The following is a 144,179-nucleotide window of genomic DNA, read 5'->3' on the forward strand; positions in this document are numbered from 1 at the left end:
ACAATTTTAGCCTTTTGTATGGAACTCTATTTATTACATGACAAGCTGTCAAAATAGTCTCGCCCAAAGATTTGAGGGAGCACCTGAATCAATAAGCATAGTATTCGTCAAGTCAATTAACGTTCTATTTTTTGTTTCAACTATGCCATTAGATGAAGGTGAATATGGTAGAGTAGTCTCATGAATAATTCCTAATGACTGAACAAAAGAGTTGAATCCAAGAGATTCATACTCTCAACCTCTATCACTTTTAATTCTCTTAATCTTTTTACCGAATTGATTTTCTACTTTAAGAAGGAATTCCTTAAATTTCTCAAAAGTATCACTTTTATTTTTTAATAAATATAAGTTTGTGTATTTTGAAAAATCATCAACAAAAGTGATAAAATATCGGTAACCACCTCGAGTTAAAATTCCTTCAAACTCACACAAATCAATATGAAATAATTCTAGCAATTTGGTATTTTTTTTCAACACTTTTACGAGGCCTCTTGGTAATTTTCGCTTTACTACAAACTTCACATTTCTCAAATTTTTTTGTCACTTTAGGAATTAATCCTAAATTACTCATGATTCCCACATATTTACTGCTAGTATGGCACAAGCAAGCATGTTAAAAATTAATAGAAGACAAAGTATAAGTGGTGTCATAGTAATAATCATAAAATTAATCAGCAAGGCAATTTAAGAGATAAAAATGACATTTATACTCATCTGCATTATATGAAGCCACTTTTCCTTCATGGACCTTGTAGTCTTCATCATTCATCTCTTCGGTTGGGATTTTGTTTGGGTTATTCTCGGTAAGAACATATGCAACTTTCAAAAGGCTGAGGTAAAAAAGAACTTTCCTTTTCACCTCTTGAAATGAACTCCCTTAAATTTGAAAGATTTGTTGAGATCTCCAATTCTATCATTGGTTTTTTCTGGTGCTTGTTTCATGTTTGATCTTCTTAAAATTGTTGGTGAAAATATCAAAAAAAAATATATTTTATTGATAAATAATGCAAAGAAAATGAGATACAAATAGATCAAGTTGAGGCATGGATATCTCATTTTCTTTAAGGAGATCAAGCCCACTACGGTAGGAAGAACCCAAATACCGATGCAGCAGTCACAAAACTATGACTTGTTCCCTCTAGGATACAACACCCTGACCACTTGTCGCATAGTTTAGGCCAACTCTGCACAAGATGGTGAACCCAAAGCTCCACCAAGAAAAACGCCATTCTTTGCTAGTAATCTCTCTTGTATAGAAAATAATTTGTGTGTTAGTGTAGAAAAGAGTAAAAGAGAACTATTTATAGGCCACTAGGACATTACAAAATATATCAAAAAATAATAATGACCAAGAACCTAGAGAAAAAGGGAGAGTATATCCAAATATTAACTCACAACCAAGTTCATGAAATCTAATTAATCTCCATTCATGAACAACACAAAAGGTCATCAAAGCAATGAATCTCCATTCATGAACAAAATGAGATTCATGAATAAAATAAAAGAAAATTCATAAACAAAAATATAAATAAATGAATAAATGATATTAAAATGGTCCAACACCACCTAAGCCACCCTTTCTGGTGCATAGCCTAAGACGCTCCTTGTGCCCTTTCTAAGCCGCCCTCTGGCGCATTCAGTCGTCTGTTTCCATCATCATTCAGCACTACATCATAAGTTATGTGTGTGCCACACTTGCTGTTTCAACATTCATTTTCTGCATCAGTCTGGCATGACCCCTTTAAACTGTCCCAATATTGATTCCAATTAACTCTTACATCGGTTCGACATAACCCCTTTAAACTGTCTCGACATTGATTCCGATTAATTCCTACATTGGTCCGACATGACCCCTGTAAACTGTCCCGACATTGATTTCAGTTAGTTCCTACAATGGTTCAACATGACCTTAAATTGTCCTGGCATTAGTTTCAGCCAGTTCCTAAAATGGTCCAACACAACCATAAACTATTTCCTGACATTAGTTCCAGCCTCTGATCTATTTCAAGGGCCATTGCGCTCCCGTTCGAATTTTCCATCTATTTTCAAAGATGGAAAACAAAAATTGATATGGAAAATTTATTTGGTATTATTTTGACAAAAAATTCAAATTATATGTACTTTCTCAGATTTTTTTTTTTGAATTTTCAAAAAAAATACATACGAAAATTTTTTTAAAAAATTAAAAATTGTTGTTATGGAACTTCATATTTTTTTTTTGCTTACGATAACATACAAATGAAAAAAATACTTAAAAAATGATGCCAAACAAGGATTGAGTGTTTTTGTAATTCCTCTTTCCTCACATGTCTAATTAATCAATTCAATAGTAATTATTCAATAAAAAAAAATAACCTTTCGATCTCCAAGTTCTTGTTTCTTGGAAAAGAAAAATTGATTATTTATTAGGGTTAACCAACTCTTCGCCATAAAGCTGGCATGAAAATATTGGCTTTGATGAGGGCTGTAGGCTTACCCAACACAAATTGATATTGTTGATCTAATTTTATAATTTTTTTTATTATACTCATAAATACGTTGGACCTGTCTTCTGTTACAATAATTATATTTTTATATTATATTTGATGTGCGAGTTGTTATCATAAATCTAGATTATTTATCCCTTTAAATAATGTTATATGTACTAATTAGTATATTAATTAATATATCAATTGATAATGTGATATAATTTAAGAAGTTTTTGATATTTATAATGAATAATACTATATGTACTAATTAATGTACACACTAGTGTAATAACAGATTATATGACATCATTTGTATGGTTTTAAATATTTATAACTTGTATAATAAATATGGTTAATAATAATATCATAACACTAGTTGGTACATCAGTGTATACTAATTGGTGCATGTAGCAATAGCGATTTGTAATTTGTATAATGAGTGCGCTCAATAATAACATCATGACTAATGTTTGTACCAATTGATGATGTGATATATTTTAAGAGGTTTTTGATATTTATAATTTATATAGGGTTTGTTTGGAAAGTGGATTAGCTTTTTGGTTATTTTAACCTGAACTAAAAAATCTCGTTTGGGATAGGATTTTTAGTTTTTTTGACTTTTTGTGAGAGAAATAATGTAATGATTATGAGTTGGATATGATGTTTTATCTTATTGAGTTAAAAAGCTTATTTTGTCTTTTTATGACTAAAATAGTCCCAAACCCAACCTAACACATCTTCACAAATAAAGTCATAATAAGTAAAATCAATAATAATATCATAACTAGTATTAATACATTAATTAATATATATAATATTATTCATATTAATTAATACACGTACCGTATCCTTTTTCATACTCCCTCCTTTATTTTCTTAAATTTGCATAATTTTCAGGGCTACAAGTAAATTGATAGCGGAATCAAATAGCTCGCCAAAAATGGCCAAAGACAGCATGCAATGAGTTGGCCACATGGAATGTTATTTATATGATGTTCGCATTGCTTCCATCAGCAAGAGTGATTATTGGGCATCATTTATTACTTGATTTATGTGAAATTATTTTTCAAAATTTTAATAAAAAATATTGAGTTCTATAGCTTTAATCAATAAAAATCAAGGCCACCATATAAATTTACCTCAAGGCCATCACATAATTTTTTCATCACTTGTATATATTATTTATTGTTCTTAGGTTAGATAAGATACTATCTGAACTTATTTTTTATTGATTAAAATTATGAGATTTATCACTTTTATGTTATTTTTTGAGAAATAACTTATTTTAAATGGAATGAAATAATATTTTAAGGCCATTAAATAATTTCTCCTATTACTAAATAAATAGGAATTGCAATATTTTATTATTATTATTTTTTTTTTTGGGAACCCATGCATGCGTTAGTTGGCATTAAGATATGAAAGGCCGATATGGGTGAAAAACTTGCAATGGCATGCATCTATTAGAATAGTCGCTCCAGCAGATAAGTGATAACCATATCCATCTTCAAGTGATTGAAAAAATGAGAGAGAAAGAGAGAGAGAGAGAGAGAGAGAGAGAGAGAGAGAGAGAGTTTGGGAAAAACAAAAGTGGTTGTAATAAAAGCTTATCATATTGTGTAAAATGGAAAGTGATTTATATTCATAAAATTTATAAAAAAATATATATTCAAAATGACTTTTGTAAAAATAATGGAGCCTATATTTGGGAAGTTGGATTTGAAGATTTTTTTGGGTTAAAATAGTCACAAAAAGTAAAATAGACCTTTTAATTTAATGAGACAAAACATCAGATCTAATCCATAATCATTACATTCGTTCTTTCACAAAAAAAGTCAAAAAAGTTAAAAGTCCATCCCAAATCAAATTTTTTAGTCCAAATTAAAATAGTAAAAAAAAACTAAAAAGTCAAAAAACTAACCAACTTTCCAAACGAAACCAAAGGCAATAATGAATATTTTAATTGAAAATAAAATAATATTACAATAAATCCTCTCATTTTATAAAAAAATTCTGTATAAAAATTCTGTTTGTGTATATCGGGGTGTTTTGGGAAGTTGGTAAAAAGCTGACTTTTTGGCTTTTTGGCTTTTTTAGTGGCTTTTTTGGCAAAAAACTGGGTTGTTTTGGGTAAAAAAGCTGACTTTTTTTGCTAAAAAAGCTAAAAAGCCAAAAAGCTGGCTTTTTACCATTGTTCCCAAAATAGGCCATCATTACTTGTTTTAAATTGTGACAGTAATGTTATGCAGGCATAGATTAGGGTCAATAATGATGCCTAAACTAAATACGTCATTATGAGGATTCAATTGATGAATCTTTGCATGATTAGATAGTTAGAGCATCTCTAATGGTTTGTCATTGGAGCTGTCATTGCTATATATAGCAGCTGCTATTGAATTTTGATGCTTCAATGGCAAAACATAGCAGCTGCCAAATTTGAGAAATGCCAAAGCTTGTGTCAAATTTGACACAAGCTTTGGCAGCTGCCATTCATGCCAACTCAGCCAAAACCAACGGTTTCCCTCCCTCCCTCCTTCCTTCCCTCCCTCTCTTCATGCCAACTCAGCCAATTCATCAAACAGATTCACAGAAAAAAAATTATTATCTGTTTGTCAATTTGATTCATCAAACAGATTCACAGAAAAAAACAAATCCAAAAAAATTACAGATTCACAGATTCATCAAACAGATTCAAACAAATCCAAATCCAAAAAAATTACAGATTCATCAAACAGATTCACAGAAAAAAAATTGATTAATTCACAAAAAATTGAATTGATGAATTAAAAAACCAATCAATCCGTTTGAGAAGATCGGGGTAGAGATGAATGAAATGAAAACAAAAATTAAAAAATAATCAACCAGGGCGTAAACTGATTAATTCACAAAAATTAAAAAATCGGTCAAAAATTAAAAAAAAAAAACTGATTAATTCACAAAAATTAAAAAAAAAATGATGGAATGAAATGAAGACCTTTGAGAAGATCGGGGTAGATATGAAGGGCGCAATGGATCAACCAGGGCTTGAGATCAGTGGAGAATCTGTTTCACTACTCTGCTGGAAAGATCATCAGTGGAGAATCTGTTTCACTACTCTGCTGGAAAGATCGGGCTTGAGAATCAGTGGAGAGATCAATGGCGTAATGGATCAACCAGGGCTTGAGATCAGTGAAGACCTCTGCTGGAACTCGCACTACTCTACTGGGAATCGGGACTGAACTCGAAATCGGGACCGAGATCAGTGGAGAGAGATCGGCTTGGTTTGGGTTTGATTTGGAAGATTTGAGGAGAGGAGATGAGAAATGAGGAGAGAAAGATGAAGATCAGTGACGGCAATGAAGGAAAGGAGAGAGAGAGAGAGAGAGAGAGAGAGAGAGAGAGAGAGAGCTTGGTGTATAGATAGATAGATCCGACTCAAACATGAGGGTATATACATAGATAGATAATGCACGGATTGTTCTAGATAGATAGATGGATGAGCCGTCGGATCATATAATCCAACGGTGCTATTTTGGGAAAGGAGTGCACATGGGTTTGAGCAACGGCTCTTTTTCATCCTTTTTCAAACAACAGATATAAATTAACGGGCATTTTTTCCAAACGGTCATATTCTGTATTTCTATAAATAAAAACTCTTCATCTCAATTTCATTTCACACCAAACATTTTAAATTTCATTTTTCTTTTCTCTTCTCTTTATCTGAATTTTATTTTACACCAAACTTCACAAATTATTTTCTTCTTTGTTTTTTCACACAATCACTATGGAAGGTTCATCAAAAATGAAGAGAGGAAAATCATTTACCACTTAAGAAGATGTGGCAATTTGTAGAGCTTGGTGCCACATTACTGAAGACCCAATTGTTGGGAATTCACAATCTCATGCTCATTTTTTGGGAAGAATTTTTGAAAATTATTGTTCATTGCAGAATGATCGCTCAAGAACACAAGTGTCTATCTCATCTCGATGGGGTGTAATCATGAAATGTTGTAACAAATTTCGTAGGTGTCTAGCGCAAGTCGAAAATCTACATCCAAGTGGGGCGTTACAAGTTGATATAGTAAGATTTCATTTTCATTTATTATGTTAGTTTTTTTATTTGTCTTACATAAAAATTAACTGATTAATTAATTTAATATTTAATTGATATAGATACTTCAAGCAAAACTGTTATACCATCAAGATGAAAACAAACATTTTCTTTTTGAACATTGTTGGCCAATCTTGCAAAACAATATTAGGTGGCAAGATGTAACTTCTACGAACACGGTGAAGTCAAGAATACATACATCGTTTTTCCCTAATTCAACCCCTGATTCCCCTATAGATAACTGCATTTCTCTTGAAGATGACACCAGTCCAAGTGTTGGTAACAATCCAACTGTCGGTGAGGGCAGTGTCTTTGCAAGGGGTAAAAGGCCGATGGGTAGGAAATCTGCAAAAGAATTATTTCGAAAAAATCAAGTCGCTCAAGCTGAAGTTCAAAAAATGGGCACAGAATTGGACACATTTAACCAATACCTTGCTGAAAATGAAAAGAAAAAAGAAGAAAGAGAAGAAAAAATGATTCAAGCACTGCAGGAGATGAAAGAACTTGAGATGAAAAAACATGAGTTTGAGATCAGAAAACAAGAACATGAGATGAAAAATGAAGAACATATGATAATAACTACGGATATTTCTCATTTGGACCCTCAGATGAAAGCGTATTACACAATGCGAAAAAATGAGATTTTTGCCAAGTGGTTCTCAAATGTGAGCAGCCCAAATTTTTATTTCCCCCTACCTCCTGATGAATAATTATAGGATAAATGTTAGTCTTTATTTTTTGCAATATCATTTATTTTTTGATGTAATTTTTAGTCTTTATTTGCAATGTAATTTTTATTTTGTAATGAAATTTCATGTTGTTGTTGTTATTGTTTTTTTTTTTTTTGTGAGTATTTTGTACTTCACAATGTAATATTATTTTTTCAATGTATAATGTCCACTAATTTGTATTATAATTTAATATTTTCAATAAAGTATAATGCAAAAAAATAAATATATTTTTTCAAATGAAGGCAATAAAAAGATAAAATACTTTAGCTGATATTAAATGAAGATAATTTTATTATAATAAAAAGATATTATAATATAAATATATAATTTTTTTCAATTTTTCCAATTTTTCATTTTTTTATATTTTTTATATTTGTCTAGTTGGGAAAAATATAAATATATAATTTTTTTAACAAACAGATAAAAAAAGTCACAAAAAGACAAAAAATAAACAAAAATAAATCACAGAAAACCTATATCCAAACAACACCTACAATCTTGGAGGGAAAATTGGTTGAGATTTGCCAAAGATAACAAATGACCATTGGAGCACCATTGCTATAATTTGACAAAATAACACTTTTTATTGTCAAATTATAACAATAACAATAGTAAAATAACAACTACCATTGGAGATGCTCTTAGGTGAGCAAATAACAGCTGGAAGGGCATTAATTGGCTCTTTTATTCTAATTTTAATTTTTTTTTAAACTATACAAATTATTATTTTTTAATTCATTGACATGACACTCACTAATAAATTTTAAAATTTAAAACAAAATTTATAACGTCCTAATAATTGATTAGCCAACAACTTCAATAAAGTGAATCTATCAATACGACAAAAAAACTAAAGCCCAAGTTACTAAACTTGCAAATTACAATTGGAGCCAAATTGCTTTGCCTTAGGGCTGAGCAAGTGATCCGTGAAATCCGTAATCCGATCCAGTCCAGTCCAATCCGATAGGTTTGGATTGATTTTTTGAATCCGCGGTTCGGTTCCGGATTGAAGAATTAAAAATCCGTAGTTTACGGATTGGTTCCGGATTAAACCCCACGGTTCCGGATTGGAACCGATCCGAACCGTATACAAATAGTCTATATTTTTATTATACATCCTCCCCCATAGTTATCTTCTCTTAATTCTATATAAAATCTAAACTCAAACCTAAAATTGTATAATATTTTCTTTTATTACTCTTGTTTGTTGGTTTTTAGTTTTAAGTTGTAATGGTTTAAATACTTATAGTGAAACCAATTTTCTTATGGTTGTTTAAATTTTAGAACAGTATGTCGCTATTATAGAAAAATATGTTGCTATTGTGGAACTAATATTGCGCTATGTTTATATGTTTATAAAATTAAAGTGTTATAAATATATTTTTGTTATTTAATTATATGAATCCGTGGTCCTAAACCGATCCAATCCGTATTTAAATGGATTGGTTCGGATTGGTTCCATGATTTAAACGGATTGGATTGGTTCCAATTTTTTAGGAACCGTAGATAACGGATTGGTCCTGGTTTTATCCCAATCCGGTCCAATCCGGACCATGCTCACCCCTACTTTGCCTGGCTTTTCAACAAACAAATCACGTTGCTTTTAATAGATAATTATTATATTTTTGAGTTATAAAAACAATAAAAAATTAAAAAATTCAAAGATATGCCGAAAAAAGAAAAATCAAAGGCATGTTCTTGGGTCATATTTTTCTTTTGATTTTCACTTATATATGATGGGTTAGAAATTGGGCGTCTATGTGGCATGATCATTTGAACCTTTTGAATTTGAACCTTTTAAACTTTATGCATGTAAGTTTGAATTTGAATTTAAAATTTATTTGGATAACCATTCAGAATATCTATATCTATCATATCAATAGATATGTATAGATGGATAGATAGATATTAGTTGTTATATCCGATTATATATTTATATATAATATATTTAATAGATCAGATACGTATATCAGATAAACGTTATGTGGTTTTTACCCATAACCTTTTTTCCTAGACTCTCTCTCTGATTCTCTCTCAGAAAACAACGATCAAGCCATTTTGCACTGTGACTTGTATGGGTGATACTCATTTTGTAGTATCACTCCACTGCTGGGTTCGTTGTTCAGATTTTGGAAGCACGTGATTTACCCACGAGATTGTGTCATTAAGGTATGATCCGAATTATTTTTATTCGCTGCGTTAATTTATTATGCTTTATGATTTACATCGGTATCAGAGCTTATATGGGTTTTTTCGTGTTTATTTTTTATGCATTAAAATACGTGTATTTTTTTATATAAATATATACACATTATATGCATGAAAATTAATAGAGGAGGAAGATAAAGTGCACGGTTTTTTGCACTTTAGCTCTCATTAATTGAGAATGTGATACACTTCATTTTTATGTTCATTAAATGCTATTTTTAATGCCATAAATGTTTTTATTGTGAAAAATGGAGTCCGGCAGTACAAAAATCGAACCAGAAAACACCTTGGAAGGCGGAGCGTGGGCCTCACGTGCCACTTAACGCCGTGGGAAGCTTCCACGCGCCTCTACGCGCTGCCACGCGCCTCCGCGCGCTCTTACGCACCTCTATGTGCCTCCATGCGCGCGCTATTCCGCACTTTCCACGTGCGCGCCCTCCGCGCCACACACGCGCGCCGCGTGTTGAGCTGCGCGCCGAGCCGTAAGCCAAGCCGCGCTGTTTTTCCTCTGCCGGCTTGGCTGCTGATGTTAAGGGCCTGTTTGTTTTGTTTTTAAATTCTGAATCGCGTTAAATGGTCATAATTAATTCATTATAGATTTGTTTTATGCGTGGTTAGTATTGTTAGACTTAGAATTAATTTTTCTATATTCTGTAAAATTTTGAAAATTTTACGAAAATAAAAAATATTTTTTCTGTGTTAATAATTCATGTTTTATGCTTTAAAATGCTTCTGGTATTGCAAAAATAATTTTCTGGGGTTGAAATTTTTATTGTAGACTTCTGAAAAGTTTTACTATTTACTAGTATTATTATTTCAGTTTATCAATTTTTGAATTTTTTATTTCTAATTTTAATGTGTGTTTATTAGTTATTTAAAATTTCAGAAAAATTTCAGAAAATTTCAAAATGATTACATTTTATTATGGCATAATTTGAATATTGAATACAGCATATTATTTTTTTTTGGATTTGTAATATGTTGTGATTAGAATAACATGATTAATTATTTTTTATTTTAATTCTGTTATTAAATGTAACATAGCATGTATTGATTGTGAATCTACATTATGATGCTATTGCATGGAATTAGAATATTTTATCATGTTTTTTAGATATACCATAGTCAGTGGGAGGTTATTCGGTTGAGAGAAATCTTTGTAGATTAACTGCCGAAAACCAATATTTTGCGCAAAAATTAAATTAAATTTTGGATAATTGTCACCTGTGGCGCAAGAGATGATTACAAGCATAACGGATTTTTGATCTTGCGACTTGTGTAATATTGTCACTATTTAATTTAGATTTTTGCGGCAAAATTATATTATGCTAATCAAAATTAATCTCAATACGAATTTTTCTCTAAATTGACTTAGCTTATGGAAGTTATTTGGTTGACCTAGACTTAGTAGAGATGTTCAAATGTGAACAATGTAATCCTATTCTTTAGATGAGCAAAAGTCTTGGAGACTTGAGGTCAGACCTTAATTGAGCCAAAGTAAGGAAACATGACTCAAAGTCGCCGTGGTTTTGTTGCCTTACTTGGCATAATAAAAACTAATGTGTACGCTATGGTTAATGGCACGCTACGTAGTTTTGGTTGGCGAGTTTTGGAGTTATGAAATTAGTAAGCCCTCAATAGATCTGTATATAATCTTGACTATTAAGCTGCGCAGATTGACTTTGTAATTTGACTTGTAAATAATGTTGCATCATTGGATGAAGTAACATTCAAGAGTCACGCCATCCAAGAAATACGAGCTTAAATAAATTAGTCATTAAGTGTAAGACGAGTAGCCAGTATGAGCAATGTTTTGCTCTCTACCCAATTATTGGCAGTGGATGGAGCAAAATTTCATGCACTATAATAGTGTACGTTGAAATATCACGTGAAGTGAAAAGATTAGCGCTTAGTGGCTGCAAAATCTATTAGCATTGCCAGCTTGTCTAAGTCTGAACACTTACTGTTTCCACACTTGAGTGTGAGACATGAGGAGGGGCTTCTTTGTATGATTCCTTAGTTAGGCTAACGTTTTTTAATAACGTTTACTACTAAACGCAAACGTTGCAGCATAATAATAAAAAGGTCAAGGCCGATAAGGTTGTTATGACTCTAAGAATTTGACGCATTGCTTGTGAGAGCATTGTGTTGAATTAGACTCTTCAGCCTAATTCGCGCTTAAGTTACTTCAGGAGCTGTCATAGATTGATAGCTTATTCTCTCATTCTAGTGGATAGTAGAACTAATTGCAAGTAAATATGAAGCGAGAAATAGAGATGGCAATAAGAGTATCGTCATCTTTCAACTAGATGCAGTAACGTGTATGGAGAATACAATTGACTTGAAGGTGCAGGGGATTAGCACTTACTAGTTAAATTTACGACTTCGGCGCACTTGATATCTCCATGACATCCTTTTATGATCTAGTGAATATGAATTAGTCGTGAGACATTACCTAGTTGGGCCTAAACCTTTAAAACTTGTCTTTAAAAACTCACACATTAAGATGATTGGAATTAGTTTATGACATTGGTCATGAACCAGTGACTTATTATACTTAATCACATTAATGAGATGATGACACGATGGTTTGAGTAGGCCTTCTCGAGCTCACTCTCTTATGACATCCTACTCTCATGTGAATGTGTAACTTTGTTCGCAATGGGTGCGCACAAGTAAGTAGGAAAGCCATAGAAGGTCATTTGTTTTGGCGCATTTAGTCCACTATGATATTTGTGACTAAATATGTGTGAGGGTATGATAGCTAAGCCTCAATCTCGACACATTTATAGATTACGATACGCATCTGAGTCAAGACTATTTGATCTCACATAAGTCAAAAGTTTTGAGATGATTTTTGACATTGCACATATGAGGTCGAGATCAATTAGATAAGAGCTTTTGTGCTTTTAGTTTTGACCAAGGTGGCGAATATCTATTTGAATTATTTTCTAGAAAGCTCTATGAAGAGAGATGGATGCTTAGAAAATTGATTATTCCTAATACTCAATAACACAATAGTGTAGTAGAGATTAGGAATTAAGTATTGTTAATGTTAGGTGGATAATGGCGCAAAATGTTTCCCAATTGGGAATTGCACTAGTTTGTTGCCTATATCCCTAACTAAGTGTCCTCCATATCAGATTTTACACTCCATTTGAGTAATGGGATAGCAGAGAGCCATCTATGGGCGATCTGTAACCGTTAAGCAGCTTATCTTTATTTTACTTCTCATAAGATTGCGAAGTTAAGACCTAGGGTTCTATAGTGCATTATTGTATGCTGTCTTATAAACACAAAGGGTCGTGTGGCGTATTATTGTATGCGGTCATGCAAACCCTCCGGGTTATGTGCATATAGGTAAGCAGCTTTGTGGTAGTGTAACTAAGCCAGATAATGTTTTTTCTTAGTAAAGGTGACGTGAATAGAGTTTTGGAACTCTATAATATAGAGAATTCTAAGCATAGCGCTTTTATGTAGCCTAGTTGAGAATGGAAAGAAATTTCCAATATCTTAGGGACAGTAGGAGCGATATGCCTACTAATGGATTACTCCATTAGAAAAGAATACTCTACATTCTTAGTTGTGTGGTAGCGAATGTGAAAATTTTTCACGTCATCACTGGGTGATTGAGAGGGAAACATTCGTGATTGCTCCGCAAGATGATAAAGAGCCTAGGATAATGCCAAAGGCTCTAGTTCCCTGTTTTTAGAAAGTGGATTAATGTTGCACAGCTTAAGACAAAGTCTTTGAGGATTAACCATTTCTATAATTTGGTTGACTTTCCATTATGACGTGAAACTATTTTAAAGTTATGCGTAATTTGGATAGTCATTGTTGAGGCATAAGGCTCGCTAGATACCGAAAAGTCGCACCATTAAGGAAAGTGTAGATCATGAGAAGACTTCCTCTTGGGAAGTGAGGTTATTTTGACTTAGGCTATGATTGACATAAGTTCAGAACATTGATTTGTGGACATTGTGACCCAACTTCTCGTTGGAGAATTGGATAAGTAGATCCGTAGGGATTTACCTAATGCTTTTATGGTGAAAAGTTAGGAGCGCAAAAAGGTTACTAGTTCCAATAAATCTTTTACAGTCTAAAACAGTTATCCAAATAGTGGTTCTTAGATTTCGTCAAGCCATGATAGGCTGACGATGATCGATGAAGACCACAGAGGCATGATCAATGGTCCAAAAGAAGTTTTTCCTTACTTAGTCATTATAAGCCAGGAATTTATAAGGTTGTCGCCACCTAGGGTGGGCAGTCCTCTATTTTAGATATGATGGACATGGGTGATGTAATTTATATGCTCGGATGTACGATCCTTAGGGATTGTTTTGGGAAAATTCTCAGTTTGTCTTCGATGACTTACATAAGGAATATCCTAGAATGATTGTAGATGCAAAATTGCAAGCCCATTGACTTACCTATCGGTAAAAGCCAGAGCCTTAGCTATTGAGTGAATCCTCGGATTGTCTTTGGGAGAAACAAATGACCTATTTCTTTGATCTTTTCTTTGTTGTGCGAGCCTAAAGTATGCTATGTGGGCGTATTCGGCATGATAAGTGCTATCTTTGGTAAATAGTCAACTAAGTTGTTTAGACATTGACCTTGTTCATTAGACTGTGGATAAAATACTTTACTAGTAGCATATTAATTTGCTCCTTGTAAGATTCAATGCGCTAGTTGGGCGCATCTGTGCTAGCTGGGCGCATTAAGAATGAACGCAAATTGGTCATCAAAATATCTTTAGAGAGGTTATTGCGCAAGAGGTAGTGATCTTAAATCAGTTCATGTGAGGCGCACATGGTGGATTCCGTTGTATATACTTATCGCAAGAGGTGCTGATAAGGCTTATGTTTGGAATCTAGAATTATGATCTTGAATCACTTCATGTGAGGTGCACATGATGGATTCCGTTGTATATACTTATCGCAAGAGGTGCTGATAAGGCTTATGTTTGGAATCTACAATTGTGCAAGTTGTGGTCAATTTTTTTTTTAAATTGATCACTTATTTTGAGATGATGGGATGTTGACACTATTATAGTTTGTGTCATAATGATTAGCAGATGAGGATGTCAGCAGGCAAGATTGGCTCACTCACACGAGCAATCACCCTTGACCCTTAGGAGCGAGCAAGGATGAGACTAGTGGTTTATTTTTATTTGGAGCCAAGAGAGGCTTAAATAATCCACTATGCATGTCGCCTTGGTTATAACCAAGATAAGGTCGTGTTAAGGACCAAACATGGATGTTAGTACCCACTTTCCATGTCGTGCCTGTTATGATTAGCCAGATGCGAGATCTCATTTGGCGCCTAGAAGGCGAGCAAATAGAGAATTCAGGTTAGGCGCTAGAAAGCAACTAGACTAATATTTGTACGGTGTATCGAGTATGACGTCACTCTTTATGGAAGAGTTAGTCCACCGTAGCATGTATTCATACTATATGTGCTTGGCGACCGAGTAATGAGGTGAGAGAATGGATCGCTGTTTCCTCACCGTGTGAGTCTTACGTGTCATTATTGATATGACTTTCATTTATGTACCCTTTTGTGACTTTTGACTATGTCATAAGGTAAGGGGTTGATGTTCTGCTACTTTGGTATGTTGCCTGCGGTCATGTATGATTCGACCTTAAAGGACATCACAGGGAAAGCGGTCAATCCTAAACTAAATGGCATGAGGGCAAAGGGAAGATCATCTAGTATTACACCACTGTTGTATATTCACTATCGACAACTCACATCGCTCTGTATGAGAGACGAATTGAGTGTGAATATATTGCAAGAATTGAGAGGGTCAAACATGCTCTTTTTGAGGGATTAGAAATATTTTTTGGACCGGTGTAATTAGATGGGTCTGGGGTATATGAGACACTATTTCTGTTCTTTTTGAGTTGATGTCTCTATGCTAGCTCATTTTTGAGTTTCTAGTATAGAGCTCCCACATGCAGGTGTTCTCAGTAGTTGCACGGTGCATTGGCTAGTATAAGATTGTTCTTTTTTGGGGAGATTGAGATAGAGATGTGGTAATGTCATGCCAACTCATGTGCGAGTGGGAGATGTTAGAAATTGGGCGCCCATGTGGCATGACCCTTTGAACCTTTTGAACCTTATCCATGTAAGTTTGAATTTGAATTCAAAACTTATTTGGATAACCATTCAGGATATCTATATCTCTCATATCAATAGATACGGATAGATGGATAGATAGATATTGGTTGTTATATCTGATTATATATTTTATATATAATATATTTAATAGATCAGATACGTATATCAGATATACGTTATGTGGTTTTTATCCATAACCTTTTTTCCCAGACTCTCTCTCTGACTCTCTCTCAGAAAACAACGATCAAGCCATTTTGCACTGTGACTTGTGTGGGTGATACTCATTTTGTAGTATCACTCCACTGCTGGGTTCGTTGTTCAGATTTTGGAAGCACGTGATTTACCCACGAGATTGTGTTTTATCCGCTGCGTTAATTTGTTATGCTTTATGATTTACATGATGAAAAACTAAGAATGCTCCCTTTCTCTCAGTTGAAACAAAACCATCCCTTTCTTCTATCCTTAACAAAGCCACTTTGCAAATTGCAAAAAAATAGAAACAACAAAAGATTAAATAATTCATGTCCCTTTTTAAAATTTTGCTAACTTTCTTAAGCAAAAAGTTAATAAAAAGTTTTGTTGAAATTCTCAAGCAAATCTTTTGCTACCCAAGCATCATGATGTTAGCTTCTTCATTTTTTTGGTGCCTTTCAGCTATAAAAATAATAGCTATTAAGCCAATGGTGGCTCTGGCTACTTGTCTCCCAAATTTATTTTTTGTATACAAAGTAGTTGTGAAATTGTTTCCAATTTATACACCTTTTCCACATATTAGTGAAAATGTATGACACCTCTTTTCTTATGTATATTTTAATTTATGGGTTTTGACAAAATTACGTATTATTAATTTAAAATGACAATTGTCCTTATTTATCTAAATCTAACAATAATTAATGATTATGACAATGTCGACTAATTTCACTACAAAAAAATTGTTTTTTTGCGACGGCAAAATGCCGTCGCAAATACCCAAAACGCCGTCTCAAAAGGTTTTTTTGCGACGGCAACTGACTTTTAGTGACGGCAAGTGGGGGGTCGCAACAAAGGGGGTTGCAAAAGGGTTTTAGCGACGGTATAACGTCGTCGCCTTTTTTTTTGCGGTGGCAAAAATGCCTTTTTGCGACGGAAAAATGTTGTCGGCATTAATGAGTGAAAATCTGAGATTTTTTTAGACGGCACTGTGTTGCCGTCGCTAAAAGGGTTATTTGCGACAGCAAAAATACCATCGCTAAAGGGTTATTTGAGACAGCACCTGATGCCGTCGCTAAAGTATTATTGGCGACGACAAATAATATCGTCGCTAAAGGTCTTCCATTTCAACCAATTCCACTATCTTTTGTGAAAGCATTACTGCCATCGCAAAAAAACCAGGTTTTATTTTTCTTTTTGAGACGGTGTGTGTGGTGTCGTCTCAAAAAAAAAATGTAATAAAATTATTAAAAATATGAAAATGACCTGTATTAAATGAAAAATAACTATAAAAAAATCGATAATTACATAATAATATAAAAAGTCCAGTATATAAATAAAAATTCATCCATAATTAAAATATTTTTCCATTCATAACAACACATTAGCAAAATTATTCCACTACATAATGTTGCATAATACATACATAATGTTGTTCACAAATCTAAATAATGTAAATCAAAAACAAAAGTTTTCGTCATGATTCTTCCGTGGGTTACAAAAACAAAAGTTAGTCATAATCTTCACACGCCTGCATTCCACAAGAAGCAAACGGCTACTCAGGAAATATCTGAAAATAACAAAATAAAAATAATTAATGCCTCTGACTGGGATATGCCTCCCACGGCCACTATCAGTTGCTTCATGCCTGATTCTATCAAGGTTAGGTCTTGCTGGAACAACATTTCCACCAGATGCATCATGAGAACTGCCAAACAAATCTCTCATTCCACCTGCTTATATAAGGTTACATACAAGGGCTTGATAAGTGAATGCATTCAGGTTATAAAGATTAGCAGTAACCATTACAAAAAATGTTGAGGACATAGATGACCAATTTTGGTCCAACATTTCAGGCCTGTGAGTTAAAAATTACCACTTTTGATGGTAAGAACATGTGAAAATTGTTTTGATAGAAGATTCTGTAATCATGTGAACTTAAGCACAATGAAGTTGGCCCAAATTTATAACGTTTCTGCCAAGTAGGAACTATGGAACCCAGTCCTTGAGATCATATATTTTCTGTTTATTCCTTATTTTTTATTCATTTTTTTCGTGTTGCGAAGGAGGGGTGGATTTAAACTAGAATGAAAAAGTAGAGCTTATACAAGTGGAATCATCAGATAAGGAACAAAGTTCTAATCTATGTCACACCTCTCCTCCAATCACGTCTCGAAAGTGTCGAAATTTTAGAAATTTAAAAGTGTAGACGCGCCCATGGGCCTCATGCTACAGTTCGGACTCAAATAGTCACGGTTCTGAATCTAGTCTCGCAAAGTGCAATGCAAGACCGATAAATCACCAAAGAGTCCAAATCCGGCAAATTGTTTTGGAAAACAGATTTTTGAGAAAGAAGTGCCAAACATGGACTGCTTTTCCAGATACAGAGTCGCCACCTAAATATTTTATTTTGGGGAAATTTAGGAAACCCTGACTCGTGCCTATGGCCACGTGTCCGTCATCACCAAAGTCGCCTCGACTCGAGAACTTGGGTACGATTGGGGAAGGTCACTTCGTGAGCACCCCCGCTCGCCCGATCCGAAGATCGCCTGTACTAAGCATGATATCGAGTTTTGAAAACATATGTATTCTTATTCCGGTTAATTAGCTAGAATTTACTATGTGATGCGCACAACACACAAGTATAGACTAGATCGCCTAATTTGGAACAAAGCATCGCATATCCGTCTTGTTTTGGAAAATGGTTTGAAATTTGCTACTCGCAAGTAGGCTAAAACACGGGTTTCAACGAATTATTCCAATTCAAGCAACCCAACCTTCACCTACAGGCATTCAGACAGTTATATCACATAAGCAAATAGCCTCATAGCAAGCATGCTATCATGTCAACATTCACATACATGCAAGATGCTAAAGCATAAACACTCACAGTATACTCCGAGCCAAAACAAGAAACTAGTTAGTAATCATGCATGATCCTAGTTCATGTTAGCAATGGCTAATGCAACGTATGCAAAATGTAACTAAGATAGGCTCGGCTACCCTAAGAATGGCATGTGAGATGCGACAATTCGATACACGTATTCAACTTGGAATTGAAATACTATGCAGTTAGTATGATGTGCCGAGCTCGGTGCATGCAAGACAGATGAATGAATGCAAACATGCGAGCATAAGTATACTTATTGAAACGTGCCCTAATCTAACCATCATAAGCTGGCAAATAAAATGGAGAAAGACGTGGGGTTGGAAGACATACATCACACACACGTACATTTATTACAATTGTGCCCTCACTCGGAGGGTCCGAAAGAATAATACAAATTAACTACCTAACAAGCTAATTAATTATTACACAACATTTAACTAATTAAATGAAGTAATTAAGCTAGAAAGCAGTAAAGAGGCCTCGGGAAGAGGGATGAATGCATGCATGTTCGGTTTCGCTCGAAAATCTATCGCCATACTCATGCTGCCTCTGTTTGTACTGCTCTGCACTTCTGAAAACTGCACAAGTCTCCATGATGTTTCTGAACCACTCATTGATCACTGTGGGATGTCATCGGCCAAGAGGAATGGTCACCGGCCATGGAAAAGTGGCCATCGACCAGTTGTGAGGCTCTCGGCCAACAATTCATGGCCGGCCGGCACTGAATGTGGTCGGTCGGCCATCTCTTCCTGCAGAACCCTGTTTTGCTACAGCAGAGGGCAGACAAGGCATGGCAATGCATTTTCAAAGTAATGTGTGCATAACCACCCTCCCTATCATGTTTAAGACTCAAGGGAGTATGGTACTTGACCATCAGGCCATCAATCACGTGTTTCGATTCATGATGGCCAAGGAGGCCAAGTGTGCAATTTGATATCAAATGAAATGCACACAAAACATACAAAGGGTCCCTCCAATCTTTATCATTTTTTATCAAGAGGGATGGGATGCATGCACAATGCTATGCAACCTAAGAATGCGAGCTAAGCATGCAATATGAGCATTTGAACAAGCATGCAAACATGCAAGTATGTAACAAGTATGCAAGCTAACAAGCATGCAGATGCAATTTAAATATGCAAACATGCAAGACATGTAGCAACATGTTAAGCAACTTAATCAAAGATGCATGCCAAATGCAATATCACTTAAACATGCAACAACATGTTAATAATCCTATCATCTAGACGTACAAACATACATAGCATGCAACAACATGCAAATGGGCCAAGTATGCGACAATATGCAAGGCAAGCATGTAACAACATGCAAAGGATGGTCTTAAACCAATATGGGCAGCTCTCAAATAGGCTCAAATCAACGGCCAATATGCTAAGGGATAAGGGATAAGGGATAAAGTCACATACAAACATGCATGTATAATGGTCCAGCACTTAAGCATAAAAGGGCAACTTTTAAGGACACTTAAAAGGGACAAACATGGATATATGGCAAGCATTTTAATGCTCTGAAAACATGCAAAGGATGATGCCGAATCAACCTAATAATGCAAACAAGTCATGCATAAAAAGCTTGAAACTAGCCCAAAGGCTTAAACCATGATCATGTGATACATGAAGCAAATGACCAAAGTGGACCAATACAGTTCCAAATCATGCCAAAGTAAGCCTAAAACATGCAATGGCCAAAGCTAAAACAAGCTAAAATAAAAGGGGCAAGGCATGAGGCATACAAGGCCACCAAAGAGGTGTTACACTACACCTAAGACAACCAAACATGGCATGATTTAGGCGACCAAAATTAGAGATATGACATGCTAAAATGAGCCTAAAAATCCACTTAGATGGCATCCCAAATGCCTAGACATGATGGCATACACAATGACACATCCATGAGGCATAAATGCAAGCATACAAGCATAACATATGGACTAAAATAGCATTATAAGTGGTGTCAAACCACTGAAATGATCCAAATGGAGCATGCTAGAGGATTCAACACTCGAAGATAACAAGCAAGATTACATGGTAGCTATACAAAGCAAGTCATGGATGACCAAAACAACCAAAATCAGAGCTTTAGCATGTTAAAACAAAGCTAGAAGCTTCATGAGATTGAGCCAAAATCATGCTAAAAACACATGTTACAACATGATGCATGTTAAGGCTAAAACATAGGATTACAAGACAAGTGTATGAAGCATACATGGCATGTCTAAACCAACTTGAAACAGAGGTATAACATGGCAAAACAAAGCCTAATACCTACTGAAATGAAGCTAAAGCAAGCTAGGAATACAAGCTACAACACAAGCCATTTGTGCAAGCATCAAAGACAACAAGGAGAAACGATGATCCTCTCCTATCTAGGACACCAAAACCACCTCTCTACCACTAAAAATCCTCTGGATTTTAGTGGTAGAGAGGTCATGCAAAGTTAAGAACAATGGCCAAAAGGTATGGCTTAAAACAAGGCCTAACAAGGCCTTAGAGGGGGGGAGAGACAACCCCAAACCTCAAAGTGACCTTAAGCAAAGTTCTAAAGCACACAAAATCAGAATTTTTATCAGTTATAGTCGAAGCTTAAAACAATAAGCAAGATAGGCTAAAAGCTTGTGCGAAAATGAAAAAACTAAAGCAAGAACACTCACCCTTGTAGACCTTCTTCAAGAACAATGGTCCAGCAGGTTTTTTGAGTCCAAAGCAACCCAAGAACACCAAAATCAACCTCCATGGACCTCAGCTCCAAGAGGATGGTGTAATGCTAGGTGTTTATGTGCAAAAGTATGAACAAAACAACCTTATACACACACAAATATGTAAAGAGAGGGAGATATAGAGATGGAGTGATATATATGTGATATATATCTCTGATATATCTTTGATTTGCTCAACCCCTCTAAAGGAGAAGGGAGGCCCTCTTTTATAGAACAAAACAAGGGCTTAAGCTTCTTGGAGAAGCTAAGACAAAGGGGTCAAGCTTCCTCAAGAAGCTAGAACAAAGGTTCAAGCTTTTTGGGGAAGCTAAGACAAAGGTTCAAGCTTCTTGAGGAAGCTAGAGCAAAGGGTTCAAGCTTCCTCAAAAAGCTAGAGCAAAAGGGTGCAAAGGGTGCAAATCCTTCATACACGTGTATGGAGGACAGGTATGTGTGCTCCAGCTGGCACAGCTGGCATGCACAATGCCTAAAAAAGGCAAAAAAGAAGTCCCGGCCAGAAAATATGGCCGATTGACCAAAATAATGGTCGGCCGACCAAAAATAATGTCGACCGGCCAAAACCTTTGGCCGGTAGCAAGAAAACAGGGCCGATGGCCTCAAGCCATGGTCGGTGAGGTGTGGGGAAGGCCAACAAGCCATTCCTTGCCCTTAGAAGCAAAAAAACAAGTCATCATTGAGTGTTCAAACGATGACGTCTAAGTCTTGAGAACGGTCAAAAATGGGGTGTCTACAAAAAGGATAGGAAGAAAGAAAATAAGAGGGAAAAAGCTAACACATGGAATGCTTTGGGGCTTTCATGGTTCTTTTTTTATTTTTATTTTTTTTAAGACAAAGAAAAGAAGACAAAGGGGAAAGAAAATAATAGAGAATGGTCTTGCATATGGAGGCTGAAAGGATTCTGCAATGTAAAATTGCTTCTTGGTTTATTCTTTATGATAGAGGTGCGCGCACACACACACACACACACACACACACACATATATAAACACATATACACAAAACACTGGTTCTGAAAACAACATAACTCACTCTGTTAATACCTGGTTCTGAAACATATGGCCAAGATTACTTGCATGCATCTGTACATAGTGGCAAAAGTTGTGCATTTCAAAACGATTAAGATATACAAGTCATAAAGAGTAAATTGGCATCATGAATAGCTACAAATTAGGAGAAAATAGATTTAATCAATTTTTTTACTTTTCAGAGGTTCCAGTTGTACATGATAAAAAGTGCAAAAAATCTTCAATACTTGAGATGTCCAATACACCTAATCTACCCATAATACCACAAAATTTCAATAACTTACCTACCTAGAGTTCTACAATCTAGTAAAATAATGTCTAAAGTGCAACCTTCCTGTACCAACTTTGAGGTTGTTGAGAAATAAGATTGTTCTTTCAAAAAAGTAAAAAGTCATGTAGACAATTCTATGCGAGGCAGAACATATTTCCACAGGGGATTCATGCTTAGGCCTTCTAGAAATCTATATAAATGGTTCGGATGGCTTATGTATAAAGAGTATGCTCTAAATAAAGCCATGAATATAGCTGAAGCAAGAGAGGTTATTACAACCAGCGCTTCAATCAGTTGTGCTGCACAACTAGTCAAAGCGCTTGTTTTGGACCTCCCATGCTTTGGCAATAGCTGCAGCCTCTAACTAGTACTAAAACTATTCTGCTCCATTCTAGGAAGTCATGGATGTTAGGGTTACAGTGGAAGTGGTTTAAATACAGAAGAAACATCCCAATTCATAGAGTCCAAAATCTTAAACAATACGGTCACGGTATTTCATAGGAACATACATTAAAATAGAGCATCAACCCAAATTCAGGTTCTGAAGTGAGAAATACACACAAAAGAGCATTGCAATAACTGGTTCTAAACACCAGAAAATCATACATAGGAACAGAAGATTTCATGGAGTTTCAGAATACGCCAACCAGGAGATGCAAAAATGATACACAGCCTTGACCCAACTGTCCTCTTTCAATAGATAAGAGGGGGTGAGGAGATTCCGCTGCAGACTTCAGTTAGAGGTTTCAACCTTACGAGCCTTTTGATTCTATCCTTGTCCATGTTCTCTAGCAATCCCTTTTCATCACAAAGAGGAAAAACTATCACAAACATGAACACTTGATAGTAAAATGTGAAATAAAAGGTAAAAGAAAATCAGATTAGATAGCTATCTAAGAATTCTTGCTCTGCAGTGGTGATTGAAGTAATATTCTTTCCATCTTTTAGCTATAAGAATTCAACTTCTAGATTTTAACTATTTTTGTGGATCTATCTAAGAATTCAACTTCTATATATAAACACAAGCATAACCGGAATAAGGCTTAGAAAATGGACCAAAATATATTCTAGATTTTAGGAAATACAAAGAGAGAGAGAGAGAGAGAGAGAGAGAGAGAGAGAGAGAGAGAGAGCTGTGACCTAGGGCTTCGACAGGCAAACTCTAAGGGATTCTGCGCCAAGAACAAATGCAGCAAAATCCACCCACCATAGATGTAATCACCTTCGCATTCCATCGTGGATTCAACAAAACAATTGCAAAATATAAGAATGTCCTGTTTATTTAAATGAAATGCAATCATCAAAATATATTCAGATAAACAGAAAGATATAAGAAATTAGACCGCACCAGGAACACCGGCGAATCAGAGAGTCTCTTTAATTATGCGAATCTGAGCGGACCGATGTTCTTAAAGTTGAAAGCTTCGAGCCTGCTATTAATGGGGTGATCCTTGAGTAGCTCCTTCGCCACTGGAATGAGAGCAGCAAAGGGAAAGCCAACGGAGTGAGAAACAAAAGAGTGAGGCTCCTTAACTCCGTCGCTCGACGCCATCATCTGTCGTGCTCACAGTCGCGAGAGAGAGAGAGAGAGAGAGAGAGAGGGATTTTTGGTTCAAAAATTAGGGATTTGAGATTTGGGGATTTTTGGTTGGGGAGGAAAAAACGAGCGAGAATAAGATTTTGTGCTCTTTTTTTTTTTTTTTTTCCGCCACATCAAGCATAGCTAGCTCAGATGAAAATTTAAGGTAGGTTTGATAACATTTATATTTTTAATTTATGTTTACAAAAATTTTATAAATTGATTTTTGTTTAGTTTTAAAAAAATATAAATTACAAATGCGTTTGAACAAAATATTTAAAAAAAAAATTAAAAACATAAACTAAAAAACATGTTTATCTAGGCCTAAAATATTTACATTTATTTTTTTATTATTTATGACAATGAGATCATACACATTTTAATTGAAAAAATTTTATTTGAAAAAAAATATATTTAAAAAAAATTAAAAAAATTATTTGAAAAAACAATTAATTAAAAAAATATTGCTAGTCAAATTTTTAGATTTCTGTTTAAAAATCAACATAAACTCATTTTTTGAGAGAGATGAGTGAAAGAGAGAGAAAAGAGAGATGAGTGAGAGACACAGAGAGAAAGAGACAGAGAGAGAAAGAGAGACCCATTTCATTTTTTGACTTTTTTCTCTTTCAACAACAATGGGGTCAGAGAAAAAGATGAGTGTAAATAAGAGAAATGAACGATTGAGAGAGAAGAAAGATGAGGAAGAGGGAGAGAGAGAGAGAGAGAAATAAAAATAAAAATAAAAAGAGAAACAAGATGAGAGAGAGAAAAAAAAAAGACAACAAAAAGAGATGAACAAGAGATATAGAGAGAGAATGAGAGAGAAGAAAGATGAGCAAGAGAGATGAGAGAGCCAGAGAGAATATTGATGAGTGCGAGTGAGAGACACACACACACACATACACACACAGAGAGAAAAAAAAGAGAGAGAAACAAGATGAGCGAGAGATAGACAAAGAGAGAGAGTGAGAGAGAAACAGCAAAAAGAGATGAACAAGAGATATAGAGAGAGACATAGAAAGAGACAGAGAAAGAGAGAGAGAGAGAGAGAGAGAGAGAGAAGAAAGATGAGCAAGAGAGATAGAGAGCAGAGAAAGATGGGAGAGCCAGGGGGAGGAGTGATGAGTGACAGAGAGAGAGAGGGAGAAAAAAAAGAGATCGATAATCGAGAGGGAGATCGGTAAATCAATAAGAGGGGATTGAGAGAGTGAGCAATGCGAGCACAGTGTGTGTGTGTGAGAGAGAGAGAGAGAAAGAAAGAGAGAGAAAGAGAGACACAGATAGAAAGACAAAGAGTGATGAGTAAGGGTAATGAAAAAAAAAATTATTTTTTATTTTTTTTAGTTACTAAGGTTGAAAATTTATTTGTTTCATTTTTATTTTAATAATTTTTTTTTGGTAGAAGTAAGGGTAATATTTTAATAAAAAATATTTTCCATTAAAATAAAGTTAATTTTTTTTTTGTCAATGAAAAATATTTTTCTACGGCCCATTTCTTTTTTTTTTTTTTTGTTACTAAAATGGGAGTGGCAGAGGAGAGGGAGTGGCAGTAGTGGTGAATGTGGTGGACAAGAGATGGTGGTGGTGGTGGGGGCGAAGAAGATTAGTGGTGAAGTTGTAGTAATGGTAGAGGAGATGGAGTGGCGATGGTGGAGAGGAGGTAATGGTAGTAGTAGTAGTAGTAGTGGTAGTGGTGGTAGTGGAGTGGTGGCGTTGGTGGATGAGAGGTAATGGTAGTAGTAGTAGCAATAGTGGCGGTAGTCATAGTTTCACCCATTGATTTAAGTATGGTGTTTGTTTTGAGCTTTCAAATCATAATTCTACATCCATTTTTCAAAACTCAATTCAAAATATAATCATTACTTTTCAAAACTCATAACCAAACACATAATTCAAAACTCTTTTCAAAACTTAATTCAAATCAATTTTTTAAATATTTTAATTTTGTGAGAGACAGATAAAGAAGAGAGATAGAGAGAGACAGAGACAGAGTGATCAGCGAGAGAGAGACAAAGTGGTTTCTAAAAGTGTATTTTCTTATAGTGGATTGATAAATCGAGAAGGAGCTCGATAAATAGAGAAGATGTGAGGGAGAGAGTGAACAAGGCGAACATAGTGAGGGAGAAATAGACAAATAGACAAGCAGATAGAGAGAAAGAGAGAGGTAGAAGAGTGATGAGTGAGAGAAAGTGAGAGAGAGATAGACAGAAAAAGAGATAGAGAGAGATATAGAGGGAGAGATAGAAAAAGAGAGAGAAACAAGAGATGAGCGAAAGATAGACAAAAAGAGAGAAAAATAGAGCGAAAAGAGATGAACGAGAGAGAGACACAGAAAAAGAGAGACGGAGAGATAAGAGAGATGGACGAGAGAGATAGAAAGATAAGAAAGAGAGAAAAGAAATGAGAGAGATAGAGAGAAGAGAGATGAGCGAGAGAGACAGATGAGAGAGATAGAGAAAAGAGAGATAGGCGAGAGACACAAAGAGAAAATGAGAGAGAGGAACAGACAGACAGAGAAAGAAGAGTGATGAGTGAAAGAGATAAAGAGAAGAGAGAGAGAGAGATAGAGACAGAGAGGCAGGAAGATGAAAAAATGAATGAAAAAAGAAATGTTATATCAAAAGAGTAAGACGATATAATTTTTTTTATTTTTTTTTTTACGACAGAAAAATATTGTTGCATTTATTCAAATTATTTTGTGAGTGTATATATATGAGGCTGTCTCAAAACCACAATCACTATGCTAGGTTAGAGTTTTCCAAAAACTCTTTTGAGAAAATTATACTTTCTTGTTTCTGTGTTATATTGTTTTTACTGAATTTTTAAAATATTTTAAGTAATTTTTTTAATTTTTAGACACATCTAACATAAATACACCTAAAAAGTAAAAAAATTGTAAAAAAAATCTTTAAAAATTCACTAAATACCAAAAAATACAATAAAAATACAATAATTCAATACATTTTTTTTTTTTGTATTTTTATGTATTTATTAATTTTTAAAAATATTTTTTCATAATTTTTTTATTTTTTAGATACATCTAAGTAAGGTGCATCTAAAAAAATATTTAAAATTTTAAGAATATTAACTAAAAAAAAATACGAAAGTCATTTTTTGCGACGGCAGAAAATGTCGTCTCAAAAAAACAGAGTATTTGCAACGACAGAAAATACCGTCTCAAAAAAGGAGAGTATTTGCGACGACAGAAAATACCATTGCAAATACTCTCCTTTTTTGAGACGACAAATTGTTCCGTCACAAATGCTCTGCTTTTTTGAGACGACAAATGGTGTCGTCGCAAATGCTCTGTTTTTTTGAGACGGCAAATGGTGCCGTCGCAAATACTCTGTTTTTTTGAGACGGTATTTTTTGCTGTCGCAAAAAATAACTTTTTGAGATGGCAAGTGTACCATCGCAAATAGTTCCGTCTTTTAAGCCCAATTTTCTTGTAGTGTTTGCTTTTTTGTCTTTTCTTGAACATAACATGAGCAAGAATATCAATCCACAACTATATGTTTAAAGTCATATTCAACCCATTTGGCAAACTAGACTAATTCATCAGGGGGGGGGAAGAAAAAAAAGAAAAGAAAAAAGGAACAGGTAAATTTTTGGAACAATTAATTAAAGACAATATCATTAACTGCTTTTTTTAATTATAAGATAGAGTGGTCCCTTTGTTTTCTTGATGTTAGAGAAAAACAACAAAATATAAGGATCACGTCCAACTGAGAGTAGCCATATTTTCAGGTTCCTTGCCACTGATTTGCATGTGCTAGTTGAATTGGGTGTCCTATTGTTTACCCACATTTTGTATCCTATATCAGATTTGTTCAATCTACAATTAATGTCTAATTCTAATTCAAAAATACTAAAGGTTGAAATTTTTTTGAAGGATTATATGAAAGTGGCCACCTATAGTGCATCACAGTCCCGCTAAAATGGGGTTAACATGAGGCCCAAAATAGAGTTGTGAAATGAATCAAGTTATTCTTGTTTAGTTCATTTGAAATTGACTTATTAGGTAAATAATTAAAAATTAAACATATTTAAAATCTTCTTAAGATTTTAATTTAAATTTCTATAATTTACTGCTTGTGTTGACTTAGCTATATGCAATATAAAAATCAAACTACTTGAGTTTAGCTCATGATCTGCTCGATTAAAACTCTTTTGAAATTGACTCGAAATGTAAACAAATCAAATATGACTATATTTTAAAACTCGTTAATTTTTTGTTTTACCAATAAAATTTTCTATTTTACTGATTAAAAAAATAGCAATAACTCTCTGTGCACATTAAAAAAATCCCAAAAAAAATTGAATAGAAAAATTAATATATGTTATTGTTGGTTTGGTTTCCACCATACTTACAATAAATTTGATCACATATTGATTTTTTTTTATTATATATTTTTCTATGCAAACCTAAGAAATATAATTAAAGTGGGTCACTAATACTGATTATTTTCCACAATAACAACTTCTTGAGTGCTCTATTGGGAAGCTGGTAAAAAATTAACTTTTAATTTTTTACCAATTTTGGATCACATCACCTCTCACATAACTTACTCACAAAAAGACAAAATAAATTAATAAAGTAAAAAAATTAACTTTTTACTAATTTTCCAAAACACCCTGAATGAAATTTTTCAGTAGTATGATTGATTTCAATACCATTTGATATCAACGATTTGAATTGATTCCAACCATCAGAGATCTGCCGAAAGAATCGAACAGTTTAAATGATTAATCAAATATGATTAGATTAATTAATTCTCATTATGGACCCACTAGTTCATTGCTATATGGTCGTTTTGACTAATGTGGTTCACTTCACAGACACATTGCACATACTTAAATCATTAATATAATCGCAATTAAAAATTATTTGTTGTTATTATTCTATTTAAAGAAAATGAATCATTATATTACAATTCCAATTGGCATTGTCTAAGGTTGTTTCATGTTCTTATGTTGAGCACTTTTTGTTACTCATAATTTTTTTTTAAAAAAAATTTTCATAAAAGAATAATCAATACTTAAGTAACAATTATTTTATAACTTGTAAAGCTAGAATAAACCATTTATTTAGGGGATTTTTTTTTAGGGTCCTTAGTATTAAAATTTTATAGTATTAAGGACATCTAATATATTTATAATGTCTAAGGTTCCTCAAATCAACCCAAAGAAATTTCAATCCAAACCAGAGAAAATTCAGTCCAAACCAGAGAATTTCTCTGGACCAACCCAGAGAAAATTCAGTTCAAATCAGAGAAAATTCAATCCAAATCAGAGAATTTCTCTAGACTAACCCAAAGAAAATTCAATTCAAACCAGAAAATTTCTCTGGACTAACCCAAAGAAAATTCAGTTCAAACCAGAGAATTTCTCTGGTTCAAACCAGAGAAATTCAATCTAGTACACGAAGTACAAGCAACGATCGTTATGCACAAAAGTGAAAGACAATCCCGCCAAGAAAACACCTTATCTTCAATGTTTAGATTGCTTATGTCCACCTCAATTTTGGAGGGGATGTGTTCAGCTGGGCATAGATATTTTAAAGCGGTCCTTATCCTATTTAAAGTACCTCCTTTCTTGAGACCAAGACAAACATCTTCTCATTTGAAACAACGGGCACATCAACCTTCAACTCTGATCCCTCATCAGCCCAAACAAACACCAAATTCAAAATCTTCCCACTCTCCTCATCCCTATGAATCTTGATGGAGAGAACGGTGCCGGATTCGATGAGACCAGAGAAACTAGAACTAGCGCGGATCTGGAGAGAGAAAGTGGTGGAGCAGAAGAAGGGAAGTTAAATGGAGTTGAGAATGGCCTGAATCTGCTTTCTCTCGATGGTGACAAGGTGTTTTCTAGAGGCCGACTTGCTGGTGGTGGTGGTGGTGGTGGTGGTAGTGTTGTGTGGCTGTCATTGTCTTGGGTTAACACGATAGAGAGGATTCAGCCTTGGATTCTATCTGTGGCGGAGACTTGTGTGGCCAGTGTACTCTCTGGGAATGGCTTGGATCGTGTGGTATGATCACCATCTTCACCGCCTCATCCTCTCTTGCAGCTCTTTCTTTGATTTGAGGGAGTCAAATTTCTCTGTGATATATAGGTGTGGGATTGAAGAACCTTAGACATCATAAAATAATATCGTAGATCTCTTCCATTACTAAAAATGGGAGAGGGGTCTTAAACTAATTTTTCCTTAAGGGATTTTTGTTTTTGTTTTTTTGAGTCCCTAGTATTAAGATTTTATAGCATAAAGAACGTCCAATATTTTCATAATGTCTAAAGTCCCTCGAATCAATCTAGGAAAATTTCAATCCAAACCAGAGAATTTCTCTGGACCAACTTAGAGAAAATTCAGTTCAAACCAGAGAATTTCTTTGGACCAACCTAGAGAAAATTCAGTTCAAACTAGAGAAAATTCAATCAAAACCAGAGAATTTCTCTAAACCAACCTAAAGAAAATTCAGTTCAAACCAGAGAATTTCTCTGGTCCAAGCCAGAGAAATTCAATGCAATACACGAAGCAAAAGCAACGATCGTTATGCACAAAAGTGAAAGACAATCCCGCCAAAGGAACACCTTATCTTCAATGTCTAGATTGTTTATGTCCACCTCAATTTTGGAGGGGATGTGTTCAGCTGGGCATAGATTTTTTAAAGTGGTCCTTATCCTATTTAAAGTACCTTCTTTCTTGAGACCAGGACAAACATCTACTCATTTGAAACAACGGGCACATCAACCTTCAACTCCGATCCCTCATCAGCCCAAACAAACACCAATTTCAAAATCTTCCCACTCTTCTCATCCCTATGAATCTTGATGGAGAGAACGGTGTCGGATTCGATGAGAGCAGAGAAACTAGAACCAACGCGGATCTGGAGATAGAAAGTGGTGGAGCAGAAAATGGGAGTTAAATGAAGTTGAGGATGGCCCGAATCTACTTCCTCTCGGTGGTGACGAGGTGTTTTCTAGAGGCCGACCTGCTGGTGGTAGTGGTGGTTTTGTGGCCGTCGTTGTCTTGGGCTAACACAACTGTGAGGATTGGGCCTTGGAGTCTGTCTGTGGCAGAGACTTTGCGGCCAGTGTACTCTCTAGGAATGGCTTGGATCGTGTGGTATGATCATCGTCTTCATCGCCTCATCCTCTCTTGCAGCTCCTTCTTTACGAACTGATTTGATTTGAGAGAGTCAAATTTCTCTGTGATATATGAGTGTGGGATTGAAGGATCTTAGACATCATAAAATAATATCGTGAATCTCTTCCATTACTAAAAAAAGAGAAGGATCTTAGACTAATTTTTTTTTATTTTATGTTATTTTCATTCAACAAAGAATCCTTTAATGCATAAAATATTAAAAGAAAATAAAATTCGCTTTATATTATACTAATCAGAATCTATTGATTTTAGAGTTTCATTTAATGGCAAAGATCACATTTTGTGCAACTTTACAACGCAGAAGTTAAAAATATTTTCTCTCAAACTTTTTAATAATTAAATTTTTTTTTTCAACTTTTTAGACTAAATACTCACCAAATATTTACAAGTTCCAAAACAAATATAAAAAAAAATTATAAATACTCGTATAAATTGCAATAAGCAAATATTTCTTTGTCAAAGTATTTTATAAGGCATCATATGATTTGGTGTTGATCACTAAAGATTCGAACATTAAAATATATTTGATTCGGGAAAAAGCTTTTACAGTAAAATGTTGTGATGTTTTCTATGAGGCCACTTTAAGACTTGTGATTATGCTAATAGGTGGAATGGACAACTTTATATTAAAAAATTATATATTTTTCAAAAAATGTTTGGACCAAATTACAATTTGTCTTATTTACTAATATAGCTGTCCTACCCTAGTTACCTATCAAATTAAAGAAAAATTTATCAAGTGCTCCAAGAACACATGTGTCTTTTTTCTTGACCAATTATCAATTGACATATTTTCTATTATTTTTCGCATCTTAATATAAAATTATAAATCAGACACTCTCTATCAATTATGACGTCTTTTTATTTGGGTGCGTCTCATGACATCTTTTGAAATGCCCACTTTACCGGATTATTAAATGATCTCATGAATTAAAGGCTACAATTTTTCCATCTTTGATGTGAAACACTTAATTGGCCAACCACACAGACTTTATTCAACTTCGATTTTAATGAATGAAAGACACACCAGCCAGGGCACCTGACCTTTTTTTTCTAATAGTAATAGATATAGATAGGGAGGCACTGACTTTCTTTCTTACTTTTTGTATAGTTATCTTTTTATATGCGTAATATTAGATATATTAAATTTTTTATTAAATAAATAATTAAATATTTTATATCGCTTGGGAGCAGATTATTTTAGTAATTTTTTAATTTTTTATGAAAAAATATGTAGAAAAGTAGAGAGGTGATGTGACTAGTTTTAGTTGACTTTTTGACTTTTTGACTAAAATAGTCAGTCCCCAAACAAGGCCAAGTGTAGGATTCATAATTTTGTAAATTTCATATTTATGTGAGATATTTAATCATTTATTTAATAAAAAAATTAAGCTCTATAACACTTTTTTTTTATATTGTTAGAAGACTTTTTTAGATCAAGTTTGGCATATTACAAAAAGTCAAAAAGTTATTTAAAAAGTTAAAAAGTTAAAATTATTTACCAAAAGTCAACAATTACGGCTGCACAACTCTCAATCTTAATTTTCCCTACAAATCAATTTTTACAATTTTTTATTACACATTTTTTCATAAAAAGTCAAAAAATTAACCCAAACATCCATATTTTCTTCCTCAATTTTTTAATCTAAAAAAATAAAAGTACATTTATTTAGAAGACTCCTAAACAATCTTTCAAACTGCTCTACATTATATCTGTAACCAACCCATATTTCTACCCTTTAATTTGTACCAATATCAGATAAATGAAAAATAAGTAAAATAATTGCAAACCTGTTTACCATTTATCTGAATTTTTTTTTCCAACATCATTTTACGTTGTGTTTGGTTGGGAAATTTGAGAAGGGATTTGAGAAGAGATTTAAAAAAAAATGTGTAAAAGTAAGTAAAATATAGATATATTTTATTCACATTTTACTTACCTTTTTCTTTTTTTTTTTTCAAATCCCTTTCTAAATTTTCTAACAAAACCCAACATTACTGTAATTTAAATGTACAATACGGATCAAACTATTTATGGATCAACATTAGCTTTTTATAAAGGAATAAATCACTAATTGTATTACAACAAATGTGAAAATAAATAAATAATGGAAATTACCTCCAATAATAATAATAATAATTTGCGATGGTACAGGATTGGTGCGTGGGATAAGTTATTTTTTATTTTATTTTATTTTATTTATTTTTGACAATAGAAATGAAGTGTAGTAGAAATTGAACTTTTTAATGACATGTAAAAAGTTTAAAAAATTTTGTTTTCATTTAATCTTTTTTGGATTTGATTCCAATTTTTTTTTGAATAAGGGGTATTCAGTCACCACTAGGGGTGTGCGCGGTGCGGGTCGGTGCGGTTTGAGAGAAAAATAGAAACCGTATGGCGGGTGGCGGATTGATAAAAGTGTCACTAGAATTTGCCATTTTCCTTATCGAAAACTGGCGGTTCGGTTGGCAAATAATGGCGGATTTGCCTTGGCGGTTCGGGCGGATTGGCGGTTTATAAAAAATATAATTCAAATTACAAAACTTAAATCAAAGAGTAAAAAAAAGACGAGAGATATCGTAATGTTAAGCATCTTGTGAAGCTTTCTTCTGATGCAGCAAGTGTAGCAACAACATGATAATATCAACGACTATACCATCAGTTCATTACAATACATAAAATTCCCCTCGAGCAGTAATGTAATACTATATTCTAAGGTATAGAACAACAAGCAAACTTAAGTAAAAAAGAATTTTTAGAATCCTATAAAACATGATTTAATAGCGGTGCGGGTCGGTGCGGTTTGGAAGAAAAATAGAAACCGGCGGATTGATAAAAGTGTCACTAGAATTTGCCATTTTTCTTACCAAAAACCGGCGGTTCAATTGACAAATAATAACGAATTTGCCTTGGCGGTGCGGTTCGGTGCGGTTTTGGCCGTTTCGGCGGTTTCGGCGGTATTATGCACACCCCTAGTCACCACCACCCAGTGGCGGAGTTAGGAAACTAAATTAGGAGGGGACACTAATTAATTACAATTTTAATTTTTTTTTTTCATAACCAACAATAAAAGGAGCATAATAATTTTTGAATTAATATTAAGTATAAAAAATTAAATAAATTGTTACAAAAGTATTTTACATAAAATTTTACAATTAACTTCGAGAAAAATAGAAAAGAAAGTATTGCATGTAACTAGTGTATCATGGACAATGTAAAAAAGTCATATATTTAAGTCATAAAATAAATTATATAATGGTCAGATAAATCAAATTTTTACGAAATTTGAATAAAAATTTCTATAAAATTTGAGTAAAAATTTCATACAATAGCGATATCACGTCATTATTGATATATGATATTACCAACCAATAGTAAAGCAACATATAAAGGGTGAACTCCACATTCAAATATAACTAACACTCCAGTAATTTTTACATATATATAGTAAGATTAATTATATTTGCATATCAATAATGATGGATATACCTTTATATTGAGATTTTTTTACAAAATTTTCATACATAAAAATATAATTTGTTGTAGTCTCTTCTTTTTTAATAAAATAATCAATATTGTTTTTATAAATTTAAAAAAGCCCTTGACTTTTTATTCTAAATATTATATTTGTTTAAAATTTTATTTATAACATATATATAAAAAAATTAAAAAAATAAAAAGAAAAATCCCGGGGACACTTGACCCCAGTCTCCATGTGACTCCGCCACTACCACCACCCATTATGGGTTGACTGTTGACGACTTTCGGCTAGTTTTGACATCTTTTAATGACTCTTCAACACCTAACAACTCATCGCAAAACATGTTTCTTTACTCTCTTTTTTATTATTATTATATATTTATTTTCAAATTACTTTTGTACACCAAATAAATTTTCTCTTATTTCATATTTCTATAAACCGACATTAACAAACAATTCCTTGACTTTGTGTTTGTAAATGAAACAAGTCAGAGATTGTTGTGTTCATTTTCATGTACCAAAAAATTGAGACAAGTTGATGGTAGACATTTTTGTGTATGACTTCCCCTAAATTTACGGTACTCACGCGGTTTGATTTCGAAAAGCAAAGGATAAGAAAAAAGTTTCGGCCTAAATGTTTTATTAATATTTTTATTAAATATTTTATATGAGTGTGATGTTAAAATTATATGAGTCTCACATTTATATGAGGTATTTAGTAAAAATATTGATAAAATATTTAAAATCTGCATTACTCAAAGGATAAATTATAAATATATTTTTTGAGATTTGATTAAAATATGAAATATCTCTTGTGGTTCTGAAGTTACATCGCTCCTGTTAAAGATTTTAATTTCATAACAAATAGTTTTTTTAAAATAAATTATCAAACCAATTACTAATTTTTAATGATATTAGAAATATAGTTCAAAGAATAGTTAAAAATTTTATTTTTTTAATTAATTGTATTAAATAAAAAATTCTTACAAGAGAGTGTTTGTAATTTTCTAAATCACAGAAAGCAATTTATATGTTAAGTAAATTTCAGAAAATATATTATAATTTACCTAAAAGTAAAATAGAGTGTTGAATAAAATCAAATGGATCAATCACACTTATGCTTCAAAAACTGTTGGATCTCTTCTTGTTCGAGTTTTTAGTCTCTAATACAAGTTGAGCAAAGCATCATGCTTATAAACTCAAAGGAGAAGTTTGAGTTGATAAATTTTTTTTATTGAATTACAAAATAGATTTGTCTTTGTAATTACCATTACCAACTGAGTTTCTCGAGGCAGTTGCTTGTATTTTCGTAAAAACAAATGTTTAACGAATTATTTCCGAAAACCGTTTTTGAAAAAATATCAATCAATAACTCACTTTAGGAAAATAAAAAGTTAATTTAAATTTTCAAAAAAATCCAAAAGTTGGTATTAAAATTTTAAAATTAATTTTTGCACAAAAATAAAAACGATATATTTTCATTACTTTTGTTTATTAAAAACATTACACAAAAGAATTTTAAAAAATGAAAACAAGATTTTGTATGTCGTGTACATGCAACGGGTACACCACGGTAAAAAGATACACCATGCTGACATATCCATCACACAAAATATCACGTTCACCCAAGAAAGACCACCTAAGGGAAGTAATCACTGCTGGAAAATCGACTTTTAGCGGCGTTTTAAAAACGCCGCTATAAGTACTAAAAACGTCGCTAATTCTTTTTGTGACGTTTAGTACCAAACGCCGACGACGCGGCCGTCGCTATAGCTTTATGGCGTTTGAAAAACGTCGTTATATTATTATAGGCGGCGTTTTTAAAAACGCCGCCAAAAGTCCTACCTAATTGTACTGTGACGTCACTATGACATGTAGCGACGTTTTGAAAACGCCGTTAAAGACATTTATACATTTTAAAAATCTAACCGTTGGAGTGGGAATATAGTGACGTTCAAAAAACGCCACCATAGCCTTTATTTTTATTTTTTTTATTTTTAACGTTGTGCTAATTTTATATGGTTGAAAAAAAACCTGTCATAAACAATTATTAAGAACTAATAATTGATGTTTATTAAAATAATAAATAAACTAAGTTTGAAAACAAAATTAAAAATAAAATAATGAGGCTCTTGACACGTTATTATACCGATTAGTAACATGATTACACTCTCATCTATCCATCACATAACACATTTGGTATAAAGTTCAAAAAAAAAATTATAAATAAATAATAATAGGAGAAGAAGAAAAAGAAGAAATCTGATGCACCAACATTGTATTCAAGCAATCAATATTTTCTTTTTCCTTTTTGAAGACCCATCAAGTAGAGTAGAAAACTATGAAGAATCAATCAACATGCAAGAACCGTCCTTTCGGTTACCTTACAAACCTTAGCTTGTTAGAACATTAACTACATCTACAAAATATGATAGCAACTATTCAATACAAAAGTTTCTAAAGCCATTTTTTTAGATAAGTAAAGAGTTTATAGCACCTGAAGCAAGAGCAGTCACTTTCCCTCGGGCCACAAGTAGCATATCAAGAACCACATCCCACATAGTCATCTCTTTCTCTTCTCCAACAAACTGATTCCATCCCATGTCCCCATCAGCGAAGTAGCCCCCACCGAAGGAAAAACCCCTATTCCATTCTTCATGTTCGCTCCCTGACATCGGTGGAACAGAGACAGGTATCCAAACCCCAGTTTCTTCAGAAACTGGCAAGTCATAACAAAAATATTTGCCAACTGTATCATTGCCAGCATTTGAAACATTATGATTCTGCAGATCATCACCCACCATAGTGCCATCAGGTGCCTCGGTTTCATCATCTTTCAGCTGTGCATTTTCTTCATTTACCAAATTATCAGTGGCCGACAAACTACTTTCTTTCCTTTGTTCCTCAACATCTTCAGAAACCTGAACACCAGCACCCAGCAATGCAAATAAACAAGCAGCATTTTAAAAACTGATTTAGAAACAGATGACAGAAAAATAATACCCCTTTTGTCCCAAGTCCTTTTTGTCCATTTTCTTATATTGGAATGTCACACGATAGTTCTTCACTTTAAAAGTGAAGTGTACAAAATTTTGTTACTTTTCTAAACTATCATTTTGAAAGAGTAGCTCTGAAATCCACCACAGAAAATTTTCCCAAGTTTTGGATGCTCATGCTTCCCACTTGAGCATGAACGCGTTAAATGCCTGCCTCTCTAAACAGTTGGAATCCTAAAGGGACTGTGAACAGGGAATGGAGGGAACAACATCTATTGCACCATAAATTTGATCTTTGCACAAGTGAATATATATTGATAAAGCCACATCACATATAAGTTAACCCAAAAGATCATTGACAAACAAGGCCACCAAGTTGGATAAATAAACATGAAGTTGATAACGATTAATGCATGACACGTTAGATGCCCAATGATAACAAGTAATCACCATGAAAGTCCCTAAGAAGATGGGAAAACAAAAAACAGAAGGAAAAAAAAAAAAAAAAAACTAAGAAGAGAACTGCAGTTCTGAAGTCTGATTATCGAACTTAATAAAATTAATCATCTATTATAATGCTCAGGGGTACAAATAAGTAGTCAATGCTCTTCAGTTTGTCCCCCCATATTCACTTGATGCTTCGTATATTCATGCCTCTTATAATCAGGAAAAAGAAGAATCATGCTTATTATTAGGGAATGAACAATTTAGTTGAGAATCACACTTATGCTGCAAATAACACACACTTGCAACTTGGTAAGAGCACCCTTTCTAAATTAGAACCTAATAGTGAGTGGTAACTGAAGAAAGTTGTGTTTCTCAAAACCTCAATACAATTTTGACAATTTAACATAATTTTCATATTCCATAACCTTTTTTTACCACATTTAATACATCTGCTTATCATCGACACTGAAATAATAGGGTCATTTTGTGAATTGGCATTAAAATCCCTAAAAAATAAGCCGGAACAAAACATAATAGATGAATCATCTTTGGTTTGGTGAAAATCTTCACTGTACATGAAATACCAATCCTAATTTTTGATAGAATGCAGAATTTCATTCTTTTACTTTATTCTTTAATACTACATACTTATGCGTGGTAATGCTATATGTTAGAAGTACCTGAAACGTACAGATCCATTTGGGCCACCAGATTTTGTGGCCTGCAAAACTCAATTAGAATCATATGAGCTTTCTTGATATGTAATGTTTAGGAATAATATAAATTTCTACTTTCATCTCAAACTGTCAACAAGTAAAACTCTTTCTCACCTTATCATAAGTCATAGCATCATTCATCGCCAAAGTCAATAAGGATGGAACAAGATCTGGGTTTGCCTGAAATCGGCACATCAAGAATCAATGAAGCATTGTAGGTTTTAAATCTGTAAAATCAGGTCTAAATATGCATTACATTAAGATCAATTTCATTAAGCATGATGGCGGGATTTACCTTTATAGCTGTAAAAAGGGTCCCCTTCACACTTGCTGTCAAAGAAAATATGTTAATTCAATAGACACCGTCAATGTTAAATGTACATAACTATTTGGTATCATTTTCATTTTTCATGTTTTCAGAAACAAAAGCAATGAAAAGTTCAAAGTCATCCATCACTTCCAAAATTTTTCTAAAATTTGAAAACAACTATTTGGTGTTTTCCTAAAACTGGGTTGCTTTCAGAACTTTTTTTCTGGAAACACTTTACCTAACAAGTTTTCTGTGTTTTTTGAAAAATGAAAACAAAGAATAGAAAACAAAAATGACACCAACAGTTTGGAGTACTTACACTGAAACTCAGAACGCTGTCTGCGCTGTATTAGATCAGCAGCATTAGCCTCTTCAACAAATGAGCCTGAGCTTGCTATTATTTCCTAGGGAGAGACAACAACTGGCAGAAACTTATCATCACAAATAGCAATTGAAGACAGAAGTCAGCTTAATTGGCAGAAACTTTTTTTTTTTTTTGAAATTGTGCTAATTTTATTTCTTTGGAGTCAGCTTATTCAGTATCCTAAATAGCAATCGAAGACAGAAGTCATGCATAATTGATATGAAATGACATTCAACATATATGCTAACTTTAAAAACAAGAAAAAAAATTCTTCAGCTGCAAACGCCTGTCAACTGACATTCATGAGATTATTAGTTACTAGAGCCAGCAATTTGTTCTTGCAATCAGAAACAATATTAACTAAATTAAATCAGAGACAGAATTAAATTATAATATCAAATACAGAGAGTAGAGATAAACTATTTCAAAACCTTAATAATTGATATAAAAAAAAAATGGTTCATGACTGAGTGAAATTAACTAAATTGCAGGAATATTATTAGTGTCCACCATAGACACTAAACATTCAGAAGGATCCATACAATATAGCAAGTGATAATCACTTGATTGCACAGGTGTCAGGAAATCATACAAATATCTTCAGAATAAATTACCCTTTCACTGTCTTCAAAACACGATCCTTATTAGAGAAGGTTCCCCTTCGAGCTGACCATGGCACCTCAGCCTTAATTAGAGCAGGAGCAGGTCCTACCTGGTTCATTGACAAAGCATGGTTTGATATTAACTCCAAACAGGAACTATTTACAGACAGACAAAAATTTACATTGCTTATAATGTAGGACTTTGGCAAGCTAAGAGACCAAGACACATAAGCAGCTGATAATGCGAAGACAAACAACGAAGTATGTAATATGAAAAATCACTAAACTAACAAATTATAGTAATTAACAACTATTAGATGCATGTATTACTTACTAGCATGAAATGTATTCAAGTGCATAATAAAATCTGAGAGGCTCTTAAATAATTTCTTACAAAAGGCCGAAGAAAATGAACTAAAGAAACAATGGATCTAATCAGTACTTGGAAAGAGGCCACAGACACAGCTAGAATTATTTTTTTGAGGAATCTGCTTAAAAATCATGGTAACCGTATTCCGCCTAATCAAATATCATCACGATCCTTATTATTATTTTTTTAAATGAAAGGAACCTCTATTGTGTTAAAAGCAAGCTAAATAAGTAACCATAGGATGTTTAACATTGTAACAACCATGTGCATATGGTTTCCCATTTTGTCAAAATTGGATTTCATTCTTCAGCCAAGAGGTAAAATGGGTTAAAAGGGGAATTTGTAGTGCAGAATATCCATGAAGAACCCTTTCAAACATAGATGTTTAAAGAAATAGACAAAAAAGGGAAATAGAAAGGAAACAGGGAGCAGTACTACCCCTTGCAGCTTGAATTGATTGATGTTCAGATCTTGCAGAAAGCAATATTTTGTCCTGCACTTTCTTCTTCTTGTAAACTCCAACATATATGCAAACTGCCAATAACAGCACCCCAGCAACTCTTGCTATGACTCCAGCTGATAATCCTGCTTATATAAATAGCAAAACATTTTTAAATATTAGTAAAGACCCATATTTATCATCTCACATTTACATCTGAGCCAGGAAATTAAAAGTCAACTTTGAACCAATAGCGAAGAAAGCGAGACACCTGTGCAGCAAAAGGAAAAATAATAAATTGGTATTAGATGTTAAAAATTTATAAAAGGTGGCAAAAATGGCAACAAGTAACATGAATCTAGTATATCTAAACATCATAGTTACAAAAGTTACCTGGAGTTCAGGGATGGATATTTTCCAGTTTTATCTGCAAAGAATTGGGACATCTATGGACAAAGTCAACCGCTTCAGATTTCAGAGATGCCTCAGAAGATCAGCTTCAGGTCATGTAGATCTAAATCTTTTGATTGGAGATCAAGTCCATCATCTCATTCGAATCAATCTCGCATAAATTTGAATCATGGATAAGATTTCAGCAACTACAAAGGACAGAATATGTCTGATCATGGTGGATTCAGAAATCTTCTGGGTCATAACAGATACCTGCCTCAAGCTTAGGTCTCTTAATATGTTTAGAAATTTAATCAGCAATTGAAGATTGACCAACAAATAAAGATGTGATTTCCCAAAGACAACAATTTAAAACCAGGAATTAAAAGTCATGATGTGCTGTTGTGTTGAAGAGAAGCCAGTTTCAATAATATTTTGGTTTAGTCTATACTCTCTTGAGTCTGCTACAGCTCCAAAGAAGAATGAACAATATAAAAATAAGATAAAGAAGTTTAGATAAAAATGGTACCTTTGTTACATTAGGGTGATCAAGCTTGTGCCACACAGCAACTTCTTGCGTAAAAGCTGCTCTGAGTGACGCTATTTCTGCCTCTGTCCTGTGGCTCTCTTCCCCCCAGTCAAGAAGTTTAACTGAGAATGAAAAGAAAAATGGAACTTACTGTCAATGAAGTGTGCAGAAAAGATATTGTATTAACTTTAGATCATAGATAGAGATAGGAAAATGAAAGATGAAAAACTTTCATCAGATAGCTAGAGTAATCGTCCACCAGATTAGTTATTGATTGGAATCCAATGGAAGACGAGTACAAAAAAATGAACCAGAAGCAAGTAAATGATTTTTAACTGAAGAAACATGTGAACCATTCGCCCATTCGCCTTTTTATTACCCATCATTTCAGATAGAAGCAACATGGTTTTGGTTTTAAAAAAACAGAGGGATATGAATTACTGCCTGATAAAAGTCAAATAGCAAATGCTAATTTCATCATATCAATAATATCAGAGTAATAATGTGTGACATAATATTTTCATAAGAAAACAACCTATAAATTTATGTATAATATTTTCATCCACTTTTAGTCCTTCAATTCTATTCAGTCCTTCTGAAAACCAAATTTATAAAAATGTAAAAAAGAAACATCAGCCAAAATAACACATGAATTTATGGGTCTGCCACTGTATGTATATGATAATGTATTAAACAGGAGAAAAAATTTACGTGCTAAAAACTTAGCATTGTTGTGATCACTCTCGAGCTTTCCAACATTCTCTTGCACTGCAACTAAAGTAGTAGCACAAAGGACGCCAACTTGTCTCATCCCACCACCTAAGGTCTTCCTTAGAGTCTTTGCCTACAAAACCATTAAAGAAGAAGAAGAAGAAGAAGAAGAAGAAGAAGAAGAAGAAGAAGAAGAAAAGAGAGTGAGAGAGATAGGTATCAAGTTTCTACAATGAGAGAAAAACAGAATTCTTAATTGTTGCAAAAATATCAGTAATACCCTAGTAATAAAATCTTTTGAACCAACAATGACAGTTCCAACTGGAGCGCCCAATCCTTTTGATAGACATACCTGGATTACATAATGTGAAATAATGTAATATAACAAAATAGAGAAGATAACTTGTTCAATTATGTAATTTAATTTTCTTCATGCAAGCTTCAAATAAAAAAAATAGGTCCAACTAAGAACTAAGTTGTAAAAACACAACACCAAAATATATATATAACTTAGAATGTTAGTCACCATGTAACCCTATAGAAACTGAATCAGCAGCCTGCACAAGCCTATGAATGGGAATGCCAAGCGCCTGGAGAACAAATTTAATCAAGTTAAAAACTTGGGCATCCTTTCATAGATGTATTTATTAATAAATATAGTGAAGTACAAAACTCAAAATAATAATGGACGAATTATGAGTCTAACTCTTCCTTGAGTCTCAAAAAATTATGTAAGTTTTGGCACCAGATGGAAATGAAATTGTTCAAATTTAACTCAAACCATAATTGTAAAACACAAGCAGATGAAATCTATTTTCAAATTTAACTCAAACCATAATTCTTTCACTATCACATCAGTATGACTAATACATGCATAATGATTTCATCTAGTTAGCACATGCACAATAAGATAGATTTCTAATTTTATGACAGATTCATGTTAATTAAATGTGTCTACTTCACCTAAAAATATCATGCATATGTACGTTAATTCCATGAAGCACCTTGAACAAAAATATCATGCATATGTATGTTAATTCCATGAAGCACTTTAATTAAATGATTTCATCTAGTTAGTCACATAATATGTAGCCAGACCTAGAGTCCCATTATCCCTCTCATATATAATCTGATTACTAGAACACCACACTTGACTGCAAAGTTGGAATCTGTAAGCCAATGGGAAAGAGGAATTCGTCAGATTTGGGCTTGGAAATGTGGAGAACAATCAAGAGAATACACAACAACTAAAATAGCCATATAAAAATCACAACTTTGTATGCATTTTATTTATCATCATAGACCAATTAATCAACAAAGCAAGCCACCATACACACACACACACACACACACACATATAATATGATGCCAATGAAAACCCTTTCACTTGTGGCAAATACGAGCTGTTGGCATTGCAGACTGGTGCATACTTCTTCTTAGCTTCAAAGGTCCCTGCCTTTGAATCATTTGCCACCGCTGCTACTTCTGCCACTAAACTGTCCTGCTACTACGGCTGCTGCACCACCAAACACCACCGCCCTCCTCCCTCAGCCTCTCTTATTCTTGAAACTCGCACCATCTTCACTCACCTTTGAGGCCTTCAACCATGACAACCCCCCCGGTGGCAGAGGCTGGTTGTCGAAGGTGGCTGGATGTTGGCCGCGGCTGAGCCACCCAGCAATAAGGCTGTCACTGTTATGGAAGTCATTTAACTGTTTGGTTTCTTTTTTGTCACACAATATGAGTGAACAATGTGAGTGAGGTTCATGATGAGTTTGTTGTTAGTTAAAAGTTTAGAAATGCATGTAACAGAAAACAGTGCGACCTGTTACAAATATGTCATCCATTTCCTTACATTTGAGGCTTAAAACAATTATGATATCACAGTGTTTAGATATCATTCTGAAAAATAAGAAAAAATTTAGGAGCACAGAAATTGATTGCAAAACGAGACAACCCTCTAAAATGAAGAGAGTCTCACACATATGTGAGAAGATTGTGTTCAGTTTTATATATGATTTTTTTTGTAAGTAGAAGAATTGAGAAAACAAATTATTAGAATCTAAAAATAAAATAAAAAAATTAAGAAACTTAATAATTTTAAAACATCCAATATTATTAAATTGCAAGATGTCTAATTTCCAATAAAAATACAAAAAACCATAGGACTTGTCCTACAATATATTTTGAAATTTGAAAATAGACCTACTAAGATATTATGATAAGAATAACTGATGTAAGTAAATTTTTTTAAAAAATAAAATGTATTAATTTGTATAACATTACTATACTATTATATCATGAAAACAAGTGTTTCTTTTTTCTTGAAAACTAAATAATCAACTAAGTCCAAAAATGATCTCAAATCCAACAAATCCAACAAATCCAACAAATGATCTCAAATCCAACAAATGTCATAATCACAAGCACATTTGGCATTTTCTCAAAACAAAAACACAACATATTAAGGAAGAATGACAAAGCAAACAAAAGAAGAAATTGAATAGGTTTTCCAAGAAAATAAATACCAAATCGAGAGAGACGGGAAGGAAGAGCTTGAGAGAGAGAGAAATCGATACCTCGCTGGAGCTTCGAAATCAAGAGAGAGAACTTCAAAATCGAAATCGCTTTGAGATGAAATCACTGAGACTGATCTGAATCTTTGAATCTCAAAGACGAATCTCTGAGAGGGTTGACAGAGAGAGAGATCTAGAGAGAGAGAGACTGCTCTGGCGCTTCGAAATCGAAATCGCTCTGAGATGAAATCACTGAGACCGACTGAATCTCTGAATCTCAGAGATGAAACTCTGAGAGGGTTGATAGAGAGAGATCTAGGGAGAGAGAAAGAGAAACACCGCTCTGGAGCTTCGAAATTGAAATCGCTTTGAGACGAAATCACTGAGACCGATCTAAATCTCTGAATCTCAAAGATGAAAGATGAATCTCTTAGAGGGTTAACAGTGAGAGATCGATCTAGAGAGACAGAGAGAGACACCACTCTGGAGCAACATCGTGAGATGAAGAAAGAGGGTTGTGAGAGAGGCGAGATTTGAAGCCGTGAGTATTGAAAATAAGGGTTTACATAGGCTTTAACAATTATTTGCAGATTCAAAAGAGGCGCGTGAGGTCTAACGCATTTGGAGGCGTGTCTCAACGCCTTCTATTTCAAAACGGCACCGTTTTATTTATAGAAATATGCGACATTTTTAAAACGCCGCTAAATATTACGAAAAGCGACGTTTTAAAAAGTGTCGTTAAAAAAACGCCGCCAAAACCTATATTTCTTGTAGTGAATCAAGGGAATTAGAGCAACTCAATGATCAAAGCCAAAATATTTTGCCAAAGTCATTTTTTTGACTCGGTAAAAAAAGTTTTTCTTTTAAACCATATCCTAACTAAGTTTTATTTAACCATTATCATTTCTCTTTCATCTAGATGAGCATTGATAACGCAGTTATTTTAATGGAGGATAGGTTGGACTGATCCAGGCATTTGATGGATCAACGGGCTTTCTTCTCCTTCATGTGTGCCTGCAAAAAGGTCTGAAGGAGAGATACCGATGGCAGAGTGGGCTCTCCCCGAAGACACTCCGACGATCAAATTAGGTTTGGAGAAGGTAGAATAGAGAGAGAGAGAGAGAGTTACTTGTTGTTAACTTTCTTCATCAGCTTCCTTATACCCCTTGCTTATCATTTCCTTATCCATTTCAAGCTATCCTATTGGCTGAAAGTCTATAGCCTAATTAACATCGTTCATAGTGATTCTGCCTACTGCAGCATGAGGGGTCTTTCTGCATTTAATGCTATAGTAGCCTCATTAAATGGCTGATGTGTGGGTGCAATAACTTTGCAGGATTTTTGTCTACTTACGTGGCTACCCTACCTGACAAGTATTTGAATGCTATTGGTCATCGCCCAGCATTGGTTTCTCAAAGTTACTGGGCTTTAATACCTGGGCCATGAGTTGGCCCCTGAGCCATAGGCTGGGCCCTCTTGGGTGCCCATCAGTATCAGTAGTCCCCTTATTCCCAAGTGCAGCTTTAGTCCAATGAAAGGAATAAGAATGTGGGAGGTAGTCCCCTAAGGTCGAGTAAGAGGCAGGGAGAGAGGGGCGTTTCTGGAAGAGTGGAGGAGTGGTGATAAAAAATCGGTTGACTATTAAGAAAGTCGACCGTGAAGGTGACTGAACGTGATGAACGACTGACTGGCCAGAGTGGTTGATTGCTAGAATGGCTAACCGCGAAGGTGGCCGAGTAGGAAGAATGACCATCAGGCTGGTTGACCGCAAAGGTGGCCGAGCGTGGGGAATGATCGTTAAACTGGCTGACCGTAAAAGTGACCGAGAATGATGAATGACCAATTGGCAAGAGTGGTCAACCGTTAGGATGGTCGACCGCGAAGGTGGCCGAGCATGGGGAATGACCGTCAAGTGGGCTGACTGCGAAGGTGGCCAATCGGGAAGAATGACCGTCAGGTTGGCCGAGCGTGGGGATTGGCCATCAAGTTGGCCAATCATGAGGGAAGACCGACTGACAAGGAGGGCATTGATGTCTACGGCGCTCGAGAGTTAGAAATGCACGTGATGATATGAAGTGGAAAAGACGGGAAAGAAAAATATAGTTAATGGTGGCGGCGTAGCGCGTGTGTGCGCGTGAGGTGATCAGCACCGTTGATCAAAATGTGGTACTGTTGAGGGAAAGTGAAAAGGTTATTTATAGCAGAGGATTTCAAAAAGGTGGGGGTTTTATCATGACAGTTAGGTTTTAAACTAGCGAAGTTCAATTACGATCCGTGGAACACAGGAAAACATTGGTTGTTTGGGCTTGTGCGATTTACGTATCTAATCGTGAGAAATCGAGAGATCCCAGAGTTTACCTCATTCGTTTCATGTGATTCACCATTGTTGCACATTGCGAGTTTTCTTGCCCCCGCGATCGAAGAAATTTACAGGAACGTGAGTGAGATGGCATAAAAGAGAGCCCCTGCACTGACGCCTGATGCTTTAGGAGATGATGATGGCATTGCGCTGGCAGAGAAATATAGAGTGGGTAGGTTGGGTGAAAAATGGGGAGAGAGACCACCACAACGTATGTCAATGACGATGATATCAGTCGCTCCCCGACCACTAGCATACCAAAGTAGATAAGTCGACGTTGACACTAGAGGACTTGAAGGAGTTGCGGTTGAAATACCAGATTCCAGCAGAAGTGGAGTTGAGGTTGCCATCAGCAAAAGAGAGGGCATCAAATGTGAGGCCTACGGCGTTTACGCTCTATGAAGAGGTGCTCCGAAGGGGTTTGAGATTGCCTATGCCTCAAATCGTGGTGGAGGTGCTGAATCAACTAGAGGTACCGCCTGGCTAGTTGATACCGAATGCGTGGAAGATCTTGTTAGCGTGCGCAATCTCCTGGCCACGGGTGACCGATAGGAAGACAATAACAGTGGAGGAGTTTTTCTCGTGTTACAAAGCCTTAAGCCAGTAGGAGACCTGGGTGACCTTGTATGTTGTGGCTGGTAGGAGGTTGGTCGTCGGATTACCCTCATTCGTGAAGGGCTGGCGAACGAAGTGGTTTTTTGTATCGGAGATTGGTGGAAGAGAGGCGCAGACAATGTAGAAAGTCCCCACAAAGTCGCTAGAACCGAAATTAGACGCGGTGGTGAAGGGTAAAGTGAAGTAGGTGAGGGCTTAGAAGGAGAAGGAAGGGTTAAAGTGGGATGACCTGGTGAAGTCGTCAACGTTGTTCGCTTTGAAATTAGGACCAGAACCTGTCGAGAGAGATCCTACTCCTGAGAAGGTAGAGGCCATGAGAAAAATCTAAGAGGCGGAGGATCGGCGGGTGCTGGCTGCGGCTGAGAGGTACAAGGAGAATGAGTTGGGACCTGTCCCGAAACTAATTGCAAAGATGTTCATCCTGCCTCGTCCCAAAGGTGTAGAAGAGCGGGACTGGGAAACGTTCGTGCCACTGAAAACGCCTATGGATCCGATCAAGGAAAGGAGCAAAGCTAAAATGGACCGAATGTTGAAGAAAAACAGGGTGCCAAGGGAAGGTAGGGAGGGGAGGAATGAAAAAAAAAAGGCAAAAGGGGAGGCGAAACCAGTAGTGGATGAGGTGGGAGTGCCAAGACCAGGAATGACAACTAAGGAAGGGGAGGAGGACCCACGGGTGGCAGAAATGGTGGACTTGGGGGAAATGAGAGGGAAAAAGAGTGTGAAGCAGATGACTAATCGCCCCTCAGAGTAGGAAGTAGGTGTGGATGGTGCTGAGCTAGTAATGGGCACCCCTTTGGTCAAAGGGAAAGGGATGATAAGGCAAGACGTGGAAAGAAGACGTCCCACCTTGGCGTAAGGGGGTAATGTTGGGGCAAGCCCAAGCGTGGGGGGCAAGGGTATCACCGTTCGCTAATTGAGTTCTGTGATTGGTCAGTCATTGGCTGAAAAGAGGGAATTGTCAGAAGTGTCACTAACAACGTAAGCGACAGCGAAGTGTTTGTTGGGCACCATAGAAGATGCTGCCGTGAAGGGCGTCTCCAAGTTTGGAGAGACTGAGCTGATGAGGGCCTTCTGCTCATTGCAGATGGAGTCTCTAACATTGGCAGTCGCTCTCATGGGCAAAGGAGTAAGCGTGAGGATAGACATAGAGCTCCTGAAGCACAATTGGAAGCAGCGAAGGCAGAAATAGGGCAGTGGCAAAAAATAGCACGAAGTGCCTGTGCCAGAAGCCTGATGTATCTGAAGCATGCTAAAAACATGGAAGTATTGGCAATGGTGCAGGGGTTCATAGCTAAGAGAGTTATAGCGAGGCAGACAGAAGTGGCTGCAGTGTTGGCGACCATGAATGCTAAACTGAACCAAGCCAAGTCCGAGCTAGAGGTGGCGCGCCGTGAGGTAGTGAAGCTAGAGTTTAATTTAGCGGCTAAGCAAAAAATGACTGGCAAGGTCCAGGAAGCCTGCAACACTGCCAACAAGAGGTTAGAGGAGGCCCTTGCCAATAACGAAGAACTGCGTGAGCAGACTTTGAAGAAGAAGGAGGACGCAAATGCACAAATTGTAGAGTTAGAGGGGCCTCGCGGCTGCAAAAGAGACATTGGAGGAAGAGAGGGGGAAGTCAGCCGAGCTAACCAGAACTTAAGAAAGCTGTCTACCCTGACTTCTATGGTTCAGCTGTGAAGCAATACAAGCAATCGGCAAAATTCCAAATTGTCATAGATATTGCTGTAGCTGCTAGTCTAGCCAAGGAGGAAGGAGATGAGACGGGGCCTTCGAATGTGGCAATGGTGAAACTGGTGGAAGGGCAGACTAAGGCAGAGATAATAGAAAACTTCCAACAGCCTGACATCTACAAGCATCAGCTGAGCCTGTACTGCGATAGTGGGTGGATGAACTGCCAACGGAGGGCAGTAAAGCTCTTCCCAGACATCGATGCTAAGCTCCTAAGGCCAGGAGAGGGAGATATCGTGTAAACCCCCCTGGATGAGGGTATTAATGAAGAAGATCTGGTGTCTAGTGAGGAGAAAGAAGATGTGGGTATGGAGGATTGAAGACATAACTATGCTGTGAGCAGCCTTGCATACTTGTGCTCTTTATTTTTTTATTTTTTTATTTTTTTATTTTTTTTTTTTGCAATTTGCATTTGTAAAGATTTAACTTGTGCTTGTGTAAAAATTTTGGAGTTTGAAAGAAGTGTCGTGTTAAATTACAAAGACTTTTGTTAGTTGGTGGAGAACTAAACTATTTTTGTTTTGGCTTTTGTAAAGATGAACTATTTTACCTATTGTCTTGATTTGAAAGAAAGAACAAAGATAGATTTTTGGAGATTGTGAAAGTAATCTTTAAAGGGTGAACAGTCCGACGATCAACAATTTAACAATTTTCAAAGCAATCTTTGCAATAAAAAAATGCGATTATATAAAAATTGGATTTGTGAATGGAAAAATTGCCTAAATAAACACATGATGATTGTCATATATACATCATACGTCAATTGGAAAGTATAGTAAACTTAATTTGATTAAGGCTTACTGGACTCGGTTTGGTTGAGCTCTTCAAGCTTAGTTTGGCTGAGCTCTTTAGGCTCAGTCTTGCTAAGGTTTGGAGGGCTCAGTCTTGCTGAGGCTTGGTAGACTCAGTTTGAGGCTTGTTGGGCTCAATCTTGCTGAGGCTTGGAGCGTTTAGTCTGGCTGAGCCATACTGGGCTCAATCTGACTAAGCACTCTGGGCTCAGTCTTGCTGAGGCTTACTAGGCTCAGTCTGGCTAAGCTTTTTGGGCTCAGTCTTGCTGAGGCTTGGTGGGCTCAATCTGGCTAAGCACTTTGGGCTCAGTCTAGTTGAGGCTTGCTGGGGTCAGTCTGGTTGAACTCCTTGGGTTCAGTCTTGCTGAGGCTTAGAGGACTCAGTCTGGCTGAGCTTGTTAGGCTCAGTCTTGCTGAGGCTTGGAGGGCTCAGTCTGGCCAGGGTTTGAAGGGTGAGATTTGTGGTTCAAGCCTGTGCAAATTGTTCAATACTAATAATGGAAAGCAAATAAAATGTCATTGATATGCAGTCATGCCACTGAAAGAGTGTACATCATATTGAAATGACAAAAACTAAACGGGTAGATCGATCAGGGAAATGAACCAAACAACAGGGGAAGGCTTCGTTTTACTGGAAATATCACTTCAAGTGCTTAGCATTCCATGGGTAAGGGAGATCGCTGCCTTCCATGTCTTGCAGACAGTAAATGCCTGAACGTGGTCTAGATTTGACAATATAAGCGCCTCCCACTTAGCTATGAGCTTCCCTTCGATCAGGTCCTTAATAGCAAGGGTTACTTCTCGTAGGACTAAGTCCCAACTACAAACTCCCTGGCTCAGACTCTGCAGTTATAGTGCTGCCTTACTTTCTGCTGGTATGAAGCCAATCAGACGGTGGCTGTTTCTTGCAGTTCTTCAATGAGGTCCAAATCGACCCTTTGAAAGTCTTCGTTTAGCTGCAGATCGGGATGAAGGATCCTGGCAGTCAGTAGGTCAACTTCTGCGGGGATAGCTGCCTTAGTGTCGTATGTTAAGCAAAAAAGGGTCTCCCTAGTAGGGGTTTTGGCTGTTATCCGATAGGCCCAAAGCACATTCGGTAACTCCTCTGCCTAGAGTCCTTTGCCGGCCTCTAACTTGGTTTTGATGATTTTTAACAGAGAGCGGTTGGTGACTTCCAACTGGCCGTTGGCTTGGAGGTGGCCAAGGGAAGAAAAACAAGTCTTGATGTTAAGCTCGTTGTAGAATTCTCTGAATTTGGTGTTGTCAAACTGTTTGCCATTGTCCGAGACGATGGCTTAAGGGACCCCGAAGCGACACACAATAGACTGCCAAATGAATCTAGTGGTATTCCGCTCAGTAATCTTGGCCAGGGGCTCCACTTCCACCCACTTGGTGAAGTAATCAATGGCGACCATGGCAAACTTTACCTGGCAAAAGGTCTACGAGATCGATTCCTTACTTGACAAAGAGATAAGGATTGCTGAGTTTAATATGCTCTGTGGGAGGGGTGTGAGGGATGTTGGCAAAGCATTGGCATTTGTCACATTTAAGTACAAATTTGATAATATCTTGATTGAGCTTGGGTCAAAAGTAACCCGTGCAAAGGATTTTATGAGCTAAAGATCATCCCCTAGAATAGTTGTCACAAACCCCTTCATGGATTTCTCTTATCTCATATGTAGCTTGATCAACATTTAAACGTCTGAGGTATAGTTGTGAAAATCCCCGTCTGTACAAGATGCCCTCAATAATAACATAGTTAAATGACCGAGCCCAGATCTTGTTGGCCTTCTACTTATTCTTTGGTAGGACTCCCTATTCTAAGAATGGGATGGTGTCGTGGGCCCATAGGATAGGCTTGTTCTTGAGCAAGGGAACCTCTTGTTGATCTAGGGAAACTGCTAGGTGGGTCAGGTATTCAATTCGGACACCGTGATTGAAGTTTGATTGGTCAGCAAAGGCTAACTGGGCCATTTCATCTGCTTGGGAATTCTCTAACTTGGGGACATGCTTGTTGTGAAAACTATTAAAGAGACGGGTAAGAGGAAGAGCGATGTCCATATATGATCGCATTGTTTTCTCTTTTGCATCGAACTCTCCTGTTATCTGTCCAACGACCAACTGAGAATCACTAGACATTCGGAGATGGTCGACCCCAATGTCTCTGACCAACCGAGGACCAGCTATTAGGGCCTCATATTCGGCCTCGTTATTACTTGCGATGAACAGAAATCGAAGAGCACACTTCAAGTACTCACCCTCTGGGGTGGTGAAGATTAAGCCAACTCCACTACCTTTTTTGCAAGATGAACCATCGACACAAAGAGTCAAGGAGTGGGGGTCCTCTGTGCCAGGAATGATGGGTGTTGGTGTAGGGCGTATGTCTAGAGTGAGATTCATGAATTCCAGGATAAAATCTACAACAGCCTGGCCTTTGATGGCTGTTCGCGGTCGGTAGGAGATCTTGTACTGGCTCAATTCAACAAACCACTCCATAAGCCTGCCTAACGACTTTGGTTCCTGCATAACTTTTTTCAAAGGTTGGTCAATGAGAACCACTATGGAGTGGGCTTGAAAGTTGGGTCGGAGGCGTCTAGAGGCAATAACTAGAGTTAGGGCCATCTTCTCCAATAAGGGATAATTTTGTTCCGCCCCGTGAAGTGCGCGACTGATGTAGTAAATCGGAAGTTAGATTGAGTCTTCCTCTCTGACTAGGGTAGCGCTGACTGCCGTGCGAAAGACAGCTAAGTAAAGGAAGAGGGTCTTCATTGGAATTGCTTGAGAGAGGAGGAGAGGGTTTGCCATGCGTTGTTTTAATTGTTAGAACACCTTCTTGAACTTGGCATTCCAGTTGAAAGCCTTTCTAAGCACTTTGAAGAATGGAAGGCACTTGTTGGTTACCCTCAATATGATGTGATTGAGGGCGACTACCCTGCCCATGAGGCACTGAACCTCTTTTATCGTTCTTAAAGACTGCATTTCTATTAAGACCTTGATCTTTTCTAGACTGACCATGAACCCCAAAATCTTACTCGACCCAACACCGAAGGCGCACTTCTCTGGATTCAGCTTCATCTTATATTTGCGCAAGGCTTGAAATGTCTCCCGTAGGTCTGTTAAGTGATCGGAGAAGAGTTTGCTCTTGACGAGCATGTCATCGACGTAGACCTCCATGTTCCAACCTATCTAGTTTTTTATGATGCCATTGACCAGGTGTTGGTAAGTGGCTCCCGCATTTTTCAAACTGAATGGCATCACACGGTAATGATAAGTCCCCTTGTTAGTAATGAAAGAGGTGTGCTCCTGGTTAGCTACATACATTAATATTTGATTATAATCTGAGAGGGCATCCGTGAAGCTAAGCATTTGGTGTCCTGCCATTGTATCGACCAATAAATTTATCCTTGGTAGGGGGTAACTATCTTTAGGACAAGCTTGGTTGAGGTCGAAGTAGTCGACTCAAAGTCTCCATTTGCCATTACTTTTGCGGACCAAGACCACATTGGATAACCATTTAGGATAGTCTACATTTCTAATGAACTGGGCCTCCAACAGCTTGTCTACCTCAACAGCGATGAGATTGCTGCGCTCTAGATAAAAAATGCGCTACTTTTAGCGGAACACTCATAACTGGGGCTCGATATTGAGGCGATGAGTAATAAGAGAAGGGTCAATACCCAGTATGTCTAAGTGAGTCCAAGCAAAGACATCGTTATGCTCAGCTAAGAGAGCTGCAAGGTCGGCCTTAGCCTTGGAAGGTAGCTGGCTGCCAATTTTAGCAGTCTTCACTGGGTTGATGGGATCAATGGGTACTTCAACTAGTTTCTCCACTGGTTCCCCTCTAATGAGTTCCTCTTCATCTTTGACATCAAGGCCTTCTGTGATCATAATCTTCCTCATTTTAACCTCCTTAAGTGAGGTGACATAGTATTCTCTGGCCACTGTCTGTTCGCCTCTCACCATGCCGACTCCCTAATCAGTTGGGACTTTCATGGCCAAATGGTAGCTGGAGGTTACAGCTTGGAGGCTTTTGAGAGTTATTCGTCCAAGTATGATGTTGTAAGCGGAAGGATAGTCGATGACGAGGAGAGTGAGTAGTTTTGTGGATTGCTGTGGATACTCTCCGATAGTGATTAAGAGGTTGATAGAGCCTAAAGAGGTCACCTGGTCCCTGGTGAAGCCGACTAGAAGGATTTGTAGAGGCGACAACTTTTCTTCCCCGGTCTTGAGTTGTCGGTAGGCGTTGAGGAAGATGATGTCTAAGGAGCTGATGTCGGTACTCGCTTGACTTTGTAGTTCGATAAGAGAGCAGAAATGACCAGGGGGTCATCATGGGGGTAGCAGACACTTGTGCAGTCCGCTTCTGTGAAGGTGATTGATTCAGACCATTGCTTGGGCTGTTTGTATGGGCGGTTTACCGTCGTCACTTCCTTATTAGAGCCTTGCTTGATTTTTCTAAGCTCAGCTCACTATGCCGACCGAGATGGTCCGCCACACGCAAGCCCTCCGACTATGACCTGATCTCGCCTACTAGGGGAGCAAGACCGCCTTGCGTACAAGATTGTGGTGGAGCCCGATCATCATGTCATTTAGGTGGTTCAAGTTGTCTAGAGAGAGTGTGTCGGTCGTTGTGCCTCGGGGGGTCAGCCTTAGCTAGTGAGGACGGGATTCTGTGAACCGATTGAGGTGCCCTTAGCGGATCAAATCCTCGACTTGGTCTTTGAGGTTGACACACTTTTTAATGGTATGGTCGTGGTCACAATGGAAACGGTAATACTTGGATTGGTCCCACTAAGTGGAGGGGGATTTCGATGGTTGGGGCCACTTGAGGTCATAGTCACGTTGGATTTGATGTAAGGCCTACTCCATAAGTGAGTTGAGAGGTGTGTACTATTCGAACCGACCAGGTGGCTGGGTAGGGGCTTGTCGGTCCGAGCGTGAGGGTCGGTTTGTGTATTGAAGAGGTTGGTGAGTATATTATGAGTACCTAGGCTCAAGCTCTTTTCGCTTTTCCTTGGACTGCGAGGCTTTAGAGGTAGAGTCTTGGCGAGCTACCAAAGAGTATTCGGCATTAATGTATTTTTGGGCTTTGGCAAGAAAGGTAGCCATTACGGTTGAGGGTTTTTGGAAAGGGAAAAGAGAAAATCTGACAAGTGCAATCTGGCCATGAAGGTTGTGAGAATGACCTTGTCATCATTTTTCTACACTTGTAAGGCCTCCATATTGAAACGGGTGACAAAGCTGGGCAAAGATTCCCCCTCGGTCTGGTGGATATTTAGCAGTTGGGTCGCCGGATGTCGTTGCCGCTGAGCACCAATAAAATGACTCATGAAGGATTTGCTGAGCTGGTGGAAGAAAGTAACAGAGTCTGGGGGGAGCTGGCTAAACGAGAGTCGCGCCAACCCCATCAAGGTGATGGGACAAGCACGGCGCGCAATTTTGTTGGGAAAGACATAGAGGATCATAAGTGTCCAATACACTTCCGCGTTGTCAACCAGATCGGTGGTACCATCGAAGGTGTCGATCGATGGCATTTTGAACTTAGGGGGTAGAGCCTTATCCCTGATGGAGGTAGTGAAAGGAGAGTTGATGGTGGAAGAAGGTTTATGTGCATGTTTTACATGATCCCTTGTAGTTGAAGCTTCATGGCCCGTAGTTCTTCGTCCCAAACGGGGGCATTGTCCCCACAAACATAAATCAGGGGTTGAACATTGCTAGCTTATCTTTCATGGACTGCAGCATGGTACGGTCGAGGGTGGTTATGGAAAAGCAGTGGTCCCTTTTGACGAAGCTGTGAGCCTGAAGGAGGGGTGCGCAGATCGTTAGGATTCGACGGTTAAAGCTGTGGGATGAAGGGCGGGAATAAGTCTCGGGACACATGTGGTGGGAACTGGTGACGATAGTGGGTTTGTTCTGGGTTCGGAGGGATTACTTGTGGTGGTGAAAAAAAGATAGGCAAATCACGTTAGAGCAAAGCATTGATCTGGGCTTGGTTTTGTTCGGTCAGTCGATTGATGTTGGGTCCTAAGTCGTAGGCGGGGCCCTCTTTGGTACCCATTAGTATCAAGCATCAACCTAATCCTTTCTCTCTCATTAATCTAGATGGGTCTTAAATATTTTTTTTCAATGAATAAATTGTGATTATTAGTGTAATTTAACTTTTTGTAATTTTATATTCTAATAATATTTAGTTTTTGTAATTTGTAAAATTTTATATGATTTTAAAATTTTGTAGTTATAAGTCTTGAGTCGTGGAAGTTGTAAATTTTGAAAGGATAAATGGTCAAATTTTTGACAAAACCTCACTTGTTGCAAAATAATAATAATATAATAAATTTCTAAAAAAGTTGATTTGAAATTCACTCGGGAAAGATGTATTATATAACTAAAGAAGAAAATGATATAATTCTATATTTTTTGAATTATAATCATAAAAAAAAAATCATAATCAAATACCATACAAAGGGTTGGTTTGGCAACTCAAAAATAATTTAAAAAGTCAAAAAGTTATACAAAAAGTAAAAAAGACATTACTATTCACAAATAAAAAATATTAAAAAAATAATTTATATATTTTTATAATACAAATGGACTGAGCACTGTTCTCAGCCATACTTGCTAGGGCAGAGACCAGACATTACACTTTGTTTGGGGTAAAAAAAAATTCTATATGTAAAGTCAAAAATTTTGATGATAATGTTGGGGCTTAATGACTCCGTTTTGATAATTCAAACCGTTAATATGTAGAACTCATCGATTAATATATACTTGCAAAAAATCACGTTAATCGGATATCGTTAACTATATGATCAAATCAGTTTTGTATAAACAAAACAAATGGTGTGATAGTTAACTGTTGAAAAAAACTAATTTAATCGTATAGCTATCGATATCCGATCAGCGTGATTTTTTTACAGATATATAATACTCGACGAGTTGTATTTATTGAACGGTTCAGGTTATTAAAATATGACTCATGGTGGCTCCCATGGACCGACCATCACTGTCTAAACACTTTGCCCCGAAGGAGACAATTATCTAAACACTTTGCCCAAAGGAGACAATTATTTTCCTTGTAAGACCTGCTAGGGCACAGCTGAGCAGTCGTACATGCAATCACCTTTCTTCCCCTATACACTTTATTTATATAATTTTTTATTATACATTTTTTCGTAAAAAGATAAAAAGTTAACCCAAATATCCTTATTTTTTTCTCAACTTTTTACTTTAAAAAAATAAAAAGTACACTTATTTAGGATATCCAAAAGTATAATTAAAAATCTCAACAATTGTAACTAAAATAGTACAATAATTAAAAAAAAAATTAACTATAATTAATATATATATATATATATATATATGTATAAATGGGTGTGGAATTCCCCAGGTTTTTGTGAGGTGTATATTGGAATTAAAGTTAAAATGGGACCCACAAATGCAAGTGGTTTTGGACTCTATAAATCAAACTGATACAAGTTGGCTTCAAAAACCTTGGACCCTTTCTCTCACAGTGGTCCAACCTCGCATTAAATAAAAGCTCTCTACTAGCATTCATTTCCTTTGGAGTCCCCTACTCTACCTTTCATCAACACCACAATTATAAAATACTGTGTATGTATGCGTCGTCATCATATTGTTTTTTTATTTTTTAAAATTGATTATTGATCTGTTGTTGCCTCCATGAAATTTACTGTTTTTGCCTGTTTTTGAGTAGAGGGTTTAAGAAGGGTTAAAAACACACCTCAGGTCAGGTAAAAGGCCAGAGAGACCCATGTCTGCAAATCCACTCTGTTTCTCTCCATTCTTAGCCAAGAAAAAGCAGTAATTGATAATCACAGCTTCTTCTCAATTGGTATGTATTTATGTGCTCACCCATCTTTCTTCTATGCTCCTCCTTCAATGGTGGCCTGAGAGGTCTCTCTCACAAAATCTGGCTTTTTCTGCAACTGGGGTCTTGTTTTCATGGCTAAATCAAGAGTACCCATTAATTGTTGATTCTCTCTTCTTTCCTACCCTTTAATTCTTCTGTGTCTTTCTTTATTCTTTTGTGTTCTTGGTCATTGGGGAATTATCTTTTCTTGCCTAAATGTAGAGTTGTCATGAATTTTCTTGAATTCTTTTTTCTTTGTTTGTCTTAATTCAACTTGTTCACAGAAATGTTGTCTGTAATTGCAATATGTCAGCTTCACATGGCTCCTTATTTGATTCCATAGCATTAGAATCTTGGGATTTTCTAATTATAGTAGGACTCCAATTGCTGAGCATAAAGTTTAAGATTGGTTAGTTCACATGTAAAGGTTTGGCATGCTGTTTTTGTTGAAACCCCTTTTTTTCCTTTTTGGTCCTCTTATTTTAAGAGTCATCTTCATGTCATAGGCCAATCACTTCTCTATTCTTCTTTTGTGCTCTTTGGTTTTCCTAAATTCATCAGAATTTTACTTTCTTGGTGTGAAATGGAAACTTGGGGTTTCTTTGATTTTGTGGGCATGTTTTTGTTCCTTCTCCTTCTGTCTGAAGGTTGTATGGGTAGTGTCCAAAACATAGGCACAGTGAATCCAGGATTTCGAGGGACTCAAATGAATTGGATAGACAATCAGGGCTTGTTTCTTTTATCCAATGATTCGAATTTTGGTTTTGGATTCACCAAAACTCCCCAAAATGTCACTTTGTTTCTTGTTGCTACTATTCATATGAGCAGTTCAACAGTAGTCTGGTCTGCAAATAGAGCCTCCCCAGTTCAAATGTCTGATAACTTTGTGTTCGATGATAGCGGGAACGCTTACTTACAAAGTGGGGGAAGCGTAATTTGGTCTACAAACACTTCAGGCAAAGGGGTTTCAGCAATGGAATTGCTAGACTCAGGAAATTTGGTTCTTCGTGGGAAAGATAGTAGTGTAATTTGGCAGAGTTTTAGCCATCCGACGAACACCCTTTTATCCAACCAAAAGTTCACCGATGGAATGAGACTTGTAAGCAATCCAAACAATAATAATTTGAGCTATTTTCTAGAAATCAAGAACGGCGATATGATTCTCTCTGCAGGTTTTCAAACTCCACAGCCTTACTGGTCTATGAGCAAAGAAAACCAAAAGATCATCAACAAAGATGGTGGGGAGGTCACTTCGGCATCTCTTATTGCCAATTCATGGCGGTTTTTTGATCAAAACAGAACCTTATTGTGGCAGTTTGTTTTTTCGGATAACATTGATCCAAATGTCACTTGGGTTTCAGTTCTAGGAGACGATGGCTTTATTACCTTTTCCACTCTTCATAATGGAAGTTTAAGCAATGTTTCGCCAACAAAAATACCTAAAGATCCATGTAGCACCCCTGAAGCTTGTGATCCATATAATGTTTGTGATAGCAATAAGTGTCAGTGTCCTGCTTCCATTCTATCCTCCAGTCCAAATTGCAATCCCGGGATTGTTTCCCCTTGTGATAGTTCAATGGGTCCTACAGAGCTTCTAAAAGTAGGGGATGGACTTGACTATTTTGCGCTTGGATATGTTTCACCGGTTAATAAAACTGACTTAGATGGTTGCAAAGCCATTTGCGTCGGTAATTGCTCCTGCCTCGCTTTGCTCTTTGAGAACAGCTCAGGCAATTGTTTTGTTTTTGACAGTATAGGGAGCTTCAAAAACAATGGTGCTGGTTTTGTTTCATTCATTAAGGTTTTGAGTACTGGAGGCAGTGGGAACAACAACCCGGGAGGAGGTGGAAGCAGCCAGAAACGCTTCCCTTATGTCATCATCATTGCTATTTCGACTGTACTTATTATTATTGGTCTACTTTATGGTGCATATCGTTACCACCGGAGGAAGAGTAAATTGCCAGAGTCTCCCAAAGATAATTCAGAGGAGGATACTTTCTTGGAGAGTTTGTCTGGGATGCCAATACGTTTTACTTACAATTTTCTTCAAACTGCAACCAATAACTTCTCTGTGAAGCTCGGACAAGGAGGGTTTGGCTCGGTTTACCAAGGGGCTCTCCCAGATGGAACCCGTTTGGCTGTGAAGAAATTGGAACGAATTGGTCAGGGAAAGAAAGAATTTCGCGCTGAAGTTAGCATCATTGGCAGCATCCATCATCTCCATTTGGTACGACTGAGAGGCTTCTGCGCTGAAGGAGCACATCGTCTTCTTGTTTACGAGTACATGGCAAATGGGTCGCTGGATAAATGGATTTTCAAGAAAAACACAGAGGATTTCATGTTGGATTGGAACACGAGGTTCAATATAGCATTGGGGACTGCTAAAGGACTGGCATATCTCCACGAGGATTGCGATGCCAAGATCATTCATTGTGACATAAAACCAGAAAATGTGCTCCTCGATAGTAATTTTCTTGCCAAAGTCTCGGATTTTGGTTTAGCCAAGCTAATGACCCGCGAGCAAAGCCACGTGTTCACGACTTTGAGGGGCACTAGGGGGTACCTCGCACCAGAGTGGATCACAAACTATGCTATATCAGAGAAAAGTGATGTTTATAGCTATGGAATCGTGTTGCTTGAAATCATTGGAGGGAGAAAAAGCTACGACCCCAACGAATCTTCAGAGAAATCTCATTATCCGTCGTATGCATTTAAGATGATGGAAGAAGGGAAACTGAGAAACATACTTGATTCGAAGCTCGAGGTAGATGAAGAGGATGAGAGGGTAGCTATTGCAATCAAAGTTGCTTTGTGGTGTATACAGGATGATATGCACCTAAGACCGCCAATGACAAAGGTAGTCCAAATGCTAGAAGGTCTATGTGCTGTTCCTCCTCCCCCAATGTCTTCTCAAATGGGTTCGCGTCTCTATTCAAATTTCTTTAAATCGACCAGCGGTGAGGGGACTTCTTCAGCACCATCAGACTGCAACAGCGATGCTCATCTCTCTGCAGTCCGGCTTTCAGGGCCAAGATAGTGTCTGCTGAACATTCGGGGAGGGACATATCGGTAAAATTTAGGGACTTTGTTGATGAGAGTTACTCGTGTATACAACAATCTTGTGTTTTTTGTTACTGTATATTCATTAGATTACTCAAATTTTGTAATAGTAGTCACTACAAAAAGCTTGAAAGTTGTTTTGCACATGGCCTGCTTTATTGTTCTGTAAATGAAAACGAGTACAATGAAACAAAAAAGAGTGAACAACGTAAAACTTTGTATTCTTGTGCGATTAATCTTTGATTCTTTGATTTTTTTTTTACAATTTCTATTTCTTACAGAAATGGGTTCCAGAGAGATGGTTTGCCAAATATGAGAGAAGCTGGATAGCATAAGTTGTCATAAACACCAAGAGATTCCTATGTTTGATTGTCAGCACTCGAAATTCTAAACAGGTTTTTTTTTTAAGGATTGGAACATTTGGATCAGAAATTTGTTGACATATTAGTTGAAACCAAGTCGGTGATTGTTTAACAATCTTTAAGTTGACTTGTAAACAACAGTAGATTTGTTAGGATTAGAACAATTTGATGAGAAATTGTTGACATATTTCTAGAAACCATGTGGGCGATTGAGATCTTTAGGTTGACTCCTAAGAAAACCTTAAACTTTTATTTTATCAAGTGAGTCTTGTAATATATATTTCTCTTTCCTTTTTTCTTTTCTTTTTTTATTATTATTGTCAAAGAATATATAGTCCCAACTTACAATCGTGCTGAAGTAGGAATTTGCTTAGTACTTTAGTAACTTTTTTATTTATTATTTTTTTTTTTTATAAAAAATATTAAACATGTTCGTATTTAATTTTTCTAAAAATTAAAATATGAAATATGTTTAGTAAATACATATGTTTTTAAAAAATTATTTTGAAAATAATCAAGGAAGTAAAGGAGCCGCTATAGAGGTGGTAGTTAGAGGTGAAGGGAGATCAACAGAAGGTGGTGAGAGATAGCTGAGATGGCGAGGGACTTGTCGGAAGGGGTGGTCAGAAGAAATCACCAGCATCGGTTGCCAAAGGTGGTGACAAACACACTTGAGCTCACAAATCTGAGAATTGAAAATCCAATTCCAAAGGCATTTTATTATCCAACATTCAAGCAAATGGAGATAGTCAAAGATATTGGTCAGAAGAACCGGGTCATGCTGGATCCGTCTGACCCATTGGATCTTTATGGGACCCATTCAAGCTACACGATTTTTAGTTTTATGTTTTTCACAAATACTCTTTATATATCTCACATAAAACACATTTAAGTTGTATTTGAATGACAGTAATCTTAAAAAAAAATGCAAATGTGACAATAAATTCTATGATTTCAGCATTTGAAATGAAATAGGAATCACATTCCCAAACTAAGTAAGACTCAAATTTTTCCACTCCTCTTGGGAATCTCACATTTTTGGAAGAATGTCAACCATTTAAGAGTGAAGAAATAAATAAATAATTGAAAATATTATTGGCCCAATTATTTATTTATTTCTTCAAACACTTGAATATATAATAATTCTATTGCTAATAATTTTATTACTTATAAGATTTGTTTTCCCTTAAAATCCCTGTCATGTCTTCTAATATTCATGACATTTGACCATCGCCAATTTAAATAATTTAAATTGAAGCTATCAATTTGGACAATTTAAAGTCAAATAACCAATCTAAAAAAAAATCAAATAATATTTATTCATTTTGTCTTATTTGCTAACCCACTTTTTTTTTCATAATTTTTAAAAGAAGAAAATCATTCTATTTCCTTTCTTTCTAATTGCAAATCCAACATCAACCTAACCATGGGCTCAAAGCCTCCAGGGCCGCCGACGCAAATTCGGAATTACATTTGGGGGCTACAATGTTTTTAACTGTGATTTGTCTGTTACTTGTCACGCTTTGTAAAATGACTTAGCCTCCGTTTGAAAAATGGCTTAGCCTCCGTTTGAAAAATGGGATGATTTTTTAACTTTTTAAATTATTTTAGCCTGAATTAAAAAATTTGATTTGAGAAGAACTTTTTGATTTTTTAATTTTTTTAACTTTTTTTTGTAAGAGAATAGTGTAATGATTATGGGTTTGATGTGATGTTTTGTTTGTTATGACTAAAATAACCTATTTTATTTTTTATAACTATTTTAGCCCCAAAACCATTTACCAAACAAGTCTTTAGGATTTTTGTTTTCTTTTCAGTACTTTACTGGACACCAAACAAGCAACAATATTGAACAAGAGAGTGCTTTTTCAAAAGGTACAAATTTAACCAACTCCTGGGATATTTTCTTGGTGCAACTATTGTAAGAAGTTTCCTATCCATGGATGGATCTTGAGAGAGTTGACAAAATATTGTCAGTTTTGTGTTGAGAATGAGGAATCTCAGAGAAATTTTTATATGCGAATAAGATACCATGTGACAATTCATAAATTTCTCTGAGGATTAGTCACAAAAGCAATTTATAAATATACAATCATTTATGATCATTAAATTGATGATTATCGGTTTCAAACTAACTAATTGGTCAGTGTTATTCATTTTTAGGTTTGATTGTGTATATTATTTTCTAAACTAATTAAGCTCAGGCAAAAACATTAGGGTCTGTTAGTTTATGATTTTGTTTTTCTGAAGACAGCGTGTTTGGTATGATTTAAATAAGTATATTTTTTTACTTTTTATAAATAAAAATATATATATAAAAAAGTAGAGTAATGATGTGACCTAAATAATTGCATTTATTTAATTTATGTCAAATAATACCTAATACTTCCCTATTAGAAAAGAGAGGAAATGAAATAAAATGCTCTCGAAAATGTAGTTCATAAAAAATAATGTTTTAGAAATTAGATATGTCTTTTTTAAACTATTCAAGAGCCATGTGTCACAGCTTGGTTATTTCCAAGGGCTTTGCGGGGGCACTTAGACGTTCATAGCTGACTCATTACATTATTATATAAAATATTACTTAATTTGTTAAAATCATATCGATTCATATTAATTTGTACCACTCTATCTGTTAATCGTAGATTAAATTTTAAAATTTATAATCCGTTTTTCAAACCGCTCCGCTCCGTTATAATTAATACATATATATTTTTCAATCTCCAATGAAATATCAAAGTAAAAAATAAGTGTAAGAGAGATTTAAGATGTAAAATTTGTTACAAATTAGTAGTTATATATATAAAACATATTATGTAAAAATACTTTGTGTTATATATATATAAAAAAAGATTATGCAAATTAGTATTATATATTATGCAAATATTTAATAATTAGTTAGAATATTCTTCAATTCGATAATTTGCCCGAAACCGTTCAAATCTCAATTTATCAATCTACTAATCCGTCAATCCATCATTCAATTTAAAATTTTACTCTTAAACTGTTCGAACCGCTCAAATCTCAATTTATCAATCCACTAATCCGTCAATCCATCATTCAATTTAAAATTTTACTCTTAAACTGTTCGAACCGCACCCCAACTCTTCGAACCGCACCCCACAACAACCCCCCCCCCCCCCCCCCCCCCCCCCCCCCCCCCCCCCCCCCACACACACAGACTCCATGAAAGCGTCTTCTTTTTAAAAAAAAATAATAATAATTTCTTACATGTTCTTTCTAAACAAAACTTAACATCTCAAACCCAAACAACTAAATTCTTAATTCATTATAAAATTCCCAACCTTATCTTGATGTTTTTGTTGACTCAACCTGAACCTATTTCAATTAATTCCATTCTACATATTTTAATGACCAAGGAATTATTTCAAAACATTATTGCGAATGTATAAATTATAAAACGACGTAAGAATCCGTACTTAATTTTCTCATTATACATTAACATGGTATTATGTACATTTTTTTATAAAATACATTTCTTTTCATGCTCGAATTTTATTTGCCTTTCTAATTATTAATAACATTGTTTTAAATCTATTCAATTATCAATTATTTCCCTACCAAATATTTCCAATAGTTTTTTTTTTTCATTTAATTGTTTAAAAAAACATTAGAATATGGAGAATCATCAGATAGAAATACACAGCAATATGGAGTTTTTTAAAAAATATTCCCCAAAAAAAAAAACTAATTAGAGACTTGACTCACTTTTCAAATTATTTAAGAAACTAACCAACTTTTTGAAATCACATTTTCAAAATGCGATTTTGAAATTGAAATTGCATCTTGAACATGCAATTTCACTTTAAAATTACAAGTTGAAAATGATGATATGGTGAAATAGATGTTTAGCATGTGATTTCAAATCGCAATTTCAACATGCGATTTCAAGGCGAAATTGCATGTTTGAAAATGCAATTTCAATTTCAAAATTACATTTGTCAAAATAATTTTAAAAGCGGGTCAATTTTTTAAATAGTTTTTTTTTTTTGGAATATTAAAAAAAAAACTCCAACAATATTGGGGATGATAATGCAAATTCTTTCCCAAAAAAACACATATAAATATACTGTTACATCGTAAAAATCTACTCTGATGTTGTAATCTACCTTTCGCAAACTCATCCAATCAAAATAGAATAATCAGAATGTATATTTGAATTTTGAGCTCCACTTAAATTTTTTAAAATAAATAAATAAATTCTAATTAGATCAGGTCTTATATCTGTGTGGTCCTCCAATGGTGGTCGGTGGTCGGTCAGATCCGCACATGAGAATCATGATGCTACAGTCTCCACGGGAGTAATTAGGGCGAGGATCGGGTCAAGTTGGGTCGGGTCATATTCAGGGACTGAGATACAGTAGGATCGGAGGGTTACATGCCTCTTAGACTTTTAATAATTTTACTAGTACCTCAACATATATAAATTATATCTTATACATTATTTATAAATTTGTAATAGTAATCTCTTTAAAATTGTAATAATGTCTACTCTATTAAGATTTTTCTTTCTAATTACAAAGATTCTCATGGTGTGTCATACCATAAGTGTTAAAATTAAATCATTTTTGATTGTAACTAAAAAGACCATAATAAATAATAACCAAACAGTACATCTTCGGTCATAATTTAAAAATAATCTCAATAGGTCATAATTAATATTAAAATGAGTCATACCCAAAGGGTCGTAACCAAAATAACAGTCACAATAAATTATAATTAAGTTATAACCAATACCACAATGAGTTATAATTAACGTCATAATGTGTCATAATCAAATATTACAAAGATCATAATTGCGACTACAAAATACATTTTTTTGCTATGTGTTTTATAAAATTTTCCTATTAAAATATATCATTTTTATCTCAACTTATTTTCTTTTATAATTTTCCAATCTACTTATAATAGTTACTATCCAATATTTTTATAAAATTTAACCTTAAATCACTTAATTTGAAATTTATATTTATCTAAATAGACTTATAATATTTAAGTTTAGCAATATTTTGTTTATTATAAAAAAAATTCAATATTATCATTAGTTTGTGTCCATCTACGCCTAATTTCTGCCTCTACCACTGCTCGTACTCATATCTTATTGTAATTCATTTGTTATTTCCTGTTAGCCATTTTCGCTCAATAATAAAGCAGTGTTTACTTACATGGTAAAAAAATAGAATTAATCAACACCATTAGTTAATGTGATGTGAGGTTTTAGAAACACAGAATAATTTGTACTTCCACGCACCTTTCAATTTTTGTGTGGCAAATACTCCTCTTAAATTTATCAATTGTCTCAATTTCTAAAATTTTAAGAAATAGATCCGATAACGTATAATATTATAAAATTCTTTCTTGTATGATTCTACCTCGCATGTCAAGTTAACACTTTCTTTATGTGGAGAGAGCAAATTATGTAAACATTGACGAAAATAACCAGTGTAACAAGAGTGGATTGAAAATCCAAGACACGTGACAAGAATAAATTGAGTGCGTATATAATAATAGAAATAACAGAATGATAAAAAGATATGAATTTAAGATTTCTTGAAATCGAAGTAATACGAAAGCATATTCTCTCTTTCTCACACATTAGGTCATTGAGTCATTAGAGGGGGACGAGAAAAAAAAAAAAAGAATTTAATAGGAATTACAATAAAGTTATCTTTAAAAACATGAGCGAGAGATATAAATTTTTATAAGTAAATGCTCCAATAATGATATGTTAGAGAGAGAGAGAGTCTTCCCAATTCAATAATGATAAGGTTATTCTACACTGGATATCCCAATCCAAAACCACAAAGGGGACATTCAAGAGAGTCTTCATTGTCATATTGATAAATGGAACAGTGACTTAACAAGTAATGGCTGACCCAAGTATATCCCTTTCTAAAAATAGGACAACAAAATATGTGAAAAGAATGTAACCCTTTTGCTTGTCTTCAGCTTTAAGGTGTGTTTGTTATGGGTTCCTCTCATGTTTTCTTTGTAAGCATGAATTATTGTATGTTAGGAGAAATATCATTAGTCAATAAAACTAATAATCATTTTGGTTTTGAGTGGTTGCTAAATTTAAGTATTTGAGCCCTCAAAATTGAAATACAACCCTCATCTGCTGAATAAACAATCAACATCTTTTGTGACATAATATGGCACAACTCTTTTGGATATTGTTATTGTATTGTAATATTTGGAAGTGTTTGTTTGAGCGGATTATAGTATACAATTGAGATTTTTAATCTATAAGACTCCCATTCCAATATTTTATTACAACTTTTATTAATTAAATTAAATTTCAATGGATATTCTACTCAGCAAAATTGGCTAATTTTTTAATCCTACAACAATTAATACAAAACAAACATATAATTGAGATTATATACTCAATTAGATAATCAATTCTACGCTAATATCATGAACGGTTAATCTCCTCAGTGTTAATCACGTTACACTTTAGAACTCTTGCACCTTCAAGTCTATAAAAACTTTTTCTGAATTATCTGCTTCCATGTATGAATACCAAGGGAAAAAGCAATTATTCAATGTCTCAAAGGCATTGACTTGACTATGGCACAAATCAATTCTAGTTATTTATTAGTGTGAGGCCTACATATGTCACACACCAATAAATAACTAAAATTAATTTATGACATTATAACATGGAATATGGAATAATTTTTCCATGGAAAAGGAAGGGCAGACACACATGTACTTGATGGATACATGTGAAGTAGGCAAAATATTCCTTTAAAAAAACAATTGAGTATGGAAATTAGATTTATTAACTTAGATTTTTTTTTTTTTTTGGATAAGTGATTGTGGTGGAAATTAAACCTGTATGGTATTGAGTCTATGTATAAAATAAATTTGAATTATAAAATAATAATTCTGATTAATTTCTAAATAAATAAGGCTAAATTTATAATATTACTGGAAAAAAAAATAACCAAAAGATTTCGAAATAATTTTGCGTGTTACAATTTTCTTTTGAATTAGATTCCACTTTGGTGTCTCATTCGATCTTATCCCCAGGGAAAAAAGTATTCCAAAGGTAATTTAGAAGAAAACTTCAATATTAAATGATGATCCTATGGAAAGCAAACTATTATTTTGGACCATTCTTTTGGTGTTTTGATACGCAACTTGGATTTTTTTCTTTTTTGGGTACCGCAGCTGCCACGGGAGTGTATGACCATATTACGGTTATCGGATCAATATAAAAAAATTTATGATATATATACATATAATACTTTATAAAATAAATCATTCAAATTATCAAAATAGGACATGTAGTAAACGCTCTGGACTCAAACATCACTTCTAATCCATCTAAACTTGAGATAAGTTCAATCGAAATAAATAAAATTTTCGTTGTCCTTTTCAAATTTTCTTTTTCTTTCTAAAAGTCTTTGTTCATAATAGCGGGGGTGAATTAAAATGGCTACTTATAACATTATAAAATGTAAATTTACTTGAGTAAAAATTGGTATGGTGATTTATTCGCACTTCAAAGTCATATTAGTTGCAGGTTCTTTCTATGTTATACTCACCTAGCAATAAAATAAAAACAATTTGAATAAAAATTATACAAAAAAAAAAAAAAAAAAAAGTAGCAGAAGCAAAACTATGATGTTGAATGTTCTAATGTTAAACAATTATAAAATCTATTATATACAAATTTTTACAACTATTTGATTAATTATTTCACATTCACAGCTCATTATAGTCGTTATCATCAACAATGCCAAAAACTTGTGCAAGCACAATTTGATCAACTGTTTGTTTTTAGGTTTGATTTAGAAATTTCTCTAATTTCACAGAGAAATTTCAAAATTTCTCTGATATGATAAAAGAAATATCTTAAAAGAAATTTCACTGAGAAACCTCAACTGATAAAATAAATATCTTAAATCTCTCCTACTAAACAAAGTTGGAGAAATGTTTCACTAATTTTTCCTTCTTAAAAATTTAGGTATTCAATTTTCTTATAAGTTGAAGGTTAATAATTAAAAAATTAAAATTAAAAGCAATCCTCTCTCAATTTGTCCCTAATAATAACTCATAAAAAATTATTAGTTAATCTCCAAGATACCATGAGACAATGCTTATATGGTGCTCCTGATAAATGAGAAACTACTATCAGTGCATAACCACATTAGTTCATTGGGTTGTGCTTCAGACCCCCAATGGGAGTCAACCCCCAGTGACGTGGCGCACTGGGGTTGGCCGAAAATTAAAAAAAAAAAAAACAATTTTTTTTGGGCCAATAGGAGCGGACTCCCAGCACCCCCAGCTGGGGGTCTAAGGCATTTTTGTTAGTTCATTACACCATTGGCTGAAATTGTGAAATGAAATATCACATGGTATAAAATTAATGTACAGTATATAAGTATGAGAACAACCTTCTCTCAACAAACAACTTTTTAAATTGACTTCTACTCAAAATTATCTAAAAGAGTTTCTAGATTTTAAAGTCTCTATTTGTATTTAGTCACTATTTGTGTTGAAGAGAAGTGAGAAGTAAAGGGCCACATCATTTGATTATAGAAACTAATAAATAATGACAATGATACAAACACAATTGGGTCGTGGATACAAACCAATACAGTTTTGACAACTCCATAGAGGTCCACATAAGGGAACTATAAGCCGAGCCCTACAAGAAGAGGGATCAATTTTATTTGGGCAGCAAAGGGAGTCCCAACCAATTTTTCAGGGACACCATGACCCAGAAAACAAAAAACCCTTAATAGGGTGCATCGCCCGTTACCCACAAAACCATTTTGCCAAACATGCCCTTGCAGTGGGACCAACCCACATCACAAGTGAGGTGGTGGAAAAGGTGGTGGGTGAAGAATGTCTTGGAGGGAGGCAGAAGAGCAAAGCAACATGCATTGGTCAGTCCTCCCCATGAACCTATGTTTGGCTGTGCCCTCCCTCATCAAACCCCTCTCACCTTCTTCTAGGGCATGTCACATGCCTTTGCCCCCCTTTGAGCTTTGGAAGTATTTTTGTGTGGGAGCCATGGAAGGACTCAAATTGAAATCATTAGGGCAGTTGGAGGAAGAAAATTCAGCCTAAGGCCCAGGTCTGAGATGTCACATCCTTGCAAGATCTTATTGGGAATGCTTAAAGTGTCATGTGGCATTTCATGATTGGCCATCACTCAAACAATGGTCAATACAAGGTCAAAGAGCAAGTGAACAAAAATCTAATCTTGAAATTTTTCTAAACAACAATAAATTTTGAAGTAAACATTAGGTATAACTAGAAATTTATTATGGAGGTACACAAGTTCTTTGTGTGAATTATTTTCTTGGTGGGCAAAATTTTAAATTGTTTAAAAAATTTAATATGATTGACAGTTTTAGAAAAAATATTTAAATTCGTATGTTCAAATAAGGCATTTATTTAAATCGTTTTGTTGAGCTTAATTGTAAAAATTAATGTATTTGCATGTTTTTATTTTATTTTATTTATGTTACTAAAGTGTCATAGTGGGTTATTAAAATGAAAAAAATAGCAAAATGTGGGTACTGTACTCTCAAGCCACTTTTTCATTTAATTTCAAGAATATATATATATATATATATATATATATATATTAGGCATTTTTTTACATATTTTTAAGCACATTTTTGACAAATATTGAGACTAGTCACTACCACTTGAGCAATCATTAATATTTTTCTTCTATTTATGAATTGAAAATTTTATTTAGTGCATCCACTCCATCAAAGAGAGAAGGAAAAAAATAAATAAATAAACCCAGAGGTTGGTTTGGCCGTATTTGCCTAACCTTGGACAACAATTATTTAAACGCAATGTGTTTGGTTTCAAAGTTTTATAAATTTGCATGCATGTCGAATTAAAAAATTGTCAACCAATTGCTTTCTTATCTAATTACCAGAAAAAGGCACAAGTAAGACAAGTTTTTTTTTAAGGTTGGCTCGGATTACTTTTTCCTACTTTTATTTATTTTTTCTTTCCATTAAATTCTTATCCAACCTCTTTTTAATTATAATGGGGTGAAGCTAGCTGGTATCTCAATTTTTTTTTGGTATTGCTACTCACTTTAGTCTTATGGAATGTAATTTTGTACAAGCAAGCTACTCAGTTGAAAAATTAGAACAATGATTGGTGCCATTTGGGAAGACGGTTTTGGGCTAAATTAGCCACTATCGTCCAAAAAAGGCTAATTTAGCCACTACCACTACTACAAAAATAGTTAAAGATCACACTTTGACAAAAAAAAAGATCTCACTTTTATTGGAAGTGTGATAAAAAAAATTATATTGATATTTTAATCACACTTAATTTGATTGAGTGTGATAATATTTATTTTTTATGTCACTTTTCAATTAAGTGTGATTATATATATTTTTTTAATCACACCTTCTAATTAAAGTGTGATTATATATACACTACTACTTTTTAATCACACTTTTTAAACAAATGTGATTATATATATTTTTTTTAATCACACATTCTAATTAAAGTGTGATTATTTATATATTTTTTAATCACACCTTCTAATTAAAGTGTGATTATATATACACTACTACTTTTTAATCACACTTTTTAAACAAGTGTGATTATATATATATTTTTTAATCACACATTCTAATTAAAGTGTGATTATTTACATATTTTTTAATCACACTTTCTAATTCAAGTGTAATTATATATACACTACTACTTTTTAATCACACTTTTTAAATAAGTGTAATTATAAATATATTTTTTAATCACACATTCTAATTAAAGTGTGATTATTTATATATTTTTTAATCACACTTTCTAATTAAAGTGTGATTATATATGCACTACTACTTTTTAATCACATTTTTTAAATAAGTGTGATTATATATATATATTTTTTAATTCTAATTAAAGATACACTATTACTTTTTAATCACACTTTTGAAATAAGTGTGATTATTTATATATTTTTTAAGGTAATTAAAATGTGATTATATATACATTACTACTTTTTAATCACACTTTTTAAATAAGTGTGATTATATATATATATATATATATATATATTTAATCACACTTCCTAAATAGGTGTGATTGTATAAAATATTTCAAATTGATTTTTATATAAAATATACAATTCCCAAATTTTTAATCACACTTAATCTGATTGAGTGTGATAATATTTATTTTTTATGTCACTTTTTAATTAAGTGCGATTATATATATATATATATATAGGGTAAATTACACTGACACCCCCCTAAAGTTTATGTTTATTATAGTTCCCCTTCACGTTTTAGAAATTACATCTCCCTCCCTGAGGTTTAAAGTTTCATTACAGATTCCCCCCTTAGCAATTAAGGGTATATTTGGTATAAGTTTGGGAGATGAGTTTTAGAGATAAAAAGTACGAAAAGTTGTTTGGTTTGGTTTTTTCAAAAGATGTTTTGGAAAATTATTTTGAGAGAGAGTTTTGAAAAAGTGATTGATTTGATGTGTATGAGAGAGAGATTTGTTTGGAAAACTTGTAAACCAAACAAGTTTTGGGAAATTTTTTTGGAAAAATTAGTTTGATTTGATTACTTTTAAAAACTATTTGTAGAGAATTTTTTCAAAAATTTTTGAGAAACACAAACCAAACAAGGCCTTAATTTTTTTTAAATACTAATTTTGCCCTTACTGGGTAAATTACATTGACACCCCTTACATTTTAGAAATTACAATCCCCTCCCTAAGGTTTAAAGTAGCATTACAAATTGCCCCCTCGGTTAGTATTAGTTGGAAAAAAAATTCATTGAAAAAAAATTATTTGAAAAAAAATTAATTGAAAAAAAATTTGTTAGTAAAATTTTTAAATTTCTGTTTAAAAACCAACATAAACTTATTTTTTGAATTTACGTTTTTTCCTCAAATTTACAAACTGAGACAACTATTTATAAATCAAAAAAATTATCAAATAAATTTTTATGACAATTTTTTAAATTTTTGTAAATATAAATTGAAAACTGAAAACGAAATGGTTACCAAACAGGCTTCAGATGGTAAAAATGTAGTAAAATTAACAAATAATTAAATAAGTTACCAACATAAGAAATGACTTATCAAAAGATTTTTAGGCTATGTATGGTTTCATTTTTAGAAAAAAAAATTAAAAATTAAAAATTAATTTGGTTAAGAAATAAAAAATAAAAATAATTATCATTTTTATATAATTTTTATCTTTCGAGTGGTTAGAATTAATTTTTTACAAATTAAATTGAAACAACCATACGTATGTATATAACCTACCCAAAAGTTAAAATTATAATTATTTTTTACCCTTAAATGATAATTATTTTTTAGTTTTTATTTCTTAACCAAATTAATTTTTAATTTTTCAATTTTTTTTTCTAAAAATCAAACCATATATGGCCTAAAAATCTTTTGATAAGTCATTTCTTACGTTGGTAACTTATTTAATTATTTGTTAATTTTACAACATTTTTACCATCTAAAGCCTGTTTGCTAAGGTGCCATTTGGTAACACTTACGTTTTCAATTTTCTGTTTATATTTATAAAAATTCAAAAAATTCAAATAAAAACTTGTTTGGTAAATTTTTTATTTATAAATCAGTGGTCTCAGTTTATAAATTTAGCAAAAAAAATAAACTCAAAAAATGTGTTTCCGTTTTGAGTTTTTTTTTTTTTTTTACCACCCACCACTAGCCACCACCTGCTACCATTTTCCACCACCATCTTCTGCCACCACCACCCACCACCCATCCCCTATCACCACCTGCCACCACCACCACTTACCACCCACCTGCCACCACCACCCACCACTCGCCACCAACACTCACCTGCCAGCCACCATCACCCACCACTCACCTGCCACCCACTCGCCACCACTACCCACTTGCCATCTACCCACCACTACCATCCATCGCCCGCCACCTACCCGCTACCACCACTCAGCACCCATCTACCACTACCATCCACCACTCACCACCACCACCACCAGCCATCCACCACCACCACCTACCAACCACCTACTACCCACCCGCCACTACCACCCACCGCCACTACCACCACCACCACCACCCACTCGCTACCACCTACTACCTTCACCCACCCACAACCGCCACCACCCGCCACCACCCGCCATCCGCCACCCACCTGCCACAACCACCCCCCACCCGTCACCACCATCCACCACCCGTTACGACCATCACCACCACACACTCGCTACCATCCACCCACCCACCATCACCATCCGCCACCTACCTGCCACCACCACCCACCCGCCATACACCTGTCACCACTACCCACCACCCGCCACCGTCATCCACCCACGCACTACCATCACCATCGTCGCCCACCCACGCACCACCACCACTTACCACCACTCGCCATCCGCCACCCACCTGCCATCATCGCCCACCACCCGCCACCACCACCCACTCGCTATCACCCACCTACCCACCCACCACTACCACCACCCACTCGCCACCACCCACCACCACCCGTTACCCACCACCCATCGTCACCACTTTCCACCACCATCTTCTGCCGCCACTTGCCACCACTTGCCATTTGCCACTATTTTTTATATTTTTAATTTTTTTTTAAACATTTTGTCAATTACCAAACGCGTTTGTAGTTTATGTTTTTCTAAAAATAAACAAAAACCATTTTATAAAATTTTTGTAAATATAAACTGAAAACGTAAACGTTACCAAACAGACCCTAACCATTTCATTTTCAGTTTTCAATTTATATTTACAAAAATTTTAAAAACTGTCATAAAAACTTGTTTGATAATTTTTTTTTAGTTTATAAATGGTTGTCTCAGTTTGTAAATTTGAGGAAAAAATGTAAATTTAAAAAATAAGTTTACGTTGGTTTTTAAATAGAAATTTTAAAATTTTACTAGTAAATTTTTTTTTCAATTAATTTTTTTCCAATTAAATTTTTTTGGGTAAATTACACTAACACCCCCTGAGGTTTATATTTATTACAGTTCCCCTCTCACCTTTTGGAAATTACATTTCCCCCTTAAGGTTTAAAGTTTCATTACAGATTTTCCTCTTTAGCAATTTAATTTTTTCAAATACTAATTTTTCCCTCAGTGGGTAAATTACATTGACACCCCTCACATTTTAGAAATTACAATCCCCTCCCTAAGGTTTAAAGTAGCATACCAATTGATCCCTTGGTTAGTATTAGTTAGAAAAAAAATTCATTGAAAAAAAATTAACTAAAAAAAATTAATTGAAAAAAAAATTATTAGTAAAATTTTTAAATTTCTGTTTAAAAACCAACATAAACTCATTTTTTTAACTTACGCTTTTTTTTAAATTTACAAACCGAGACAATCATTTATAAATCAAAAAAAGTATCGAACAAGTTTTTATGACAGTTTTTAAAATTTTTGTAAATATAAATTGAAAATTGAAAACTGAAAATGATGGTAAAAATAACAAATAATTAAATAAGTTACCAACATAAGAAATGATTTATTAAAAGATTCTTAGATTATGTATGATTTGATTTTTAGAAAAAAATTAAAAATTAAAAATTAATTTAGTTAAGAAATAAAAAATAAAAAATAAAAAATAATTATCACTTTTATATAATTTTTATTTTTCGAATGATTAAAAATAACTTTTTATAAATTTAATTGAAACAGCCACGCACACGTATGTATATAATCCAAAAAAGAAATAGGCGCCAAAATAAAATGTTGTAGCGCCGATCACCAAAAATATTAAAAAAAAAAAAAAAAAGAAGGGGTTTTGCTGCTATTCAGCAAATAAGAGCATCTCCAGCAGCTTGGCTATTCTTTCCTTTTAGCCATAGAAGCGACCTTGGAAGGGTAAAACATTGCTCCACCAGACTCGCTCAAGGATCGCTAAGCGAGGTTCATGAGCCTTTCAATTTTTTATTTATTTTTGCCTCCTCAATTCGGTTTTTGGCGGTAAAATTTTACAACGCTTCAATGTCTCTTTCGATCGTCGACAATGGCAGAGAGCTCTTTGTTGTCAAATTAATCGAGAGAGGCGAAAAGGTTTTTTTTTTCTTCTTCTTAATTTCATGCTTTTGTTCCATCTGGGTTATCATTTTTTCCATCTGGATCTTTTTTCTTTTTTTCTTTTTGGGTTTATTCTGAGGTTCTTTTTTTGCTGCAGATTGATGAGCATGTACAGAGGGAGATCATGAATCACAGATCATTGAAACATCCCAATATTGTGAGATTTAACGAGGTTTGTCATTAACTTTTGTCACATACTATAAGAATTTGTTATGTTTGTTATTAATTTTGTCTGCTTGTATAATTTTGGAGTTAGACTCTTCTGTTTTGGTCCATTTTGGGTATTGGGAGTGTTTGATAGTGATATATTTTTCGTATTTGGAAATAATCTGTTTCACTTTTTTTTACCTCTCCCTGTTTAATGAGCTTATTTTTATAGAACTAATTCTCAAACTTTTTGCTCAAGGGAGGTAATAAATTTTGTCATTTCTGTCTATTTGTCTATGTATTTGTATTGCACACCATATGTTTGTTGTAATTTCTGTTAGAATATAGATTGTAATTATTTGGGTTCCATGAATGGAGAATTGAAGTTGGAGTGTTGCAAGAATTCTAATATGTAGAAGACCAGATTAAGGGCTGTGAAATGTGAAATATCAATTATCTCTCATGGTTCTCATTCCTCAGAAGACCAAAAAAAAATAAATAATTTCAGTAGTTATTAGATGTACTCTTCAAGTTCAAAGTTCCTTTGATTTTTTTACTTGTGTCCAACACATTCCATGCACTTAACTTTTTCTGTTTCTGTTTTTGTGGGTAAATGGGCAAACCTCTTTTTTCTAGATTCAATATTTAGTAAATTTTCTACATGTTTTGTTTAATATTGCGGCTTCAATTTTTTATTATTTGTCTTTTTCTTCTTCTCTGTCTCTCTCTTTTTTTTTAAAAAAAAAAAGGTGTGCAGAGTACACTTGGCTTCCACGAATGTTAATTTTTCAATTAATTGATAAATTATTAAACTGTTACTGTAGATAATGTTTTAGAGCAGTGATTTAATTTGTACTGTTTAATCATTTTCTTTGTTTATGTATGCATTCAGTGTTCTGCTCATATCTTTGGATAATCAAGTACTTTGATTTTTGGATCTGCATAGCTTTTAAAGTGTGTCAATGCTGATATGTTTTTAACTGTGCTTATGCAGCTCCGTAATCTGGAAAGGGGTGTGGACATATTAGTTGCCACACCGGGCCGCTTAGTAGATATGATAGAGAGGGCAAGAGTTTCTCTTCGGATGATCAAGTATTTGGCTTTGGATGAGGCTGATCGAATGTTGGATATGGGCTTTGAGCCCCAGATTCGAAGGTTTGTTGAGCAAATGGAGATGCCTCCACCGGGTGCAAGACAGACGATGCTTTTCAGTGCCACATTTCCAACTGAGATACAAGTTGGTTTACTCAACTCCTTGATAAATAACATAACTCTATGGAAGTCTGTTTCGGTTGCCTTTATGCATGATGTTGGATTATGCAACCAATATGAAGTTAATTTTAGCTCCAGATGAAGCATAATTCAATCTAAGTTTTTCATATTTACTTATATATATGAGGACATTATTTCTAGTACATACCAACCGCAAGTAGAACTAGATCACAAGTTTTAATTAAGAAGTCTTGAGTGAAATCAAATTGCATTTTGGTTTTATTAGTATAAGTTAATTTGTTGAATGGTTGGTATTTATGCTTTTCTTTAGTATAAGTTATCATGTGGATGGATCCTAACCACTAATTTATCTCTTGCAGAGGCTTGCTTCGGACTTTATGTCAAACTACATATTTCTTGCTGTTGGAAGGGTTGGTTCCAGCACTGATCTAATTGTTCAAAAAGTTGAATTTGTCCAGGACATGGACAAAAGAAATTATTTGATGGATCTTCTTCATACCCAATGTGATAATGGAGCCCATGGAAAGGTAAATTGTATAGTGGCAGTAGTTTCACCATTGTTAGACAATTGACGATTAATCTTGTTAATCTATCTGACTAATGCAACTCTGTTATTTGTAATGCAGTGTGCCTTGACACTGGTTTTTGTAGAGACAAAGAGAGGGGCTGATGCTTTAGAGCGCTGGTTGTCCATGAATGGTTTTCCTGCCACAGCAATACATGGTGACAAAGTGCAAATGGTGAGCTAATTCTGTCTTATTTTCATTTGGATCTTTTGTGCTTTTGCTATTTTGCCATGCCCTGAGCACTTGTCCTATGGTTCTGATTTTAGTCTACTGAGGGTTCATAATTCTATTTATCTGTTTGTTTTGCGTCTACACTGATAAATTGCTTAATCTGAGCGAGAGGACAACTATATTATCCGATGTTGTATATGAACGTTGTAAAATTTTGAAAAAATATGACCATTGTAAAAATATGACCGTTGAAAAAATATGACCATTTGAAAAATACGATAGTAGAAAAATGTAACTTTCACAAAAATATAATTATATTTAGAAGAATGAAAAAAATAATAATTTGAAAGAAGTTAGTTTTTTTTTTTTTAGATTGGAAAGAAGATAGTTAAAGTATAAGAATATTTTAATAGAAGATAGCTAAAGTAGATAGCCTTGTTGGAATTTATATTAAAAAAATGACTAGCTAAAATAGTAAAGTGAAATTTTGAATAGCTAATTTAACTAGCCTTGCTGGAGATGCTCTAAGAGAGGGAGAAGATAAAGGGTTAGAAAGGGGGACTAATTGGGCAGCGGTGAGACTTCGACCTAGAACGGTGCTATCTCTTCGGCAGCAAGACTGGTTCGGCGCCGGCAGCGATCAACGATTCGAAAGGGAAGGTTCTTATTCTCTTCTCTTTGCTTTGATCTAGGTATGTTCGGATTCCCCCCTCCCCCCTCTATATCAATGAATGAAATGGAGGGTATTCATTTCTTTCCGCATAAGTCATATAGCCATTAACCAACCCATTGAACCCACATTTTTCGCTGCCTCTCATCGCCCTCTCCTCTCTCTCTTTGTTCGCATAACGATCTTCTGCCATCTAGTCCCGCAATTTCCACAGACCTCTGTCCTATTTGATTTTAGAGGGAAACAAATTTCTATTCCATCTCTCACTGTTCATCGATCATTCGTAAACCAATTCTTCAAATTTCTACCCAAGCCACACCACAATGAACAACTTGTTGTTCCTCTTTTTGTACCAATCAATCCAGTGATTTACTTCTTCGATCATTTCAAAGATTTCATATGTTGATTCAAAAGTTTTCGTCTCTGAAGTTAATGGCTGCGTGTAAGCGCCTGGTTCAATTAGGTCCAAGTTTTGGAATCTCATTCACTAAATTTCGAAGGTTTTCTTCTTCAGAGAAGCAATTCGATGGCTCTTCGATGATTTTTGGCAGTTCTTCGTCTTCGAATTCGAGTTTTAATCGATTTGACTTTAGGCAGATCTCTCAACTTGTCCAACCTAATGGAAAGCGTGTTTTCCTCGTAGACACGCTAGCTCTAGTAATTTCCTCTTTTTCTTCTCTAATTCGAAACATTATTTCTAATTTTTTGTATTTTTTGGATTAAAATATGGCTTTGGATTTTTGATTTTTAATTAGATAACATAATGTAGTTGTTAAGAAGTGATTTAGATATGATTTAGTTGTTGGATTGGAATGACATTTTGCTTAGGGTTGTTGTTGCTATGGCAGGTGAGGAGGTTAGAAGCACAAGGTGTGCCTTCAAAGCAGGCAGAGGCAATAACTGCTGCTATTACTGAAGTTTTAAATGATAGCTTGGAAAATGTGGCTCACTCTTTGTTTCAAAAGCAGAAATGCAGAAAGTAAGGGTTTGAATACTAGGTCTGCATTACTTTTGGCCTGATCAAGGGTTGGTATGAGAATATATATAGCTATAATGTTTGTGCTTTTGTTGTTGTAGACTGACATGCTTCATGAGTCAAACCTCTCCAAGTTTAAAACTGAAGTACAAAGTTCCCAGGTACTAATCTGTTTCTGCATTTTCGTTTCCCAAATCTGACTAGAATCCTTTTGATTTGTAATAATTGCTGAATATATGAAATTTTGTTCATTTTCCCATTTATAGTAAGTTAATTACTAAGAACGGGATAAGAGTATTTATGAACTTGATAAGTTGCGAGAGCGGAAAACTATAGTTATTCAGGTTGAATATATAAAAAATGAGGATTCATTGGTTTTAATGCTAGACAAGGAATGCAAACGGAGTGATTATTGAATGAAAATCACATAGTTGATTTAGTATTAGAAGAAACTGGTAATTGTTGAATGAAAATCACTGTTATTTTGAGAAATTAGTGTCATAATCTTGGCCCACATCATACACAAAATCAGAATGCATAACCAGCCAGTAGCATAGCTACCAAAGGCCTAACCAAACTGAAGGGTAGTGCACCTGTTTTATTTTGAACAATTACAATAAAATATGATAGAAGCATAAAGTACACATGTACATTTGGTAATACGTTTCATTCATTTCTATTCCTTAGGGCAAGTTCCTAAGTCCCAAATGCGCATTCCATGATGCAGATACTTGATATTACATGTCATCATCATCCTTGGCCAAACACAAGGCCACATAGTACACACATCTCATATTTTCACAAATTAGTACATAAGGTCTCAATATACAAAACTTAAGGTTTCTTCATTTCATAGCATGCACAAACTCCAATCACCATCTTCATATACAAAGACTAGATCCTCAATTTAAGCTTCATCTCCATAAACGTGGTGGAAATAATGTGATGAGCTATCCAACTTAGTGAATAATATGAACACGAGAGCTAGCATTTTACCATGGATACAATGTAGTCGAAAGCATAGGATGCTTAAATAGATAATCAATGGATAGCATAATTCATTTGAAATGAAACATGGCTTATCAGTATGCAATAGATAGCTTTGAAATCAAAAGCATAATTTTCTCAAATTTGATAATCGTTCAAATCTTACAAGACATAGTTGAGGTATATTGCATTTCAAGTCCAAAGCTTCAATTTCACATTATTATTAGCAAATTCATGATTATATATGACAACAAAAATAAAAATTATAACAATAAATCAAACCTATCTTCATCCCAACTTCTCAAGAGTTTTCTCTACCCACTATGCCATATCTAGGGCCACAGGTTGTACAAATCATCAGCAAATCATCTAGACAATGAGAGAACACATGAAGTAAATTATATGCTTATTTGAAACATCTGAGCGTAAACAACACATGGAGTAAACCATATGGGGTAAAGTAAATTTTGCCCATTTTTCATTAACTTTTTTTTTAGTACTCTTTTAAGACTAAATGAAGGGCTTGGGTGTTTGTTTGAGCAGGGAGGAAATGACTTTGAGATATATGACTCAGAGAGAACAGTGGGTCACACAGGTCAGCTTTATATTTCAACTTCTTATTGCATTATTAAATACCATGGATTTTTCTATTTCCATGGCATCTAGAGAACCAAATGTATCATTAGTATAGTGTCATTACAAAGAAAGCTCCAATCAGACTTGGATGATTGCAAAACAGAATGGATCCATTTTCGAAAATAAATATAATTGGTGATATTCTCATACAATGCTGTAAATGATTTTTTACATAAAACAGAGTACTTGTTTTAAATGCTATGGAAAACAAAATGGAAAAAATGTTGCAACTTCAAAAGAAACAATTTTATTTGGATAATGCTGTAAAACAACATATATATATATACACATAATCCTCGTTTTAATGATGCAATTGGGAGTTTCTAAACCCACCACACTCCCGCCATGTTCATCTCTACACCACTAAAGTAGTGAAAGTATTTTAATAGAAGATAGCTAAAGTAGATAGCCTTGTTGGAGTGTATATTAAAAAAATGACTAGCTAAAATAGTAAAGTGAAGTTTTAAATAGGTATTTTAACTAGCTTTGCTGGAGATGCTCTAAGAAGCTATATGTGAGCTGAATTATCACTACCAAGAAAAGGAAAAAGAAAAAAGAACTGAATTATCACGAAACTATTTAATCATTGATGGAAACTTTCAGTGAAACAATCGGACATTTTAGTGAAATTTTAGTTCTGTTTGTGAATCATAGGTCACTATTGTTACTTTCAGTGTTGCAGTGATGACAAGAACTTACCCTGAGGACTCTGGGGAACGGAAGGAGCTCATTCTTCTTCAAAACATAGCAAGCTACATGCTTCTTGCTTGTGGTGCCGTTTATCTTATCTCGGTAGGTCAATTATTTCAATATGAATCTATGATATAGAAACTTGCCCTGCCATTAACATGGTTCAGTTGTCACTCATTTGCTGAACTGAAGTTGGCTTTTTCATGGAATAAAACAGAGTTTAAATAAAGTGTTGGTTTGAAAAATTGAATAACAACTTTTCTATTCTTTCAAAAGTCCTATTCCAACGCTGTACTTAAGAAAGAAGTTCCCAACATTTTTCCTTTTCACTCAATTCTCGTGATCTTTGTGATTTCTTGTTTTGCTCGTATCATGAATGATATTGAAGAACTGATGAAGAATTTTTCGTTTGGGTTGGCTAAGCACACTGTCAGAATTTTTTGTAATTGTATAAATTTACAGTCAATTTCCAACAACGAAAAAATAATTGAAAAATGAAATAAAAAATTGCCATTTTTAGACATGGGTATTTTGTAGTAAGTGATGCTGCTGCTTGGATTTTGTACAAGGTACCTGAAAAGGTTGTGTCAAAGCCTTGCTCACATGGTGTTTGATTTTTGTTCTGTCTAAGATTTTTGACAAGCTTTATGTGATTTGAGCTGCTAGTAATTTGGAATTTATTTTCTGAATTTCATATGCTAGGCAATCAACATATTTATTTACATGGTATTTTCTTAATTATGTCTATTAGATTGAAGAAGATAGTCACTGAATTCCTTTAGCAAGTGGGTTTTTAAGGATTTTGCTTGTAGTGTTGTAAATGGGAAAACACTTGTGGACAGAAGATGCTGATGAGCAAATTGCGAATAATCAGCCGGGCTGCGTGCGGGGTGTCCTTCATGCTCTTGACTATCATCACTGGCATTACAATGTTAGAAGCTGCTACCCCACAAGAAGCATAATGGACCAAGACATGTGAAAGGTAAGCAATATGAATTTGCACCGTGCTTTCTTCTTCTTGGTGATTATGGATGACATACAGGGTTAGAAGTCCAGACTTGGTGCTCTATTTATTATTTTGGTCTTTGTAGAACCTTTGAGTGTACACACAATGCTTGTGCAAAGATACATAGTTTATGAACGAAGATGATGAATAGAGTTTTAAATTTCTGAATCAGTTTCACATGACAATTTTTAAACTTACCAATTGTTGTAGGCATTTTTGAAAAATCAAATAGGTGTGACAGAGAAAGTGTTCACATCAACTGACTTATACACTTTATATAATAATATAGTATAGATAGTGTATATATATATACATATGCCCATCAAAAGACATAGAAGTACTTACATGAACGTATATGCGTGGAGATGTGTATATAAATCTTTTATGTTATTGTAACCATCGTGTCGTCATTTTGTTCTGGGTCAGGGGGGTACTCATATTTGTTGGAACCTTGGTGGTGGGCTGGGATGATAACTAGTAAGTACCATTAATTTGTTCTGCTTGGCTTCAAAGCTCCTCGTTGTTGTTGTTTTGTAATTTTTTTTTTCCCTGTATTTTTTTGCTTTGTGCTATTTTGAATCTTTCAGTTAAAAGATTGCAGTGTTAGGACATAAATTTAATCTTTTGCTTTAAAAGATACATCAGAATGTTCTCTCTTACAGCATGAAAAATATTGTTCATGCTTTATATTTGGCCTACCTACCAACCTAAATCTTTGAATTTGGGTGTTTATAATATGGGTGGTCCTTTATTGACAACTTGTGCATCAATATTTTTTAATCTTAGATTTTTCTGGGCTGTCCACTAAATTGCGTATTTATTTGTTTATTTGTGTTTAGAAAAAATTGATTGGTGTGGAAGTTGAAATTTTTCTCTCAATTATTGCTTTTTCACAACTGTGGTAACAAGTTTTGTTGATTAGGTGTGCTCTCATTTTCATTTTATTTTTGAACAGGGTGTTAGGAATATTAATTAGTGTCAACAACATATATATACACATAATCCTCGTTTTAATGATGCAATTGGGAGTTTCTAAACCCACCACACACCCACCATGTTTATCTCTACATCTATATTCACAAATTTTTCTTTGTAACATACAAGAAATACAATGCATATAGGGAGTGTAGAGAGAAAATAAGCGAGTGTATTTAGAAGCTCCGATGAATTCTTTTCATAAATACAGCCTCTGCTTCTTCAAAACGTGCTGCTGCTGGTGATAGTAACTGCAATGTATGTACTCTCCCCCCTCCCCTCCCCAAAAAAAAATATGGAGTAAATTCTTGAGTTTTTATTTATTTATTTATTTATGGGTACCTAGAATTATGGTCCAACAGTAATAATAATATACCTTCACAAAAAGATCGTACACAAGCTGTATTGAGATCTATCATTTTTAAATACTGTGCTCATTAGTGACCTAATTACAATGTCATTGACACTGAGCTGCTATGGCATCTAATTGTTAACAGGGAAGTTACTTCCAAAAGAATTAAGATCAAGTAGAAATAATTAATGTTCCTATTTTAGTTTGCTGAATTAACTTTTTAGTTTATTCATATGCATCAACGATTTTTGGATTAATTTGTGTTTTTATTTTTCAGGTCAGAAATTTTTTGGAGAGATGCAAAATATGGTCCAAGAATTAAAGAACTTAGTTTTTTTAAGTTTTTTCATTTTTTAATATATGTAAGCACAGTTAATTTTTTTTATTTAATTCCTTTGTATATACTTTTGAATATTTAATTTTCATTTATGAAATATATTGACGTTATTCTATTCAATATGTGGTTATGATTCAAAATATAGTAAATAGTGTGTATTACATTCTTCAAATGTGCATAGAAAAATAATATTGATTATTTTTCAAATATGTCGAATCCTTTTTTTTATTACAGATTTTATTAGTTATTAATCACACTTAAAAGGTGTGATCTAAATGTTATTAATCACACTTAAAAAGTGTGATTAAAAATGACCATTTTTAATCACACTTTCAAAGATCACACTTAAAAGGTGTGATCTAAATGTTATTAATCACACTTAAAAAGTGTGATTAAAAATGACCCTTTTTAATCACACTTCCAAAGATCACACTTAAAAGGTGTGATCTAAATGTTTTTAATCACACTTAAAAGGTGTGATCTAAATGTTTTTAATTACACTTAAAAAGTGTGATTAAAAATGACCATTTTTAATCACACTCCCAAAGATCACACTTTAATAAAATTTAAAAGGTGTGATTAAATATCATACATCACACCAAAAAAGTGTGATCTTTATCTGTTTTTGTAGTAGTGTACCGTCCAAATGAGCTTCACTTGGAAATATTGAACCCATAGCAGGTCGAAATTACCAAACTGCCCCCTCCCACTCTGATACACATGTCTCACCGCCTCACCATCTGATAACCCTTTCACAAATTTTGATGTGCTGAGGTTCAAGTTTTTTTGTTTTGTTTTTTTTTGTTTTTTTTTTTTGTTTTCGAAATTGGTATAATTTCTGTTTCTATGTTGCGAAATTGAAAAAAAAATTAAAATTAAAATTAAAAGTAAAAGTAAAATAAAAATAAAAATACACAGGACAATAAAAACACATGAAAAAACCATTTGCAAAAAAAAAATACACAGAACAGTAAAATAAAACCTTACTTTTTATCATTTTACAGAAAATGAAAAAAAAATTAAAATAAAAATATGAAAAAACCATTTGCAAAAAAAAAAAAATTTAAAATACACAGGACAATAAAATAAAACCTCACTTTTTTATCATTTTACAAAAAATGAAAAAAAAAATTAAAATTAAAATTAAAATAAAAAACACATGAAAAAACCATTTGCAAAAAAATAAATAAAATTAAAATACACAGGACAATAAAATAAAACCTCATTTTTTATCATTTTACAAAAAATGAAAAAAAATAAAATCAAAATAAAAAAACACATGAAAAAACCATGTATAAAAAAAACAAAAACAAAAACAAATTAATGTAATAAAATAAACAAATATTAAAATGACCAAAAATATATACTTGGGTTAACAATTCCATAGCACAGCCGCCGCATTGATGGTAAAATTTAAAAAATAACAAAAATTAAAAATTAAAAAAAAAAAAGGTAAAATGAGTGGTGATGTGTCACGCTCAGCGGCATTGTCAGGACAAAGTTTAAAACCAGGGACAGTTTAGTAATATTATATATGGACATCTCAGCAAAAAGTTAAAAAGTCAAAAAAGTCAAAAAGCCTATCTCAAACCAAATTTTTTAGCCCTAGGCTAAAAAAATCAAAAAATTCAAAAAGTCAACTCACTTTCTAAACGGAGGCTAAGTTTCTGAGCAAAATGTCCAATCAACCATATAGTTTAAACCGTAAAGCTCATTTAATGGGATTGAGTGGATCAAGTCAAAAATAAGTGGTTGTTTGGAATATTTTAAATAAGTGTATTTTTTTATTTTTTATGAAATATGGTTGTGTATGGGTTGGATTTGAAGTGATGTGGTATAGAGATAATGCGATTTATATAAGATGATGTGACTTAAATAGAATAGTAACTTTTAACTTTTTAAGGTTATAACAAACAGAGCCTAAGTCTATGAGGAGTAAAATTATACTCATTGTTTCAGAAAAATCATCTAGCATGAGATAAAATTTTATTTGGGATAAAGCAATGTGAACAAGTAATTGCACAAAACTCTTGACAATCAACTTGGGAGTATAAAAAAGATTTTTAGCCTTCAATCCAAGGTGCACAATCATTGACAATTATTACACTGTATTTACTGATTTTAACATTGGAGTACCCCCAACTAAACACCTTGCGGACATTGGTTTCCACTGCAATTATCTACTTATTCTAGTGTGGACTAATTTTTTTCCTATATGTATTTTATTATATATGAAAGAAAAAATAGAGATAATCATATTATTGCAGAAATGATTTGGATCGAATACTTAAATTACGAGTCTCATCTAAAAAACTCTCTGTCAATTGAGAAGCTACAAGATTTTCTCAATATTTATTTACATTTCAAATTCTTAGGCTCTCAAATGGTAACCTTAAGATAAATGAATAGAGAGAATATCTTAGCTTGTGTTGTTGTGTATTCACAATGTTGAGCACGAGTCCTTATATAGGCATATACATAACAAGATCATGTGTATTTTATAGTTAGACCACACCATGTGTATCACATATCTGAGACTATGTATCCCTTATAATTTCCAAGACCATGTACTCATGATTAGACTATGCATTGATGAACCATATATATTTACCGCATGGTTTCCAACAATATAAAATCTACATTTGAGTTGGTACAAATTTGTCATATTTTATAATTTTTTCAAAATACTCAGGTAGCTGTTTAAATCAAATTTTGCCTCATATAACAGTGTAGACCAAATTTACACCAAATTATTTCGCGTCTTGCAATTTTAACAATATACCCATTAGATATGCATACACAACTAATAAATAAATAAATAAATAACTAATATATATATATATATATATATATAATTGCTACAATGCCACAGCTGTTAGTGGACACTACATTCCCTTTTGAGAGGACATTGGGTCCTTTAGTTCAAGTACTTATTAACACCTGAAACAAAAGTATAGCTGTTGTGAGAGTTGAGTGTTTAACTATTTTCAACTTTAAACTTTTTGTATTTACTATATTTTTTACATTATTAACTAATATATATAACCACCTATTTGGTGTATGTGGACAAAAAGTGAATTTTTTTATTTTTTGGAACCAGGACAAAAAGTGAAAGTGTGTCACACTCTTTCTAGTTCTGAATTTGTCCTAAGAAATTACTTCTGGTTCTTGTTTCTTGGTTTCTCTCAAATGTTTCAATTTCAATTTTTTTTTTTTTTATTTATTAACTATTTCAATTTCAATTCACTATTTGTTTTCCAGAGATTTTCACAGAGGCCCCTCTCATAACCACCAATCCTACTTTGACGATCCAAATTATTTATTTGTTCGAATATGTATATAGATCATTTTTAAAAAACAAATTAATTCGACAAATATATTCACATGTTATGATGCTATTTGTCAGGAAAAAATGAATGGTCAATTTTTTAAATTATATTTACTGAAAAATCTGATAAAATTATGAGTTACAATTATTAGATTAATTTAAATTTTTTTTATAAATGATCTGCACGCATAATCGAACAAAATGAACGATTTAAATCATAAAAAATGAGACATGTTGTAGGGGAAAAGGGGTCACTGCTGTGCTCAAAGCACAACAGTAACTATAGTGCCTCCATTTAAGGTATATTATGATCTTATTTTTATGATCCAAACCGTTATTTTGTAGGGTTTGTTAAGTACTTCATGCCTACCAAAAATCATATTAATCGGATATCAACAACTATATGATCGATAATCCAAAAAATAAATGATAAGTTTTTCTTTTTAGAAATAGCATAAACAATATACAATTCGATCATATAGTTATTGATATCCGATTAATATGATTTTTGGTAGGCATGAAGTACTCAACAAATTCTATAATATTAACGGTTTAAATCATAAAAATAAGATCATAATACACTTCAAACGAAACACCACAGCCACTGTTGTGCTTTGAGCACAGACCCCTATTTCGATGTTGTAGGCCCTACAAAGCCACCCATTCCTTGTAATAATTCATAACTAAAACGTTTTTTTGTGGTATGTCCCTCAGTAATTAATACTACAAAAACTCATCAAATCATAATAATTTGTAACTAATATAAATAAATAAATAAAAAATATTTTTATTTAAAGTAGGGTGTCTACAATAATCTTCTCCAATACATAAACCTTAATCTTCAATAAAGAGAAAGATAAAGAAGTACGTTTCTTGTAAGCCTCAACCTTCACCAAAGAGGAAGAGAAGAATTGCTTTTCCTGAGGGTTGTGTATGTAATCTAGGAAAATCTAATTAGGCAAAGAATAAGAGAATTATATCCTAAACCGCACTTTAAATTATACTTTTGCTGAGGTGAGAGATTTTTGTTAAATTTCATGAGCACAGATCCTCTCTTTACACTCCCTCTTTACAAGGCTTTCGAGCCTACTTTTAGGTCTAATTTTAATAATTTGAACCATTCATATTTTAAGATTTATTCAATATATCATACTTATAAAAAGTCAAGTTAATCGGATATCATAAAGCATGTGTTCGAAAAAATCGAACTAAAAATTATTTTTTTAAAGAATTTAATAAACAGTTTTCCGAACACATGCTTTCTGATATCCAATCAACTTGATTTTTTATAGGTATGATATACTGAATAAATTTTAAAATATAAATTATTCGAATTATATATTGGAAATTTTAAAATATAAATTATATATTGGAATTTTTTTTTAAAATATAATTTTTAATTTTTTATATTTTTTTATTTGTTTTATTATTTTATATAAAAATAATTTAACAATTCCTCACTACTAATCCCCTCACTATCAATCCCCTCACTACTAATCCCCTCACTATCAATCCCCTCACTAACAATCCCCTCATTATTAATCCCCTCACTATCAATCCCCTCCATTCTATCTCTGAAAACAAACGACCCTCACTATTAATCTCCTCACTATCAATCCCCTCCATTCCATCCCTGAAAACAAACGGGGCCAAAGACCCTGTAAAAAGGGAGTGCAAGGGGTGGATTCCAATTCAAATTTCACATCATATTGTGGGTCCCTATAGTATAATGTGAAACTCAATAAGAATTGTGAAATAAAAATTTCATATATATCACCTTTTAAAACTTATCAAGCACTCACCAAGTTTGATGAGTATTTTAATAGGGAAATTTTAATATACATTTTTTTTAAAAAGTATATAATATATATCTCTAATTATATTATTTCTTTTTTAGTTATAATATTATTTTAATTACGACTAATGAGTTTTTTTAATTATACCTCATTTATGTTTAATTATGATATTTTTTTCTTTTATTGTTATGATTCAAAAAATTAAAATTATATTATTTTTTATTTAGTTATAAAGTACTTATAAATATGTGCACCATAGTGTTGCTTATTTTAATATTCATAAAATTTGTAAATAATTATTTAATAATTCTGAACAATCATGTCATTTGAGGTTTGAGGGGGAAAAAAAATCAACGTTTCTATTTTATAAAGTTACTTTTTTTAGTTGCTTCCAAACTTGATGTTACAACTAAGGCCTCATTTAGTAAGTAATTTTTTTAGGATTAGTTTCGCATGTTTAAAAAAAGTTAAAAAATTAAAAAATTATTAGTCTATTTAAGTCATATCATTTTATTTAAATCACATCACCTCTCAATACATCACTTCAAACTCAACCCAAACTCAACCTATATTTCATAAAAAGTCAAAAAGTACATTTATTTAGATCATCCCAAACAATCCAGTTAAAAAGTCAAAAAGTTACTAAAAAAGCCAAAAAACTAACAACATATACCAAAAAGTCAAAGATTCTCTTTTCTCTCTACTTTTTGTACATATTTTCGTAAAAAGTCAAAAAGTCAAAAAATCATCACAAACATACTAATTTTTTTTACATAATATTTTAGTTAAAAGCCTAAAAATTACTAAAAAAATATATTCTCAGACGAGGCATAAATAACCGAAAAAGACTATTAAAAAAATCATAATAATTTATTTTTCAGCACAACCTAATCTCTATTAGTTTCTATAATTCATTAAATTACATGGCTTGCAGGTGTTTAATAGCTTTCTATATCAATTTTTATAGTACAAGTCGTCGTGAGAAATTATTTAATATTTTTGAAACAAATTTAAATGGTGTTCTAAATAAGTAATTATTGGTCTAAAATATAAGATTTAGCATTTTTATGTTAGAATTTAAAAAATAAATAAAATATTAAATGTCAATTTATAAAAAAAAATAAAATATTATTTTAAAAATATTAAATAATTTCTCATAGTACTTTGGTTGTTCTTTTCAGAGTCATTCTGGGGGGAAACAAAAATCACCAATTGCTTTGTTTGCCCCAATATATCAAATGTGGGCTATATTGGAGTTTGTCAATTTTCCATTTGCATGCAATTTCCATTCATGCCTTGGTAGAGGCCAAACAGACCCTAATGAATAATACAATGTTAACCCCCAAAACATAGAAAAATAAATAGATGGAATAGAAAATGACATGGCAATAAATAAATAAATAAATCTTAAAAAAATTCAAGTAGACCGTGACCATTATGTTGATTCAATAATATAATACTAACAAATATAATTATATGAACCTCTCACAATTTAAACTTGTGTCTTGTTTAATATGCTTGTTAGTATCTCTAGCATTATTGCATTAAATTTTGATTATAACCAATTATAATATGTTGAAATCAACAAAATGAAACCTCATGCATGTTAATTTAGTTAATTATAAATTATTATTTTTTTAAAATAATTCTTAATTATAAATTATTGAATAACTTGTTCTTGCGAATCTCTCTACTCAATGTTTTTTTTTTTTTTTATCCACTTATGTTGTTTTTTTTTTTTTTTTTTTGAACGATAGGTGTATATATAGAATCAACGAAGAGAAGGGGGTACATCAGCCACCAAGGATCCTCTAGAGTGAAATTTTTCTAAAGTTTCCTAAAGTGTTACATTGTGTGGTTGAGATTTACTGGCAAGTCACATCAATTTTTCTGATGTGACTTGCCAATAAATCTCAACCACACAATGTAGCACTCTAGGAAACTTTAGGAAAAAATCACTTTAGAGGATCCTTGCTCGTACATCAGCACTAATAAGAGCAGCAAGAGCTGCAGGTGGGTTAGCCACCCAATCCAAAGGCAAAAGATTACAAGCATAGGTTTGTGCAACCCAATTAGCAACTTGGTTGTTGTTTCTGGTAGTCCACTTTAGAAGCAAGTTCCCCACTCTGACCAGGTGGCGAATATCTAGCAAAATTGCCAAACCTTCCCACGGAGGCATTGTTTCACCCACTACCAGTTGGATAACTTCTTTACAGTCACTTTCAACAATGGTAGAATTCAAATTGCAAGCTTGGGCCATCATAGTCGCCATCCTCACTGCATGTGCTTCAGCGACAAAGGTAGATGAAGTTGGAAACGAGGAGACTAACCCATCAATAACACAACATGCTGAATCTCTCATAATAGTAGCAGCGGTTACTATGGTTCTGCGTTTGTTAAAACTTGCATCACAGTTAATTTTGCACTCTCCAGAAGGTGCAGGTTGCCAGCCTCGGGCCTCCACCAACGCTGGAGCTGGTGTATCAGTGTGAGTAGAGTGGCCTTTTTGATAGTGTGCTTGGTACTCATTCCACCCCTGTGTTATTTTCACAATGGTATCCATAGGATTAATAGGGAATTGATTGAATAAAAAAATGTTTCTCGCTTTCCAAATATACCACCCAATAAAAACACTCTTGCTAAGTATCAATTCCTGGTCATCATTCTGGCGCATGGGTTTCATACACTAAGTTGTCCAATGTGCTACATTCACCACAGACCCTTTTTCAATTCTAATATTCAGTAGACTTTCGAACCACACAGCTTGAGTCCATGGGCAATCAAATAACAGATGTTCCACTAATTCATCATCCTTCAAGCAAACATGGCATACCTTAGATGGTGAGCATCGTCGTCGATAGAGATTAACCTTAGAAGCCAAAAGATTCTTACAAGCCTGCCACCAAAAGTGCTTGAGCTTGGGAAGGGCGTTAATGGACCACAAACGCTTCCAGAACCCTTCATGAAGTTGAAAAGAGCTTGATGGTTAGGACGGAGAGCTCGATTGCATGGATGTCTTAGCCACCCAGTAGCCAGATTTGACCGAGTACTGCCCACACTTGGTATGATGCCAAACCAATCGATCTTCACTAGCCCCCATCGAAATGGGGATGAGCTGAATTGCTTGACACTCATCACTAGATAAACAATGTTGAAGTACCTCCAGATTCCAGTGTTTTCTGATTGGATAAATAGCATCCGAGGCTGTCACAATGTTACAAAGTGGAGGTTTTGGGGACGAAATTTGAAAGTTAGGCACTGTTGGTATCCATTTGTCATCCCAGAACTAAATGGACTCCCTATTTTGGACCTGCCATCGCATCCCTTTTTTCAACAAATCCCTCCCCTTAAGCAGACTGGTCCAAGCCCACGAAGGTCGAGCTCCCATAGTAGCAGTAAGGAAGTTGGTGTTTGGAAAGTACAGACCCTTGAAAAGCTGTGCCCAATAAGATTGTGGATTAGTAATTAGTCTCCACCATTGTTTAGCTAACATGGCCTTATTAAAGGCTAAGAAATCACGGAAACCCAAACCCCCATGGAGTTTTGAGACAATCATTGACTCCCAATTGGCCCAAGGGAGTCCTCTGTTCATTGGATCTCCTTTCCACCAAAAATTCTGAATGGCTCTATTAACCTTAAAAACGAAAGATTTAGGAAAAGCAAAGCATGCCATAGCATAGGAAGGTATGGCTTGAACCACCGCTTTTAGCAAAACCTCTCGTCCAGCATAGGAAAAGAGTTTATTTTTCCAACCTTGCATTTTGGAAACCATCCGGTCCACCAAAAAACCGTAAGCATCAGCCTTTGATCAACCCCACCATGAAGGAAGTCCCAAATATTTTGTGTTTGGTCGTGCAAGATGAGTACCGAGCAGCTCACAAATCTGTCCTTTCAACTCCGGGGGAGCATTAGATGAAAAGAAAACTTTCAATTTAACGAAGTTGAGGCGTTGACCCGAAGCGCAACTATAAACCTGGAGAGTCTGGGCCATTTCCATGGTCTCCAAAAGGGTGGCCTTGAAAAAAATGAGGACATCATCTGTAAAGAAAATGTGGGACAACACTGGGCAAGTCCTCCTTATATGTATGCCTGTGATTTTGTTGTCCCGGACTTTCGTCTCAATCAATTTGGACAAGGTCTCAACCACCAAGACAAATAGATATGGGAATAATGGATCTCCCTGTCTAAGGCCAAATGAGGGTGTAAAGGAGGCCCTTTTTTTCCCATTTGTGAAGATGGAAAACTTGACTGTAGTAACACACTCCATTACCCAACAAATCCAACGGTCATGAAAACCCATTTTCTGAAGAACAGCTTTGAGGTAATCCTATTGAATACGATTGTATGCCTTGTTGAAGTCTAGTTTTAAAGCTAAATCCACTTGTCACCCCTTTTTTTTCTGCTTCAAGAAATGAAACCCTTCATGTGCCACCAGAATACTATCTTGAATGAGTTTTTCGGGAATGAAAGCTGCCTGATTAGGGGATATAAAATAGTGGAGGAAGCGCTTGAGGCGGTTTGCCATAAGTTTTGTGATAATCTTCATTTTGAAATTACACAGGCTGATCGGTCTGTAGTGTACCAGTTTCTCCAGTGTCGTTACCTTGGGAATTAAGACAAGATTAGTGTTGTTCCATTCCGGAAGAGCAGACCCCGAATAGAAGAATTCCCGAACCGCGAAGCACACATCAGAACCCACAATTTCCCAATGATTTTGATAGAAGATGCCTCGAAACCCATCTGGTCCGGGGCTTTGAGAGAGCCCAGCTGAAAGGCCGCATTTTTGATCTCTTCATCTGTAACAAGTTTAATCAGCTCAACGTTTACCTTCTCTGAAACCTCTCGTGTGATGACCGATAGAGCCTCCGTAAAATCCCTGTCTTCCACTGCTTGGAAAAGAGTCTGAAAATAACCAAGTAGATGCTCATTGATTGCCTCATCAGTCTCTAACCACTCCCATTCCTCAGACAAGAGTTTCACTAGTTGATTTCTTTGTCTCCTCTAAACCACTGTTGCATGGAAAAAAGAGGAGTTTTTATCCCCATAGTTGAGCCAATTAACCCTAGACCGCTAATATTGATACATCTCTTCTTGGTTCAACACAGTCTCCAACTCCCTCTGTAGGTCTCGAATTGTTGCCATCCTGGTAGCGAAATAAGGACTAGCTTGAATCTGTTGAAGTTCTAGTTTGAGAGCATTGATTCTAATCCGGTTATCTCTAAATCTGCTCTTTCCCCAAGAGGCCAATCTACGGTTACAAGCCATGAGTTTCTCACAGAGATGGAACATTGGTGATCCTTGATTACCATCAGCCCAGCAAGAGTTAATAATCGCAGCACATTCAGGATAAAAGGTCCACATAGACTCAAACTTAAAAAGTCGAGGAATTCTCTTCGGAGGGACCGACCACGCAATGAAGTAGTAAAGGACAATGGTCGGACCCGATGAGAGCTTCGTGATGGACTTGAGCATAAGGAAACAAGTGTCGGCAATCCACGGTGGCCAAGACTTTATCCAGTCATTCGCGGACATTCACCTCACCTTCTTGATTGTTTGTCCATGTGTACGGAGCCCCTTTGAACTCTATATCTATTAATTCACAATCCATCATAAACTCTTGAAAAAAATGCATTCTGACCCTATTTTTTCCCTCTGACCCCTTGTTTTTCCCAAGACCAGCCAATCTCATTGAAATCTCCTAAGCAAAGCCAGGGATAGCTATTAACAGCTACCATCGCTTAAAGATCTTTCCAGAACCGTTTCCTTTCAGTCCATCGGGGAGGAGCATACACAAAGGTAGTTAACCAATCTGTGGCAATACCATTGGAGGCAATGAGACGCCTGAAGACATTCTGAGATTACATTCGCACTTGAAGGTCCACCTCGTCTGTCCACCACAGGGCAAGGCCGCCAGCAATTCCCACCGGATCGACATAGCAGTGGTTTGTGAAATGGAATCTTCTTCTAATTCTTTCCAAGAAGGATTGTTTATTCTTGGTTTCCATAAGAAACATTATTGCAGGGCGATGGGTTTGGCACAACCCTCGGAGGATCTGGACTGTCAGGAGTCGTCCAATCCCCTGACAATTCCAGTTGATAATCAACATTTATCTTGTGGCTTGTTAGGGCCAGCCACCAAAGCCCATGAGTTAACAACAGAGCCATTTTCTGGACACGAACTGGGAACTTGGGAAATACAATCTTCAATCTCAATGACAGCAGGGGTGAAACATACCTGGCTTGGTATCGGTGTCTCAAGCTCTGTCTCAGCATTCTGAATAACTACATTGACCAAAGACAGATCTCTCACAGGAGTAATTCGTTTGCCACGGGGTGTACCCCTTTTGCCTCTCTTCTTATCTGTTGGAGTAGAGTTATGGCCAGCTGAGTTGACCCCAGTACATGTGGCTGCTGGGTCGGAGCTTCCAATAGCAGTTGAGGGAAATCCCCTTCTACTTTCTGAAGTTTGTTCCAATGGGAGTCCAGGTCAACAGTTGCAAAATCTTTCCTTTTAAGGGTTAAGTGTTATAGAGCTTGAGAAAGACAGCCTTCAAGAGCAAGACCGGAGGTAAATAAAGGTTTGTTTGGACTAGGATCATGTAGAGTGTTCTGTGGAGGCACCTTAGTTGGTCTGAAGTAATATTGTCTAAAGCCCTCCTGTAGTTTGGGCTATCAGGAGGCTCGGTTACAAAATAAAGGGGCCTAGTGGGAGCCCTATAATCCCCATAAAATGGTTCATTATTTGGGTCCGGGCTTTTCTTGGGCCTCAGGCTAGATAGAGGCCCACTATCCACCTGAAGGTTTGGGAATGGAAGTGGACTGACCTGGGCCAAGAGCTGGAGGGGAGTACTCTTGGGGCCAACATCAGCTGAAAAAAGGAGCTTGTGGTGATACAACACGTGACAGTGTTGTGGGATGGGAGCTTTGTTCTCTGCATGGCTCTGCCAAGGAAGTGGGATTCAGAGGCTGTGTAGGAGTGGTGCACGTATCTGTATGTGGTGGCAGTACCGTTGGAGCACGCTCCGGTGGTTGGTTCCGGCCAGTTAAAATTGGTGCCAAACTAGTTTCTAAGTCATCCACTCGCCGGCAATAATATTCTTTAGGAAGACCAGTAAAGCCAACAATGGTAGTTCTGAGCGCCAGGCCATAGTGAGATAGTGCACCTTTCTCTTTGGATACAAATTTGCAGGAGTTACTCTCATGTCCCAACCTTCCACAATCATAGCAAAAGTTAGAGAGTTTCTCATATTTGAAAGATAGCCAAAGATCATCAGTTCCCGGACCCCTTTGCAGCCACAAACCCCGTGGTAGCGGTTGGTGAGTGTCAATGGCTACTCTAATTCTTAAGAAACTTTTGTAGAAAAGAAGACCCTCAATATGGGCTTCAACACGAACAAACGGCCAATCTTTTGCCCCAAAATCTCACCATTCTGTTTGGTCAATTTTTGGATTGGGAGTCCATGGACTTGAACCCAAAATTGACACCAAGAGAAATCCAATTCCTCTGCAGTCTGACTTGGTGAAAGGGGTTGCACGATCAAAAGCCACCCCATAACAGACCAAGGACTATTTCGGAGCACGCGATGACGGTCGTCTTCCTCACTAATTTGAAAAAGATACACATTGTCCTGCCAAGGAGATATAGTGAGTTCACCACGAGTCCTCCAAGCTGTTCGGATAATGTTAGACACCGCCGTTTTGTTCAGAGTCTTGGGAGCCAAAATTTTTCCGATCAGACACCTACTGGATGTGTCGTCGCTCTCCTCGCTGTCTTTTTCCAAGGATAAACCTTCAGCACCAGGTAAAGGAGGAGACGACGGGGATGGGTGGGAGCTAGCTGCCATTCAGGCCACTGCTTCAGGCCACTGCCAAAGGGGAAATAGAGAAAATCGGGGAGAAGAAAGGAAAGTAGAATCCGAAAAAGAGAAAGAAATAGAAGAGAGTAGGTGAGGCAAAGGACAAAACCCTAGAAAGCCAGAAGAAAACTAGACAGAAGCTCCCATTCTAGAGAGAGAAGCTCCCATTTAGAGAGAGTATTTGTTATATAAGTTAAGGAAAATGTTTGGTGGCCACAATATTCGCGGCTCAAATGGTTTGAATTGACCAAAACGACGTCGTTTTGTATCTAAAACGACGTCATTTTGATCAATTCGAGACATTCGAGCTTGGAAAATTCAGGGCCTCTATCATTACTGATAAGTTAATATCCACTTATGCTGTTTGAAAGGCATTTTTTTACATCACGTAAATATAAGTTACTTTTTTAATTGCAGCCCAACATGCCCAGACATTGAGTAGTTGGCGAGCTGTTAGTTACATCTCTTGTAAGTTAACCTATGTACGAGGATGCGGTGGAGGTAAGATTAATGTAACGTTAGTTGAAATTAAAATTTTTATGAATTAATGTAATATTAATAATTTAAAAATAAAATAATGAAATAATTCAGTGTACCATATTTTATTTCAGAAAATTAAGTTTTTTATTTTTATTTTTAATGTCGTTTTATTTTTCGTGAATTTTTTTAATATTATATATATATGTATTTTAAATATACTTAATCTAAATACACTTAAAAAGTATAATATTTGTGTATTTTTTTAAAAATTTTTTACTAAATATAAAAAATATATAAAAATATAAAGATTCAATATATTTTCATATTTTGTTGTATTTAATGAATTTTTTAAAAATTTCTTATTTTTTAAATATATTAAGATTAAATAGATCTATTTTTTTTTAAAAAATGAATTAAAATATTTTAAAAAATAATTAAACAGGTAAATTACAAATACATCCTCTGAGGCTTGATTAAAATACGAATCGTCCTCTATGCTTTTGAAAATTACATTCCACCATCTGAGGTTTCTAATTTCATATTAAATCGTCCATTTTATTAATAAATCATCAAGTCAATTAACAATTTTTAATGATATTATAAATATGTTTCAATTAATAATTTATGTAATTTTATTATTGTATACGAGAGTAATTATTAATTTTATTTTTTTAATTAATTTTGTTAAATAAAAAATACTAACAAGGAACTATTTATAATTTCTCAAACTATAAAGGACAATCTATATTTTAAATAAACCTTTAAGAGTATATTCGTAATTTATCCTAATTAAAAATACGAATTAAAAATTAAAAAAATTATTTTTGAAATCGCAAAGCAGAATAGCGATGCAACCGCTACTGGTCACATACGCCCCTGATCTTGCCACGTCATGTGGGACCCACAAATTGGATGACATGGCACCATCAGCGATGACCACATTCCCCATCTCTCTCTCTCTCTCGCTAACCGTATATCTCCCGCTTTCTCTCTCTAAAACTCACATAAGCCTCTCTCTCTCTCTCTCTCTCTCTCTCTCTCTCTCCTTTTTTTCTCTCTCTAAAAAACGGTGGTGGTCCAAATAATGTATCTATCTCTCAATGTATGTGTTTCTCTCTCTCTAAACGGGGAGTGACCTGGAAAATGGATTTGAAAGCCGCTGGCACAACCACAACACAAAAGAGACACCTTTGAAAGACACAGAGAGAGAGAGAGCCTTTGCATTTCAAAAATCAAATCCTATACACTCAAAATACACACATACTACTCTCATTTCTCTCGATTTCAGTTGAGTTTCATCCAATTTCGCCAAGATCACAGTCCTAGGGTTCGGATTCATCCTCACTCTCTCTCTACTTCCCCAGATCCTTCTATATCCTCTCACTTCAATGGTCTTCTTTTGAGGCTTAAATAGGTAACTATACGGACTTACTTACTTACTTACTTACACACTGTCTCTCTGTATATATATATATATATATTTGCATTTGTGTTTTCAAAGAGATTTATGTGAAGCGATGGGTTCAATCTGGGTATCTTTTGTTTCAATGCGTGGATCTTCATTTTGGGTGAATCTTAGAATCGAGCTCTGGATCTTTTGCATCATGGGTTTGAAGATCTAGTCAAGTTTGCTCATTTCCTTGTTTGTCTCTTGCATGTTGCTTACTGATTTGCTTCTGTTGATGGGTTTGTGAGATTTTGGGTCTACTGATTGATTGATGCCCTATACATATACTTACTTGGTCACTGTTCTTGTTTATTTGTTTAATTAATTAATTTGATAATTTGATGAAAATAAGACTATGGGATCTGTTTTTTTTTTGTGTGTGTGGGTTTTTTTGGTGAAGTAGAAACTCACTGGCCTTGGTTGGAGTGGGTAAATTTGTTGAGCGAAAAAGAGAAGAAATCTGTTTGGTTGTGCTCTGTAATCAATTTTCTACCCATGTGTTGGAGCATGATGTTTGGTTTCGTTTTCAAATCAATTTTCTACACTCTGCAGAGAGAACTCTGATGCAGAGGCGCCTTTTTTGTCCACCCGGTTGTCCACCCGGTAGACCACCCGGATGTCCACCCGGATGTCCGGCTGATTTCCAGATTTTATTTTATTTATTTATTTATTTATTTATTTTTTTTTTACAATTGATTTACATAATCGGGATAAATATTTTCTGAAAATTTTTAAATTTTTTATGTGCTTTAAAATAATTTTGAATTGTATGTTTAGTTATGAGTTGTAAATTTTTGTATCACATATCAAATATCACATCAATAATTCTCCACTCAAATCAAACCTCTTTTCCAAAACTATTTTCAAAACTCTTTACCAAATAAATTTTCTACACTCAAATCATAATTCCACAACACACAAACTCAAAATACAACTCATACTCTCAAATCACATTTACAAAACACAACCAAACGTTACCTGAATTTCTCGTATTTTACTAATTTTTCTCTTCATCTAAACAAACCAATTAATCATTTTTGTGTGTTAGTAGTTTTTGCTCTTTTTTTTTTAATATCTTTTTTGTTATTTGTTGTTGGAATCTGTATATAAGTTGTTTTTATTTTCTTAATTATGTAACTGTTGTATGCCAAGAGTAATTATAATAGTTCAGGGTTTGAATACAAAACCATTTGGTTCACGGTAAAATCATGGGACAGGAAACTGATTGCTTGAACATGGTTCATAAAGGGAGCCACTCTTTAGCATTTGCTTTTCTTTTAATCTCGGTTGGACGCAAAAGGTGTCTCGTGTTTCAAATTTTATCTGAAACCTTTGTTTTTGAATTCACTTAAATCTAAAATCGTGTAGTTCTTATGTGTTGAATTTATTGAGATTTACAGCCTGCAATGGATGCTGAAAATGATGTACCTTTTTTGACAAACGGGATGAGCCATGGAAATGGAGTTCTTGAACAAGTTCCTTCCCCTATAGAAGAAGACATTGTTTTGGGGAAAGTGAATGGGGTTCCTGCTATTGGGTCTGATATTGCAGGGCCAAATGGGAATCCAGAAAACGTTGCCAAGTTGGAGGATGGTGGAACCAGCAACTCATCTAATGAAGCAGAACCAGACAGAATAACCGCACGTGCCGAAAGTAATGGTTTGATTACCTCTAAGGTAGGAGGTATTTGTTGTGTTATTAGAGTAGTAGCCCATCACTCTCTCTCTCTCTCTCACACACACACACACACGCGCGCGCGCGCACACGTTCATATATGCATATATATTATATTTGTTGAAAATGGGAAATGCAAGTAACTCAATATTGGTTTGTTTGAAACCAACCTCTATGTCCATCTTACCTCAAGGAACTTGGAGTGAAAGAAACAAATCAGTCAACGGGTCCTAAACCGCAAAAGGGTCTAGGTAAGGCCAAAAATGAGAAGCCTTCTAGCCCCAAACTTGCTTCAACAACCTTGGTGAGAAAGAGTAAAGATGGAAAAGATATGGAGACAGCTTCTGCTCTTCCAAATGGTTCCTTGGCTTCTAATTCACGCCCAAAGCAGTCTACTACCCTTGGAACAAAGAGTAGATCATTTAATGACAGAGAGGTTGCTGACAGTAACTCTAAACCTATCAATGCTCGCATACCCAAGGTAAACATTGATCCTGCCCTTTCTTTCATTGTTATCACTGTTGTAGATTGATGTGAATGTACACATTAGTTCGCTTTTGTATTTGATTATTATATATTACTAATTATAGTTTCAATTCTCCATTTGCCAGCAATCTGGAAAGTCTGATGCAACATCATCCACCGTTAATGCAACAGAGTCTGAAGGCCTTGTGTATGTTCAGCTTGCACTTGTAACTATAGTACTTGTCTCCTAATCTCATGGATCTCAACAGCTATATAAAACTGATAGCTCCGATGTCAATATTGTGTGAGAGAGGACAAGGGAGGCCATCTGGAATCTAGTGGCCACATCCATTTGAAATTTTTGATTTGTTTGACATTCAGCTAGTACTCTGGGTTTTATCTATTATTGACAATTTTGTGTACTGTAATTTTCTTACCACAGGGAGAAGACAAAACTCAAACCATTGAAAAAAGGCCCTCCAAATAAAGCTGAAGGAAGCATAGAATCTACTTCGTATCCTATATGCGCTGACTCTTTTGTGACCTCCTTTTCTTTTATGTTTCAGAAGGGGTGGTGGTATCCTGGTTTCCTGGACACCCATCTATTGAAAGAGTAACTTTGTTCATTCATATTATTATTAGCATATCCTTAACTACTTGTCTGAAGCCCCACTGAAGGAGATGCCAAACCCCATAGAATGGGTACTCTTCCATCCTATAATTTCAGTTTCCGGTGTTATGAAAGAGCTGAGAAAAGAAAAGAGGTTAGATTTTATTTGTGTCATTATGATTGTCAATGTAGTTCCGTAGAGTGGGATCTGTGCCTGTCACTTGAGACGACAACTTATATTTTGTTTGGGCAGTTCTACACCAAACTCGAGGAAAAGATTCATGCAAAGGAAGTAGAAAAGAGTACCTTGCAAGCCAAATCCAAGGTAAATAATGCCATACTAATGGTTGCAAAGTTTCTGGGTGGGCTTATTATGCAGTAAAAGTTTTTGAATGACTAATTATATAATTCTCAAACAGGAAAGTCAAGAAGCTGAGATTAAAATGTTAAGAAAAAGCTTGACTTTTAAAGCGACACCCATGCCAAGCTTCTATCAAGAACCTCCACCTCCTAAGCCTGAGTTAAAGAAGGTAACAAATTTCACACTTTGTTCATAACATGACACACTTGGAGCCTTATTACCTCACAAGAGTAAAAATTGAACACTCTTATGGCCCTATTTGATTGTGGGATTAGGATGGGCTATGAAGCACGGACACGTAAATTTTCAAAAAATGGGGGATACGACACGCTGGGGATACGTTCAATATATATAATTAAATTTATTTATTACATGTCATAAAATTATAAAAAAATTTTTTATTAAAAGGTAATAAAAAAATAAAAAATAACACTATTAATAAAAATTGGTTCCTATAATAAAATTAATAAATAGATAGTATTAAAATTAGCAAAAACTAATATATTCTTATAAAGTAATCAGCCCAAAAAAAAAAAAGAATATAAATAAATAATAAATAAATAAATAATAGATAGAGACAAGAAAAGTAAAAAAAAGAAAAAAGAACAATATAAAAAATAAAAATTGTAGAGAGAAAGAGACAGAGCTATTCAACATAAAAAGAAGAAGAAAAATGAAGAAAGACAGATTGAGAAACTGAGAGAGAGAGAGAGAGAGAGAGAGAGAGAGAGAAGTTGAACGAAGAAGATGATCGAAAGAAGAAGAGAGAGCGATTGAGAGACAGAGAGCGATTGAGAGAGAGATAGAGATCAAAAAGCAGAATAATAAGATCGAAAGAAGAAGATGATCGAAGAACATACATTCACAAGAGCAATGAGCAGCGAGCGGTCTTCTCTCAGCCTCTTCTCCTCTTTCTGTTCGATATCTAGGTTAGGGCTGGGTTTACTTGCTTTAATTTTTGTTTTTTAACAAATTAACCCCCAATTGAAGTTTCAAAAATCATGTTTTTGGCTCCGCAGTGTCCAAAACATGTCCATAGTGTGTCTGGCTGCAAAAAAATCAAAAAAAAAAAAAAAAGGGACACCTTCTGGGACGTGTCGGACATGTGTCCACCGCGTGTCCAACACTAAAACATAGCCCTCGGAGTGGTGTTCGTGCTTCATAGAAGATGGGGGATAAGGGTGGGCCAGCCCTGTAATCCCATCCATTACCCCTCTAAATTAATCCAAGAATCAAATGAGGCCTATGGGGACTATCCAACCAGCTCATTAAGCTCTACATATTTCTTTAATAATTTGATTTATTCTAGAGGCAAAACTCATGTGCACTGTAGACCAATTAATGTGTTTGTAAAGAGTGATCTGATCCACGTTTAGGATGGTAAAAGAATAGGAGAAAACAAGTTGAGGCATAAGAAAGGACTTGGTTATTTAAAATTTAAATGAGGGTAAGACTTTGAAATGCGTTGTTACTAGAATGGAATTTTTTTTTTTTTTTGATAAATAAGTTACTAGAATGGAATGTGAACTCACTTATACTAGGAACTTTTGCTAGCCAACTGATGTGGAATGGGATGTTACAATTATTTGGTGGTCCTTTGTATTGTGCATCATGTTCCTTTTTTATGATTGACATAGCAAAATTTGCTTGATAAATTGAATTTACTGGATAGGGCTGTAAAAGAGACGACTTGAATTCTTTTTATACAAATATTCCATCTAGTAGTAGTTGTGTTCCCTATTTTATTTCCTAAGCTAATTAGTTAGAAGTTTGTTAAGTAGCGTCACGTTTAGGTAGATAAAGGGGCTCAATCTGCAGGATTACAGCCACATTTAGGTAGATAAAGGGGCTCAATGTGCAGGATTACAATCACATTTAGGTAGATCAAGGGGCTCAATCTAAGCACTCGTGGACAATTAACACGTACTGATTTTTCCTTTTGATATGAAAGTGATAGAATGAGAAGAGAGAGAAGTATGATACAGGAGATGTAGTGTACTTGTGTGTATTGTGACTTCCAAGCCTCTTGTTCACAAGAGAATAGAAGGGAGAGGATTGAGAGGGAACAATCTCATTCTGGAGAGAGAGGGAGAGAGAGAAATGTTTCAATTAGAACCGAAACATTATTTGTCTTTCTTCTCCATATGAGCTTGTTTATTAGCCTTACAAACGCCAGAGATTTGTGGTATTGTCAACGGGATTCCTATTATAATAGAAGGGTTTGTTTTTTGAATGCATGAATGTTTTTGACAAATTATATGCGATGCATCACAAGTCTTAGTACTAATTTGACATTCATTGCCTTAATCCCAGAATTGTTGTGTTTGTTTCCTTTAAAGATGTCTCTATGTTAGGCCTAGTAGTTTGATTACCAATCTTCACAAGATTATAGTGAGTGAGCTCTCAAGAATATTGGAGAATTTTTACAACATAGTCTCTTCTTACAAATTGCTCTTATTTGGAGGCATCTGATCCTAGATGCTGTTTTTGTCACACCTTCAACTTGCCCCTAAAAGTTTGGGCATGACTTATTCAGAAACGGACAGTTAACCTGATATACATAACATGCGGGGCCTGAATGGAAGCATTAAACATATAAAAAAAAAAATAACAGAAAACAATCTCCATTGAGCTATCACTACTATGCCAGGATCACAAACAGCATAACAGGAAAATAATATACAGAAACATGCATCGGAGCATCGGTTATACACATACGTATAAACAGACCCGGCCCTGAGATTGGGCGTATAACAAAAGTATTATTTACATTTCAACTGCAGTCGGCAATTAGAGTACAAACCAAAAACCCAACCAAACTTCACTAAAATGCACGGGCTTCTCCAAGTGCCTAGCTATCCTTAGGTTGACAAAAGGGACACGGTATCGGGGCTAGGTTTAACCTCTCTGTTGATTACCTACAGAAACAGACAAAATACAGCATGAGCTAAGCTCAGTGAATAATAGTATTTAAACAGTTCAATGCACAAGTCAAATTATAATACATAACAACGCGTATGTAACTACAGAGTTCATATGGTCAATCTGATGTCGTGTTACTTTCAGAACGGCCTTGGGCCCAGATATAACGGAACGGCCATCGGCCCAGAAGTAACGGAACGGCCATCGGCCCAGAAATAACAGAACGGCTATCGGCCCAGAAATGACAGAACGGAATAGTTCCAGAGTGATCCAGATGTACACAAATTCCTTCAACGTTTACATTCACACCAATTCCCGACCAACATACATGTTAATGTAGTGACTTACGGAAGACAAAACGTTAACAGCAATAAACATTAACCGTAAATAAACATACGTTGATTGCACTATTATTCACAGTGTTGTAGCGGAGCGTTAGTTCCTCCCGGAGTGTGCCCTTGAGCTTCACAATCTCTAACACTCTCTTTTAATTCTTCAATCTCTTCCTTGTAGGTCTTCTCCTCCTTTCTCTAATTCTTTTCCTAACCTTCTCAGGATATTTTGGGTTTCTTGATTCTAAGTCAAAAGCCTAGGGAACCATATATATATATAAAAGTGAATGAGGACAAAATTCAATCGATTTAATTATTCCAAATCAAATTTCTACGGAAGTGACTATTATTACTTAAAAATTATGCTGATTTCAAATGTAAAATCACTTTCGGATTATCAAGCCTCTAGGACCCTCAATTTCTGATTCAAACATTCTAATGGTGACAGATAACTTTCTTACCAAACAGATATGGATTTCAAATCACAAGACCCATGTACTTAAACTTAATTCCTCATAAAATTTCACAATAAACATTTAAATGCACAGAACGTGAGATTGAAAATATACCAGTAACAGATATGAGGGTCGGGTTATTACAGTTTTAGTTGCGAATAAGGTGACCTTTTTTTTTTTTTCTCTTTTTTCTTTTTTTCACCCTGGTGGCTGGCATCTTTATGGCATTAATTTTTAAAGCCGAAGATGTTGACATAATTTAAGGACTTTGGGCAAGTACATGGTTAGAATTTTTCATCCCAATTTGAAGGTGATTTGACTTATTCATTATCAAGAGAAGAAAATAATATATTTATGCATAAAAATTAATTTTTTGTTTAGAGTTTTGGGGTTGGAGATTCATGTGAATGCAAGTGTTCATGAGGGATTAATATGAGGAGAAGTTTTTTTTGAAGTGGTGAAATTTTTTGGGATACATCACATTCCTTCTATTGGTGACTTTGGGAGGGCTAGAAGAAAAACTTGTGGCCTGTCCAGCTATTTCCATTATTCCAGTTTTTAAGCTTGAGAATGATTCCAAAATTTTAAAATAGAAGATATCTTCAAGGTATATACTTGCAATTAAATTTGTGTACAATACTTTTTGCATATAACACTTAAAGTGTGAAAGGGAAAAGCATAGGAGCAATTTCAAGTGTGAAAGGGAAAAGTATAGGAGCAATATAAATAGTTTGGACTTGATATTGGAATGATATTTTTATAGTACTGATGGATCGTTACACACACCAAAATTAAACACAAAACTATACCAAATTCTTTTAGAATAATGGCAAGTCCGTATCGATCCACAGGGACAATTGTGAAATTAAATTAATTTAATTGTTAAATTCCTAAATTAATTTTAAAAGATTGATTATTCATAACCTAATTCAATAACAAATAAAATAAACTAAGTAATTAATTATCAATTATAAATAAAATTAGATTTACTGATTTAGGGAAAAACCTAGGGGCAAAAAGTCCACCACTAGTCACGTAAATAGGGTTTCCAATTGAAATCCATTATGTTATGGTTCGAACGGGATAATGCTTTGCAACTACAAGTTCAAAGCATTTAATAAGAAAATCATCGCGTTCAATGTACGAGTGCAAACCATCTCAAGTAGTACGAATCGTTCACTCTAAATTAAGGTAGTGACACAACTCGTCTCTCGTAGTATGGTTCGTCTCATACTTTGAATGTGAAAGAATAGAAAACTTTTGTATGGAAAATATTTAACAATCATAGAAAGCCGAATATTTGAAAAAATAATGGAAAATGTATATATGAAACTTCTAAAATACCGTACAATTGTTCAAACCTTTACATAATTGAAAATTAAAAAAAAAAACCTAATTACATGGCTAGGGTTTCATCAAAACCCTAGAAAAGACGACTAGCCATTCATGGAGGAGTGGGAAGAGGAAGAAGATGAGGAAGAGGCACCCACGGAAGTGTCCAAACTTTAGGAGAAAAAATCCCTCTTTAGAACCCTAGCCTCCATTTTCTTTGAATTAATTTTCGAACCCTAGGTTTGGATATTTTTCTTTCTTTTATTCTTAGCAAAACAGACCAAAAATTCCGTGCACGCATCCCTAGGTGGGCCACTCGAGCGGTGGTGGGCCGCACGTACGGTGAAGCTTGGCCGCACGTGCGATGGTCTGGCTGGCTCAGGTTCTTCACTTTTCGCATGGAGGATTTGCTTTCGCGCCCTTTTTGATTGAATTTTCATATTTCCTACCAATCTGTACAAGTGTACGAAACACATCATCTCCACCAAATAAACAAAATTGAAAGACTAAAAATGTAATTTAAGTGGCCTCAATGTGATACCTTTCGGCCTACATCAAGTACCTACTGAAAATTAAAAAGTAAACTAACAACGGGCCTTAAACTAATATTTATAACCATTCTTTGAGCTTATATCATTATATGTATTACGATACTATTCTTATAAATATATATTTTTTTACAAATTTATCCAAGCCGTACTTGTATCCTACCTCTTTTGGTTCTCATATTGCCGTATCTATATTGTATTGTATTTGTATCTTGTATCCGTATCCATGTTTCATAGAAATCAAATTTCCTGATTTGGTTTTAAAGACAGTCCAAAGGGTACAGATTCTATCTCAATGTGTGGGTGTGGGTGTGGGTGTGGGTGTGGTTAACAATAATCTTGCTTTCCATTACAAGCTTCTTGCTTCTTCCAAGTGGGGCACTTATTGAATTTAACATGGCCTATTCTTCTAATCAAGTAGAAGGTGAACCTCGTGCAGTGCATCTGATGACACCTGGAAGGCAGCAGTTGTTAATATGAGGAGAGATTACTTATTTGGGCTTTTCATGTGAGGAGAGATTAAATGGATTGTGGGGATATTTTTGGCCATGGATACAAACATAGACCAAGTGAACAAGCCTTGCTCCAGCTTAATAATAGTAATAGATGATATTTTGCCATTTTAATACCCTTTAATATACTCATGATTTTGTGATTTGAAGAACGAGGAAAGGTTTTCAACTGCTATATGTAAAGTTCAAGATCTTTTTCCATTTACCATATCTTCTTGTGACACAATCGGATACGTAATTGCCAAAATGGGAAAGTGAAACAGAATCAGAGAACTGTGCGAGAAATGAAATGTAAATTGTGGTTTAAATATATTATGGGAAGTGGGAAATGTGGTTCAAGCCATACAATAAATGATATGAGATCAGACAGAATCCTAATAAGAAAATTTATTAGGAACTTCAATAAAAGCAATATGAAGCTTTAGAAAACATATGGTAAATGAAAAGTTTGAAGTAAACATTTTTCAGAGAAACTTGTAATAAAAGTTCCATGTGATTGTTGAAAAATAAGCTCTAAGAGTAGGGAAAAAATGGTAAAAAGTATAAGAAATTGTTTTAGTAAGTTTTCTTAATATTTACAGAGTTTTAACAGTTCCTTATATGAAGTATATTAAACGTTTCATTTGTCCAAAAAAAAAAGTATATTAAACATTTCACTTAAAATTGCATCATTTCACCTCTGTTCAAGAAATGAGCTTCTGTGAAAATGGCTTTCTGCTGTTGATGAAGGTTTCCTGGTAATTATGCTTTGAGAGTATTAAACAAATTTGCAACAATTTCTGCCTTCTCTCCCTTTTATTTGGGAGAGAAACTTTCTTCACTTGTTGCATTTGCTAAATTTCATTATCCCCAAGTATTATTTTTTCTTCTTTTCTTCATTTTCTTGATTTTTTCCCCTTTAAATTTTCCTTGGGGTTACACAATTAAGGGTAACCCTTACCTACACATTAAAGGTAGGATTTGATTAGAGGGTAATACCTTTAGCTAGAAGGTTTGATGTCAGCCAAGTGTTTTGTCAACTTGCTCATATGAGGTGTGAAATAAATAGAATTGGCACAACAGAACAGACGTGAAGTTGTTGTTTTGTCAACTTGTTACCTTTATTTTTCTGTGGTGCAGATACCTACAACAAGAGCCAAATCTCCCAAGCTTGGTAGAAAAAAGAGCTCACCCACAAGAGACTCTGAAGGAAACAGTAGCCACAGCTATCGATCTGGTCGGTTAAGTTTGGATGAGAAATTGTCCCAAAACAACACCACCAAAGGACCTCCAACTCATCTTAAGAAGCCACAGAGGAAGTCCCTCCCCAAGCTGCCTTCCGAAAAAACCGTCTTATCCAATGAAGCGAATCTAGCTGCATCTCATAAAACCACCCTACCCAAGGAGACGAGCAAAATTGCATCTACCATGCAAGAGGAGGCAGCTCCTAGTGTTGAGCCAAGCGATGCTCAGCCCAACATGGATGATGTGTCTGTAGTTGAAGATCAAGCCCAGACCACCTTGGTGCAGGAACCAATTGTGTTGGAGAATTAAACACAACGGGCAGTGGAACTGAAAATGTATTTATTGCCCTCAATCCCATTTCGCCAAAATATTACAAAGAGGTATGAATTTGTCTTGGAATCATTTGACAATGAAGGCGTGAAGGATCTTGTGTTAAGGGTTGTTTTGTCATCTTGACCATAGGCAGCATCAAGGTTTGCTCATTTTAATGTGCCTTAGCTTTCAAGATTTGCTTGTTCAGTCATTAGGATTGTGCATCCTATTGCAGCATTGTACAATAACTGTTTGTCAGTTTGTTGTTATGCTAATTTATGTCTAAATATGCTTTAGTTGCCTGGTTGTTGAGACCATATGGGAAAATTTTGGGGAAAAAAACTTTTGTTGGACCGGCCATTGTCGAAGTACTTGATGTTCAGATTCTACTCTCATGAACAAATGAGGTTGTTGTATGGCTGTCAAGGTTACTCTAATGGACATTTGGTTATTGTTTATTGATTGAGCTTTATGTTGTATTGTTAATGTCCTTGAATCCTGGGTGGTTTTGTTTTATTGTTGAGCCTCATGTTTCGACATTCTTGTTTCCAAGAAAGGCAAAATCATTAGATACCTTGGCACTGTAGGTAAGAGCATCCACAACGGGATGGTTAAAAAAGTGTGTTAAGGTGTGTTTTATATGACAAAAAGTAATAAAAGTGGGATCTAAAAATGTGTGTTAAGATGTATGAAGAGTTTGTTAATTTTAGAGAGTGAGCGGTGGTGTAATGTGTGTTAATAATATATATGTGTATATATATATAATAAATAAATAATTTAATTTAATCAAAAATTTCAAGCCTAAGATTAAATTTCAAGCCTAAAAAAAATCTCAATAGTTAAAAAATAAAATATAATAAAATAAATAAAATAATTCAGTTGATCGCTGGTTTAGTGGTCGGATGTGTTGCAGGCCCTTTGGTGTTTTTTTTTTTTTTTTGTCCTTTTCTTGAAGGGTTTGGACGTCCAGGGTGGACTTCTAGTGGGACGTCCGAGGAGACTTTCGGCCGGACATTCGGGAGGACTTCCCCAGGCGTAGTCCTCTCTTCTTCGCTCTTTAAAACACTCGCTGCAATTAACAAACAATTTAACACTTGACACTAAAAAAGTGTACTAACGTTGCCTGCTCCACTGCAGCACCAAACAACAAACCTTGTTAGCCAAAAATTAACAATTGACACTAACACTACCCTTAGCAGCTCCACGGTGGATGTTTTAATCGTTACAATGAAACAAATGTTTTCATATGATGTGAAGGTCTAGGGTTTGCTTTTACTTTAAATCAGTGCAGAAATTTTTCTGATTACAGTTGCTGTCATGACTTAATGTTCCTGCATTATTTTTGGTGGATTATGTGGTTCAATGATAGAAGTGATGAGCATAGTATTTCAAGTTTTTTCACAACTAAATTAACTTGTTTCAACTATGCTACGGCGTTCAAATTTTTTTTTAAACATCATGGTAGGATAGAAAATCACAGGCTTTTGCACAACCCTTGTTCAATAATCTGCATCACCTGGTCAGGTAATGTACTCTTGACGAAGTTATGAAAGATTTGGATTTCTTTAAAACTTACATATCTTCCATCTGTTTTTTCCCTGTAAACAGTTTACATCTCTATTGGAAGAATCCCATACCTGTATCCATTTCCCAGTGTGAAAACCATCTCACTCGTGCCTCATTTGGAACGATATAAATGATGTTTGCCAGCCCAAAATAAATGCCACTCATGCCTCAGCATGAATTATTGTTGATGCACAACCACAATGAAGAAACAAGCAAATAAGAATGGAAATGAAGCATAGCTCCTATCACCAATTGGATTAGCCTTTCGAGAATCCATTAATGACTAATTGAGATTCTTCATTAGAAACCCTAAAAAAATTGGTGTCCTAATAATGGCGTGGAAGAGGCCTTCTTTCTTGATGTATTATTTATTTGTTTTATTTATTTATTTATTTATTTTTGGTTCAGAAAATTTATTTGTTATTAATTGGTGTCCTATTGATGTACCTAAACAAAGTTCTCAGAACTTGCAGTAGGATCAATCAGCAGAAATTATTCATACATACAAGGGTCAAACCGAATCACTAACAGAACACAATTTTCACTACAACATAAAAGCTAGCAAACTTTTATTTAAGATCATCATTACATAACCAGAAATCATTTCATAGCAAAGAGATTGCAAAATACAGTTCAAAGATAGGTGAAGCCTGCAAAACTAGGGCTTAGTATGAAAAAAAACCCCCAAAGGATTGTCATGGCAAACTGATAGAATCTGCTGCCACAGCCAAAGCCCCAGAAAACAAGGCCACAAACTTTGAACTGCGAAAAGCAAATCAAATATGAAGAGATCCAAGGAATCTTAACCCACCCCAAAAAGGAAAACAGAGACCTAACCATCACGCGCAGAACACGAGGCTTCAACACCGTGGAAGAAAAGGTAAAACTGAAAGTGGACAGACTCAAAAACTGAAAAGCTTAGCCTATGCATGATATCAATGCACGGCTACACTAAAACACAAACTGCCAACGTGACAGAAAAAGACAATGGAAAATAAATTCTAGAACCAGAACCCGTATCTGTATTCACAGGGAAGTATGGCGATGAAGAAAGCGACGACCCATCATTTGGGCAGCCAAAATTCTTCCAACAGCTTCCTTATGGAAGGTAAGTTGCAAAAAAAGAGTTGCACGCCAAATCCCCTGGAAAAAAAAGGAACGAGGTCACTGGACTAAAAGAAGACCCACAACCAATGGACCCAAAAACTAAGAACCGATGCTACCCACAAAGTTAACCTAGACTGGAGCTCCCTACTATGTCCAACCCGAGTCCATAAAGGGGCTTTCAATTCCAATCATTGCTTACGAGAGCATATCACATCGCCATAGGCGCTCCACAAGCAGATCAACGATGCTGCTGCTTAGCGCATTGCAGTGCTGGATGTTCAACCCCACGAGAGTCTGACCCAACTGTACCAAATAAGGCAAGCTCTTGTCCGATATTAAAGAGCAACCGGACAGAGAAAGGATCTGCAAATTGAGTTGGTCTGCACAAGCCAAGGCTGCAATGCCACAATCAGTAATTGAAGACTTGGAAACATCAAGTTCGCTTAACAATAAGCAATTCTCTGCAATAGATACCAAGCAGGCATCAGTGATGTACTTGCAACCATCAAGATTCAGCAGTTCAAGAGTGAATCCATGCAACTTGGCAATGACTGAAACCACCTTGTCTGTCAAGTTCACACAACCACTAAGATTAACCTTTGAAAGACCGGCCTCGCAGTTCTCAATGAGCGGAAGAAGCCCCTCATTTGTTATTCCATTAAGCCCATTGAGGACCACGTACTGCAATTGGGGGCACAATCGACCCAACATAGATAAACTAAAATTGCCAAATCCAGGGCAGTTACGGATAGATAAAGATCGCAGGGATGTGCAACGTGCCATTAGAGGAAATCCGCAGGCCAAGTCCTTAAACCCCAAACAGTTTGCCAGAGCAAGAGCCTTCAATTTTCCACCAGAGTTACCAAGAACACCAAAAAACCCAGATTGGGTAATCCTGTGGCATTCCTCCAATTGCAGGCTCTCAAGTGAGACTGCGGCTTTGACTAACGATACCAATCCATTGTCTGATAAGAATGCACATTTGTGAAGGCAAAACTGCTTTAAATTTGGGCAACCTTTACCCACGGCCTCAAGCCCTATATCAGTAACTCCTTGGCAAGAGTTAACTGTAAAGGACCTCAACTTCTGCAGGCCCTCAGCATTACCCATGACCCAGAAGCCTCTCTCACTAACATTTTGGAGGCCACTGAAGACTAGATCAGTAATTGCCTTTCCGTAGTGTCCAATAACAGCAAGAGATACATCGCTGATGTTCAAAGACTGAAGCTTCAACTTTGTCAGCAAATAGCTGGATGATGACAAGAGGCTTGCAATCCCCTGATCTCCAACAAGCGGGCAGTTTCTGATTGAAACAGACTTCAAGCTCGTGCAGCAACTACCAACAGATTGTAGGCTTCCATTCCCAATGTTTGAACAAGACTCTATTGTTAAAGAGGTGAGATTGGGACAGTTCTTCGCAATGGCCAGCAAAGCCTTGTCAGAAATTGCTGGGCACTGGCAAAGGTCAAGCTTTTCTAACAGGCGACACCCATTGGCAATCTCATATAAGCCTTCATCTCCAATAGATGATACATTCCACAGAGAAAGAATCTTTAATGAAGGGCAGCGACGGGCAATTGCCCTGAGACCAAGGTTTGTCACTCCACGTGTAGAATTGCTTCCTCGGATACAAAGCTTGCCCAATCCACCACGGTGACCAGTTCCAACAGCAATGGCTGCAAGCCTTACATCTGTAGCTTTCTTGCCTTCCAGACATCGAGAAAGGTATCCATCACCCTCTATCTCTTGATCTTCAGACTCAGCTTCAACTTTATTACCATTAGAACAAACAACTTCACCCTTCTTGTTACATGCTAGGGGCTCATCTGCCTTAGTGGAATTTAATTTATTCTGAGTCTCCAAAGATTGAGTTGCTTTCTTGGTACAGATTTCATCACTATGGATGTTGCTTAAAAGCATAAGCCAGCGCTTGGAAACACAAGCAGAGATGCTTCTCTCTTCGGCTCCAGGGAGATGTCTGAATACCTCAAAGAGGCATTCATCAGGAAGCACTTCAATGGAGGCTGGCTGCTGCTTCTCAAAAATTTCTTCACTGAATACAAAAGGGGCACTGATGCGAGACCTCTTGCGAGGAGGAAAATAGATGTCCACATGATGACAAGTGGGAAAAAATATACTTTCCTTGGGATTTGCATATATTGACTCTCCAGGGAAAAAATTACCATCACCTGGAAACCAATAACATGAGAAGCCAATTTAGCAAAGGAGTTTAATATAAAACACGACAAACTTGCAGAAAAAAAAAAAAAATTCCCACAACACATGAAAGTCTAAGGGTTCGTTTGGTTTGTATTTCTGAAAAATTTTGGGGAAATTTTCTCTACAAATAAGTTTTTAAAAGTAATCAAACCAAACAAATTTTTCTAAAAAAATTTCTCAAAACTTGTAAACCAAACAAGTTTTCCAAACAAATCTCTCTCTCACACACATCAAATCAATCACTTTTTCCAAAACTCTCTCTCAAAATAATTTTTCAAAACATCTTTTGAAAAAAACCAAACCAAACAACTTTTCGTACTTTTTATCTCTAAAACACATCTCTCAAACACAAACCAAACATATCTTTTTTAGATCCAAGGGACATTGATAAACATATATCCGCAGTATAGAATATACACCATAGGCAGTCCAAAATGAAATATTGATCCGGGTTTTAGATTGATTGATCATACTAAGCCAGAAGTATTAGGAAAAAATCTTTCCAATAAAATTCAATATTAGATATTAAAAAAAAACCAAACATCTAAGTTTTTGCTTATCAATCCCAATCACATACTCTCTAAATGTACCTGCAATCTTAACATGTTTTTTTCCCAGACTATCATTAGCAGTTCCTATAAAATCATACCAAATTTTTGTACTAATAATTTCCGAAGATCTGTCCACGATTTTCCATTGATAAGTACAAATAACTAAATCTTGAAAACATATAGTAATTTCACAACTTACCAAACAAACATAGCACATAAAACGAACTAAGGCTCAAGAACAAAAGAAATTTCAGCAGTTGATAATACAGAAGCTGTCAAACATATTCCTAATAGTTTTGGCTTAGTATGATTTCCCTTATTATCAGAATTCACAGATTTATCATCAAACCCCCAAAATTTGATATTCTAAAAGATCAAGTTTTGAATAAAAATCTTCTCAATTATGAACACAAATAGGACATCACAGAAACCACCAAAAGATACTCAACCAATCCAAAATCCAAAATTTTTCCTTATAGTTTTGGCTTAGAATGATTTCCCTTACCATCAGATTTCACAGATTTATCGTCAAACCCCCAAATTTGACATCATCAAAGATCAAGTTGTGAATAAAATCTTCTCAATTATGAACAGAATAAGACAACCCACATAACAAAACATCACAAAGACCACCAAAAGACACACAACCAATTCAAAATCCAAAAAAAAAATATACATATATATATATATATATGGCTAGTTAGCACCACAAGATTGAACAAGAAGACGGGAATAAACCTAAAAAGACAAAATTGAGGGAAAAGACCCAAAAAGATCGGAGGCTTACCACTGAAATCGAAGAGTTTCGACATGGGTAGAGCTGGAAAATGAACCGTGCGAGCCCCAAAAACTCTCGATCGAGAGCAAAAAAGAGCAAATCCACGAACAACAAGACTATGAAAGCAACGTATATAAGTTGAAACGATGAATGCATTAATGAGATTGAAGGCAAGAGGTCATCTGAAACCCCAATTGACAGGGAAAAAAAGAGGAGAGAAAGGAGAGAGAGAAGATGGTTCAATGAATGTTGTGTGTAAGTGTGTGATCATTTTTATTGTCAAAACTTTATTATTATTAGAGAGAGAGAGACAGAGAAAGAGAGAGGGGGGGCATAATGCAATGAACAAGAAGGGTGGTGGGGTCATATTTTAATTAATTAATTAATATGAAAGATTGAAAAAGGTACATGCAATGAACCAAATCCAAAAAATTAGTATTAATTCAATGTTCCTAATCTAATTCTTCTTATTTTACCCAAAAACCATTCCTTAATGAGGAAACCAAAAACAACCTAAGAATGCAAGAAACAGGAAACCAAAACCCACAAGGTGGTTTTTCTCTCTCTTCTTTTCTTTTAGGTCCGTTTGTTTTGGGAGATAGAATGGAAGGGATTGATAATGAGGGGATTAATAGTGGGAGGATTGTTAGTGAGGGGATTGATAGTGAGGGGATTAATAGTGAGGGGATTGATAGTAAGGGAATTAATAATGAAGAATTGTTAAATTATTTTTATATAAAATAATAAAACAAATAAAAAAATATAAAAAATTAAACATTATATTTAAAAAAAATTCCCAATATATAAAAAATAAAAAAATTTCTAATCCCCTCACTATTTTCTAATACCATCTCTACCTCCTCCTTACCAATCCCCCTTCCAAGGGTATTAGCAATACCAAGGGACTAATAGTCCCGAGGCTTTCTCTGCAAACAAACAGGGGCTTTAGTAATACCTTGGTATTACTAGTCCCAATACCCTCCCTCTAGCCCAAAACAAACGGGGCCTTAAGGGGTGTTTGGAAGCTGAGCTAAGGAAATACTTTGTGAATGTATGGGTGTAGTAAGATTTTTTATAAATGGATTGTAGTAATTAGTATTTCAAGAATATTGGTTAAAAAATTATATATATATATATATATATATTTTTTTTATAAAGTAAAAAATATATAATTATTTGATATTTTATAAAAGTACATGTAGTAAAAACTTACGAATAATACTATATATATCAATTAATATATTAATAGATGATCTGACATAATTTTAGAAGTTTTGAATATTTATAATTTATATAATAGGCGGGGTCAGTAATAATGGCATAACACTAATTGGTACACTAGTGTGCACATTAATTGGTACATGTAGCATCACTGAAAAAAAATATCTAATGTTATATGCACCAATTAGTACACTAACTAGTATATTAATTGATGATGTGACATAATTTAAGATATTTTTAGTATTTGTAATTTATATAATGAGTAGGGTCAATAATAATGTCATAATTAGTGTTCGTACATTAATTAGTACACTATTTGGTGTATGTAACACCACTCAAAACATATAGTAATTATTTTAGAACTTTATTAATCAATACAATAATGGTTGGTAGTCTGAAAATATGTGACTCGAATGGCTCGAAACAACAAAAACGACGTCGTTTTAAGTGTAAAACAACGTCATTTTGTCATTTTCAAACTATTTAAGTCACATATTTTCAGGACACCAAACATTTTTCTAATCAATATCTTTAAGATTTTCTTTTACACGACTCCAAATAAATTTGAGACGGGGTTTGAAAAGTTGCTCTCTTTTTCTTTTTCTATTTTTTTTTTAAGTTTTAGAGTTGATTTTTTCTATTTTTAGTGAAATTTTGGGCAAATTATAAACACCTCCCTCGAGATTTGGTAAAAATACAGATTCTTCCCTGAGATTTGAGAAATTACATCCCGCCCCTGAGACTTTTATTTTCATACAGATTCCCTCTAATTTTTTCTAATTTGTTATGAAAATTTGACCCTCAGGAGGTAATTTGTAATTTTTCAAACCTCAAGGAGGAATCTGTATTTATACTAAACCTCGAGGGAGGTGTTTGTAATTTGCCCATGAAATTTTTAAACATAAATTTAAAAAATATTTATATGTTTAAGTTTTATTAGACTAGACATATTTGAAAAGTATAAAGGAAAAAAAAAGTTTAAAAATCTACTAAATACAAAAAGGGCAAATTACATATACACCCCTCGAGATTTGGCTAAATTACAGATGCCCCCTGAGGTTTGAGAAATTACAAATTCCCCCCTGAATGCTATATTTGCATAAGAAATTAGGGGGTAATTTGTTATGAAATATAAACCTCAGGGAGCAAATTGTTATGAAAATACAAACCTCAGGGGGCGGGATGTAATTTCCGAAACCTCAGGGGGGTATCTGTAATTTAGCCAAACCTCGAGGGGTGTATATGTAATTTGCCCATACAAAAAAAGCTAAATTAAATTAACTTTTTTTTTGAATTTTTTCAAAATAAATTTATTTTTAAATCTTTCTAAATTAGAGGGATTTGAAAAAAAAAAATTAAAAATAACTTTTTAAACGGATGCCATATAGGACATGTTTGATTGGTGGATTAGAACATGTGATTGAGATTATTAATCCGTAAACCCAATTATCCTATATTTGTTTTAACATTTCGGTTTAGGATTATTAATTCAACGGATAATTAATCCTACAAATGTGTAGGATTATTAGTAATGGGACAGAGGTGAGATTATTAATTCAATGAATATTAATCTAATTAGATAATAAATACCACATTAATTTAATAAAATTATTAATACTTCACTATTAATGTTATGAATCAAATATAATTATAGAGCATTAACGTCTTCTATGGGTAAGAGTCCGGTTGACGAAGAAAGTTAAACATTCGATTTAACAATTCTATTATTTTATCTTTTTCTACTTTATTTATAATAATAGGTACAAAGAATGGGAGGTACGTATTTCATAAACTCCACTTTCATTGGATTCAAGACAGTCTCTCTCTCTTCTAATGTTATTAATAAATAATACAATATATATCAATTAATGTATTATTTAATAATATAACATAATTTAAGAAATTTTTAATATTTATAATTTATATAATGAGTAAGATTAATAATTATATCATAATTAGTATTGATATACTAATTAATATATTAATTAATGTATAAAATATTACCGTATATTAATTAATTAACTAATAAAGCATTCCATGTCTATTCAACCTCACTTGGTATTCTTTATATGCTAATTGTCTATTTAATTATAAACCATCATCCACTTGCAGCAAGATAGCTTCCCAAATGTTATATTTAAAGCGGCTGGCTTCTCTCCCGTATCAAATTAGGCTAGAGGATATTGTTAGGCTGTGGAGATTTATTACGAGTCTTGTTTTGATAATCTAATCGTTTAATATGTAAAAGTTATTGAATATTATATGCCTGTAAAAAAATTAAGTTGATCGAATATCGATAGTTATTTCATCAAATTAGATTTATGTCAATCGTTTATTTTTTTCGCCGTTCATTTTTTTTATACAAAACTGATTTGATCATATAACTATCGATATTTGATCAACATGATTCTTTACAGGCATATAATACTCGACGAGTTTTACATATTGAACGATTTGGATTATCGAAATGGGACGCATGATAAATCTCCACGAGTTCAACAGTACCCTCAAACTGAAGGAAAGCCAAACCTTATTTAAATGTCACAATTCCAATTTCTCTATTCATCCCCACCTGTGTTTTTTTATGAGGTTTGGTGGTACTATACACCATGAGTATATTAATTGTTGAACCATAGTCATGTTCAATTGGCAACATTGAAAAAAGTCAACTTTTTTACTTTTGAATTTTTTTAGGTCACATTGTCTCTCTATTTTTTAACACAAAAAAATCAAAAAAATTATAAAATTAACTTTTTACCAACTTTCTAAAATACTACGTAATATAATTTTTTTATATGAATCATTTATATGAAAAATAATTATGATCATTAAAATTAATTCATCGTGAGTCAACTAAAGATCTTTAATTCAAGAATAATGTTAGGAGAAATATGCGTATGAGACATGCAAATTTTAAATATGTTAATAAGTTAATTGAGAGGGTAATTTATGTGAAAATTGGGCCGAGTTAGGTGATGGGCCGTTATGAGTCACAGTATAAAGGGCCGAAGTGAAATGGCCATATAAGATACTCCGGTCGTGCGTTATTTTGGAGTTAGTCCGGGCCTAAGGACGTGAAGCTAGACCGGTCCAGTAGGAGATCGAAGTTAGATCGGTCTAAAGGCTCCTTGGAATTAGACCGGCCTTAAAGTTACACTGGTCTCGAAATATTAGTTCGGTCTGACCGCGCCATGGGTTGTGCATGAGGAGCCGCCTTAAGAGCAATAAAAGGAAGAATTAGTTCGGCTTACTCTTCGACTAAACATAAACATATTTACTTCGGTCATATTGGAGTTCGGCCATGATAAAATCATCTCACTTGGTTTAAGTAGTAAGGGGGGTGTTAAAGGATAAGCATTATCTTACAGGAGTATGAATCATAGGAGGACTCTGCATGGAGGAATAGAAGTCCTACTAGGATTGTGCCACACGAAACCTATAAAAGCTCACAAACATCATCTTGGGAGAGGTAACACACAACTTTGTTTCTGAATACACAGAGCTTTTGTCTATTTGTCAAGTTTACTGACTTAGGCATCGGAGAGGTTTCCGGCACACACCCGCCGGCTAGCTCACATTTGTGTTTTCAGGTGATAAAGCGACAACGTACGGAGGAGGGTAGACTTGGTCAACAGGATTATACGAGAAGGTTTATTTCTTTCCCGTACAATTGGCGCCGTCTGTGGGAATTACAGACAGAACAAAACCTCTTGACTAAAAGCTTCTCCTCTTTACAAACAATGGCGCACATTGAAGAATTGCCACATTCCGCCATCGACGGGCAAACTCCAGATGGGGGAGCAAGGCGTGAAGGATTACCTTCTATCCCTCCCATGGCAGATTTGGAGCCCCAACGGCATAACCCCAGGAGAGATACTAGGGGAAGACGGACTCACAGCCCCGTCAATCTCCCTCGCAAAGTCCTGACAGGCAAAGACGGAGGATTGATCCTCAAACTCTGGAAGACTGCGTGAAAGAGCAAGATGAATTAATAAGGAAGATGGCGGCGGACATGGAGGCCTTAAAGCGCCAGATGAAGAGAAAAGAAGTGGCGACAGGAGAGGGGCACAAAAACAAGACGCCCCCTCGCCACTCAGAAAATCGTAGTAGGAATACCACACCCTCGCAAGGAGAGAGTAGAAGCCTCAGAACAGGTAATACTCAATCCTGGTCTTCCAGAACTCGTCACTCCAGGTCTGAGAGGACGAGATCTGAAAGATCATACACTGAAAGAAGCACGTATTGGCCCTCACATACGCATCAAACTAGATCTAGACAGACGGAGTTACCCAGATCATCCGACTTACGAACCGTGCTCGAAGAAAAAGCACGATGCAAGGAGGATGCCAGGGCACGGGATCCACATAGAGTTTCTGCCTTACAGCGGTTGGCTCCTCGGACGCATAGAAGCATCGAGGTTGGAATGCCAATACCGCGCCCTGCCTACGAACCAACGGACAAAGCATTAGCAAGGCTGCAGACTTCGCCGTTTGTTCCGGCGATTGAAAATGCGCCCCTACCATCAAGCTTCCTTCAGCCCAAATTCACTACATATGAAGGGAAGACGGACCCCTACTCACACTTTTGCCACTTTCGCCAGGTCATGGCTGTATACAGGCGAAACGAGGCCCTAATGTGCATACTCTTCCCATCTAGCCTTGGCGACCTAGGCTTAACTTGGTTCGAGAAACTTCCAGAGGGCAGCATAGCCTCTTGGGCGCAATTGGCAGAGGTGTTCGTAACAAGATTCCGAACAAACACTAAAACCCCGGTGGAAATCGACCAGCTACTCTCTATCGACATAGGCGATAAAGAGACCCTTAGATCCTACAATAGTCGCTACTGGGAGACATTCAATCAGATTGGGGACTGCCCCACCAATCTCGCCATTGCACAGTATAAAAGAGGCCTTCCAGTCGGGAACAGACTAAGGGACTCAATCACCATGACGCCACCCCTCACCATGGAGGCCCTGATGGAAAGAGTGCATCAGCGCATCAGGGTAGAAGAGGATGGCGCACGTGCCAAAGCAAAATCTGGGGCGACCACAGTACCAGAAAAGAAGACCTCTAAGGTTAATACGGTAGATTGACAGAACAGAAACGGACGTGGCAGACGAGATAACGGAGAAGACCCGGATAAAAGATGGTTGAGAATCCGCACTGCCATAACCACGGTGTTTAAGAAACCGATATATCGAATTCTGAGCGAAATAAGAGATGAGCCTTTCGTCAAGTGGCCAGCCAAGCTGGGAGAAGCACAGAAAGATTACGACGAAAGATCGCGGTGCACCTTCCATAAAAAAAAGGGGCACCGTACTGAGAATTGCACACCATTAAGACAACACCTGGAAGAGTTGGTGGCAGCAGGACACTTGGATAAGTACATTGAAGGAGGGACGCAACTAGCCCCCCAGGATCACAATAACCCCAACGGGATGCCAGTCGACGCCCCACCTCAAGGCATATCAATGTGATACACGGAGTCTTTGAACCTGAGCGTGTATGCGAGCTCAGAGGATCAATCAAAAAGGTTGAACACTTAAGAGAGGTGCTAAGTGCCCAACCTGCCACCAAGAAGGGGAAGACAGAGGCAACAAACGTCATGTCTTTTTCGGATAAAGACTTAGAACGGATATATTGCCCTCACAATGATGCCCTGGTCGTCACTCTCCGAATCAAGGATTTTGACGTTAAGAGGATTATGATTGACCAGGGTAGTTCATGTGAAATCATGTATTACGAAACATTTAAACAATTGAAGCTACAAGACAAAGACTTGGCACCTGCTGTATCACCCCTAATTGGATTCAACTCTATGCCAGAATGGCCCGTCGGCAAAATAATTCTTCCAGTTAAAGCAGGAAGCGTGACGAAACAAGTGGAGTTCTGGGTATTAAAGGTCCCCTCCACTTACAACATCATCTTGGGCAGGACATGGTTGCATGCCATGCGATCGGCGGCGTCATCCTACCACCAAGTAATGCGGTTCCCCAACGACACCGGTGTAATTGAAGAAGTCTATGGAGATTAGATCATGTCAAAGCAATGCTTCGTCACGGTAAATGGCAGCCGCTTTGCCAAATGATACGTTCATTCGGTGGAAGAACCTGAGAGTAATGAGCTATTCGCAGATGTTGGCAAAGCAGCGGATCAAAAAGCAGTAGAGGACTTGGTAGAGGTAAAAATAGATGAAAAGAACTCGGATAAGTTCTTTTTGCTCGGTTCGTCGTTGTCCAGCACTGAGAGATTAGAGGTCCTGGAATTCTTGACCTCTAACATCGAAGTGTTCGCCTGGACACCTTACGACATGCCAGGCATTGATCCAAACTTCATCTGTCACCAACTCAATGTCCACCCATCCGCCAGGCCAGTCATTCAGCACACTCGCAGATCGACACTTCACCATGCCGAAATAGTGGCGGAAGAAGTAGGTAACCTGCTGGAGGCAGGAGCAATTAGAGAAGTGCACTACCCAAAATGGATCTCCAACACGGTCGTAGTGCCAAAGAAGAATGACAAATGGCGTGTCTGCGTCGACTACAAAACAGTCAACAAGGCGTGCCCAAAAGACAGCTTTCCTCTACCACGGATAGATCAACTGGTAGACCTAACGGCGGGGCACAACCGACTTAGCTTTCTGGATGCATACAAAGGTTACCACCAAATCGCCATGCATGAACCAGACCAGGAGGTCACATCCTTTACAACTCCAAGAGGACTATACTGTTACAAGGTCATGCTCTTTGGCCTGAAGAACGCAGGGGCAACATTCCAACGAATGGTCACCAAGATGTTTGAACCATTGTTAGGAAGAACGATGGAGGCTTACATCGACGATATGGTGGTCAAAAGCAAGGATGAAAATGACCATCTCAAGGACCTAGGAGAGATGTTTGATATCCTGAAGAAGCACAAGTTACGCCTCAACGCATCTAAGTGTGCATTCGGTGTAGGATCTGGCAAATTCCTGGGCTTCTTTGTGACTAACCGGGGTATAGAAGCGGACCCCTCCCAGATCAAAGCAATTCAGGAGTTGGAGAGACCAAACTCAACAAAAGAAGTACAGCATCTCACCGGCATGACGGCCGCGCTCAATCGGTTCATCAGCCGATCGTCAGACAGACTACGACCATTCTTTCAAGCTTTAAAAGCCAAGTTCGAATGGGACGAAGAATGCAACCAAGCACTGGAAAGCCTAAAAGAATACATGTCCTCCCCACCATTGCTGGTCACCCCAATACCAGGAGAAGAACTCTTCTTATACCTTGCAGTCTCTCAACACGCAATTAGCGCAGTGTTGGTCCGTGCGGAAGGAATTCAACATCTGCCCATCTATTATGTCAGCAAGACATTGCTGGGAGCCGAAATAAGGTATTTGCCACTGGAGAAACTAGCATTAGCCTTGATGATGGCCTCCAGGAAATTGGCACACTACTTTCACGCCCACACCATAGTCGTCCTCACAGCTTTCCCACTAAAAGCTTTGTTTGAAAGGGCGAACTTTTCTAGGCGAATTTTGAAGTGGGCAGTAGAGCTGGGACAATTCGACGTCAAGTTCCAACCTAGAACCGCAGTAAAAGCCCAATCTTTGGCAGACTTCGTCGCAGAATTTACTCCTGGAAGTCATCATATCTGCCCAGTCGACCTAACTGACACAACCGAACTAGGGATAGAAGATGACGCCGGAATAGCGCAATCCCTAGCAGAAGGTACTCAGTCAGACTCAAAGGCAGACCAGACTAAAGACCGCAAGGAAGAAACAAACCAAGCTTCAATAAACCAAGACTCACCAACAAATAAAGACTTGGTTCAATCAGATAGCGAGGGGCAGACAACAAGCATGGACCTTGAAGAAAACACCAGCAACGTTGTTGACCCCACGACATCATCCGACCCCTCCACCTGCTGGAAGTTGTTCGTTGGTGAGATGTGGAAGCTCTTTGTGGATGGAGCATCCAACCGGCATGGTGCAGGGCTTGGCATAGTCCTCATCTCACCAGACGGCTTGGTTGTGGAGTAAGCAATCAACCTTGGCTTCCCAGCATCAAACAACGAAGCGGAATATGAAGTACTTCTAGCAGGACTCAAATCAGCATACCATATGAAGGCCACCGAATTAATGGTTTACAGCGACTCACAGCTGGTGGTAAACCAAATTTCTGGCGACTATGAAACAAAGGATGACAGGATGGCCAAGTACCAAGAATTGGTCAGAACAGAGATCAAGAAATTCGAAGTAGTAAGGATACAGCAAATCGGTAGGGAGGAAAATAGTAGAGCAGACGAACTAGCAGGCTTCGCCTCAATGGCAGACACCTCTATCCCTCATCCACTACTGATCGACTACCTACCTAGACCAAGCATTGAGGACCCCGAAGCAGAAGAGGTATGTTGCACAGAACTAGGCCCCTCATGGATGGATCCCATCATACTATTCTTGAAAGATGGCGTCCTACCGGAAGAAAAGAAAAAGCCAACAAAATTAGAGCAAAGTCACAGCGATTTTGGCTCTCCCCATCTTTGGCATTATACAAAAAGTCGTTCTCAGGACCCTATCTAAAGTGTGTCCACCCTAGCAAAGTGGAAGCATTATTGTACGAGATACACGAAGGGGTGTGTGGAAGCCATCAAGGAGGAAGATCGCTAGCTTACAAGGCCATTTCACAAGGATACTGGTGGCCATACATGCAAGCAGGCTCAGAGAAATATGTGAAGACGTGTGAGAAATGCAAAAAATTCGCACACCAAATACATCAACCAGCAAGAGAACTCCTACCATTAACTAGCCCATGGCCTTTCGCAATGTGGCGCTTGGACATAGTAGGACCACTTCCAACAGCACCCGACAACAGAAAGTTCTTTCTCGCAACAACAGACTACTTCACAAAGTAGGTGGAAGCAGAAGCATTGGCATCGATCAAGAAAAGAGATGTGAAGAAATTCGTCTGCCAAAACATCATCACTCGGTTTGGCATACCAAAAGCTCTTATCTCAGACAATGGCACTCAGTTCGACGGTAGAATCTTCAGAGGCTTTTGTGAAGAATACAAAATAGAGCTCTATAATTCTACACCGGCATATCCCCAAGCAAATGGACAGGCAGAAGCCTCAAACAAAGTAGTCTTGGATGGACTGAAGAAAAGGTTAGAGAAGGCAAAAGGCAAGTGGGCGGAAGAACTTCCTTATGTTTTTTGGGTTTACCGCACCACACCTCGACGATCAACAGGAGAAACACCATTCTCCTTAGCCTACGGAATAGAAGCAGTGATCCCACTGGAAGTTGGCCTCCCCACAATTCGAAGCGAAAATTTTGATCCCGACTTGAATGGAGAAGCCATAACATTGGAGCTCGACCTTGCGGAAGAAAGAAGAGAAAGAGCACTGGTCCACATTGCCTCATACCAACAAGAGTTATCCAGGAAATACAACAAAACAGTACATCCAAGACAATTCAAGATCGGAGATTGGGTACTACGCAAAGTGATGGGAAACACCTTAATACCAGGAGATGGCAAGCTAGGGCCTAATTGGGAAGGTCCTTACAAAGTGGTTGGGTTAGCAGGCAAAGGGGCATACCACCTAGAAGACAAGGATGGCAAAGCAATCCCTAGACCATGGAACACTGCCAATCTCAAGTTATTTTATTTTTAGCTTTCAAACACGTGTAATTTTTTATTTCCTCAATAAAACATATCGATTCTTTTCAGCATAAGTTGTTCTCTGTAAAAGATAGCTTTAGTAAAGTTAGGAATATTGCAAACATTATTCTAAGTTGGCTGAAAAAACTAACTTAGAGGTTGGCTGGATTAAACCAACACCCTTCCTAAGCCCAAGATAAGGATCCAGGCTGCAGGACGTTTGGTCGGAATAACCAAACATTATTCTAAGTTGGCTGGAAAAACTAACTTAATGGTTGGCTAGATTAAACCAACACCCTTCCTAAGCCCAGGATAAGGATCCAGGCTGCAGGACGTTTGGTCGGAATAACCAAACATTATTCTAAGTTGGCTAAAAAAACTAACTTAGAGGTTGGCTGGATTAAACCAACACCCTTCCTAAGCCTAGGATAAGGATCCAGGCTACAGGACGTTTGGTCGGAATAACCAAACATTTTTCTAAGTTGGCTGAAAAAACTAACTTAGAAGTTGGCTGGATTAAACCAACACCCTTCCTAAGCCCAGGATAAGGATCCAAGCTGCAGGACGTTTGGTCAGAATAACCAAACATTATTCTAAGTTAGCTGGAAAAATTAACTTAATGGTTGGCTGGATTAAACCTACACCCTTCCTAAGCCCAGGATAAGGATCCAGGCTGCAGGACGTTTGGTCGGAATAACCAAACATTATTCTAAGTTAGATGGAAAAACTAACTTAATGGTTGGCTGGATTAAACCTACACCCTTCCTAAGCCCAGGATAAGGATCCAGGCTGCAGGACGTTTGGTCGGAATAACCAAACATTATTCTAAGTTGACTGAAAAAACTAACTTAGAGGTTGGCTGGATTAAAGTAACTCTTTGTACTCTTCAAAGCCAAAGTAAGGGTATGGCTGAGAAGTGGTTGGCTGGATTAAACCAACTCTTTATACTCTTCAGCCGAAGTAAGGGTATGGCTGAAAATTGATTGGCTAGATTAAACAAATTGTTTATACTCTTCAGCCGAAGTAAGGGTATGGCTGAAGAGTGATTGGCTAGATTAAACAAACTGTTTATACTCTTCAGCCGAAGTAAAGGTATGGCTGAAGAGTGGTTGGCTGGATTAAACCAACTCTTTGTACTCTTCAGCCGAAGTAAAGGTATGGCTGAAGAGTGGTTGGCTGGATTTCAACTCTTTGTACTCTTCAGTCGAAGTAATTATGTCGGCTAAAGAGTGGTTGGCTAGTGAGCATAGTTAGATTGACCAGCTAAAACCGAGATAACAGTTGGAAGTAAAAAGATCATGGAAAAATTAGTACAAACATATAGATCAACCGAAGTAAGAGTTCAAGAAAATTTTCATTCATCAAAAAGAAAATACAAAGGAGGGGCCATAGCCCGGTTACAAGATTAAAGAAGTAATAAAAAAGAAAAGTACAAGATCAACTGAAAAGGTCTTCAATCTCGGCGTCAATGTCAACTTGAACACCGGTTGCAGATGGAAGATCAGTCTCAGTAGCAACTGGCAGAACGATATCAGTCGATGGCTCAACAGTCAGGTCTTCGACCGTTGCCTCCAACCGAGCTGATTGATCGTTGACTAGCTCGTTGACTACCGGAATAACAATTTGTTCATTTTCATCGTCTTCATCATCTGAATCCTGCAAAAATTGTTCTTGGACCGAAGCAGCGTATTCCGCAAGCGAGGCCGGAATGAAGTACTGAGGAGCATTGTAGACCTCGGTTTCAGGCCCACAGCCGAGCTGCTCCACAGCACTTCTCCAGCCGCACTTGAAGAACAAATCCTTTGCCCCCTCGCATTGCGGAATGTATAGGCCCTCCGCCTCTTTGAAACCTTGGGCGTTGGCATCACCGACCTTCTTCTTGAGATCAGCTATTTCGGCGTCTTTTTTGCCTTCGAGTTTGACCAACTCGCGCAAGTACTTGTCTTTCACCGTTGCTGCAATTTTTTGTTTTTCAGCTTCAGCCGAGCTAACAAGTCCGGTCAAGCTGTCACGACCCAAACCCGGCCCTATGGGTTCAGCACCGTAACCGGCCAGTAATCCGAGATTACCAAAGGCCTGCAGAACAGTAGTACAGTAAAACAGAGTACAAGGCCTGGCGGAAGCCAATACAGTAAATGAATAATGTCCATTGAGCTGTGTCAGTCTGTATGCCAAAAAGATTTTTCATGCATTCACATATACAAACAGTACAGTCTATACAAAATTTACAGTCACACAGTACAGGGACCTAATCCCTTGATAACAGTACGGTTGGCAGTTAACAGTCTATACAGTAATCCAAACAATATGGAGGCAGACGGGGGAAAAACAAGACACCCCAAAGCCATAGCATGGCAACTCGGAACCTCTCAGTGAGGCACAAAGGCTGGCTTGACAAAACTGGAGTCTAACCCACGCTCCTAGCTCCGATCTGGTGGCTGAGCACCTACATATATATATATAAACAGTGAGCTAAAGCCCAGTGAATAACATAATGCGTAAAGGGGTTATGAATGAAATGTCCTTATAGTAATGAAATCAGTTCATTAATCAATACTTCAGTCTTTCAGTCAAAACAGTTATTCAGTCATATGTGGTACATCCATTAGCATAGCAGTAAACAGTAGGTCTTAAAGACCGAGCAGTAATGATGGCCATCAATCAGTAAACAGTAGTGGTCCCATGAGGGAACCGACAGAGATCTCTGTAACAGTAACAGTGAACAGTAGGTGCTAAGGATGCCACAATATAGTTCAGAAAATAGGACATACATTCATTCAGTAAACAATATCAGTTCAGTAAACAGTGCAGTTCAGTATTCAGAAGATAATCATTTGAACATATCTTTACACAATTGTTACTCACAGAGTTTGGGCTACAGTATGCTAGAGCGTGTCTCCCAAGTCGCCAACCCTACACAGTTCATAGGTTGAACACACACTAAGATAACATACTTTAACCCCTAATGCCTCGGTGTGTTCTACATCTATATCCTCAACAAGATGTCTAAAACTAGGTCTAAGAATGCCTAGAATGAAATGAGGATGCAAAGATGTGATCAGAAAACAGTCTCGGAGTTTCCAGAAAAACAGAGTCCCGCTCGAGCGCATGTTTCCCCGCTCGAGCGGACATGCAACAAAGGTACACGCTCGAGCGTAAACTTTCCCGCTCGAGCGTAAACTTTCCCGCTCGAGCGTACTGTAAAAGTACTGGATGGGTGAAATCTCCGCTCGACGCCCGCTCGAGCTTGAGACATGACTCCGCTCGAGCGCCCAATCCTCCGCTCGAGCGGACTGTAAAACAGTGCAGAGAGATGTTGGATGCTCGGATTCCACGCTCGAGCGGCACTTTCCCCCGCTCGAGCGGAAGTGCAAAATCTGGAAAACCCAGATTGCACCTCCAAGCCAAAACCAAGTTTAAATGCATCAAAACCAATCCTCTTGGGCCCATTTTCTGGAAAACATTTATAAACACATAGAATAACATGGTTCAAAGCTCAATTTGAGAAATCAAGGCCCAAGGGTGTTTAATTCAAACCCAATTTCAAACCAATTTCATGAACAATATGAACATGCAAACATGCATGAATTCAAATCGATTCAAAGCTTCAAAACATGCTCTAGTGAGCCCATTGATCCAAAAACAAGTTGAAAACATGGACCATTACAAGGTTATGGACATGCATGCACCATTTTACCATGAAATCAACTCACAACTCAACAATTCAAACATGCAAGCATGAATTGAGCTCTATATCAACATGTATGAACTAAAACATGACTTAGCTCTATAATTAGGCATGAACCATGCAAGAATCAACTTAAAGACAAAATCAAAAGATGAAATTCATACCTAGGTTCCTTAATTACTAGTCTTGAGGTTCAATCTAGCAATCCACACTTCAATTAGCAAGCAATTATCAAGTTGAGCTCAATTCTCTCCTATCTCCTCTCTTGGTCGGCTAGTGTAAGGAAAAAGGGCTGAGGAAATGGTTTTTGATTCAAGTGTATGAGTGTATACAAGGCTCAAAGGTGTGTGAGATAGTGGCCCACTTAGTGGCAAGTTGGTAATTACGGCAAACTTTGCAATTAACTCGTTTTAATCTAATTTAATCATACCTAATCATTTTTCAGATAACTTTACTATAAAATCACATTAATTATGACGATCATAAAACATTAATCAATTCCGGATTCGACCGCCGATAAGGCCTTCAATTAGCAGTTTAAACACTAAAATGCGAACAGATCAAATAAACAATCAACAGATAGAATACAATTCAAACGTACATACTCAGTCAATTCAGTTCCAGTTTCGGTCAGTCAGTTCAATACTTTTAATCAGTTCAATCATCAGTCATAATCAATTCAGTTTAACGGTAATCGATGGTTATCGGTAATCAATCAGTCATTAATCGGTAAATAGTATGAGGGTTGTTACACAAGCGACCGTTCTCGAACTGTAGCTCGGCTATCTGCTTCTTGGCATGCTCAAGTTCGGCTGCCTTTGCCTCGGCCTCTGCCATGACTTGCCTGGTTGTCTTGCGGAGCTCCAGCACTTTTTTATGTGCAATGTTGTTCTTCTGAATGGCCTGCAAAAGAGTAATAACTCTTTTTAGCCGGACTGACAGTTGGGAAAAGTTAGACAAAGAAAAGGGAGAGCCACTAACCAGGATCATTGATTTTGTTGAAGACCGGATGGCCTTTAGCTTGGTGTTTAGTTGCTTGTTGTGGTGCTCCATATCTTTCGGAAGGCAAACACTCTTGGCTAGATTGAAAGCCATCAAGTGATCCTTCTCAGCAACGACCGAGTCAGTCTCCTGGATATTTCGGTCTTGAAAGGTGAGAATTGGAGCCCATTTGGAGGAGTCAGCTCGGTCAGACTGCTCCGGTTGAAGGATGGGTTGTGGAATTGGTGGAGGGATGGATTTGTCCTCATCCACAAGTTGTTGTTCGGTCGGGGTAGATCGGGCGCGCTTAGAGGGGCGTGATGAAGAAGGCTGTTGGGAAGGGAGGGCCACAACGGCAGGCTGCGTTTGGCTTGGTTGCGGTACTTCAGGTCTGTTAGTTTCGGTTAGAAGCGCCCTTACTCTGTTCTTTTTAGCCATTTCCTCTTCAGCAGTTAGTGGGATTAGTCTGATTTCTAGCAAGGATGGGTCCGGTTCTGGGGCCTCCTCTAGCAGAAAGTCGGTCACTCTCGCTTTCGACGGCCGCTGTATCTGTAGGTCGGCTCGAACTTTAGTAGCTTAGCCCAACTACGTTCTGGATACCGTAGTGCGGCGCGCAAAGTCGCTAAATTGGGGTAGCTGTATAAAAAATGGAGGTGGGCAGAATCTGCGAAAGAAGACAACTGTTAGTTCGGCTGAAAGATTGACAAACTGAAATATAAAATAGCACGCAAGAAAACCGAAGTAAAATTACCAGGTTCTTATTTTTTCCAGTTTATACGTCGGCCAGGAATCTGGGCTTGATGATCCTCAAAATTCCCAGACACCCAGAAAAAATCGTCGTCGTTTAAGTCTTTATCCGGTGTGTTTTTTATTATTTTCTCATGACAGCGGCGTATTCTGAGATAGTATACCCAGCCGTCTTCCTTCGAACCAATGGAGTATTGGTGAAAGATTTCGGCCAGACCAAGGTTGAGACCGGCTTGCCTGTTTAGTTCGGCTATTCCCATTATTATGCGGTATGAATTGGTGGATAGTTGGGTAGGGCATAGTCTAGTTTGCCTAAGAAACTCGCAAATTAAAGGTTGGACTGGAAATCGTAGCCCGGTTTCAATAATTGACAAGAGGGTGAAGGGGACAAAGCCTTCATTGCCCCAAGGAATGACATATTTTTCGGCTAAAATCAGGTGGACGTCATCAGGTATATTGTAGTCTTTTCTGAATTCGGCTAAGCCGCCCGGAGTGTCTACTAGATACCTATACTTCCCCATTTATTGTATAATTTATGAATAAATTAAAGTTCGGTCCACAAGATTGTCTCAGTAGCTCGGTTGAGCACGCAGAGGAGTGCCCGGGCAACCTAAGTCTGCAAAGTAGAAAACAAAGGGGTTAAGCACAGATCATTGGACCGTGCTACAAAACAAAAGTACAAAAAATAGGAGCCGTACTTCGGCTATGTGGATGTTACAGGTTCTAACTCGGTTTCTGCAAGGTGATTTGTAGCTCGGTTTGAGCAGGGCTTTGCTAGTTCGGGCACGGCAAGCGTCTAGATATCTCGGTTGAGGAAACAGTTCTGTTTGACCGGTTGATCGCCTAGGGGCAGCTTTCTAAGTTCCATCTAAAAAAAAAAACTAAGAAAGCTGGTTTAGCCCCAAGGCCTAGATCGGTTAGAGTTCAGGTATCTCGGTATGCTAAGTGCAAACCTAGTTCGGTTTGTTACCTCGGCTAAGGTCTATCAAGAAGTGGTTTGACTTATTCAAAGCTATAGGTGTAAACATAAGTGTTAGTCCGGTTGTATGCTGACTAGACTTTTACCTAGCTTAAATAGTATCCTAGTTCGGTTGCATCATGATTTTGGATCAAAAATCTGTTTTCTACAGGGTATTTCATATACTCATATGTTCCACTGTTAAGTTTTTTCCATAGAAGTACAGATGCAAAACAGAATGGACAAATATGTTTCGCAAAAACATAGAAAGCAAAATACGAAAACAAACAGAGCAAGTAAGATGTACAATACTAACCAGATGAGGGAGCAGGAGCTGAAAATTGGAAACAAAAAGCAGCAGTTCACGAGCTCTTTCAGAAAAACGAAGAACAATAAAGAACTCGAAGGAAAGGAAGAAGATGAATGGCAAAAGTGGAGGGACTCTGGCCTCAGGGTTTGTTTTTGTTTGAAAGCCCAAAAATTAGGCGGGACTGTTCAAAAAACACGAAGTACGAAGACGGCGTGACAGCCGTCCTCAGTCAATCAAAGCATGCCACGTGTGATTAGAATGGGAAGCGTTACAGTCGCTGTGATTGAAGAGACGTTTTGACCGGACAAGCAGAGCCCGGAATGAAATTAGCTCGGCTGGAAAGGCTAAAGGTTTTTTTTTTAGCTCGGCTGGAAAGGCTTAAAAACTTCAGCTCGGCTGATAAATAGGTAATCCCTATCATGTTGTGCAGATGGAATTAAGGGGCAATTGAGAGGGTAATTTATGTGAAAATTGGGCCGAGCTAGGTGATGGGCCGTTATGAGTCACAGTATAAAGGGCCGAAGTGAAATGGCCATATAAGATACTCCGATCGTGCGTTATTTTGGAGTTAGTCCGGGCCTAAGGACGTGAAGCTAGACCGGTCCAGTAGGAGATCGAAGTTAGATTGGTCTAAAGGCTCCTTGGAATTAGACCGGTCTTAAAGTTACACCGGTCTCGAAATATTAGTTCGGTCTGACCGCGCCATGGGTTGTGTATGAGGAGCCGCCTTAAGAGCAATAAAAGGAAGAATTAGTTCGGCTTACTCTTCGACTGAACATAAACATATTTACTTCAGTCATATTGGAGTTCGGCCATGATAAAACCATCTCACTTGGTTTAAGCAGTGAGGGGGGTGTTAAAGGATAAGCATTATCCTACAGGAGTATGAATCCTAGGAGGACTCTGCATAGAGGAATAGAAGTCCTACTAGGATTGTGCCACACGAAACCTATAAGAGCTCACAAACATCACCTTGGGAGAGGTAACACACAACTTTGCTTTCTGAATACACAGAGCTTTTGTCTATTTGTCAAGTTTACTGACTTAGGCATCGGAGAGGTTTCCGGCACACCCCCGCCGGCTAGCTCACATTTGTGTTTTCAGGTGATAAAGCGACAACGTACGGAGGAGGGTAGACTTGGTCAACAGGATTATACGAGAAGGTTTATTTCTTTCCCGTACAATCATTAAAATTAATTCATCGTGAGCCAACTAAAGATCTTTAATTCAAGAACAATGTTAGGAGAAATATGCGTATGAGACATGCAAATTTTAAATATGTATATAGAAGGTTGTACTTTAGTATGCTTTTAAACTACAAGTTGCAAATATGTAATGAGGGATGTATTTTCACTCTTTTTCTATATAGTTTCAGATATTATAGAATATTTTATTAGGGGGATATTTATAGTTGGCTTGGGCTTGTCTGCATATCTAGATTGGAGGTCTAGTTTAGTCTATTGAATTTACTTTTGAATCTTTTTTTTAATAATTTAAGTCGTTCATAATTTAAGATTTATTGAGGTGGTGTTTGACAAGTTGATTTGTGGTTAAAATAGCTATAAAAGACAAAATAAGTTATTTTAGCCACAACAAACAAAATATCACATCCAACCTATAATTATTACACTATTCTCTCACAAAAAAATCAAAAAGCCAAAAAATCATTCCCAAACCAAATTTTTTAACCCAGGCTAAAATAGCCAAAAAAGTCAAATAACTAAAAAGTCAACCCACTTTCCAAACAGAGGCTGAGTATATTATCTCTGTAAAAAATTACGTTGATCGCATAATGGATACTATATATTCGAATCACTTTTTTATGAACCGTTAATTTTCTGACCGTTCATTTTTTTCAGACAAAAGTGATCCGAATATATAGTATTCGCTATCCGATCGACGTGATTTTTCATAGGAATAATGTACTCAACAGATCTTAAAATACAAATGGTTCTGATTATCGAAAAGGAGCCCAAAAGTGAGTCCAATGAGCCGAACTGGATCAAACTGTCCCATATCTGAACTGGAGACAGTCTGGACCTTTATACTGTATTTAGTTGGGGAATTTGAGGATGGATTTGAAAAAGGAAATGGAAAAGGTAGGTGAAATGTGAATAAAATGTACCTATATTTCACCTAGTTTTATACACCTGCTTCCTTTTCCTTTCCAAATTTCTCTCTAAAATCCCCCAACTAAACACAATATTATAGTTCATACTCTCTTATTACAAGGAAATTTATGAATTTTTATGATGTTAGTTATGAAATATTATTGTACAGTTAGAGTAAAGATATATCACATAAAAAGGCTGAGTTGTGAGATTTTATAATTTTGCTATGAAGATCGTATTTTTTTTTTGTTATTAAACTCTATAGTAGTAATTTAATTAAGTCTGCCTTTCGTTATGGTTTTTATAACGTTAATTATAAATTATTATAATATAATTACAAAAATACATAAGATTTTCTTATTTTCTTTGCGAATTTTTTCTAATGTTTCCAACTCAGCCAATCTTAGAGTTGTTATCCCTACAGTGGGTATGTGTGTAAATTAATTGTGTAAATAAAATAAACAACAAAATAAATTAATTTAGAAAATATTAAATACTTACAGAAATTAAAGTCGAGGCTGTGTTGGACACAATCTCTTTAAAGTAGATTTTGCCCTTACTTCGGTGCTTCGAGTTTTTTTATGGCGTCTATTTTCCAGGATACAACAACTAACACTTGAATTTGCAGTTATACGAGCACGAAATAATCTTCTCGTATAATCCTGTTGACCAAGTTTGCACTCCTTCAAATGTCGTCGTCTTATCACCTGAAAACACAAATGTAAGATAGCCGACGGGTGTGTACCAGAAACCCCTCTGATGCCTAAGTCAGCAATTAGACAATAGACAATAAGCTCTGTGTTTTTTATAGTAAAAATTGTGATACCTGTACATAGGTCCTGTCATGACCTTTTATAGATTCCACCTAACACAATCCTAGTAGGACTCTAACTCTCTTTATAAGAGTCCTTCTAGGAATCACACTCCCAAGAATAATGCCTATCCTGATAACACTCGACTCACTGCTTACATAAGTGAGATAGTTTCAATCTCTTACCTCGATTGGCACAAGACTTAACCGTGCTTACTTAGCTCAGCACTAATTAAGTCAGTTCAGTCAGCCTTGACTCTGAAATGGAACCCTGCCGAGCTATCCATTAGTGCAGTCCGATTTCTACTTACACCTCGGTCTACGACCACCAGGTTATGCAGTTGGTAATCCATCTCTAACCGGTTTGACGCGGAAGGTCTAGGACCGCATTACCGAGATAACTACTTCGGCCCAATCTGTAATACGACTACATTTTCTCGGCCTTACAACGCGGTCCATCCTCATCTTGGCTCAGCCTAATGACCAAGAGTGTATACCTAGCTTGGTCCATTCAACAGATGGTCTTAGCTCGGCCTAATTTCCACATAAATTACCCTCTCAATTGCTCATTAATTCCATTTGTAATTCATGATTGGGATTATTCTTCCCAAGCCATGCTAAGATGTCCCAACCAGCCGAACCAAAAGCAACCCAATTCGAACTAAAATACTCATATCGTAACTGTAGACTCATCCATCTCTAGGTAGCCCGATTTGCTCACACAGCCCGTCTCTTCGCGTACCTAACATCGTGTCCTTATAGGGACACGTGGCACACGTCCAGTGCTTCTCCGTACAATGACAACAGTCTCATATTTATCAAAAAACATTCGAAAAAGTCCCGCCGTTTTCGTGCCTATACAAAAACCCATTTCTTGAACCAAAGCACTCTTACTGTTCACCTTCCCTCCCTTGCATTTCCGAGTTCCACATCTGTATTACTCGCCCTTTCGCTGGTTGGATTCTGCCTTCAAGCTTTAAACCCGTAAGTTGTTAATGCCTCTCTCTCTCTTTTTCTAGTGTTCTTTTTTATTAATTTCTATGATTCCAACACCTAATCTCCATATATGCGTGTTATATACACCAGAGTGTTGAGGTTAAACCCAAAACCTTACGCTCAAGCCTTAAAAAATACTAGCTGGATTTTGAATCAGTTTAAAACATGGTCTTTGATCCAAAATTGTGTTGTGACCAAACTAGGAATTTGTTTGCGACCCTTAGGCTTGTACTTGACCGAACTAGAAGCGCGCTATAACCTTGTGCATTGATCACCAACCGTGCTATAAACCTTGAATTGGCCCTATTTTATGACCGAACTGTCTGTAACCCAGATGCAGCTGAGCTAGGCTTTTTTTACTTGTTGCCTATTTACTTAGCCCGGTCCAGTTTATCTAGGCATAACACTTTTTTATTTCCACTTTGCAGACTTGACTAGGTTGGCCAGGCACATCCTTGCACTTTGCCCTTGGGCGATTTTGCTCAACTGAGCCATCCAAAGTCACACCAACGCCGAGCTAGGCTGCCGTACTCATTTTTACATAACAATCTTTAACTTTAATAGGTAAATACCGATTCCTGGTAGACTTGCCTGGGGCCATGGCCGAATTCCAAAGAGACTACCATATTCTTGAGGATGTCCACCTCTCCTTAGCCAAACTAGACACCATACCCTGGGGCAAACTGAGCTTCGTCCCTTTTACAGTGATATCAATCGTAGAAGCCGGGCTTCGATTCCTTGTACAGCCCCTTATATGCGAGTTCCTTAGACAAACAAGATTGTGTCCAACCCAACTATCCACAAACACTTACAGAATAATAAACGGTATTGCTGAGCTAAACTGTCGGCTCGGCCTCAGCCTCGGATTGGCCGAGCTATTTCATCAATATTCGCTCGGCCAAAATAACGACGGTTGGGTGTACTACCTCAGAGTAAGAAAAGGTCGAGAAAAAATTATAAAAAACACACCAGACAAAGATCTAAACGATGATGATTTCTTCTGGGTTTCTAGAAACTTTAAAGACCACGAAGCCTAGATATCGGGCTATGACATCAACTGGAACAAGGGAACAACTGGTAAGGATAGCTCGGTTCCTTCTTCTTTGTTATCAAAACAGCTACCGTACTAACTCTTGTGTTCTTTGTTCTTTATACAGATTTGAACCACTTGAAATCGACTTACGCTTACGCGAATTAAGACGCACTCCGAACTGTGCTACGATACCAACATTGCGATTGGACCAAGCTACTCGACGTACAACCAACCTACCGTTATAGCGGCAAGATGAAGGCCAGAGTAACCGACTTCCTTCTTGAACCTTTCCCCGAGCCAGATCCTATTCTTCTCCAAATCAACCTAATTCCCCTTACAAAAAAACAAGAAATGGCAAAAATAAGGGCCGTGTGAGCACTTATTACCGAGCAGACCTCCGGCGAAGGGCAAACCGAGCTCAAGCCATCCGATCAACCGCGTGAAGCAGTGGTCGCCCTTCCAACTACTAGGGCCACCATATCTCGGTCTAGCAAGTGTGCGCGTACCTCATCAACCGAACCACAACACCTGGTGGATAAGGAGGACACCGTGCTTCCTTAACCTGCGCTACTGAGCCCAGAGCCCGCGCGCTCCAACCGAGCATGCCCATCTGAATGGGCACACTCTATGATCTATAAGAACTGTACTGTAACCACCACGGATTCAGTGGTTGCTGACAAGGACCATATGCTTGCTTTTAACCTCTCTAAGAGTGTTTGCCTACCACCAGACATAGAGTATCACAACCACCTAACCGAGCTCAAAGCCATTCACTCGGCGACCAAGTCGATAGTGCTTGTAAGTTTTCTCCTATCTAGGTGTTTCCGTATTAACCATCTGTTTGCTCGATTTATCTTAACCACTTCCTTTCCTATCTGCAGGCCCTACAGAAAAACCACGTGGCCCACAAGCGTGTGCTTAAACTCCGCATGACTGCTCGGTCAGCCGTGGCTGATGCAAACGCTAGGGCAGCCGAACTGAAGAAGGCCCAGCTAAAGTTGGCCGAACTACAATCCGAAAACAAGCGTTTGACCGAACTAGTCAACTCTGCGAAAACTAATAAACAAAAAGCCTTGGCCGAGGAAAAGGACAGTTACCTATGTGAACTGCCAAAGTTGGAAAAAAAGAAGAATGTTGAGGTCACCGAGCTGAAGAAGACAATGGAAGATGCTGAAGACTGAGGCTTCAAAGAATGAGAGGCAACCTACGTTTTGCAGTGTGAAGCTACTAAAGACATTTTCTTCAAATATGGGTGAAAGGCTGTGGCTCTCAAGCTTAGTCAGGGGTAAGACACCGAGATCTTTCCGAACCCTCCCCCTCACTTCATACCAAGCTACATAGCAGACTACGCCAACGCGGTCCAACAAAAGCTTCTCCAAGGGGGGGATGAGGAAGAATCCCCTGAACCAAATAATGCCCCACCTGCAAACACTGACCTCGGTGCCCAGCCTTCTTTGCCAGCTCGGATGGATCCACTCAGCCAACTGGTGCCATGCACAGTTGAGGGGGTGTCTGTGGCCAACCTAGCCTAGGAAGTAACCGCCGAAACCAGCCTACTGAGTGGTGAAGCCCGGGTTGATCTGGATGCTGATTTGGACTATTTTTTTGCCTGATTTTCTTTAATTTTTCACTTTCAACGAAAATGTAACCGAGAGTACTGAATTTCTAATGAATGAATCTTTTATTTTCTTTTTGATATCTTTTTGTTCGATCACCGTGCTTCTTTCCTTTAGTGTACTATCTTTTTTACAAGCCTAGCTGGCCTAATTTAGCTCAGCCTACCCCTATCCAGCCCACCTTCTTTGGCCAGGATAAGTATCTCAGCTGGATGATAGCTTCGGGATCTAGACAAATGTTGGACGAACCTGCCAACCTTCGTCAGCCTAGATCCTTATCTCAGTTGAAGAAAGAAATTTGTTAGTCAAACTGGCCAACCTTCTTCAGCCTAGATCCTTATCTCGACTGAAGAAAGAAAAGTGTTGGTCAAAACTGCCAACCTTCTTCAGCCCAGATCCTAATCTCGGTTGAAGAAAGAAATTTGTTGGTCAAACCTACCAACCTTCTTCAGTCGAGATAATACCAACCTTCTTCAGCCCAGATCCTTATCTCGGCTGAAGAAAGAAAAGTGTCGGTCAAATCTGCCAACCTTTTTCAGACTAGATCCTTATCTCGGCTGAAGAAAGACATTTGTTGGTCAAACCTATCAACCTTCTTCAGCCTAGATCCTTATCTCAGCTGAAGAAAGAAAAGTGTTGGTCAAACCTGCCAACCTTCTTCATTGCCCCCAGTCGGCAATAAGTACGAACCATTTTTACAAACAAAGGAAAGAATTTTGCTAGGAAAAAGTCTACTTGTTTTATTGAAAAAGAAAAATTACAAGTGCTTTAAGAAGAGTTAAAAATAAAATACTTTGAGATTGGCCGTGTTCCATGGCCTGGGAATAGCTTTGCTATCCATAGCTTCTAAGTGATATGCCCATTTTCCTGCTAGACCAATCACTTTGTATGGTCCTTCCCAGTTGGGCCCTAACTTGCCATCTCCCGGTACCAAAGTGTTGCCCATTACTTTGCGCAGTACCCAATCTCCAATCTTAAATTGTCTTGGGTGCATTGTTTTGTTGTATTTTCTGGACAATTCTTGTTGATATGAGGCCATGTGCACCAATGCACTTTCTCTTCTTTCTTCTACAAGGTCGAGTTCGAGGGCTATGGCCTCATTATTTAAGTTTGGATCAAAATTCTCGCTTCTAATAGTGGGAAGGCCTACTTCCAGTGGGATTACTACCTCCATGCCATAGGCCAATGAAAAGGGTGTTTCTCCAATTAATCGCCGAGGTGTGGTACGGAACCATAGGAAAATTCCTCAGCCCACTTGCCTTTTGCTCTTTCCAACCTCTTCTTCAGACCATCTAAAACTACTTTGTTGGAAGCCTCAGCCTGGCCATTAGCTTGGGGGTACGCCGGTGTAGAGTTGTAGAATTTTATCTTGTATTCTTCGCAAAAGCCCCTAAAGATTTTTCCATCAAACTGAGCGTTGTTGTCGGATATTAAAGCCTTGGGTATGCCGAATCGAGTTATGATGTTCTGCCAGACAAATTTCTCGACGTTTTTTTCTTTTATAGATGCGAGTGCTTCTGCCTCTACCCATTTTGTAAAATAGTCCGTTGCTGCGAGGAAGAACTTTCTATTGCAAGTCGTAGTTGGGAGTGGTCCTACTATATCCAGGCCCCACATTACGAAGGGCCATGGACTGGTCAATGGTAGAACCTCTTTGGTTAGTTGATGTATTTGGTGTGCGAACTTCTGACATTTCTCACAGTTCTTAACGTATTTCTCTGAATCTACTTGCATGTACGGCCATCAACACCCTTGGGAAATTGCACGGTAGGTCAGCGATCTTCTTCCTTGGTGGCTTTCGCAAATGGCTTTGTGTATTTCGAACAAGAATGCCTCGACTTTGTTGGGATAAACGCACATGCTTGTGAAGGGGAGAGCCAAAATCTCTGTGATTTTACTTTAATTCTGTTGGCTTCTTTTTTTTCTTCGGGTAAGATGCCATCTTTCGAAATCACTATGAATGGATCCATCCAGGAAGGGCCTAGCTCGGCGTAGCATGCTTTGGCTGCTTCGGGCACTTCAATACTTGGTCTGGGTAGAAAGTCAATCAGTAATGGGTATGGGAGAGATGTATCTGCCATTGACGCAAATCTGATCAGCTCGTCTGCTTTACTATTTTCCTCTCGACCGATTTTCTCTATCCGAACTACTTTAAACTTCATGATCTCCTTTCTGACCAACTCTTGGTACTTAGCCATTCTATCATCCTTTGCTTCATAGTTACCTGAAATCT

The 144,179-nt window shown here is 36.1% G+C and overlaps 7 protein-coding genes and 2 pseudogenes across 12 annotated transcripts; 4 read left to right on the forward strand and 5 right to left on the reverse strand.

The window, feature by feature from the left end:
• Nucleotides 1-6,773: 6,773 nt before the first annotated feature.
• Nucleotides 6,774-30,339, reverse strand: LOC114273513 (uncharacterized; annotated as a pseudogene).
• Nucleotides 30,340-30,791: 452 nt separating this feature from the next.
• On the reverse strand, nucleotides 30,792-37,764 carry LOC114273514 (uncharacterized; annotated as a pseudogene).
• Nucleotides 37,237-41,946, reverse strand: LOC114272524 (thylakoid lumenal 29 kDa protein, chloroplastic-like). Its single transcript, XM_082901484.1, has 7 exons — nucleotides 41,598-41,946; nucleotides 41,204-41,475; nucleotides 39,749-39,833; nucleotides 39,415-39,449; nucleotides 39,234-39,299; nucleotides 39,084-39,124; nucleotides 37,237-37,881 (listed from the first exon to the last, which is right to left on the reverse strand). The coding sequence occupies exons 2-7, from the start codon at nucleotides 41,288-41,290 to the stop codon at nucleotides 37,818-37,820; spliced, it is 378 nt and encodes a 125-aa protein (XP_082757610.1). The 5' UTR covers nucleotides 41,291-41,475; nucleotides 41,598-41,946; the 3' UTR covers nucleotides 37,237-37,817.
• Nucleotides 41,947-52,658: 10,712 nt separating this feature from the next.
• On the reverse strand, nucleotides 52,659-54,017 carry LOC145805214 (uncharacterized). Its single transcript, XM_082900282.1, has 2 exons — nucleotides 53,673-54,017; nucleotides 52,659-53,363 (listed from the first exon to the last, which is right to left on the reverse strand). Exons 1-2 carry the CDS (start codon nucleotides 54,015-54,017, stop codon nucleotides 52,659-52,661), a joined length of 1,050 nt encoding a protein of 349 aa, XP_082756408.1.
• A 4,327-nt stretch (nucleotides 54,018-58,344) lies between these two features.
• On the forward strand, nucleotides 58,345-61,987 carry LOC114273503 (G-type lectin S-receptor-like serine/threonine-protein kinase SD2-5). The gene has a single exon (XM_028215303.2). The coding sequence runs from the start codon at nucleotides 59,297-59,299 to the stop codon at nucleotides 61,748-61,750; it is 2,454 nt and encodes an 817-aa protein (XP_028071104.2). The 5' UTR covers nucleotides 58,345-59,296; the 3' UTR covers nucleotides 61,751-61,987.
• Nucleotides 61,988-77,119: 15,132 nt separating this feature from the next.
• On the forward strand, nucleotides 77,120-79,341 carry LOC114313269 (DEAD-box ATP-dependent RNA helicase 52C-like). Its single transcript, XM_082900283.1, has 5 exons — nucleotides 77,120-77,188; nucleotides 77,310-77,384; nucleotides 78,354-78,596; nucleotides 78,952-79,119; nucleotides 79,219-79,341. Exons 1-5 carry the CDS (start codon nucleotides 77,120-77,122, stop codon nucleotides 79,339-79,341), a joined length of 678 nt encoding a protein of 225 aa, XP_082756409.1.
• Nucleotides 79,342-80,001: 660 nt separating this feature from the next.
• Nucleotides 80,002-86,065, forward strand: LOC114293963 (uncharacterized). Of its 4 annotated transcripts, XR_014349838.1 has the most exons (5): nucleotides 80,002-80,978; nucleotides 81,077-81,136; nucleotides 82,506-82,557; nucleotides 83,273-83,390; nucleotides 84,040-85,478. XR_014349838.1 is itself a non-coding variant. In XM_082903821.1 (4 exons), exons 1-4 carry the CDS (start codon nucleotides 80,812-80,814, stop codon nucleotides 83,300-83,302), a joined length of 309 nt encoding a protein of 102 aa, XP_082759947.1. In that variant the 5' UTR covers nucleotides 80,002-80,811; the 3' UTR covers nucleotides 83,303-84,020. The 4 variants fall into 4 exon arrangements, 1 of the variants encoding a protein (XP_082759947.1); XM_082903821.1 differs by lacking the exon at nucleotides 84,040-85,478 and having other exon boundaries at nucleotides 83,273-84,020; XR_014349840.1 differs by lacking the exons at nucleotides 80,002-80,978; nucleotides 81,077-81,136 and adding an exon at nucleotides 82,123-82,417.
• A 14,324-nt stretch (nucleotides 86,066-100,389) lies between these two features.
• Nucleotides 100,390-112,070, forward strand: LOC114273505 (protein WVD2-like 6). 3 transcript variants are annotated; one of them, XM_028215305.2, is made up of 9 exons: nucleotides 100,390-100,832; nucleotides 102,266-102,541; nucleotides 102,733-103,020; nucleotides 103,151-103,212; nucleotides 103,447-103,518; nucleotides 103,672-103,768; nucleotides 103,868-103,939; nucleotides 104,034-104,144; nucleotides 111,196-112,070. In XM_028215305.2, the coding sequence occupies exons 2-9, from the start codon at nucleotides 102,272-102,274 to the stop codon at nucleotides 111,607-111,609; spliced, it is 1,386 nt and encodes a 461-aa protein (XP_028071106.1). In that variant the 5' UTR covers nucleotides 100,390-100,832; nucleotides 102,266-102,271; the 3' UTR covers nucleotides 111,610-112,070. The 3 variants fall into 3 exon arrangements, with proteins under 3 accessions (XP_028071106.1, XP_028071107.1, XP_028071108.1); XM_028215306.2 differs by having other exon boundaries at nucleotides 100,392-100,832; nucleotides 102,258-102,541; XM_028215307.2 differs by having other exon boundaries at nucleotides 100,431-100,832; nucleotides 102,234-102,541.
• A 1,646-nt stretch (nucleotides 112,071-113,716) lies between these two features.
• LOC114273504 (EIN3-binding F-box protein 1) lies at nucleotides 113,717-118,407 on the reverse strand. The gene is made up of 2 exons (XM_028215304.2): nucleotides 117,844-118,407; nucleotides 113,717-116,474 (listed from the first exon to the last, which is right to left on the reverse strand). The coding sequence occupies exons 1-2, from the start codon at nucleotides 117,866-117,868 to the stop codon at nucleotides 114,481-114,483; spliced, it is 2,019 nt and encodes a 672-aa protein (XP_028071105.2). The 5' UTR covers nucleotides 117,869-118,407; the 3' UTR covers nucleotides 113,717-114,480.
• Nucleotides 118,408-144,179: the final 25,772 nt, after the last annotated feature.

Source organism: Camellia sinensis, chromosome 13 (genome assembly GCF_055761805.1).
Source record: "Camellia sinensis isolate YWXY chromosome 13, ASM5576180v1, whole genome shotgun sequence".
Classification (NCBI taxonomy): domain Eukaryota; kingdom Viridiplantae; phylum Streptophyta; class Magnoliopsida; order Ericales; family Theaceae; genus Camellia; species Camellia sinensis.

Coding starts and splice junctions, on each gene's coding strand:
- LOC114272524 (XM_082901484.1), bottom strand. CDS start 41,290: ATGTTGGAGTTTACAAGAAGAAGAAAGTGCAGGACAAAATATTGCTTT. Junction 39,450..39,748: donor ACAGCGTTCTGAGTTTCAGT/GTAAGTACTCCA, acceptor TTTCTTTGACAG/CAAGTGTGAAGGGGACCCTT. Junction 39,125..39,233: donor ATGCTATGACTTATGATAAG/GTGAGAAAGAGT, acceptor TGAGTTTTGCAG/GCCACAAAATCTGGTGGCCC.
- LOC145805214 (XM_082900282.1), bottom strand. CDS start 54,017: ATGGAGGTCTACGTCGATGACATGCTCGTCAAGAGCAAACTCTTCTCC. Junction 53,364..53,672: donor GGAATGCCAAGTTCAAGAAG/GTGTTCTAACAA, acceptor AAAGTTATGCAG/GAACCAAAGTCGTTAGGCAG.
- LOC114273503 (XM_028215303.2), top strand. CDS start 59,297: ATGGAAACTTGGGGTTTCTTTGATTTTGTGGGCATGTTTTTGTTCCTT.
- LOC114313269 (XM_082900283.1), top strand. CDS start 77,120: ATGTCTCTTTCGATCGTCGACAATGGCAGAGAGCTCTTTGTTGTCAAA. Junction 77,189..77,309: donor TAATCGAGAGAGGCGAAAAG/GTTTTTTTTTTC, acceptor TTTTTGCTGCAG/ATTGATGAGCATGTACAGAG. Junction 77,385..78,353: donor ATATTGTGAGATTTAACGAG/GTTTGTCATTAA, acceptor GTGCTTATGCAG/CTCCGTAATCTGGAAAGGGG.
- LOC114293963 (XM_082903821.1), top strand. CDS start 80,812: ATGACATTTTGCTTAGGGTTGTTGTTGCTATGGCAGGTGAGGAGGTTA. Junction 80,979..81,076: donor CAAAAGCAGAAATGCAGAAA/GTAAGGGTTTGA, acceptor TTGTTGTTGTAG/ACTGACATGCTTCATGAGTC. Junction 82,558..83,272: donor GAGAACAGTGGGTCACACAG/GTCAGCTTTATA, acceptor TGTTACTTTCAG/TGTTGCAGTGATGACAAGAA.
- LOC114273505 (XM_028215305.2), top strand. CDS start 102,272: ATGGATGCTGAAAATGATGTACCTTTTTTGACAAACGGGATGAGCCAT. Junction 102,542..102,732: donor ATGGTTTGATTACCTCTAAG/GTAGGAGGTATT, acceptor TCTTACCTCAAG/GAACTTGGAGTGAAAGAAAC. Junction 103,940..104,033: donor CCTTGCAAGCCAAATCCAAG/GTAAATAATGCC, acceptor ATTCTCAAACAG/GAAAGTCAAGAAGCTGAGAT.
- LOC114273504 (XM_028215304.2), bottom strand. CDS start 117,868: ATGTCGAAACTCTTCGATTTCAGTG. Junction 116,475..117,843: donor GAAACTCTTCGATTTCAGTG/GTAAGCCTCCGA, acceptor ATTGGTTTCCAG/GTGATGGTAATTTTTTCCCT.